Source organism: Rana temporaria, chromosome 9, assembly GCF_905171775.1.
Source record: "Rana temporaria chromosome 9, aRanTem1.1, whole genome shotgun sequence".
NCBI classification, from domain to species: domain Eukaryota; kingdom Metazoa; phylum Chordata; class Amphibia; order Anura; family Ranidae; genus Rana; species Rana temporaria.
Window position 1 is genome coordinate 118468516 of NC_053497.1, and position 144179 is coordinate 118612694.

The 144179-nt window shown below is 44.9% G+C and overlaps 2 protein-coding genes across 5 annotated transcripts; both read left to right on the forward strand.

Moving 5' to 3' along the window:
- The first annotated feature begins 210 nt into the window (after positions 1-210).
- Positions 211-83735, forward strand: OTUD5 (OTU deubiquitinase 5). 4 transcript variants are annotated; one of them, XM_040324271.1, is made up of 10 exons: positions 211-750; positions 20816-21055; positions 30408-30501; positions 71728-71792; positions 73661-73817; positions 74493-74641; positions 79741-79926; positions 80101-80299; positions 82828-82932; positions 83012-83735. In XM_040324271.1, exons 1-10 carry the CDS (start codon positions 316-318, stop codon positions 83131-83133), a joined length of 1752 nt encoding a protein of 583 aa, XP_040180205.1. In that variant the 5' UTR covers positions 211-315; the 3' UTR covers positions 83134-83735. The 4 variants fall into 4 exon arrangements, with proteins under 4 accessions (XP_040180205.1, XP_040180207.1, XP_040180209.1 ...); XM_040324273.1 differs by having other exon boundaries at positions 30411-30501; XM_040324275.1 differs by lacking the exon at positions 20816-21055 and having other exon boundaries at positions 213-750; positions 30411-30501.
- Positions 83736-112803: 29068 nt separating this feature from the next.
- On the forward strand, positions 112804-125104 carry PIM2 (Pim-2 proto-oncogene, serine/threonine kinase). The gene is made up of 6 exons (XM_040324276.1): positions 112804-113001; positions 118209-118315; positions 118403-118453; positions 120036-120399; positions 120488-120664; positions 124459-125104. Exons 1-6 carry the CDS (start codon positions 112962-112964, stop codon positions 124560-124562), a joined length of 843 nt encoding a protein of 280 aa, XP_040180210.1. The 5' UTR covers positions 112804-112961; the 3' UTR covers positions 124563-125104.
- Positions 125105-144179: the final 19075 nt, after the last annotated feature.

A 144179-nucleotide genomic window follows, 5' to 3' on the forward strand; every position in this document is an offset into this window, starting at 1 on the left:
TGTTTTTACGTTTTCATTATTACTTGTGTACTGTACACACACTGTGTACAGTGCTTGGCTCTGCCTCTTGGAATCCCCAGGTTGCCACGGTAACGGCGCGGCTGTCAGCGAGGCGTGGAACGCAAGCACGGGCGCGATGACGCTAACAGGGCGCGCGCCCCATCTGTCCCCGCCCCACCGGTCCTCCCACCAATCCGTGCGCAAGAGGACACCCCATCACGTTGGGTAGGAGGGGGACGTCCTGCGTAGTGACGGCGCTGCCCCGGTCCGGTGGTGGTGTGACGCAGGCTCGGTGGTGTCCGGTGAAGGTGACCGATGACTATCCTCCCGAAGAAGAAACCGCCTCCCCCCTCTGATAAGGAGGACGGGGACCGGAGCGGCGCCGGTGGAGGGGACTCTCACTCCCGCTCCGGGGCACGGCCCCGCTCCTCGCCGCCCCCGCGCTGGGTTCAAGCTTCGCCGCCCCCCGGTACCGGAGGCCAAGGAGGAGGAGCCGGTTCGGGCCCAGATGGCGGCTGCGGTTGTTGTAATGGAACGGGGATGGGCCCCGGGGGGTGCTGTTCGGGCCCCGGACACAGCAAGAGGCGGAGACAAGCGGTTGGCGGCTCTGTGGGGAGCGCAGGAGGAGGACTCGGAAACCCCGGGGCCGGGAACACCCCTGATAAAGAGGAAGGGGCCGGGAATAACAGCGAGGATGAGTACGAGACGGCGGCCCAGACAGAGACCATAGACCCCGACACTGCCGAGCAGGTGAGACCGAGGACACCGGGGGTGACAGGCCACCCGAGGGGGCGTGTCTTCTGTGTCTGGGGGGCGTGCCTCAGGGGAGAGGTGTCACATCTAGAACTAGGGTGAGGGTGCAGAGGTGTCACATCTAGAACTAGGGGGAGAGGTGTCACATCTAGAACTAGGGGGAGAGGTGTCACATCTAGAACTAGGGGGAGAGGTGTCACATCTAGAACTAGGGGGAGAGGTGTCACATCTAGAACTAGGGGGAGAGGTGTCACATCTAGAACTAGGGGGAGAGGTGTCACATCTAGAACTAGGGGGAGAGGTGTCACATCTAGAACTAGGGGGAGAGGTGTCACATCTAGAACTAGGGGGAGGGTGCAGAGGTGTCACATCTAGAACTAGGGGGAGAGGTGTCACATCTAGGGGGAGGGGGGAGAGGTGTCACATCTAGAGCTAGGGGGAGGGGGGAGAGGTGTCACATCTAGGGGGAGGGGGGAGAGGTGTCACATCTAGAGCTAGGGGGAGGGGGGAGAGGTGTCACATCTAGGGGGAGGGGGGAGAGGTGTCACATCTAGAGCTAGGGGGAGGGGGGAGAGGTGTCACATCTAGGGGGAGGGGGGAGAGGTGTCACATCTAGAGCTAGGGGGAGGGGGGAGAGGTGTCACATCTAGGGGGAGGGGGAGAGGTGTCACATCTAGAGCTAGGGGGAGGGGGGAGAGGTGTCACATCTAGGGGGAGGGGGAGAGGTGTCACGTGGAGGGGGAGAGGTGTCACATCTAGAGCTAGGGGGAGGGGGGAGAGGTGTCACATCTAGAGCTAGGGGGAGGGGGGAGAGGTGTCACATCTAGGGGGAGGGGGAGAGGTGTCACATCTAGAGCTAGGGGGAGAGGAGAGAGGTGTCACATCTAGAGCTAGGGGGAGAGGGGAGAGGTGTCACATCTAGAACTAGGGGGAGGGGGGAGAGGTGTCACATCTAGAACTAGGGGGAGAGGTGTCACATCTAGGGGGAGAGGTGTCACATCTAGAGCTAGGGGGAGAGGTGTCACATCTAGGGGGAGGGTGCAGAGGTGTCACATCTAGAACTAGGGGGAGAGGTGTCACATCTAGAACTAGGGTGAGGGTGCAGAGGTGTCACATCTAGAACTAGGGGGAGAGGTGTCACATCTAGGGGGAGGGGGGAGAGGTGTCACATCTAGAGCTAGGGGGAGGGGGGAGAGGTGTCACATCTAGGGGGAGGGGGAGAGGTGTCACATCTAGAGCTGGGGGGAGAGGTGTCACATCTAGGGGGAGGGGGAGAGGTGTCACATCTAGAGCTAGGGGGAGGGGGGAGAGGTGTCACATCTAGGGGGAGGGGGAGAGGTGTCACATGGAGGGGGAGAGGTGTCACATCTAGAGCTAGGGGGAGGGGGGAGAGGTGTCACATCTAGAGCTAGGGGGAGGGGGAGAGGTGTCACATCTAGAGCTAGGGGGAGAGGGGAGAGGTGTCACATCTAGAGCTAGGGGGAGAGGGGAGAGGTGTCACATCTAGAGCTAGGGGGAGAGGGGGAGAGGTGTCACATCTAGAACTAGGGGGAGGGGGGAGAGGTGTCACATCTAGAACTAGGGGGAGAGGTGTCACATCTAGGGGGAGAGGTGTCACATCTAGAACTAGGGGGAGAGGTGTCACATCTAGGGGGAGGGGGGAGAGGTGTCACATCTAGAGCTAGGGGGAGGGGGGGAGAGGTGTCACATCTAGGGGGAGGGGGAGAGGTGTCACATCTAGAGCTGGGGGGAGAGGTGTCACATCTAGGGGGAGGGGGAGAGGTGTCACATCTAGAGCTAGGGGGAGGGGGGAGAGGTGTCACATCTAGGGGGAGGGGGAGAGGTGTCACATGGAGGGGGAGAGGTGTCACATCTAGAGCTAGGGGGAGGGGGGAGAGGTGTCACATCTAGAGCTAGGGGGGGGGGGGGAGAGGTGTCACATCTAGGGGGAGGGGTAGAGGTGTCACATCTAGAGCTAGGGGGAGAGGGGAGAGGTGTCACATCTAGAGCTAGGGGGAGAGGGGAGAGGTGTCACATCTAGAACTAGGGGGAGGGGGGAGAGGTGTCACATCTAGAACTAGGGGGAGAGGTGTCACATCTAGGGGGAGAGGTGTCACATCTAGAGCTAGGGGGAGAGGTGTCACATCTAGGGGGAGGGGGGAGAGGTGTCACATCTAGAACTAGGGGGAGAGGTGTCACATCTAGGGGGAGGGTGGAGAGGTGTCACATCTAGAACTAGGGGGAGGGGGGAGAGATGTCACATCTAGGGGGAGGGGGGGAGAGGTGTCACATCTAGGGGGAGAGGTGTCACATCTAGGGGGAGGGGGGGAGAGGTGTCACATCTAGGGGGAGGGGGGAGAGGTGTCACATCTAGGGGGAGGGGGGAGAGGTGTCACATCTAGGGGGAGGGGGGAGAGGTGTCACATCTAGAACTAGGGGGGGAGAGGTGTCGCATCTAGAACTAGGGGGGGAGAGGTGTCGCATCTAGAACTAGGGGGGGAGAGGTGTCGCATCTAGAACTAGGGGGGGAGAGGTGTCGCATCTAGAACTAGGGGGGGAGAGGTGTCGCATCCACTGTGCATGGGGTAGTTGGTATCTCACAAAAGTGAGTACACCCCTCACATTTTTGGGGGAGGTGTCACGTCCACTGTGTTTGGGGTAAAACTGGTGTCATGGGGAGGGGAGAGGTGTCGCAATCTAGAAATAGGGGGAGGGGAGAGGTGTCACATCCACTGTGTATGGGGAATAACTGGTGTCGTGGGGGAGGGGAGAGGTGTCACAATCTAGAACTAGGGGGAGGGGGAGAGGTGTCACATCCAATGTGTATGGGCTGGTCAGTGTCTCACAAAAGTGAGTACATCCCTCACATTTTTGTAAATATTTTTTCAACACTTTAGAAATGACACTTTGCTACAATGTAAAGTAGTGAGTGTACAGCTTGTATAACAAGTTATTTTGAGGGGACAGGAAATTTACACTAACACACAGCCATTAATGTCTAAACCGCTGGCAACAAAAGTGAGTACACCCCTAAGTGAAAATGTCCAAATTGGGCCCTTTTCCCTCCCCTATTACATGTGACTCGTTAGTGTTACAAAGTCTCAGGTGTGAATGGGGAGCAGGTGTGCTGAATTTGGTGTTATCGCTCTCACTTTCTCATACTGGTCACTGGACATTTAACATGGCACCTCATGGCAAAGAACTCTGAGGATCTGAAAAAAAATTTGTTGCTCTACATAAAGATGGCCTAGGCTATAAGAAGATTGCCAAGACCGTGAAACTGAGCTGCAGTACAGTGGCCAAGACAATGTAGAGGTTTAACAGGACAGGTTCCACTCAGAACAGGCCTCGCCATGGTCGACCAAAGGAGTTGAGTGCATGTGCTCAGCATCATATCCAGAGGTTGTGTTTGGGAAATAGACGTATATGAGTGCTGCCAGAATTTCTGCAGAGGGTGGGTGGGGGGTGTCAGAGCTTGTCGGTGCTCAGACCATACGCTGCACACTGCATCAAATTGGTCTGCATGGCTGTTGTCCCAGAAGGAAGCCTCTTCTAAAGATGATGCACAAGAAAGCCCACAAACAGTTTGCAGAAGACAAGCAGACTAAGGATATGAATTGCTGGAACCGTGTCCTGTGGTCTGATGAGACCAAGATAAACTTATTTGGTTCAGCTGGTGTCAAGCGTGTGTGGCGGCAACCAGGTGAGGAGTACAAAGACAAGTGTGTCTTGCCTACAGTCAAGCATGGTGGTGGGAGTGTCATGGTCTGGTGCTGCATGAGTGCTGCCGGTGACTTGTCCTTAAGGTTCCCCTAACGTGAAAGTTCCTTCAAGGACTGCGCAGGCGCAAACTTGCCGACGGAAATCTCCGAACCTCGCCCGGCATCCAGGCTCATTCTTTAACATCCCCGTGGATTGGAAGATGTTAAAAAAAAAAAAAAAAAAAAGAGCCAGGAGGCCGAGCGAGCCGTCCGAGCGAAGCGAGGCCGACTGGCCACTTTCCTTGAAATCCACGTCGCCCTGGATGCCGGCCGAGGTTCGGAGATTTCCGTCGGCAAGTTTGCGCCTGCGCAGTCCTTAAAGGAACTTTCTCGTTAGCCGGAACCATATCGGCAGATCAGATTGCGCCTGCGCAGGAACTTTCACGATAACCAGAACCATATCGGCAGATCACCGGCACTGAGGAGCTACAGTTCATTGAGGGAACCATGAATGCCAACGTGTACTGTAGGGCCGAAACAACTAATCGATTATGAAATTAATCGATTACAATTTTCATAATCAATTAATCGGCGAGTAATATAATGGGGTTAAAAAAAACTAAAATTAACTCTTTATAGTACAAAAGAGCAAATCGCTACTGTAAATATTACAGTAAAAAAAATGAACCCCTTACAGTAGCGATTATTTGCTCTTTTTGTACTTATTTTTGTTTTTTAACCTCATTATGTCACTAAACTTCTCAGGCCGGGGTCACACCTCTGTTTTTGGTGCTTTTTGCAGAAACACACTACAGTTCATTTACATGTTTTCCTATGGGACACGTTCACATCCATGATTTTTTTTCAGTTGCTGCGTATTTGGAAAGGGGAAAGGACTTTTTAACGCAAAACGGTGCCATTTTTTTTTTTTTTTTCCGTTCAATATACTTCAATGTAGAAAAGCATGTGATGTGTTTTTGCGTCAATTTGTGTTTTGTAATCTGCCCAATTTTTTTTTTAAAATGCAATATACAGTATATATATTTTTAAGGCCATTATCCGATTACGAAACAATAATCGGCCAACTAATCGATTATGAAAATAATCGTTAGTTGCAGCCCTAGTGTACTGTGACATGCTGAAGCAGACCATGATCCCTTCCCTTCAGAGACTGGGCTGCAGGGCAGTATTCCAACATGATAAAGACCCCAAACACATCTCCAAGATGACCACTGCCTTGCTAAAGAAGCTGAGGGTAAAGGTGATGGACTGGCCAAGCATGTCTCCAGACCTAAACCCTATTGAGCCTCTGTGGAGCATTCTCAAACGGAAGGTGGAGGAGCACAGGGTCTCTAACATCCACCAGCTCTGTGATGTTGTCATGGAGGAGTGGAAGAGGACTCCAGGGGCAACCTGTGAAGCTCAAGAGGGTTAAGGCAGTGCTGAAAAATAATGGTGGCCACTGGCCACACAAAATATTGACACTTTGCACCCAATTTGGACATTTTCACTTAGGGGGTGTACTCTTTTGTTACCAGCGGTTTAGACATAATGGCTGTGTTGAGTTATTTTGAGGGGACAGCAAATGTAAACTGTTATACAAGCTGTACAACTCACCACTTTACATTGTAGCAAAGTGTAATTTCTTCAGTGTTGTCACATGAAAAGATAAAAAATATTTAGAAAAATGGGAGGGGTGTACTCACTTTTGTGAGATACTATAACTGTGGTGTCATGGGGGAGGTGTCGCGTCGCATCTACTGTGTATGTGGTATAACTAAGGGGTCATATGGGAAGGGGAGAGGGGGGTCACATCTACTGTGTATGGGGTAAAACTGAGGGGGTCATATGGGAAGGGGAGAGGGGAGTCACATCCACTGTGTATGGGGTATAACTGAGGTGCAATAGGGGGAGGGGAGAGCTGTCGCATCTACTGTGGTGTCATGGGGGAGGGGAGAGCTGTCGCATCTACTGTGGTGTCATGGGGGAGGGGAGAGCTGTCGCATCTACTGTGGTGTCATGGGGGAGGGGAGAGGTGTCGCATCTACTGTGGTGTCATGGGGGAGGGGAGAGGTGTCGCATCTACTGTGGTGTCATGGGGGAGGGGAGAGGTGTCGCATCTACTGTGGTGTCATGGGGGAGGGGAGAGCTGTCGCATCTACTGTGGTGTCATGGGGGAGGGGAGAGGTGTCGCATCTACGGTGTATGGGATATCATTAAGGAGACCATAGGCCATGACACTTCTCCCCTCTTCCATATGATCTCCTTAAAGGGGTTGTAAAGGTTCAAGTTTTTTCATCTTTATGCATCCTATGCATGAAGGTGAAAAAACATCAGACGATTACCGCCCCCCGTTTTACTTACCTGAGCCCTGGAAAGTCCCTAGTTGCGAACACGCTCAATCGTTGCCCGGGCTTCTCGGCCTATTCATTGGATGGATAGATTGGTAGCAGCGCAGACATTGACTTGCGCTGCTGTATCCAATGACCTGGGGGGTGGGACTGAGTCCTGCAATTAGAGGCTATGGCCACCGAATGCAGGACTCGGGAGCATGTGCACAAGTTAACCAGCTTTGGGAGAGAGCTTCCCAGAGGGGGTTATCTGAGGCGGGAAGGAGCCGAGACAGCTGTCGTGGGACCCCAGAACTGGAGGATCGGGGCCATTCTGTGCAAAATGAACTGCACAGTAAAGGTAAGTATGATATGTTTGTTATTTAAAAAAAAAAAAAAATTATACCCCATACACTGTAGATGTGACTCCCCTCCCCCTATGACCCTTCAATTATGTCAATAGACATGACAGGCCATGACAATTCTCCCCTCTTCCCTGTCATGTCTGTTTATCGGAGTATAATTAAAGGGTCGCAGGGGGGAGGGGAGAGGTTATAACTAAAGCGGGCCCATACATTAACCAACTTTCTTTCCTTCAACCACAGGTTGAAGGAAAGAAAATTGCTTCATTCCCCCATCTACTTAGTCGGTGTTGATAGGGGAATCCCTCCTACTGTTGTGTTGTATTCTGAGGGCAGAAGGTTTCCCAGCCATCAGAATATGATGGCCACCAACAGTGATTAAGCGGCAGAAAACAGTCAGGCTGGTTGTACTGGTATAATAGGGTTTAGGTCTGGAGGCCAAATTTGTATCTGTCTATGGCCAACCTTCGGATGCTGTATTAGTATTAGGAGGTCGAAGTGTCATGAGGTTTAACTGAGGATGCCTTGGGGGGGGGGGCGGGGGCGGGACCTCGGTCAATTATGAGAATATCATAAGGGGTAGAGGTGTCATGGCGTATAACTGAATGTTTTGTGGATGATGGAGTTTCTATAAGGTATAACAGAGTGTAATATCGGGGAGAGTGAGGTGCCATGGGGTATAACTGAGGGCGTAATATGGGGGAGGATAAGGTGCAATAGGGTATAACAGAGGGTGGAGAATGGGGTATAACTGAGGGTGTAGTATGGGGGAGGATGAGGTGCCATGGGGTATAACTGAGGGTGTAGTATGGGGTGCCATAGGTTATAACTGAGGGCGTGAGGTGGATCTGCTGCTAGAGTCCATCCGTCTGAAAGGGGCCTTATAAGGAAAGGTTGAGGTGTCGTGTTAAACTTAGGTTGAAGGAGTGAAGAGCTGTCAGTGGTAGAAGTAATGGGGATTGGGACAATGTTGTGGGGGGTAGGTGAGGGATACATTGAAGGTGTTATATGGAGGAGGGATGTGTTGGTGTTTATATGAGGGGTTCAGTGTGGGGTGCCATGTTGTGTGGAGGAAGGTTACGTCGGCTGACGTATAGGAAAATAAGAGGTAGAATGGGGAGGTACTAGGACTGGCATGGAGAGGCTATAAATGGAAGGGGTGGAACCGGCTTATTTTCTTCTGCACGTGACTGACGCATCTGCCAGAGTGTACAAAAAATCAGTGGTCCGTCATCTCCTAGATGCAGCCAAAGCTTGCATCCCACTTAACTGGAAGTCCCCAAACCCACCGTCCATTGCCCAGTGGCTCCATAAAGTGGAGGACTTGATCCTCACTAGTCAACACAGACAAGAGGCATATTCCAAGACGTGACAACTGTGGAATATGTTTAAATATTCAGACGAAGGACAAAACCTCAGAGGGATTGATTTAGCTACTTGACAACCTGTCCTACCCAACTACCGTCATGACTCTTGATTTTTGAATACTTGAATAATCTATTGGGGGAACAATGCTCCCAAAAGACAGCCACCCGGATCCATGTTCGTATACACCCACCCGCCTCTACCAACCTGAGAATTTGTGATTGTGAAAGTGTGAGGAGCAATACCTCATGGGACATGTAGTCCTGGGCAGGAAGTGAGTGGTTCTAAAGGCAGAAGTTTTTTTACCTTGCTATAGCGGCCGCTCTATACTATACTTTGCAGCTTGCTATTGAGACACTCTGAAGGTAGGAGGAGCCAGAAGCATCGGTGAGGGACCCCAGAAGTGGAGGATCTGGGCTGCTCTGTGCAAAACAATTACACAGAGCAGGTAAGTATAACAAGTTTGTTTAAAACAAAAAAGAATATCACTTTAAAAACTCTGTGTAGGGATGATCAGCATCTGAACCCAGGGAAAGTGGAGGTAATAGAAGGCATTACAATTACCGTAGTTGGTTATTTAGAGTTGAAAATATGTTTATTAGAATTTTAACATGTTATACATGAACAGCATGAGGTGTCACAATCAGGGTACAGTCATAAATACGTAGTGGTAGAGAGTCAGCCCAATGGCTATCGCCCACAGCAGGACTCCCACCAGCATATAACATAACGGGAACAATTATGACAAGAACCCGAAACAAAAATTGTGAGCGGCCAAAATGGCCTCTTAGTAAGTGACAACATTGCAACCAGAGTCTGTAGTTGGTTATTTATATTTACCACTGCATATGGATATTTAAGAATACATTTTTATTTTATTTTTTACATATTAACTAAATTGTACACCACACTTTTTTTAAGATTATCCGATTAGTTGATTAATCGAAACAATAATCGGCCAACTAATCGATTAAGAAAATAATCATTATTTGCAGCCCTAATATATATATATATATATATATATATATATATATATATATATATATATATATATATATATATATATATATATATATATATATATATATTATGGGGTGGAATAATTTTGGAGAATGAAAAATGTAATTGGGGGTTAATAGGAATTACTGGGGTGCCCTATGAGATTTGTGATCTGCTGAAGTGTAATGTACGGAGAATGCAGCTGATGTAGGAGGACGGTTACATTGGAACAGTATGTTGTATGGTGGGGTGGTATGTACAGGGTTTAGTCACCCCTGGGATTGTTTTATCCCATTATAAGCACCCCTTGTAGTGTTCTGCCCATCCCCCCCCCCCCTCCCAGGCCTATGAGTGACTCTATCTTCCATGTATGAGGTGACTCGTATTGGGGAATTGTCTGCCTTTGGAAACACTAGTGTCTGACTCTCTTCTCCATAAATGCATGGTTCAATCCACACACAAATGTGTGTTCTCTTTAGGGTTCCAGTGTTGGGATGTGTGGATTATTGATATGATTTACTGTATGTGCTGCTTGTTTTCCAGCACGTCTCTATTGTTCTGTCCTGAAACTGGAGTCACACAAGATCTGTATGTATGGACACATAGCAGCCAGAGTCTTCCTGTCATTTCCCTGTCCTCCATCATCCACCTACTGAGAGGAGATGCAGCTTCTACAGGGTTCTTCCACATCGTAATACATGAGATCTAAATCAGGCCTAGCTTTACCTAAACGGGTGTAATTCTAAAAAGAATTGCTGTGTGAATGAAGAAAATAATAATTCTCATAGTAATGTTTGTGGTATGTGTGAAATGTCGCTTTGTATTTGTTGCCTTTCACAGGACAAATGTAATGTTTCCCAACATCTTACCCCAACATTTCATATTCCTGATATGTCTGCTGTACCATGTACTTGTGTTCTAAATTCTCCTGTTCTCCGTGTATTGCTTCCTTTGTGTGATATACCTGGAGATCCCCAGCACAGCTCTTCACTGGGAGGATCAGGGTATTGCTCTTCCTCTGATTCCTGCTTACACGTCCCCACCCCCACCTCTCCAAGCCCCTTATGCAGCTGATAAGAGGTGTGCGTGTGATATGTATGTTGCTATACAATATAAAAGGGAGACAATACAAGAGGGCCCTGCTCAGAAGAGCTTAAAACCCTGTGTGTGTGTGTGTGTGTATGTATGTATGTATGTATGTATGTATGTATGTATGTATGTATGTATATATACATATATAGGGTGATTGAAAAGTAACTCCTTATTTTAAAAATCATATAATTTATTTTTTAGGCCCCTTTCACACTGGGGCGTTTTTCAGACGCTTAGGAGTTAAAAAAAAAAAAAAAAGCGCATGTAATGCGACTGAAAGAACCCTCATCTGCAATCCCAATGTGAAAGCCCGAGTGCTTTCAGAGCCCTTTCACACTGACAGCGCCCGAAAAACGCTGATAGAGCTCCGCTAAGACCCCTTCCACACTGGGGCGTTAAAGGGGTGTTCCAGCCAATTTTTATGTTTATTAAGTCAGCAGCTACAAAAAGTGTAGCTGCTGGCTTTTAATAAACATACACTTACCTGCTCCAGCGTTCCAGCGGCGCGCCGGACGGGGCCTCTTCCCCCCCCCCCCCCCCCCCCCCGGCCGGCGTCTTCATTTCAACTGTGGGCACCAGGCCGTGACAGCTTTTGGCTTCACGGCCGGGCACCCACTGCGCATGCGCGAGCGGCACTGCGCATGCGCGCGCGGCCGGCGCTGCGCCGTCTGATTGGACAGGAGATCGCCTATGACCTGTGACGTGTCCTAGGCGATCGCCTACAGGGAGGGGCTGCTGTAGGTGATTAAGCTTAATTGCCTAACCAGCCTCTCAGCGGAAGGAGGAAGTGGGACAGGAAGTCCCACTCCTCCTGAAGCCCCCACTCCCCCCCCCCCCCCCCCCCAAAAATGACATGCCAAATGTGGCATGTAAGGGGGTGAGGAGTGGGATAAGCGGAAGTTCCAATTTTGGGTGGAACTCCGCTTTAAGGCACTTTGGCTTTAAAAAAAATTGTCTCAATGGGAAGGGGCGCTCTAGGCTGTGAAAGCACTCAGGCTTTCACATTGGCATTGTAGATGCAGCTTCTTTCAGGCGCATTACATATGCTTTTTTTTTTAACGCTAAAGCGTCAAAAAAACACCCCAGTTTGAAAGGGGTCTTAATCATTATTTTTGCAAGAAATTAATATGAGAAAAACATGAAAAACAAGCCTGCGGCTTCTGAAGCTGCTTCACAGGAACTCTTGTGGGATGGCAGTAGGGGTGCAACGGATCAAAAAACTCTCAGTTCGGATCGTTCCTCGGATTAGAGTCACAGATCGGATCATTTTTCGGATCAGCAAAAAAAAAAAAATCTCCCCCACTGTAATATCCACATCTCCCTCCCTCCCCCACTGTAATATCCACATCTCCCTCCCTCCCCCACTGTAATATCCACATCTCCCTCCCTCCCTCCCCCACTGTAATATCCACATCTCCCTCCCTCCCCCACTGTAATATCCACATCTCCCTCCCTCCCTCCCCCACTGTAATATCCACATCTCCCTCCCCCCACTGTAATATCCACATCTCCCTCCCTCCCCCACTGTAATATCCACATCTCCCTCCCCCCCTCCCCCACTGTAATATCCACATCTCCCTCCCTCCCTCCCCCACTGTAATATCCACATCTCCCTCCCTCCCTCCCCCACTGTAATATCCACATCTCCCTCCCCCCACTGTAATATCCACATCTCCCTCCCCCCACTGTAATATCCACATCTCCCTCCCTCCCCCACTGTAATATCCACATCTCCCTCCCTCCCTCCCCCACTGTAATATCCACATCTCCCTCCCCCACTGTAATATCCACATCTCCCTCCCTCCCTCCCTCCCTCCCCCACTGTAATATCCACATCTCCCTCCCTCCCTCACTGTAATATCCACATCTCCCTCCCTCCCTCCCCCACTGTAATATCCACATCTCCCTCCCTCCCTCCCCCACTGTAATATCCACATCTCCCTCCCTCCCTCCCCCACTGTAATATCCACATCTCCCTCCCTCACTGTAATATCCACATCTCCCTCCCTGCAGTGGCGTCACTATGGTTGGTGTCACCCGGTGCAAAAAAAAAAACCCCCCCCCTCAGTACAGATGCCCCCCCAGTAGTGCAGACCTCGGACAGCGGCTTGTGTGTCCCTCGAGCACGGGCTCCTCCTCCTCCTCCTCTGTGGGTGTAAATAGAGAGGAGGGCCGCCGCCGAACCTGCGGCCTTTCCTGATGCTATGGCCGTGGCGGCAATCTGCGGATCGCATAGCGTGCCGATCGGAAGGTGATCCGTTGCACCACTAGATGGCAGAAATAACTTCTCGTAGTCTCCCTTCTTTGGTTTCGTACAGTAAACTTGTTCCTTCAACCTACCCCAAAGAAAAAAGTCGCAGGGTGTTAAATCGGGGCTTCTGGCTGGCCACTCATGCGGACCACTTCGACCCAACCGTCTCCCAGGAAAATGTTCATTCAGCCGGTCACCAACAATAATGGTAAAATGTGGAGGAGCACCCCAGGTATTGACAACTGGCCAGATTTCATCTTGCAGCATAGTGCGATACTTTTTGGTATTCATGGTATCGCGAAAGATAAAAGGACCCAAAATCCTATCTGAAGTCATGTCTAAAGCCCCATACACACTGTCACACTTTTTGCCAACCAACTTTAAAATCGTCAACTTTTCTAATTTGTGTGACCGTGTATATATGAAAAACAGGGGAATTACTATCAAGGAACATAAGGATATGTATGCATACATGAAAAAAATGCATAATACACCAGACATAGAGGAAGTTAAAAACAGGGGAATCTTTATCAGGGGGAATAAGAATAAGCATACACATATGTATGCATGCATAAAAAAACGCATTAAAAATCGCATAATACACCCGACATAGAGGAGGATGAACATTATAGAGGATTTCTTTATACAATGGCACTAATTTCAAAATCCTCATTTAACCCTCCAGGGGCCAGAACACCTAAAGAAAAAATCCAAAACATTTCCCTACGACAAAGCTTGTTTTAGGCGAGGCCGCGGCTTCGGCCTAGTCCGCGGGCTTTTCCCAGGATCGCGGCGGTCTAGGCTGAAGCCTCGGTCTAGCCTAAAAACGTAGGACCGGCGCGGACCTCACAGTGTACACTGTATAGCTGAGGTGTTCTCAGAATGTGAGGTGCTGCCACAGGGTAGTAGTGGAGATGGGCTGTGTATTACCTGCTGTACATGAGCTGTCCCCTGCAGTGAGACATGACAGCTCCTTCTATATACACACAGAGTGGACTGTGACCGTTTGCTTCTAGATCTTCTATCACAGCTCCACACACACCTGCTGCCTGCTCTGTGCATAATTTCGGCTTGTGCCATTGTGTAGATGAGTCTTGCAGATTTTTTTTTATTGCTTTATCATATTCTATATTTTCCCCATAGTAGGTTTGCTGAGCCCAGTAGTCCTTAAAACCTTTTATTGCATATTTCATTTTCCTTGTGCGGCATTGAAGTGGATACTGTCAATGTAATTTGAGCCCTGCTGTGCGTATGAGAGCATGGCACGCAGCCCTCTGCATAAATTGTCCCAATACTGGAGAAATACCTGAAATGTGTCAGCGCCCGTCCCTATGTGCAGCCTTCTTAACAAGGGCAGTATGACGCAGACGTTGAATCTGACAGATCCCCCGAGCGGGCTCATTGTAGAGTAAGGCTGCTTTCACACTGGGTCGCTTTGCAGGCGCTATTACGCTAAAAATAGCGCCTGCTAAGCGCCCTGAAATAGCCGCTGCTGTCTCTCCAGTGTGAAAGGCCTGAAGGCTTTCACACTGGAGCACTGCGCTGGCAGGACGGTAAAAAAAAAGCCCTGCCAGACGCATCTTTGATGCGCTGTAGGAGCGGTGAATACACCGATCCTAAAGCACCCCTACCTCTTTGCGGGCGCCACGGCCAACGCCTGCGACGCCCCAGTGTGAACGTACCCTAATACAAAAAAAAAAAAAAAAAACTGGCTCCTAACTTTTTTAGCTGGATTCAAAAAATGTTGTCAAACCCTGCTTTGCCAAACCACTTAAGACCCGGACCATTATGCAGGTAAAGGACCTGGCCAGTTTTTGCGATTCGGTACTGCATCGCTTTAACTGACAATCGTGCGATGTGGCTCCCAAACAAAATTTGCATCCTTTTCTTTTCCCACAAATAGAGCTTTATTTTGGTGGTATTTGATCACCTTTGCGGGGTTTTTTTTTTGCGCTATAAACAAAAGAAGAGCGACAATTTTGAAAAAAAACTATTTTTTACTTTTTGCTATAATAAATATCCCCAAAAAAGATATAAAAAATATTTTTTTTCTCAGTTTAGGCCGATACGTATTCTTCTACATATTTTTGGTAAAAAAAAATCTCAATAAGCGTTTAACGATTGGTTTGCGCACAATTTTTAGCGTTTACAAAATGGGGAATAGTTTTATGGCATTTATATTTATATATATATATATATATATATATATATATATATATATATATATATATAATAAATATATATATATATATATATATATATATATATATATATATAAAAAAATTTTTTTTTTTCCTACTAATGGCGGCATCGGACATTTTTGGGACCATTGTCATTTTCACAGCCAAAAATGCTATAAAAATGCACTGTTTACTGTGAAAATGACAATTGCAGTTTAGGAGTTAACCACTAGGGGGCGCTGTAGGGGTTATGTGTGATCTCATATGTGTTTCTAACTGTAGGGGGGCGGGGCTGGACGTGTGACGTCACTGATCGCCTTTCCCTATATCAGGGAACAGACGATCAGTGACATTGCCACTGTGAAGAACGGGGAAGGTGTGTTTACACACACCTCTCCCCATTCCTTCAGCTCCTGTGACCGATTGCGGGACACCGGCGGCGATCGGGTCCGCTGGTCCCGCGGCCATGGAGCTTCGGACCGGGTCACGGGCACGTGCCCGCGACCCGCGGCTGGTCACTTAAAGAGGATGTACAGGTACGTGCTTGTGCCCAGCCGTATATGTGCAGGAGGCGGTCCTTAAGTGGTTAAGCTAGTGTATTATTGGTTCACTTACCCTTTCCTTCGATTTCCCTTCTAAATTTTTTTCTTTGTCTGAATTTCTCACTTCCTGTTTCTCCTCAGTAAGCTTGCCCCCTGTTCTGGCTGGGAGGGGTTGTAATGTGGGAGGGTGAAGCTGTGATATGACATGGGGCCCTGTGATGTGAGAGGGGGAGCTGTGATGAGAATGGGGGAGTGGCACTGTGATATGAAGGGCTATTATGTGAGAGGGAGAAGCTGTGATATGGGGGGCTTTGATGTGAGAAGGCTGAGTGGTGATATGGATAGGATGTAATTTAAAACGGGGGCTGTGATGTGAGGGAGGAGCTATGATATTCTGGGGGCTGTGATATGAAGGGTTTGTGACGGGAGGAGGAGGGCTGTGATGTCAGGAGGGGTGGTGATTACAAGGGGGCTGTTATGTAATGGGGACTAAGGACACTAATATATAGGGGGCTGTGACATGAAAGACCTGAGTAAAAAAAAAAAAGAGATTTGGACCTCCGCAGAAAGAAAATGTTACCAACCGACCTCCCTGAATTTTAATTCAGTACCCCTGTAATATGCTATGTTTACCTTGACTGTCGCCAATTACAAATATGTTACAAAAGACCCGTAACGTTTTTTTTTCCAAAAGCAACCAACCTTGTTAAAGCTAAACTCCATCTTTTGATATACTTTACGTAGTTAATTTTTTGCTCAGAATAAAGATCCCGATTCTCTCATGGCGTAAACTCATCTTTCACATTATTGGGCTAACTTTACTGTTTGATTTTTTATTTATTTTTTCATTAAAGTGTATTTAAAAAAAAATGTTGGAAAGACCGCTGCGCAAATACAGTGCGACATAAAATATTGCAACCACCACCATTATATTCTCTAGGGTCTCCGCTAAAATATAAATATATAAATAAATTATATAATTTATTTTCTTGCAATAAATATTGATTTTTAACTTGTAAGCAACAAGTGCCAGACAAGGGTTTAGTCTTTTTAAAGGGTTAGTAAAGGTTCTTTGTTATTTAAAAAAAAAAAAAAATGTAATTAAAAAAAAAAAAAAAAATGCTTGCCTCCCCTGTGCAGTTCATTTTGCACAGATTGGCCCCGATGCTCGTCTTCTGGGGTGTCTCGGCTCCTCCCAGCGAGAGCTAACCCCCTTCTGGAAAGCACTCTCCCAAGGGTGCGGGCGCACTCCTGTGATAGTCTACGGCCATAGACGCCAAGTGTATCACTCGGCCCTGGTGCGCGGCGTCATTGAGTTGATTGACAGCAGTGCAGCCATTGGCTCCCGCTGTTATCAATCAACCAATGAAGAGCCGAGGAGCCAAGTGCGTTCACGACGCAGGACTTTCGAGGGCTCAGGTAAGTAAACGGGGGGGGGGGGGGGGGCTTGTAAGCATTGGATGTTTTTTCACCATAATGTATTAAGGTGAAAAAACACGAAGCTTTACAAAACAGGAGCTACAATTACTGCAGCTGCTGACTTTTAAAAAATGGGCACTTGCCTGTCCAGCGCGCTCACGATGTCGGCAGCCGAGGCCGAGCAATCGCTCTTCTCTTGGCTGCCCCTGCCGTCATCCTCGGTGAGGGAATCAAAAAGGGAAGCGTTGCGGCCTCACTGCCTGGTTCCCTACTGCGCGAATGCGCGGCGCGCCCTCACTGGTCCCCACTGTCTCCTGGGACCAGTGTGTTTCCCAGAAGACAGCAGGGGGTGACGCGAAGGGGTGTGACTCCCGCGGCAGTCTATTCCCGGAAGTGGGTGCAAATACTTGTATTATACAGGTATCTGCACCCCTCCCCCCTGAAAGGTGCCAAATGTGACACCGGAGGGGGGGAGGGTTCTGAAAAGCGGAGGTTCACTTTTTGTGTGGACCTCCGCTTTAAGTGGTTAAACTTCTCATCTACAGACAGAAGTTCATTCCTTTTGATCTAAGAAGAAATGTTACTTTTTGTTTATACTTATCCTTGATGTTGTGATAAAACTTGGCAGGTTGCTTGGATTTTTTATTTATTTTTTTCAGCTGTGAGAACCCTCTGCACTTGTTAGAAAGAATCGGGAAGGGAAAAGAATTGCAATTTAGATTCTTAATGATTAATCGTGCAGCTCTACTATGCACTTAAAGCGGAGTTCCACCCAGAAATTGTTGTGGTTGTGACATCGCTGTCTTCTCTCAATGGCTGAGCACCGCTGTGATAGACTCTACTGTGTTCCAGGTATGAGAAAGGAAGTCTCGGCGCGAACCTGAAACGCAGTGCAGTATGCTGTATGTAGTCTTAGCTACATACAGTTTATATACACGACACTGAGCCTGTTTTTGATGACTGACTTCAAGTTTTTTAGTAGTGGCAGAAAAAAAAAAAAAAGATGAACTTGATAATGGCTCGGTCACCTTTTTTGTTTATTACTTGCAGAGCTGTTTTTTTTTTTTTTCTTTTCTTTTTTTTCCCTGTGATTGTTTGGCTTTTCTGTTATGCTTTATTTGCTAACAGGTACACTGGCCCAGCTACAGTAAGACAAAGTCTTCAGAGGCTTCATGTGATCTTCTGGTTTAAAGAAGCTGAAACTCGGCGTGCACCGAATGTTTTTTTTGTTGGTGCCGAAACCGTTACCGAGAATGAAAAATACACTAGGCCGAAAAGCGATACCAAAAATGACTGTATACATTTTAATATTTTTTATATTTTAAATAAAACTTATACATTTTTATATAACACATTGCTAATAGTATTAGAAAAGTTTCCATGCGGTGCACCTCCAGCAGATATGATGCAGTAGATGGTCAGAGACTGCAGACTTGGTGCCAGGAGATGGTCAGAGACTGCAGACTTGGTGCCAAGAGATCAATGCAGCCTCACCAGTGTCTATCATATGCCACCTGCCTGGTGGATAAATACATTTGTATTTTCTTTTGTTCATGACATCTTTAACCAATGACAGCGCATAACACGTCATCCGAGGGCTGCGGCTCACATCACCCAGAATCGGCGCACACACACCTGCCTGGATGTTGCAGCCTGGCAGAGTTGTGCGAGCACCAAGAGCGTGCAGAACGTCACTGCAAATACACAGAGCAAGCCGAAGACCCAGGCAAACCACACTCCGGCTGTGCCTGTTATAACCACCAGGACTAGGGCTCAAGTAGCCGCCATATTGCTGCATGCATCACTGCTCAGATCACGAGAAGGAGTGAAGGAGGAGGGAGGTTGTTCAGTGCGGCTCACCCTGATCACTAGGGTTGTCTCGATACCACGTTTTTAAGATTGTGTACAAGTACCGATACTTTTTTCAAGTACTCACTATATACCGATATGTGACAGTGGCACATATGTGAGTAGGTGTTTTTTTTTTTTTTTCTTTTTTTTTTATATTTATTTTTACAATTCATTTTTTTATTTATTGCAAAATCTTTTTTCGCCCTGTAGGGGGGGGGGGCTTTGGTAAGGCATCAGGGGTCTTAACAGACCCCTGACATCTCCCCTTTGAGACAGAGAAAGGGACTGAGGATAGGGATTCCCCAGTCCTTTTCTCTGCAGCCTCAGTTGTGCTGAAAATATATGCAGAGAATACGGCGGCGACTCCTTCATTCATAAACTGAGACATCGTAATCACAAGTTACAATGTTAGAGTTATGTGAATGGACACATCGCTGACTCTGTTCATTTGTAAAAGAGAGGAGCTGGGTTTACTGGTTCCTACCTCCGCTCTCCATCCTGATAGATCGAGGAGAAGGGGCGGAGGGTGTCACGGAGCACGGAGGGGGACAAAGGGGGGGACTGGAGGATAAGGGGACAGTCAGCGGTGATCGGTGCAGTGGGGCAGTTACAAGCAAGCACTGATCGCCATGTATAGATTTCACTAAAACAGTTGAGGGGCAGGTATCGGGTGAAGCATCGGAGCATTTGCCCTAGTACAAGTACTCGGGCAAATGCTAAATCCTACTGATCACTATGGGATTGCGGCGAAGAGACGAGGAGGTAGTGGAGGACTGGGGCACTCCAGGGTTACACGCCCACAATAGGCGGCACCCGGGGCGGACCCCGTCCCCTTTTGGTATCGGCTGATTTTTTGGTGGCTGAAATTTCGATGCAACTCTAGTTGAAAGTATAACTACACGAATGCCCTCGTACACGTGATCCGATTATCGGATGAGAAAAATCGCTTTCGGATTGAATGTTCGATAATCTGATTGTTAGTACACCGCTTTCGACAGCCAATCGCGACAGTCCGTCCAACAAAATCTGAAGGGACAAGCACGAAAACTCGGACGACAGCTCATCGTACCACAATCATTTAATTGGTACAGTATGCGTCCACTAAAAATCGATTAGACGAACACCATGCATGATCCAAAACACAAAAATAAACCAGAAGGGCACAGGGGTCGCACGCATTTCACATAATTTCAGATACGTAGCTACGCACACCGCAAGGTTTTTCCAGAACCGTACGGCAAAAATCTGTTCGTAGAGCACATTTTGCACTGTTTTCAATATTGGTTTTATGCAACAAAATGCGAACGATGTGTCGTACGATAATCAGATTGTGTGTGAGGCATTAACCCTTGGTTCACACTAATACAATGCAGGCATCAGCGCAGTTCCCGCATCACTCCTCGCCTGCAGGCAGTTCACACTGCCTTCTGCCAACCGCTGCGGGTGTCATTAACAAAGTTAAAGTTAACAAAGTTAATGACACCCCCAGTTTTTTTCACAGATCGCAAGTGCGAACTCGCACAGGGATCAGCTCACATAGGTTAGAGCACCCATGCGTTCCGATTCTAGTGCAGGGGAAAAACAAGTCCCTGCACTATATTCTGTGCGAATCTAATGCGAGTTCATCCATACAACTGTATGGCTGAACTTGCATTGCTCAGACATCACATGTGATCGGCACCTTCAGTGCGGGTGTGAATCACATGAGATCTGAGATTGCGCTAGTGTAAACCTAGGCTTAAAGTATTAAAACTTTATTTTTTCACTTGACTAAAGTAGGGTAGAGTTAAAGCTGAACTCCAACTTTCTTTTTACTAGAATTGATTGGGAATGATCAATCCCAACATAATCATACTTCTGTACCATGTTGCTCTGTTGTCTGCAGATCTTCTGATATTCTGGGTTTAGTTGTAGCTTTGTATCATATGACACTCTGTATATCCTGCTGATGGACTCTGTCCCTTCCACAGCCACTTCCTGCAGCAGCCAGTCTGTACACTCCCCTCTGTAGTCTTTCAGAGTCTGCAAAACATCAACTCCCAGGACTGGTACAAGTGACTCCCATAGCACGCCCTGAAGCTACAAAGGATCATTGGACATGTAGTATCAGGACTGGAAAAGAAAAGGAACAGGAAGTCAGAGAACTTAGAAATTCAGGCAGGGGGAGTGCCATCGCAGACGCAGAAACCTTCTGTATACAGCTAAAGCGGGTAAGTTGCACACAAACTGACAGTGGGGTTGTGATCCATTTACATGCACAATGCATCTGTTTTGGGGCAGAAAAGCTGGAGTTCTTCTTTAAAACTGCAATTTTATTGTTCATCTGTCTCATATTAGGGTGATTTCCCTTTGTTTCCTGTCCTAAACAATTGTCACAGATACAAGTGTCCAAATTGAATGATTTCCCATTTATTCCTGTTCTGGTGGCAATCCAAACTTTTTGCCTTTACAATCGCTTGCATTCCCAGTGACACTGGTGATCAGGACAATTTGGGAGAGTGAATCTCTGTAATGGGGACACTGCAATAAAAACCTGATCGTAGTTCTAACCTCTTGCTGACTGCCTAACTGTAAATTTCCGTCATTGCTTTGACATTAAATGCCAGGGTTATGGCAGCCCCCCACTCGGCTCTTTGCCCTTGAAGGACCGGGCGACATCTGACGTCACTGCCGCTTCTCAGGCTTAATTTTTTCTTTCTTTCTTTCTTTCTTTCTTTTTTCTTGTAATAGGAATTAAAGTGATCAAAAACAATAAAGGGACCTGGGGGCAGGCTTTTCATGAGCAGGCTTTTCTTTTCTGATTTTTTTTTTTCTTTGTCCCTTCGGGAATTTTCATACCAAAATTATGAATCGGCTGTCGAAAGTTGTGTGTACACTATACAAAAATCGTACGAAAATTCTTTGGATAAAAATGCCCGATTTCTCTTAGTGTGTACGAGCCATAACTCAAGATTGAGTATCGTCTTCCTGCTCCCATGTGCCGATACAGGAGACTGTGGGGAGAGAACTGTATCAAGAAATAAAATCAATAGAAACGCCCAAGATGGTTTACGTTTACAGTATTTCTACCTAAATCACAGTTGTATGCCTACTTTAGGCTCGTGTCTAAAAATGGGAACATTTAGTTGTTGCAACCAGATACCACCCTTCTCTTGTCTGTAATAATGCACTAAATGGAAAGAGCCACAACATTATTTTCCTCCATTTTTTTTTTTTTTATTGATCAGGATCTCTGCCTCTGCATATCCTTATTGGTGCTCCTTAACCTATACAATTCCTGACTTTTCTCTAGAGGAGAAAGGGGATTGACATTTTTTTAAAGTGATTGTAAATTTTTTAATTTTTTTTTTTTTTTTTTTTTTTTAATAACAAACATATTATACCTGCTCTGTGTAGTGATTTTTGCACAGAGTATCCTCGATCCTCCTCTTTTCGGGTCCCCTGCTGACCCTGTCTGTTCTTTCTCGTATCCATCTGCCCACATACCAAAGCACTTGGTATGGGGGCAGATGTGCAGGCTCGATGCTGAGACAGGCTGTGCATGTCTATAGACACACACAGTGTGGCCACACACCCCGCTCCCTCCTTATGGATTTTGACGGACTATCTGCTGTGTCTTCTGTGAGAATAGCCAGAGGAAAGAAGATCTGCTGCACAGGCACAGCACTGGGTGGAGATCAAGCTCAGGTAAGTGTTTAAGGAGGGCTGGGGGGGAGTAACATTTAAATTATTATTATTATTTTTTTTTTTACCTTAATGCAGATAATGCATTAAAGTGATGGTAAGCCTTCTTTAGTTTTTTTTCAACGTGACTTCTGGGCTCTCTCGTGGCTCCTCCCCACATCGTATAACTCCCTAGGAGATGCGATTTCCCGGGGGGCTACCTTGCGGGCGCGCTCCTGAGTCTAGCATTCAGCGTTCATAGATGCAGAATGTATGACTAGGCCCTGCGTCATTGGATTTGATTGACAGCAGCGGGAGCCCATGGCTGCGTTGCTATCAATCTATCCAATCAGGAGCCGAGAACCCCGGGCAGAGGAAAAGCGCGTCTCTGCCAAAGGAAATTCCAGGACCCAAGTAAGTAAAATGGGGCTGGGGGGTCGGTCACTGCCAGAAGTTTTTTCACATAGGATGCATTAAGGTGAAAAAACACGAATAATGTTTGCTTATAGAACCACTTTAACTCTCCACAGACACGTCACTGAGCCTGATGTGGGAAAGGTACGGTTCTGTGCATATGCTTATAGTGGGGAACTTGGATCTGTTTCCTGATACTTGCCAAGAGTCTGCCAAACACTCTTTAGTTACCGTGGAGAGTAATTACTAAAACCTGAGCAGACACATTCGCTTCTATCTTCAGCTTGTTCATTCAGGTAAAGTTAGGGGGGGGGGGGGAAGAGAATGCTAGAAGCTGATTGGTTGCCTTCCACAACTTCTCTAGTTTTTTTCTTTTTTCTTCCCCAGTCTAATGCTGGCCATACACTATACGAAAAATCTACCGAAATTCTGTCATTTGGCCAGTTTGTTTGTTTTTCGGCCAGCTAATGGGCACAAAATTGGTAATTGGGATGTTTTTGAGCCAAAAAAAAAAAATGAAGGACAGGTTTTTAAATTTTCTGTCAAACGATAAAGTGAAAGGTTGATGTGTTTCTTGTCCGATCTGTTTGCGCTAGGTATATGTAAAAAAAGAACAAAAAATGTATTTATGTCCCCTGAACGATTTATTGGTCATTACATGATGGAACTTTTGTTTGCTCTCACTGTCGAACGCTTAATAGTTTCGAAAATGGGTTTGGCCGATTTTTCGTATTGTGTATGTCCAGCATTAAAAGGAGTTCAAGCCTGGGGAAAAAAAAGTCGGCAGCTACAGATACTGTAGCTGCTGACTTTTAATATATTGACCCTTACCTGTCCAGGGAGCCCACGATGTCGGCACCCCAGCCGTACTTCAGATTGGCTGCCGGGTGGTGCTGCCGCCGCCATCTTCACTAAGGGAAACTGGCCGTTCCCTACTGTGCATGTGCAAAGCACGCTGCGCTTAGTAATTGGCCTGGCGACGAAGGAAGGGGGCTGGCACCGCCGCGCCATCTCCTGTAAGTGGGGGCAGGGACCTGCCAAAGTTTTTTGGGTGGAACCCTGCTTTAATTCTATTCAATTTACTATATATATTGTAAAAGCCTAATTCGCACAATCGTTAACTAAAGTGTTTGCAACATATCAAAATTTGTATAGCCTTTAAAATCATTCATCTCATATCAAGGATTACCAGTCCATTCACTAGGTTTGTACTGAATGCACGTGTATGAGGCCTAAGGCTGGATTCGCACCATGTCTGTTCCACCCAGCTAACATTGACGCACGTTAAATGCACATAAGATAAGTATTGAGTAAAGTGTTCTGCTTGTTATGCAGGATGCACCATTTTTCATAAACTTATCAAATAGATTGGAAACAATGTATTTTAGCTTATTGCATTGGTTCATAATAAGTATTCATAAATCCAAATAAACAAAAGGTTCTTAAAGTGGTTCTTGAGCCTAAACATTTTTTACCTTCAGGTGGAAGTTCATGTTAAAACTAAACTAATCTCTTAAGCCCTGAAAATAAAAAAAATCACTATACATACCTTTTCTACAGGCAATCCAACCTGCTCTCCAGCAGCAGAAGCTCTGCAGAGGACACAACTACAACTGTGAAATGTGTCCTCTGCACCCGCCTGCACAGCGTGGGATCAGAGCTTTTGCCGCTCGAGATTAGTTTGGATCACCTGCAGAAAAGGTATATGTACTTAATTTTTTATTTTCAGAGCTAGATAGGTTAGTGTTAGAATGTTGGTAGCTGTAGATGCAGGGATTTTGGTTTTAGCATGGACTTCCACTTTAACGCATTTCTTGAATTAAGGTAAAAAAAATGTTAAGGCATCAGCGTCTCCACTCAGCAGGTAAATATAGGCATGTTTGTTTTATTTTTATTTACAGTAGTGTCCACCTTCAAGAACTTTTTGTTTTATTTGGATTTATGAATAATTATTATGAATACATTGTGAACGGAGCAGTATAATATTTTGAACACAATTCTTTTGAAAGTGGATTTTTTTCAGATACTTGGCAACATAGTGTTATTTATGTAACCTTCTTGTTTTAGATATTTAACACTTAGTCTTGTTTTTTTTTTTAAATACAACTAACAAACATGTTATACTTGCCTCCTATGTGCAGGTGGTTTTGCACAGAGCATTCTCTTCTCGAGTCCCACGGCCCCTTTCTCCTGCCGAGTGCCCCCATAGCAAGCAGCTTGCTATGGGGGCACCCAAGCTGAGTCGCTGCTCTGTGTGTCCAATTGTACACGAGCCGCGGCTTGACCTTACCCCCTCTGTTTGGCTCATTGGCTGTACTGCCAAAAGCCAGTTCAGAGTGCAAGGCCCTCTTGGAAATCACTGGATCGAGAGGGGGCTCGGGTAAGAGAAGGTGTGTGTGTGTGTGTGTGTGTGTTGTTTTTTTTTCATGGAACGCATGAAGGTAAAAAAAAGCCTTGTGTCTTTAAAAACACTTTAATTTTTAAAGCGCGGTCACTCACATTTATTTTTCACACTTTCCCACAGAGAACATAGTGACTGCAGCTGGATAATTATTTTATTATATACCCTTGCGGTGGACTTATTATGTTTATATTGTCATTGCATTTGGCCTGCGTTGAGCCCAACGGATGTGGTATGAATGGACTATAAATGTCTTCTGTAGCTGGTAGAAACCATCCACAGTCAGCTGTAAAAAAAAATATATATATTTTTGTTAGTTTGTTTGCTGTACATTGGTCACCCACTAGGTGGAGCTCATTGGCTGATGGATTCCAAAACGGCAACAAACATGACATCAGCAGGAAGCCTGCTGTCAGATGGGTAGTTGTAGAAGATTTGTAATAACCCAGTAATGGAAAAATTTACATATTAAGGTTCCCATTTAATTAGAGTTCTTCATACACATACAAGTGTTGACTAGTAAATCCCATGTGTTGCTTGTGTTAGCGCGTGCCATCAGACACGACCTAGATCCAATCTTCTGTACCTTAGGTGATTTGAGGACTCGGATTACTACTCACTTCTCGGTTGCACAGTCTGTCTCTTTCTGATTTTCTTACTGACGCTGCGATTTTCTAGCACAGTCATCACACAGTGACATGAAAGGACAGGTTGTCGACTCTCCCAGGATCAGTGCATGCCACTCCTATAATCTGTTCAGCTGCTCCTTATGCCATTTGTCATTGACTATGTATTACCCCAGCCCAGCGTGTGTGTGTGTGTGTGTGTTTTGTTTTTTTTCTCATGCTTTTTATGACACAGAAAAGTTGAAGTTGAACTTGTGGCTATTAAAGTTCATCTGACTTGGTGTTTAAGTATTTATAAGGTAACCGTACCGAAGTGTAGGAACATTGTGGTCCTTGAATCCGAGTCCCTGGCTCTACATAAGGCCTCAAATCAAGGGCGGGGAGAGGACAAGTCTCAATATTTAATGTCCACTTTCAAATAACCTGGCACAGTGAAGACCGCTTCTGAAGTAGTCAGTTGACTGGATATGGTGTCCTCGGACCTCCAGTAATGCTCAGTGCAAGCTATTGGCTTGATAAGGATGTCCTATTGTGACTCCTATACATCACTTCTGTCTTGTGACTATTGAAAGCTCACCTTATGAATTATTGAAGTGCTGGAGACCTCTGCCAATTGATGGTCAATTTGGGTGTAAGTCGAGGGGCAATGTATCCATCCTGGGCCACAAATCCAAGGGCCAAACAAAAACAAACAAACCCTCCTGAGTGCTCAACCCAACAGTGAAAACAATAAGATGAGATGAATAAATGCATTGATCAAAAGCTAATAAATGCTGATTTAAAAGAGAAAATGCTAGAAAAAAAAAGCAAAATCTCTACCAATGTGTGCAATTATTGATATACAGTGTCTTGGAAAAAGTATGCAACGAAAAAACACCACGCTGTGCCCGTCCTATAGTGATAAAATGTCTCTTAGATTGTAAGCTCTAAGGAGCAGGGTCCTCTGATTCCTACTGTGTTAAAGTGTATTGTATTTGTACTGTCTACCCTCAAGTTGTAAAGCGCTGCGTAAACTGTTCGGCGCTATATAAATCCTGTTGTATAATAATGTAATATAATATATTTGTGTGTGTGTGTGTGTGTGTGTAAAATGCCATATAAGACACATGGAACGTAATGAGCTGGGAGCTGTGTGTTTGTCCTTGGTGGAGAAGTGGCATGAAAATGGTTTTCAACATTTTTTACAAATATGTGAAAAGTGTGGCGTGCATTTGTGTTCAGCCCCCTTTTACTCTAATACCCCTAACTAAAATCTAGTGGAACCAATTGCCTTCAGAAGTCACCTAATTAGTAAATAGTCCACCTGTGTGTAATTTAATCTCAGTATAAATACAGCTGTTCTGTGAAGCCCTCAGAGGTTTGTTGGAGAACCTTGGTGAACAAATGGCATCATTAAGGCCGGGTTCACACTGGTACGACAAACACTCTGACATTGGGAGCGCAGGACGTTTATAATTGATTTCCTAGGAGATCTGTCTTAACTGGCCCGACACATAACAAACATGTTATACTTCCACTGTGCTTGTATTGCACGGTGTGGCCCCGATCCATGTCTTCTGGGGTCCCTCGGCGGCTGTGTCTGGTCCTCCCCGCATGAACTCCACACATTCATGAGAGAGAGCTTGCATGGTGTGGAGTCCTTGCGGGCGTGCTCCCGTGATACAACCGACGGCCATAGCTGCCAACTGTATCACTAGGCCCCGCCCCATTGGTTGTGATTGACAGCAGCGTGATTCAATGGCTTCCCTGCTTCAATCGACCAATGAATGAGTCGGGAAGCCGGCCAAGATGCCAACGCGTTCACGGCGCGGGACTTTCGAGGGGTCAGGTTAAGTTAATGGGGGGGCTGGGGAGGCCGGTATTCTCTGAAGTTTTTTCACCTTAATACATAGAATGCATTAAGGTGAAAACTTCTACCTTTACAAACCTTTCAACCTCACTTTAATGTGATGAGCTAGACAAATGTTCTATAAAACATATTCTACTTGGGTAGGGTGACAACTGGGTTCTAGTCACAGCCAATCTCACATCCTCCAGAAATGTGAAGTGCATCATAAAACGCAGAAATGGGTATTGTAGTTTACCAAATCATGTCGAAGCACCGAGCAGATGCTGGTTGTAGGTCCATGTGCCCGGCCCCTATAAGCGGAGGTCACCTAACCGCTGGATAAAAGTGATTTTTACAGAAATGAAAGTGGTTATTTCATCATTCTATTGTTTCCATGATTATATTTTTACAGTGCTGTGAGAGCGTGATTGTTCTGACTGGACTTCAGATACTAAAGGCTGAACGTGAGACCCCTGGTAACAAAATAAAACGAGTTCTAGAGAGGTGCGCTGCAAGAATATGGGGCTACTATTGCTGAACTCTTCTCAAAATGCTAGTTACCTGGCTGTCATGCTGATCCCGTTGATTTTGCTAAAATTCTTTATCATGCACCTCCCTGAAAGAAGTATGTTCATATAGATTTCTGACTGCTCTTTGACTTTCCAAATCCACATCATTCTTTCAGGGCCAGTGACTTAAATTATTTGCAACCCAAGCAAATGCTAGTATTAAGAGTTCAGCGGTGGGGCCTCTTTATTTCACGTATCGCAGATTTTTTTTTTTTTTTTGCATTTTTAAAGCTTATATTTGAGAAGGTGTGACAAAACAGCCAGTTCTTAAAGGATAAATTCACCTTTGTAAAATAAACAATCATAAATGCACATCTTTTTGCAGGTAAAAAGGTGCTTTTTATTCCCTTTTTTTTTTTTTTTTTTTTTTTTTTATCCTCTAGAAGCCTGCAAAGCATTGCATCCACGATCAGTAGATCTCGGGTGCAATGCAGGACTCCTGCAGACTGTCTGTGTAAGCTGTCGTCTTGTGCCTTGTACAGGAAGGCAAGTACACATGATCAGAAGAAACTATGAACTACCTAGAGCTCATTGAGAACTACAAGTTGACAGCCGCAAAGGATATCGGTACTTGTAGTTTATTCATTTACTGAACTCTGTGAATAAATGATGTAGCCAAGTGAGCGGACGTGTTTTTTCTTTTTTCTTTTTTTATCGTGACAGCAAGTTTGGGGAAAAGATTCCCAGCTCGCGGTCACTTTCGGCAGGTTGGGGAACAGCTGCAGCAGTCGGAACATGTTTCAGCCTAAAACCGGGTGGAACATGTAACATGTTCCCAAAGGTGAACTTATCCTTTTAAAGATGCTTTAAGTTATGTAACCACATTCTTTATTTTGCCTCCTGATAAATGTTCTTTTTACAAATTTAAAATCTATAACTGTGGATCCATTATTGTAGTGTATTATTATAGTGAGGTAAATATTTAAAGACGCCAAATTCCTGCAGGTTTGTAGCTATAGGTTTTACTTGCTGTGAATCTGGTACTCTAAATGGCCAAGCATGGTGCCCCTTGTTGGACTCCCATGTGCGTCTTTTTTTCCTGAATGTACCGCTACAGAATTGGCAGTCGCCAGTGCTAGTGCTTGGGCATATAGATATGTGCCAGTAGTCAACTATTCAAACTAAAGCCAGCCATAGATGATATGATTTCCTTTGGTTGTAGGAATTAAATTTGCTTGATTCACCCAACAAGCCTGGTGGGAGACTCTGGGAGCTGTCCCTACTGTGTGGACACAATGGTTATTGCATCCTTATAATCCGGTCGATGGATCAACTTGGGTTTAATCAGCCTGCCATAGATGGTTCGAATCTCATCCCTGCTGAACTGGCTCGGGTTCTAACTATCTATGGCCGGCTTTAGAAGTGGGCTTAATAACATGTTGATTGCCCAGAGTCTCCTCTCAAAATGGGTAACAGGGTACCTCGGGAATGGTCGGCTTTCAGTGAGGTCCTCAATAATTGGCCTAACTCTGCAGCTCAGACTGAAGTAAGACGGGTGGATCAGCCGCCAAATACTTGGCCTAACTGCAGCTCAGACTGAAGTAAGATCGGTGGATCGGCCTCCAAATACTTGGCCTAACTGCAGCTCAGACTGAAGTAAGATCGGTGGATCAGCCGCCAAATACTTGGCCTAACTGCAGCTCAGACTGAAGTAAGATCGGTGGATCAGCCGCCAAATACTTGGCCTAACTGCAGCTCAGACTGAAGTAAGATCGGTGGATCAGCCGCCAAATACTTGGCCTAACTGCAGCTCAGACTGAAGTAAGATCGGTGGATCGGCCGCCAAATACTTGGATAAGAGCACTTGATTGGGGAAGGGTACTAGTAGAAGCGGTGATTGGTCAGTACTATTATTGTACAACTGTAGAACCTATTTCAAACACTCTTATTAAATATGAGGGTTCCACTTTTTCTTTCATATGGCCTCTTAAGCCTACTCATGTGTGGTTTATGGCTTCCTGGGACTTGTTGATCAGCAGTTGGAGAATCTGTCATTACTTAGATTTGTTAGTTTGACTTTAAGTGGACCCTCTAATGCAGCTGTGTGTCTTTACCTTCCAGCAGGAGAACTGGTTTGCAAAGGCGCTGCAAGAGAAGAAGGGATTTATTATTAAACAGATGAAGGAAGATGGCGCTTGCCTATTCAGAGCTGTTGGTGAGTGCTTTCTGTTTGTGTCAAACTTATGTGGATCACTGCCAACAGAAGTCCATGGTTTTACCAACGCAGGAGACTCTATAAATAGAGGGAAGGGGGTCAAACTACTGAATGTAGCGTTAGGCCCCATTCACACTTACGAATAGGGCTGTTTATGATTCGATGCAGGGAAGCCCCATTGAAAACAACGGTAGGCTGACAGCTTTGCAGCTATTCAGACGTGTACATGTAAATGCTTGAGCAGAGATCACCTGTGAATGATTGGCCCTGGATGCAGACTGTCCCGGGTCGATACATGGCTGCAGGCGCTGTCAACCTCCCATTGTTTTTCAATGGGGCTTCCAGTCCATAACTAATTGCAGAAGCCACCACTGGATCTCCTGCATCTTATCACAAACTGCATTCTTTGCAAGTGTGAGTGGGACCTTAAGGTTGAACTCTAGCCAAAAAACATTTTTGCTCTTTTGCATTGTAAAAATTAACACTAATGAAATTTGCGCAATGTGTGGCTACCTCTGTATTGCTCTTTTATATTATCCCCCAAAACGTAGTTCTGGCTGGAGTACACAAGTCACAGCTGGTCGCTTGCTCTACAGCGTGTCCGTTGATGAAAAGAAAAATCTTGCATTCCTTTTAATTAATGCAAGGAGTTTTGTCATTGGAGGACTATGATCTCCTTCAATCAAAGCCTTTCATTCATTGAAAATAATGCAAAATGGTTTCAGCATGAACACGCTGCACAGTGAGCGACCTCTGTGATCTGTGTACTCCAGCTGGAACTGTGAAGGTAATAACACAGCAGCAGGCGCCACACATTGCACACACTTCATTACCGTTCATTTATTTAGTGAATGTTTTTGGTTGGAGTACAGCTTTTTCTTTTCATAGCACCAGTAGTCCCTGGTTTTTCCCAGACATGAATCTGCAATTAGATTTGAAATGCGGCTCCATCTGCTGGTGAAATCTTGCATGTTACCTTGGTAGTCATTTGATCTCCGCTGACCCTTGGGGAGCAAAAAAGGATTTTTTAAGTATATAAACCTCAATGAATTGTTGGAAAGGAGGTCTGTGATGGTTCTATTTGTTTAAAAGCCAAGTTCACCTTTAGGTGCATGTGACGTGTTACACCCATATTTAGTGTGTAAAATTTAGTGAGGGAAAAAATAATTTGATACCCTGCTGATTTTGTACGTTTGCCCACTGACAAAGAAATGATCAGTCTATAATTTTAATGGTAGGTTTATTTAACCAGACTGATCATTTTTGTCAGTGGGCAAATGTACAAAATGAGCAGTGGATCAAATACGTTTTTCCCTCACTGTAACGTGCTGCTATATGCCCACCTCCCACTGCCAGCACTCCTCGGTCTGTGACAGCGGGCAGGGGATCTTGTCACTTTTTTTTTTAAACCGGCTGTGCAGTGATCTGCCCATACAGTTGCATAATTTATTTATGGTTTTCTGTAAATTAATGAACTACAAGTACTGTTGTGTGCTGCGGCAGATGGCTTGTAGTTCTTAGGCCCCTTTCAGATGTACGGACAAACGGTCCGTTTATTACAAGTCCGTTTACGGACTTGTAATGGTTCCCTATGGGATTGCAGACATTAGCGGATGATGCATCCGCTAACGTCCGCAACCATCCGCGTCCGCAAAGATCCGCTTTTGCAGACGGAAGAAAACCCTATTTTTCTTCCGTCCGGCGGAACGGATTGGATGAATACGGACACACGGTCCGTATTCATCCGATTCCCCATAGGGGAGAGACAGGGCGATCTCTGCACTGTGTGCGTGGACCGCCCTGTCAGCTGACAGCTCAGCGGGGATTACGGAGGAATCCCCGCTGAGCCAAACGGGCTAACGGAGCGGATCATTTATGGATCCGCTCCGTGTGAAAGGGCCCTTAAACTGCAAGGGAGCAGGTGAGTGCTCATAGTTCATTGATTCTTCTTGTAGTTCAGTATCTGTCTGCCCATACAGGAGGTACGGGCAAACAGCCGACTGTCTGCAGGATCCTGCCATTGCACCCACCAGCTACAGTGTAAAAAGTTAATAAATGCACATTTTCTTTTTCCTGCAAAAATGTGTGTTTTTTTTTCTAAAAAGGGGGAATATATATATATATATATATATATATATATATATATATATATATATATATATATATATATATATATATATATATATATATATATATATATATATATATATATATATATATATATATATATTCCACAATTAAAGTATCCAAAATGTATTGTTTGTCTTATTTCCTCCGTTTTGTTTTATGTACATACTTACAAAACAAATGTTTTTACACAGCTTTCACCCAAGTTTCACACATAAAATGTGTTCATCCTATCTGAATTATAATATTTTTCTCCTACGTTCATCAATGGACACTGCACCTCCTTAATCTTGACCATTGGGTTATATTGCCTCTGCAGAAGTAGGACAAGGCAGAACATAAAACTTGGCTACGCCCCAAGGGCCATCCTCAGTCAGTATATAACCCACTCCCTGCTCTAGGTATTCAGTTTTTTTTCTCTCTAGTCGAGAGAAAGGACCTAGCTCCTTGCTGGGATATTTTGGGCCTAGCAAATTTTTATTTTATTTTGTTATTCTTTCATGCATCTTTTCTCCTGGGAGATATACAATCAACTGCTGGGTTGTGTGACGGGCTGGATAATCTACACACTTGTGTGCCAGTGTGGGTACAGTACCTGGAGGGGGTCCCAATGTAGAGGTCACAGCGGAGGCTTCTGTGGACTCTGGGAACAATCTGGCAGCATTTGATGGCCATTTTCACTTAGTCTGACTTGATCTTTGGCCAGCCAGCGAAATCCAAAAAACCGCAAGCATCTTAGTAGGGGGAGCTTCATAGCAGTGCCAAAACAATTTTTTGTGCTGTAGGGGCTCCCTTATCCATGGAGTCTTGGGGTTGCATGATCCCGTCTCCAGGGCACCTGGTCCCTTGGAACCCCAGCTTCCTGTTAATGTGCTTTTGCGTTTCTTGAGTCCCTAGTCTCCCAGGTGGAAGTGGTGTGCGGGCAAAGGCCTGTCAGGAAGTGTCCTCCGCCTTCTGCTCAGTCTGTCTTATCTGACTCTGAGGCTGATGCTGCTGTGAACTGGACTTGTCCAGTAGGACTTGATACCACACTCCCTGATATGGGCGATGGTCACAATGACTCCATGGTCGCAACAGTGAAGTAAAAAAAACGCTGGTGGATGCACTTGTTACTGCAGTGCGTGAGACTTTAAAAATGTGGCTATGGACGTGGTTGTTTTTTTTTTTTTTGTTTTTTTTTTTTGTCTATAAGAAGTGGGGGCAACCTTTTGTGGTCCCTAAACACTTCACAGTACGTAACCCCTGAGGAGTTGCTTTTAAAGAAGTGGACCAATCCACCAGTGGTGGACCCTCGTGTTTCCAGGTTGAATAAAGCAACCATGATTCCAGTAGAGGATTTCCCGTCCTTTAAAGACCTGGCCTATTGGAAAGTGGAGTCTGTGGCGCGCAGCATGTTTTATTGTGGAAGGTTCGGCAATGTGAAAGGTCCTGGCCTCAGCCCTCATGTCTCAGACTTCAACTGAATTGGCCAAGCTTTTGCACCAAGGTCTGGGGAATGAGCAGGTTCCTGCTGCTTATGTTGATCTGCCGGACCAGTAGGTCCAAGGGCTGCAGTTTATATGTGATGCATCTTTTGGATTCGACTCCCCTGCTGTCCAAACTTTCCATTTCAGCGGTAGTGATTAGACGCGTGCTGTGGCTTAAGGACTGGTCTGCAGACCAAGCCTCTAAGAAAATTCTCATTGATCTGCCCTTTCAAGTCAATCGCCTGTTTGGGGCTACCCTGGATGACATAAAGGATGTCACAGGGGAGAAGAGTACCTTCATGCCACAGTCTAAAGTCTGGTACACACGATCAGATTGTTGGTCAACCGAGCGTCTGATTTTTATTTTTGTCAAAAGGGCGTGTGCCTGTATTTTGTATCGCATACACAATTTTCGGCCAACAAACACGAACGTAGTGACGTACTACGAGGAATTTCAGCTGTTGAGCGCCACCCTTTGGGTCCCTTCTGCTAATTTCGTGTTTGGTGAGCATTGATTCCAAGCATGCGTGTTTGTACTTTCCACTTTTGTGTAATGGACTTGTGTACTGACCATCAGGAAATCTGACAACAGACCGTCGTTGTCCGTGGAAAATTTACAAGCGAGTCATCCAACATTTGTTGGCAGGAAGTTGGACAACAATTGTCTGAAGGAGCGTACTAATGGTCAGATTCTAGGCCAACAGACAATCCCCTGCCAACAAAACAATCTGATCGTTTTGTACAGGGCTTTAGAAAGAGAAGGGTCCTCGCAAGCGTGGGCTTTCCTTCTCAGCCCATAAGAAATTATTTTGGGCTCCTGCTGCAGACAAGGGAAACGGATCTCAGGTCTTTTTCTGGAGGTTCCAAGCAATCTTGGTCTGGTAAGCCTAAAGCTGACTTCTCCAGTCCCGTAGACAAGACCCTTTTTAGCATGAAGGTCTACCCTTATCCATAATTGGGGTGAGGGGGGCATCTTCGCTGTTTTCCAGCTTTGTGGACCACCTTTGTGAGCATTAAAGGGGATCCACAAATTGATCCTTTTTGGGGATTCCAAAGAAGGGGGGCAGAGTTCATCCGCTTCAGGGGGCCCTAAGTCTCCTTGTGTGGATATAGTTCATGCAAAGGTTCAGGTGACGTCCAAACTACCCAAAGTCTCCTCTATCCCCATCCAAGAAATTGAACTACCTGGGTCGAACTCTGGATTTAATACTGACCAGGGTAGTCCTTTTTTTTTCCCCCTACTCAAACTTCTCCTCCTTCAGCAGGTTCAGTTCAATAGGAAGTTGGACACTTGTGGCAATGTCACGAGTTCCTCTGGTGGACGCCGCAGTCGTCCTAGCGCAAGAAAAAAGAGATGCGTCCCATGCAAAAACCTGATTGTAATTAGTAGCAATTATACTGAGTAGACACACCCCCAAGAAAATTAGAGGGGCTTTGCCGTAGCCAATTAACCAGCTCAAATATATACAGAATACCCAGCCGGTAACCTAAGAAAATAAGGCTACCTGTGGGTAACAAGGGCTACTATGGGCAAAACAGGTACTATACTCAAATGTATAAATATATAAATTTAATATAGAAAAAAAATTAATCGCTACAAGACATGATAAAAACAATATAGTTGAAAATACAGTGTTGTAATGTGGTTGAACTGAATATCTGAACAGTAATGCGCCGAAGGGGCATAATGTGCAAATATCAGACATACGAAAAGGACAATGACATACATACAACAAATATAGACAAACAGTCCGGACAGTTCAACCACATTACAACATTGTATTTTCAACTATATTGTTTTTTTATCATGTCTTGTAGCGATTATTTTTTTTCTATATTAAATTTATATATTTATACATTTGAGTATAGTCCCTGTTTTGCCTATAGTAGCCCTTGTTACCCACAGGTAGCCTTATTTTCTTAGGTTACCGACTGGGTATTCTGTATATATTCGAGTCGTCCTAGCGCCCCTGTTGGGCCAACATTTTTCTCTTCTTCCGCGGTGCCGGTGAAAGATCGTACTGAGGGATAGAGGTTTGTCTGGATTAGTGATCCCTACTATGTTGAAGGCAAGGAAGTCGACTTCTAATAAGATATACCATCATACTTGGAAAGCGTACATTTCTTGGTGTGAGTTGATTGACGCTTATTCTATAGTTTGGATCTTGGCCTTCCTTTAACGGGGTGTTGAGCAGAGGTTGGCCTTGAGTACCATCAAGTGCAAGGTGTCTGCCTTGGCAATCTTCTTTCAGTGATCACTAGCCACCAACTCTTTAGTTTGCAACTTTATTCAAGGAGTCCAGCATGTGGCTCTGCCTGTACGGTCTCTCTTGCCGCCATGGGATTTAAACTTGGTACTCCTCGGTTCTCCAGAAACCCCCAATTTAGAATATTCGGATGATTCCCTTATCTAAGTTGTCCCAGAAGGTGACATTCTTGGTGGCTATTACATCTGCCCATAGGGTGTCAGAGTTGGCAGCATTATCCTGCCATAATCCCTATCTGGTGGTCGACAAAGATAAGGTGGTTCTTCGTCCCTGTCCATCGTTCCTACCTAAAGTGGTCTCGGACTTCCATTTAAATGAGGACATTGTGTTGCCTTCCTTGTGTCGCAAGCCAGCTCATCCCAAGGAATTTGCCTTGTATACCTTGAATGTGGTTCGTGCAATTCAGGTGTATCTGTCAGCCACGGAGTCCTTTCGGAGGCCAGACTTGCTTTTTGTGGTTGCACAAGGACAAAGGTGAGGGCTGGCCTCTTCTTTGGCTACCATCTCCAGATGTATCAGGCAGACTGTGACTCCGGCCTATTCTAATAAATGTCTGGTTCCTCCTTTCCCTGTCACGGCGCATTCTACTGAAGGGGCTTCGTACTACTTGGGCTTTCTGTCATCAGGCATCAATATCGCAGATGTGCAAGGCAGCCACTTGGTCGTCGGTGCATACTTTCACCAAGTTCTATAGAGTAGACATTTTTGCGTCTGAGGTTGCTTCTTTTAGCAGCAATGTTTTGCAGACTGCTGTTTAAGAGGGGGTTCCCTTTTTAAAGGGGGTTTTTTTTTTCAAAAAAAAAATTTTTTTTCAGATGGGGCTCCTGTGACCCAGTTAAGGTTCCTTTGTCCTGGTTAGGGCTCTTGTGTTTTAGCCTTGTTTTTTTTTTTTTTTTACCCACTCATTTTACTTTTTGGCACTGCTTTTGGACATCCCAATGGTCAAGATTAAAGCGGAGTTCCAGTCCCCCAATCCGTGTGTGTTGTGTTTTTTTTTTTTTTTTTTTTTTCTAAAAGCCCCCCCCGCAATTGTTATTTCCACTGCAACATTAGCGTAATGACAGCAATGTGGTCCTTTTCTTTGTTTTTATGACATTATTCTAAACTAACCTGATCTCGGAAACAGGCAGGGTCCATGGCTGTTGTGGGCATCTGAAGCCCGCTTGTCTAATTTCCAGGATTCGGTGCAGCCGTCTACCCAGCATGCACCTCCCGCGCATGTGCAGTAATTCCACTGTGCGTCGATGTTAATTCCAGACAGGTTGCCATAGCAGTGGCACCTTACTCCTTTCATTCCTGTCATTTACAGTCTTGAGATCATGCAAGATTTCAGTATTGGGTGCTTCCCATAGACATCTGGGGTAGATGACGCCGATATCCCAGGAATCCATGGCAATGGCCTAGTGACATAATTGACTAGGCGGCCAAAGGTGGAAGACAGAGAAAAAAGGTATTTAGAGGGGGGAAAAAATAAGTAAATGATTGCTATTTAGAATAGCAGTGAGGATGTCCATGAGAATAACGGAAAATGAAAAAAATGGGTGGAACTTCACTTAAGGGAGGCGCTGTGTCTGTCGATTAACGAAGGAGAAAGTGGGATTTTTGTACTCTCCGTAAAATCCAGGGAGGGGTTGTTAGGCTTCATGTACACGGGACGTTTTTACAACCTTTCCTGAACGATTTCACTTGACAGATAGTAACCCATGTTTAAAATGTCCATTTTGCCACATTTGCGTTTAGAATTTTATATATTTTTTTCAAATGGGCAAAGACGAAAAACGCCTATACTAATCGCAGGTTACCACGATTGGCGTCTGAAACACCGGAAACTTTGGCATCTCCCTACTAATTTTTTTGCCTTCGAAAAAAGGCCTATAAACGCAACTGCATAAAAACAGTAAACGAACCTGATTGCATGTACACATAAGATACAGTAACATTAAATGATTTCAGAGGCAGTTGAAAAAAGTGTCCAACTGCCTCTGAACGTCCGTTTAGCAGCAGCAGTGTACACAGGGCCTTATACTGATTGAGAATGGCAGCCCATGGAGCATAGCCAAGTTTATGTTCTGCCTAGCCCTAACTCCTGCAGAGGCGATATAACCCAATGGTCAAGTTTAAGGAGGTGCTGTGGCCATTAATAAACTGAGAAATGGATTTTACGGTGAGTACAAAAATCCCATTATTGCAGCTTACCAGCCCTTCAGATGTTATGGTCGAATTTTATATTTTTCAAGCTAAGAATGTTTTCGGCAAGTACAGAATATGATAGATGGTCGCACCAGAAATGCAGTGTCCTTGTCACTTGCTTTGAGCCTTAAGTGTATGTAAACCCACACAATCTCCATCTCTTGTTTGCTGTATTGTTAGTCTGTTAAAGCGTTATTAAACCCCAAATCAAAAATTATAGAATATCGCAGATTAACAATCATTAGATGTAGTGGGTGTTTTGATTTTCTCTTTTTTGGGCTTTTTTCACTCTGCTTTCCCCTGGTGATCTGACCGGTAACACACCTCCTGTATTATGCAGACACTACTCTGGATGAAGGAGCACAGGGGCAGATTTGGACAGCAGCATTGCCAGTCTTGGGGGGAGGGTAAAATGAAGTGCTAGCAGATTTAAATACACTAACAAATTGAAGCCAAACTCTAGCTAGTACTTTATAATCAGTTACAGCAAACATTTTTTTCTTTTTGGAATAAAGGTTTATCATAATTAAAAGCCGATCGTTTTAAACACCCCTGCTTGTTTGTCCGGGTTTACCATTCTCATTAAAAGTAAAAAGTAAAGATGAATGTTCTTCCGAAAAATATTGAAACAGAAAAAGAAAATTCCCCCATTTTGGGTTGTCCCAAGAATAGTCATAAAGGGGACATCTCCCAGCGCAATGTATTCCCTTAATTTGCCAGGGTTTTTCTCTCAATTCCTGTATTGGCTTTGGGACGGGAAGTGAAGGTAAATCTCCCCAGTTGGACACAGATGGCCAAAAAAAGACGGAGGTTATTACCCCCCCCCCCCCCAACCTATCCAAAATGTAAAACTGTTTTGCCTATAATTCTACTTTTTAAATGGTCTGTCTCATCCCTGTAACTGCAAGAGAGCTCTTTTGAAAAACAGACTTGGGTTTTATTCACATCTCGCCGATCTGAATTGTGGGCGAAATCGCGTGATGCCAATATTTCTCAATGACACCCTAAACACGGTGCGATTTTTGCCACAATTGTCGCACGACACATCACAGCAAAATCGCGCAATGTCGAGGAACGCGTGGCTCGTAAGTTCCAGAAATTTTTCTGGGCGACACGCAGCAGAATTGCACCACGTTTAGGGTGCTATTGAGAAATAATGGCATTGTAAACTTGTTCTGCATTTCTGAATTGCGTCCATTCGTGATTTCGATCGCCCGGGTGTTAATGGAGCCTTAGGCTTCATGTACACTAGGAGCTCCTAAACTTGAGTTTAGAAGCTTTTTTGGGCTTTTTTTTCGTCCATGTCTACATAGGCTTTTACCAGAGTTTGGGAGCTGCTATGGTTAGGTGAGCCTTAACCTACCTCTCCAGAACACCGAGGATAAGAGCGATCTGAGAGTGGGGATGGTTGAGTAGTTTAGCAGAAGACAATTGGTCTGATGCCACCCAGCCCAGCTCTGGACCTTGGAACTGAGTGCATTTCTGACAGATCAGCGAATATTCTTCTGTACTTGCAGAGGCTTCAAAGCAATAACGAATGTATGGGAAGAATGGCACCGCAAGTGATAAAGTGAGGGAAGGAGAGAAATACTGTTGCAGTAAACTTGATACAATGTCAAACAGTAGTTATGTGTACAAGCTCAGTGAGTCATTCTCTCTGTTGGGCCAGTTTATGCTGCTCACACAGTTCAGTGCTCCATTCTGGCTGCAGTGCGCCGGCGGTAGGAGGCATTGTGATGTGCGTGTTTTTTTTTTGTTTTTTTTATAGCATCGCACAGTTCCCTTGGTTCACTGTACAGCAGTGCAGTACATTTACACCATTGTACAGTGACCTGCTGTGCCTCCCTGTGTTCTTGCGACAAAACGCAGCATGTCTGCTTTTATTACAAGGGCACTGCAGCCCTGGGCTGTGTGGCAGTGAGAAGAGATCACACATGGCGCACATATAGTTGTGTCCTTCCAGTGCGCAAAAGTGTTGGTCACCGAAATAAAGTTGTGTACAAGCTCAGGAAGTGATACAATTCACTTTAATGGCTGTTAACATATATTATTTTGACATTGTATCCAGTTTAGTGCAAAAAAGCTTTCTTTCTTTCTTTCTTTCTTTCTTTCCTTCTTTTCTTTCTTTCTTTCCTTCTTTCTTTCTTTCTTTCTTTCTTTCTTTCTTTCTTTCTTTCTTTCCTTTCTTTCTTTCTTTCTTTCTTTCTTTCTTTCTTTCTTTCTTTCTTTCTTCCTTTCTTTCTTTCTTTCTTTCTTTCTTTCTTTCTTTCTTTCTTTCTTTCTTTCTTTCTTTCTTTCTTTCTTTCTTTCTTTCTTTCTTTCTTTCTTTCTTCCACTGGGGAGCGCTGTTCTTTACATGTTCCTTATCTATACTTCCTGGAGGCTTTCTGGGAGTGCCCCACTTTCTTGTGAACACTGCTGATGCCACTCTCTCTTTTCCAGTTTATTTGTTCTGCATATTTTCCTGAAGCTCCACATCATTAAGTTTACTGATCCTTTTAAGGGATAAAGTGCATGAATCGCAGAGATGTACTGCAGTTTTTTTCCCCTTGCACAAGTCCAGCTCTGGCCAGAAAATAAATGGTCCCTTGCAGCGGGGCTGTGCCTTCTCTAGAAGCGTTTAATAGCTAGTTTTGATCAGGGGAGCAGAGAAACCATTTTACTTGCCTGTTCCTCTGTTCGCCCGGCAGACGGCACTCCTGCACAATCTAGTGGTGGACATTCTCTCTGCATCCTCCAGAGCAGGGGGTTTGGACCCAGCTCTGGTTCTGATTACATCAGGACATTAGAGCGCAGATGCTGCAGGGACTAGTCTTGCTGTGAGGAGGAGCGGATGATTGAGCAATTAAGGCTCCATTCACACTTGTGCAACTTGTCATGCAACTTTGGACATCAAAGTCGCATGGTGAGTCATTCTCCATGTTTTCCAATGGTAACTATTCATATATGTGCGACTTAAAGTTGCAGCGACTTTTAAGTAGCTTATGCACTACTTTGGGACGACTTGCATGCAACTTGAGGGCCATTAACTTCTAGGTTAACCCTCAAAAGTTGCATGAAAGTTGTCCATTATCACTAGTCAAAGCCAAAGTCGTATCCAAGTTACACACATCCAAAGTTGCATCAGAGTTGCACTTCATAGTCAGTGCAACTTGGAAATGAGTTTATATGCACTAAAAGCAGGACAATAATGACATTTTATATCATAATTTTGTTTTGCTAAATGAAAATGGCAAAGCTCTTAAGTAGTCATTACTTTGCAGGCACTCATAACTTTGAAGCCTTAGGCATCAGCCGCATGCAAATAAGCGACCTCTCGTTGGCCGGGCTTTGGCACAGAGGGGTCACATATTTGCGCACGTTGGCACCGATAGAGTTCCCAGCATAGTGACGGCAGCTCACAAAATACTCCCGATCACTTATGATTGGGACCATGTGACAGCCAATCACGGCGGTCACAAGCCCCTGCCTCACCTCCTGGTATACCAAACACCTTAAAGGGGCTGCCACCAAGGGGTTAAAGTGAGTGTGAAGGCTTGTTTAAAATGACAAAAAAAAAAAACCTGTTCTACTTACCTCCTGTGCAGTTGGTTTTGCACAGAGCAGCGCCTGTACCCTCTACTGCTCCTAGCCCCTCCCTCCTTTTGAGTGTTCCTCAACAAAACAAAAACTGGCATTAAAGGAGTCACCAGGAACACCTCCTGAATGTCTCTAAAACCACTACTCTACCACCTGGCCTGTGTGAACCTAGCCTAAAATCGATCGGTTTCTCAGTTTAGAAACACCTGAGTGGTTTACATTGGAGGGAGGGAAGGCTCTGCCCTCAGAAAACACAAAGACTGAGATTTCACTGACTGTTGTGAACTTTTGAAATAAATTTCCCTAATAGATAGAGTAAGGCCTGGTTCACATCTGTGTGGGTGGTTCCCAATGTGGGCCCACACCTGTTCCTGCAGCCGCAACTACCCGCACAGAGAAAGGCACTGGATGTGTGCAGGTGCCATTTAATCCTAATGGCATGCCCCACACGCTGGGAATTGCACTGCACCTAGAGTTCCCGTGCAGGCTGCGATTTTTCTAATGCTGCAGGGACCTCTTCCCTGCATTTCAGGAGGCACGGCAGCCCAGTCAAACTAATGGGCTGCTGTACCAATGCAAAACATGGCTCATAGAGCCGCATATGTGTGAACTGAGCCTAAATGAGGATTTGTTTTGAAATGTTTACTTCCTGTTGTGAAAAAGTCAGTTTAAGGCCTCATGCACACTTGATGTTTTTGCAGCTGCTTCTAGGGGCATCTGGCGTTTTTTTTCGTGCCTCTAAACTCCCATGGGATTTTAGAGGCTGTTTGTCCAGAAACAACTTTTTGGCAGAAAAAATCCTTGATGAGGGTTTAACATTGGGCACATTTAGCGCTTTCATCAAGGTGTTGGGAACATTCCTCAGAGATTTTGGTCCATAGTGACATGATGGCATCACACAGTTGCTGCAGATTTGTTGGCTGCACATTCATGATGTGAATCTCCCATTCCACCACATCCCAAATGTGGTTTATTGGATGAGATCTGGTGACTGTGGAGGCCATTGGAGTACAGTGACCTCATTGTCATGTTCAAGAAACCAGTGGTGAGATGATTTGAGCTTTGTGACGTAATGCATGATCCTGCCAGAAGGAGCCTTCAGAAGATGTGTACACTGTAGTCATAAAGGGATGGACATGGTCAGCAACAATACTCAGGTAGGCCATGACATTTTAATCAATGCTCAATTGGTACGGAGGGGCCCAAAGTGTGCCAAGAAAATATCCCCAACACCATTACACCACCAGCCTGAACTATTGATACAAGGCAGGATGGATCAATGCTTTCATGTTGTTGATGCCAAATTCTGACCCCACCATCTGAATGTGGCAGCCAGGGCTTGACAAATTTGAACCTAACAAATCTTACAGGTAGAACATGTAACCTGTTCCCAAAAGTGAACTTATCCTTTAACCCTTTCTCAGCCAAAGCTGTTTTTGCACACATCTAACTAAAAAATTATATTAGTAGTAGTTCCAATTGTTTATATATAGTATTTATTATATATATATATATATATATATATATATATATATATTACTGCTTTTAAATTCGAAAAATGCACATGCATACACACTTAGACTCTAAACTCGAATTTTATTTTTTAAAGCCAGCAGCTGCTGACTTAAAAAATTAACACTTACCTGTCCAGCGTGCCTGCAAAGTTGGCAGACGAGGATGAGCAATCGCTCGGCCCTCGGATGCTGCCGCCACCATGCTCGGTAAGGGGATTCAGGATGTGAAGCCTTGCGGCTTCACTGCCCGGTTCCCTACTGCACATGCGTGAGTAGCGCGGCGTGCCGTAACTGGTCCCTGCTCTCTCCTGGGAACAGTGTGTTTCCCAGAAGACAGCGGTGGGGGGGGGGGGGTGACGCAAACGGGTTTGACTCCCACGGGAGTCGATACCAAGAAGTGGTGCAAATACCTGTCTTAGACAGGTATCTGCACCCCCTCCACCCTGAAAGGTGCCAAATGTGACACCGGAGGGGGGGTTCCAAAAAGCGGAAGTTCCATTTCTGCGTGGAGCTCCACTTTAAGCTGGACATAGACAGACAGAGATTTAGAGATGGATAGATCGATCTATCTAAATCTCTATTTATTATTAAAATCCAACAGAATCCTCCATCCACATTATGGAATCTGCAGTGCCGGCTATTGTGTCCTTACAGCCAGCAGCTGATCAAAGCCGAGAACTGTATAGGCACCAGCATTTACATGATCGTGTCATCGGAGTCGGTATCACAGTACAGGGAGTAGATATTGAGTAAAGACACTGTCTTATTGTAGAGAAAAGTAGATGAAGGCATTGTGTAGTGGAGTAGTATGATCTGTGTTTAGAGGTGATAAATACCTGGAAATGTAAGTTTCACTGAACTTGGTATTCATACACATTACATAAAAAAAAATACGTATGATGCCATATCCATTTTAAATGGTTGTGATGTTCTTTTTGAAGCAGATAACTTGGAAAAGAGTGTGAAATCTATGGGTGGGTCTGGGCGTCTACACTGACTCAGCACATAAAAAGCTGATTAAGTGACTCTGCTATGTAAATGTCGAACCATCTGATAAGGGTAATGCTGCTTGGTAGCAGTAGGGGGCAGTAGAATACATTTAAGTATCAGGAATCTGGCAAGTGCACATGCATCTACAGTGTTTACTTCTTACACAAATAAGATGGTTGACTCAGCAGCTGCTTTATTAACTATAGTGATGATACTGTGTGTGTGTGTGTGTGTGTGTGTGTGTGTGTGTGATTGATTTATAAATCAATCAATGTGTGTGTGTGTGTATGTGTGTGTATATGTGTGTGTGTATATATGTATATATATATATATATATATATATATATATATATATATATATATATATACACAGTGAGGAAAATAAGTATTTGAACACCCTGCTATTTTCTATTTTGCAAGTTCTCCCACTTGGAAATCTTGGAGGGGTCTGAAATTGTCATCTTAGGTGCATGTCCACTGTGAGAGACATAATCAAAAAAAAAATTCCAGAAATCACAATTTATGATTTTTTAACTATTTATTTGTATGATACAGCTGCAAATAAGTATTTGAACACCTGTCTATCAGCTAGAATTCTGACCATCAAAGACCTGTTAGTCTGCCTTTAAAATGTCCACCTCCACTCCATTTATTATCCTAAATTAGATGCACCTGTTTGAGGTCATTAGTTGCATAAAGACACCTGTCCACCCCAAACAATCAGTAAGAATCCAACTACTAACATGGCCAAGACCAAAGAGCTGTCCAAAGACACTAGAGACAAAATTGTACACCTCCACAAGGCTGGAAAGGGCTACGGGGAAATTGCCAAGCAGCTTGGTGAAAAATGGTCCACTGTTGGAGCAATCATTAGAAAATGGAAGAAGCTAAACATGACTGTCAATCTCCCTGGGACTGGGGCTCCATGCAAAATCTCACCTCGTGGGGTCTCAATGATCCTAAGAAAGGTGAGAAATCAGCTCAGGACTACACGGGAGGAGCTGGTCAATGACCTGAAAAGAGCTGGGACCACCGTTTCCAAGGTTACTGTTGGTAATACACTAAGACGTCATGGTTTGAAATCATGCATGGCACGGAAGGTTCCCCTGCTTAAACCAGCACATGTCAAGGCCCGTCTTAAGTTTGCCAATGACCATTTGGATGATCCAGAGGAGTCATGGGAGAAATTTATGTGGTCAGATGAGACCAAAATATAACTTTTTGGTCATAATTCCACTAACCGTGTTTGGAGGAAGAAGAATGATGAGTACCATGCCAAGAACGCCATCCCTACTGTGAAGCATGGGGGTGGTAGCATCATGCTTTGGGGGGGTTTTTCTGCACATGGGACAGGGTGACTGCACTGTATTAAGGAGAGGATGACCGGGGCCATGTATTGCGAGATTTTGGGCAACAACCTCCTTCCCTCAGTTAGAGCTTTGAAGATGGGTCGAGGCTGGGTCTTCCAACATGACAATGACCCGAAGCACACAGCCAGGATAACCAAGGAGTGGCTCTGTAGGAAGCATATCAAGGTTCTGGCGTGGCCTAGCCAGTCTCCAGACCTAAACCCAATAGAGAATCCTTGGAGGGAGCTCAAACTCTGTGTTTCTCAGCGACAGCCCAGAAACCTGACTGATCTAGAGAAGATCTGTGTGGAGGAGTGGGCCAAAATCCCTCCTCCAGTGTGTGCAAACCTGGTGAAAAACTACAAGAAACGTTTGACCTCTGTAATTGCAAACAAAGGCTACTGTACCAAATATTAACATTGATTTTCTCAGGTGTTCAAATACTTATTTGCAGCTGTATCATACAAATAAATAGTTAAAAAAATCATACATTGTGATTTCTGTATTTTTTTTTTTTTTGATTATGTCTCTCACAGTGGACATGCACCTACGATAACAATTTCAGACCCCTCCATAATTTCCAAGTGGGAGAACTTGCAAAATAGCAGGGTGTTCAAATACTTATTTTCATCACTGTGTGTATGTATGTATGTGTGTGTGTGTGTGTGTGTGTGTGTGTGTGTGTGTGTGTGTGATGTACAGTATAATATCATTTCTATCTTTGTGTATATCCTTTAATGACTTGCCATTGTTTAAAAAAAAAAAAATCTATACACTACCCTACATACTACTTAATAAAAAAGTATGCAACCTAGGGCTGCAAATAACAATTATTTCTTTATCGTACATCACGGGAAACAGAGCGGCATTCATTACTATATGGGTTATATGGAGTACCTTCAGGTGTAGACACTGGCAATCTCAAACAGGAAATGCCCCTCCCTATATAACCCCCTCCCATAGGAGGAGTACCTCAGTTTTTACGCCAGTGTCTTAGGTGTTAGTCATGGTTTAGCTTGCCTCCGCATCCTTGGGATTAGGTGAGCTACCGGTTCTGTCCAAAAAAGCCTCAGCGCTAAAGTGGTCAGTAACCGGACCCCAAACCCTTGGGGTATAGCCCATAATGCTTTTCTTTTTAGAGAGCTGGACCCTGGGCCCAGAACTTAGAAACCTTTGGGTACCTAAAGTTTTCTGTTGCCAGGGTGCTATATGGGCCCAGGACAGTGGATCCTTCATAGGAACCCAGGGCCTGAAGGTCTAGACATCCCCACGGAGATGGGGGAAGATTGGGCCTCTTGCTTGGCAAAGTCCTGCGGCATGGAGCAGGTAAGTGAGGGGAAAACTTGCGGAACTTGGTTCTTAGCAGGTTTTTTTCTGGGGGGTCACAGGGGACATGCCTAAAGTTATGCACTGCATCTGGCAAACTAGTCACATATCATAAAGATAGGATGGCTCTCTATGTATTATTCCCCATAAGATGTGACCTCCCTTGTAGTGTTGGAAAAGCATTGAGTGGGGCCTGTGTTATATAAAAATATATGTGTGTGTCAGAGAGCTTTGCTTACCTGCAGGCCTCCAGGCGATGCTCCATTCAGTCTTCCTCCTCAGAGCCTGCAAGCAGGCAAAACGCTGACCTCCTCATGGTTCCAGGCTGCAGGCTGCAGTTTGCTGGAACAGAGGTCCCTTCCTCCCAAAATCCCCCCCCCCCCTCCCCCTGTCGGGAGGGGCATTTCCTGTTTGAGGTTGCTGGGGGGGAAGGGCGGGTCAGTGGCTTAAAGGAAGGGGCGGCCCTTCCTTGTTTGTTCCATCAATACTTTGGAACTGAGGAGAAAGACCAGAGCGGCAGCACGGGGCGCCGAGGACACACAGTGGCCAGAAAGGATATTGCAGTCTTCAGAGGACTGTTTTGTCAAGCCTAGAAATAGGCTGTTTCTTTTCCATCTCATAGTTTTTCTTTGCAATACTACTCAGGGGGACAGAATGTTTTTTCTTTCCTGGATTTGAAACAAAAACGAAAAAAAAAAAAAAAAAAAGTCATCTAGGGGAGAGGAAGCATTTTTTTATCCCCCAAACAGGTGTTTGGACAATTAACTTTTATAGTTCCAAATACCAATAGGTAGCAGGTGTACCTCGGTATTGTACCATGGTATGCCGCTGTTTTCCCTACAGGGAGCCTTGGGGCCATCGGGATCTGGGGCTGGAGCTGACGCGGGTCAGTCCAACCCTAAGATGGTCACGGAGGAGGTATTACTCACCTCTTTAAAAGAGATGCAGAAAAGCATGGGAAAAATGATATCCGCAGCTATGCGGGGCAGTAAGCGGAATAGATCTCCGTCGCCCGAGCGCGGACCCTCAGAAGAGGAGGTCCTTTCCTCAGGGGAATTGGACGACCTCTTGGACACGGACCAAGTAGGTTCAGGGATCGAAGACCCGGATACAGAGGAGTCTGGGGCAGTCTCCCTGAGGGAGAGCTGGTGGATTCAAGGATTGTCGGACTTGGTCCATAGGACATTCAACTTGCCAGTACCAGATCTCCAGGTATCGACGGTTTCAGCTTTGGGCTCACTGAGGGCGCCTCAAAGCAATGCTGTGTTTCCGATCCATCCTCTATTAGAGGGAATTTTGTTCCAAGATTGGAACAAGCCAGATAAGATCTTCTTACCACCTAAAAGGTTCTCTGTCCTATATCCTATGGAAGAAAAATTTTCCAAAAGATGGGCTACTCCTGCAGTGGACGCAGCCATCTCATGTGTTAACAGATCGTTAACATGCCCTGTAGAAAACATACAGGTGTTCAAGGATCCAGTTGATAAGCGCTTGGAAGCACTACTTAAGAACTCCTTCACTACTGCAGGGGCAGTAGTACAGCCAGCTGTGGCTGCGATTGGGGTCGCTCAAGCATTATCGGATCAATTTAAGCAGATGCTTAAACTTATTCCGGCCCAGCAGGCAGAAAAATTTTCGGATGTCCCTAAGGCCATATGTTTTGCGGTAGACGCAATCAAGGATTCTATCCAGCAAGCGTCACGTTTATCGTTATCCCTTATCCATATGAGAAGACTCTTATGGTTAAAAAGCTGGGAGGCTGAGCCCCCATGCAAGAAGCTCCTGGTAGGGTTCCCCTTCCATGGAGGACGACTCTTCGGAGAAGACCTAGATAAATACATTCAGACCATTTCAAACGGCAAGAGTACTCTCTTGCCAACTAAGAAGAAGGTTCAGGGACCTGCGTTTAAACGACAGTATTCCCCTGGGCAGGGGCCCTCTAATGCCAAGCAGTATCGACGGCCTCCTGCAAAAGCAAACTTCGGCTTCAACAGCAGATCACAAGGACAGGCTGTTAGAGGCAAAAGGCAGTGGTTTCGCAAACCAGCAAAACCAGCCCCCAAGCCAACCTTATGAAGGGGCGCCCCCACCCACGAAGGTGGGGGGAAGGCTGCGACTCTTTTCAGAGATTTGGGAAGCCAGCATTCCCGACGAGTGGGTACGGTCTTCCGTGGCCACAGGCTACAAATTAGATTTCCTAAGGTTTCCTCCTCCTCATTTCCAGAAGTCGAGGATTCCAAACGATCCGGAAAAGGGAGCCGCATTAAGATCGGCATTAGATCATCTACTTTCCCAGGAAGTAATAGTAGAGGTACCAGTCCTGGAACAGGGGCTGGGTTTCTACTCCAACCTATTCATCATCCCAAAATCCAATGGAGATGTCAGGCCAATTTTGGACCTAAAGATGGTAAATGCATATCTAAAGATCCGCTCATTTCGGATGGAATCCGTGCGGTCAGCAGCTGCCACACTCCAGAAGGACGACTTCATGGCGTCCATAGACATAAAGGATGCCTACCTTCATGTTCCAATTTATCAGCCACATCAAAGATATCTACGCTTCATGGTGGCTTCGCGTCACTTCCAATTCGTGGCGCTTCCCTTCGGGTTGGCTACGGCCCCCCGGGTGTTCACGAAGGTCCTAGCTCCAATCCTAGCCAAACTAAGGATCCAAGGGGTCACGATCCTAGCATACCTGGACGACCTCCTAGTCATAGATCACTCGTCTCCCGGCTTGGAGCGAGCAGTGGCCCTCACGGTCCAATACCTCGAGAGGTTCGGCTGGGTCCTAAATCGAGAAAAGTCAGCTTTCCAGCCCACAAAGCAGTTGGAATATCTCGGCATGAGATTAGACACAGAACAACAAGGAGTGTTCCTACCTCTGAGGAAGGTAAAAGCCATCAAGGAATTAATCCTACTGGTTCTAAGCAAGAAAGAACCGACTATTCGCCTATGTATGAGGTTACTAGGCAAGATGGTGGCCACATTCGAGGCGGTACCATACGCCCAGAGCCACACTCGCATCCTACAGGCAGCCATCCTGTCAGCATGGAGCAGAAGGCCACAGGCCTTGGATATCCCGTTGCCGCTCTCATCAAGAGTCCGACAAAGTCTGTGTTGGTGGTTAGACCCTCAGAATCTACTGAAGGGGAGGTCTTTCAGCCCAGTGGCTTGGAAGATAGTGACCACAGACGCCAGCCTGACGGGCTGGGGAGCAATTTTGGATGGTTGCACTCGCCAAGGTACTTGGGCAAAGCCAGAGAAGCAGTTGCCCATCAACATCTTGGAGCTCAGAGCTGCTCGACTAGCCCTCAGGGCTTGGACGTCAAAATTGCAGGGGTTCCCGGTGAGAATTCAATCAGACAATGCCACGGCCGTGGCACACATAAATCACCAAGGGGGAACCAGGAGTCAAGCCGCTCAGAGAGAGGTGAGCTTGATTCTTCTATGGGCAGAGGCTCATGTGCCCTGCATATCGGCAATATTCATTCCAGGAGTGGACAACTTTCAGGCGGACTTCTTAAGCCGCCAGACTCTATGGCCGGGGGAATGGTCTCTGCATCCACTAGTCTTTCAAGCACTCTGCCAAAGATGGGGAGTGCCGGACGTGGATATCATGGCATCGAGACTCAACAAGAAACTAGACAGGTTCATGTCCCGCTCAAGGGATCCGATGGCCTGCGGAACCGATGCGTTGGTTTGCCCTTGGCATCAGTTCAAACTTCTTTATGCGTTTCCCCCGCTCCAGTTACTACCCCGCCTGCTGCGCAGGATCCGGGTGGAGCACATACCAGTCATCCTGGTAGCTCCAGCATGGCCCAGAAGGGCATGGTACTCACTAATCTTAAGGATGGTAGTGGGAGACCCTTGGACTCTTCCTCTACGGCCAGACCTGCTATCGCAAGGTCCGATCCTCCACCCTGCCTTACGGCATCTAAATTTGACGGCCTGGAAGCTGAATCCCTGATTCTCAGGGGTAGAGGTCTGTCTCAGAAAGTAATCTCTACCCTAATCAGAGCCAGGAAACCGGTCTCTAGGGTGATTTATTACAGGGTCTGGAAGGCCTATGTAGGCTGGTGTGAGTCCAAGCGATGGCTTTCTCGCAAATTTACCATCGATAGAGTATTAAGTTTTCTCCAGCTAGGAGTGGATAAAGGATTGGCATTAAGCACAATCAAAGGACAGATTTCTGCTCTGTCAGTGTGGTTTCAGCGGCCGCTGGCCACCCACTCGCTGGTTAAGACCTTCCTTCAAGGGGTCTTACGTATTAGACCTCCAGTTAAATCCCCGCTTTGTCCGTGGGATTTAAATCTTGTTCTGTCAAGTTTACAGAAACAACCGTTTGAGCCGTTGGCTGATATTCCTTTGGTTCTACTGACAAGGAAGTTAGTATTTTTGGTTGCCATAGTTTCCGCAAGAAGAGTTTCGGAGCTGGCAGCCTTATCCTGTAAGGAACCATATCTTGTTTTTCATAAGGACAGGGTCGTTCTCCGCCCTCATCCTTCCTTCCTTCCGAAGGTCATATCCAGTTTTCATTTGAACCAGGATTTGGTATTACCATCCTTCTTCCCTAAACCTACTTCCAGAAAGGAAGGGTTGCTGCATACCTTGGATATTGTCAGGGCCATGAAGGCCTATCTTAAAGCTACAAAGAAGATCCGGAAGACAGATGTGCTGTTCATTCTACCGGATGGGCCCAAGAAGGGGCAGGCAGCTGCAAAGTCCACCATTTCTAGGTGGATTAAGCAATTAATCACTCAGGCCTACGGCTTGAAAGGGTTGCCTCCTCCAGTATCATTAAAGGCTCATTCTACTAGAGCCATGGGCGCCTCCTGGGCAGCACACCACCAGATCTCTATGGCTCAAGTTTGCAAGGCGGCAACCTGGTCTTCTGTCCACACGTTTACAAAATTCTACAAGTTGGACGTAAGAAGGAATACTGATACTGCCTTCGGGCAGGCAGTGCTGCAGGCTGCAGTTTGAGACCCTCGGATTCCGGGGGCTCCTCTTGTTCGAGTTAAATTTAAAAAATTTATTTTTCTCAACTAAGTTGGATTTATTATGATTTGAGTATATCTCTAAATTAAATCCTTTTGTCTTGGAGATGTTCTCCCTCCCCTCATTGTAAGCATTGCTTTGGGACATCCCATATAGTAATGAATGCCGCTCTGTGTCCCGTGATGTACGATAAAGAAAAAGAGATTTTTAATACAGCTTACCTGTAAAATCTTTTTCTTGGAGTACATCACGGGACACAGAGCTCCCACCCCTCTTTTTTGAGGACCATTTTGGGAGGCATACTGCTTGCTACAAAACTGAGGTACTCCTCCTATGGGAGGGGGTTATATAGGGAGGGGCATTTCCTGTTTGAGATTGCCAGTGTCTACACCTGAAGGTACTCCATATAACCCATATAGTAATGAATGCCGCTCTGTGTCCCGTGATGTACTCCAAGAAAAAGATTTTACAGGTAAGCTGTATTAAAAATCTCTTTTTTCATTATCTATGAGTTGGCTGATTGTTTCGATATAAGTGGATAATAACCCTAACAAAAGTGTGGTGTATAATTAACCACTTCAATACTGGGCACTTATACACCTACCTGCCCAGACCGATTTTCAGCGCTGTCGCACTTTGACAATTGTGCGATCTTGCTACACTGTACCCAAAATTATTATTTTGTTCCCGCAAATAGAGCTTTCTTTTGGTGGTATTTGATCACATATGTGCATCCCTGTCATCCATTGTGGGCACTGATTGGCATACCAATGTTCCTGATGATCCAGTGGGCATCCTCCAGGAGGGCTGTGCTGATAATCAGCACAGACCCCCCCCCCCCCCTGTCAGAGGAGCAGCCGATCGGCTCTCCTCTACTCGCGCCTGACAGATGCGAGTGAGAAAAAGCTGTTTTATCGGCTTTTTATATTTACACTGTGATCAGCCGTGATTGCACATGGCTGATCATGTGGTAAAGAGTCTCTGTCAGTGACTCTTTAACTAGATCGGAGTTGTGGTGTGTCAAACTGACGCGCCGCACCACCGATCGTGGCGGGCAAGCGATGGCTAGTTATCCTGATCACGTCATATGACGTTCGATCAGGATAACAGAACCACTTTGCGACCATCGTTTTGCTAGATGGTGGACGGCAAGTGGTTAATATGTAAAGTAAAAAAAAAGACAATTTTATATTCTTAAATATCAATTTGCAGTGGTAAATATAAATAACCAACTTTATGGTTAGGGAGCAAATACTCGAATCCACTCTGAGAATAACAGACAGAAGAGATGTACTGTGTATACTATTAGAGGTTGAATCTGGTAAATATCACCAGTCAGACTCCATTGTCATAGGCAGGGGGCTTGATAAAATCTGCCTGCGCCTGCTGTCACTTATGCTGGCCATACAAAAACAATGTCTTCCTTTAAAAATAAATAACAATTTTTAGAACCTTTGTTCGATTTTCTAATTGTTTAGTTGGTCAAATTGACATTTTGTTTTCGACAACGGTGACAGGAAAATTTGAAGGAGCCAAAAAAAACTTTTTGGTCAAAGGAATTTCAAGACGGTGTATGTGGTTTTTGTTCAGAAATGACATTCATTTTAAAACGATGTTAAAAGCAAGAGAAATTTTTAAACGACATTCTTTCATTTTTAGCGAATGTACAAAGCTTTTCTGTATGAATGTTCTCGTCCAAAAATCGATACGTGTATGGCGAGCAGAAGGCTCGGTTCACACCTATGCTGTTTGCTTTTGATCTGATGCTGCAGTGCTTTTTGCTGCGATTTGCGTTTTTTTTTTTTTTTTTTTTTATATGCTTTCTTTTGGCCAATATGTTGGGCAGATTTCACATTAACACTTTAAAAGCATTAAAAAAAAAATTATAATAAAAAAAAGTTTGCCTTTTAAAGGGGTTGTAGAGGATCGTGTTTTTTTTTTTCCCCAGCTTAATGCATCCTATGCATTAAGCTGAAAAAACACCTGGCAATGACAGCCCCCCGCTTTACTTACCTGAGCCCGTTCGCCTACTATGCGCATCCCCTGGCATCCTCTTCTCCATGAAGTCTGGCCATTGATTGGATCGATTGATGGCAGCACTGCTGTCAATCGCATCCAATGACGCGGCCGCTGGGGGGCGGGACGAGACCGAGTCATACACTCTGTGTCCATGGACGCAGCGTGTATGACAGGGAGCGTGCCTGCAAGCTAACCTCCCTTTGTGATAGAGCTTCCCAGAGGGGGTTGGCTATTGCGAGGAGGAGCCGAGACGACTGCTGAGGGACCCCAGATCAGGATGTTCCGGGCCACTCTGTGCAAAACAAACTGCACAGCGGAGGCAAGTATAACATGTTTGTTGTTTTAAAAAAAAAATACGTACTCGTACAACCCCTTTAAGGCCATTGGGCGGAAGTGACGTTTGACGTCGCTGCCGTAATCCCATGGCATAGAGCCAAGTGGGGGCCATCGTTCCCTCACTTGACTTGGTGGCAAGCAGGGGAAAGGATCGTATCCGCCGCCACCAACATATCTGGTAAGTGGCGGAGACAACCGGGACGCAGCGGAAAGGGGGGTGGGCACCTCTCCCATAGCCGATCAAAGTGATCTTGCGGCTAATCCACCCCGAAGACCACTTTTATGTTAAAGCGCACCGCCCGCTGTTGGAAGAAAATACCGGGGGTTATGGCAGCTATATGCTGCCATAACAATGATATTTATGTGCTCCCCAGCCTTGCCCTAATGCAGGGTGGGCAGTTGTACCGGTGTGTTTTGCTTAGCCTATACAGTATTTCTCAGCAACAAATTTCATTGTTCAGCTTTTTATTTTGACTTTTGAAGCATATATCATCAAAAACAAAAAGAATTCCTTGAAATTGCCAAGCAGAAGGTGCATTTGGTAATTTTACTTTAGAGTGAACCTTTGCCCAGATCAGGCACACTAAAGAATTTACATGAAACAGCAATAAAAGTACCTGGAATAAAAGTCGTTCATCTCCGTATCTATAGACATTGTGTTAAAATTTTAGTTTTCAAAGTTCACAACATACTGATTAAAATCTTGGCTCTTTCCCAATTACTTTTTTTCATCCAAATCTTAGTGGGCTGTCATAGTCGGTACCAGTATGCAAAAGGATTTGGAAGAATAAATCGCCTCATACGTTGGGTGTCCTATGTGATTTAGATGTTGATGTATTATGTAAACTTTTAGAATTGGGGTGCCTTAAGACTTTGCCAAATTTTAGAGGGTGCCTTGTGATTGTCCATAATTTTCACGGGTGCCGGTGTTCCTAAGCGGTTACAAACTGATTGTACCCAGACTTTGGAGTATTGTTTTTTTTTTTTTTTTTTAAGGATGCATCTTTTCACATTAAAAGCACCTCTTTTACTGATTGGTAAAGTACTAATAAACCCAAAAACAAAAATTAAAACAATACCTTTGACTAACAAAATATCTTTTTTTTTTTTTTTTTTTTATTTATTTAAATGAACCTGTTGCTCCTGCCAGTGATATAGTCCTCCTTGACTGAGATGGCAATGACCTGCAGGCCTTTGTACTACAGTGTTGCCATTGCAATGTCTGGTCATGTGACCATCTTGCTTATTGTGAGCGCTTCATTGAATTCCATTACATGATGTAAGCAGGCTTCCCAGTCTGCTCTGTAGTCAATGGCAGAGAGACTCATTGGGGCTGCTGTCAATCAGCACTAATACCCACCCCTTCAGGTGGTGCTGCAAGTGACATGCAGTACTGTAAACTGCTGAGAGCCTGACAGCACAGAATATTGATTGAACGCAGTTCATCCGGAGAGCCTCACTATTATTGCCATTGACTGCAGGGCAGACTGGAAGAGTGCCGTGACTTGCTGTGGCATGGTACTGCCTGCCGCATGGGCAATGCAGAGCCCACAGCGAGCAAGGCGATCACGTGACCTTTGAAAAAAAAAAAAGGAAATGGTATTTATGATTGTCAGTGCTTGCTGCTTGTAAATTTGAGACTTGTTGAGACTCGGTTGTTGAAAAAATTATTTAGATTTAGAATCAATTTAAGGCTATATTGATGGTTTAACTACTTGCCGACCAGCCACCGCAGTTATACGGCGGCAGGTCGGCTCCCCTGCGCGAGAGCCTGTAGCTATACGTCGGCTCTTGAAGCGGCCACTAGGGGCGCGTGCGTGCGCCCCCCGCTCGTCCTTGACTCCCGTGCGCATGCCCGCAATTCCTCGTTGGAGAGCGAGGACCGGAAGCTGTGTGTGTAAACACACAGCTCCCGGTCTTGTCAGGGGAGAAATGCCTGACCGTCTGTTCATACAATGTATGAACAGCGATCAGTCATTTCCCCTAGTGAGGCCACCCCCCCTACAGTTAGAACACACCCAGGGAACATACTTAACCCCTTCCCCGCCCCCTAGTGTTAACCCCTTCCCTGCCAGTGGCATTTTTATAGTAATACAATGCATTTTTATAGCACAGATCGCTATAAAAATACCAATGGTCCCAAAAATGTGTCCGAGGTGTCCGCCATAATGTCGCAGTACCGAAAAAAAATCGCTGATCGCCGCCATTACTAGTAAAAAAAAAATATTAATAAAAATGCCATAAAACGACCCCCTATTTTGTAAACGCTATAACTGTTGCGCAAAGCAATCAACTGTTTTATTGCGGGTTTTTTTTTTACGAAAAATATGTAGAAGAATACATATCGGCCTAAACTGAGGAATTTTTTTTTGTTTATTTTTTTATATATATATATAATATAAATATATATATATATATATATATATATATAAATATATATATATATATATATATATATATATATATATATATATATATATATATATATATATATATATATATATATATAATATTATTATTATATATATTTTTTTTTTTTGGGGGGGGGGGTATATTTATTATAGCAAAAAGTAAAAAATATATTTTTTTCAAAATTAGTGACTTTATTTTTGTTTATAGCGCAAAAACTAAAAACCGCAGAGGTGATCAAATACCACCAAAAGAAAGCTCTTTGTGGGGGAAAAAAGGGCGCCAATTTTGTTTGGGAGCCACGTCGCACGACCGCGCAATTGTCAGTTAAAGCGACGCAGTGCTGAATCGCAAAAAATGCTCTGGTCTTTGACCAGCAATATGGTCTGGGGGTTAAGTGGTTAATGTCCATACTCTGCGCACAGGTGCACTTTAAATCTAAACTTCCTCCCCCTGTGCAGGGTTTACCTAGTCATTTACATGTCAGCTTCCTGTTATGTATGATTTCTGCCTGAACCTGAAGGAGGGGAGTTTTTCCACCTGCTAGAATCATTTCCAGACCTCCTTTAATGACTCAATTAGTGTAATTGCCCAGATAAGGCTCAGGAAACTCATCTGACATCATGGGTTTTCTGTTCATGCCTGACTACCTGTAAAGCCCACGGTAATTGGAGTTTCTCCCATGTGATGGCCACGGCACTGTAAACGAAAGTGCTGAATGTGGCCTGTGTAGAGAGAGTAATCTATTTGTGTGACCCATAATTGCAGTGTTGGGTATCAGTGTCAGACAGTACTCAACGTAATAATACAAACATAAGGTGAATTATTTAAAGGCGATGTCCCTTGTAGCCAGCCTGAAGTTTTTATCTGTGTCTTTTATCTTTTAATAGCTGCTTTAGCATGGATAGTAGAACAGAATTTAGAGATTGCAAAAAAAAATATTCTGGGGAGGCGCAAGTTCGTCACACTATTGCATATATGCAGCATCTCCAAAAAAAAAAGACACCTTGTGGATTAAAGCTCCAAAATGCTAGAGGAGAAAAATGAAATTATTCTCTATAGCGTTCTATGGGTCACATCTCCACTATAAGTCGGCTGAGGCTCAAAATTCCGATGCTTTTTTTTTTTTTTTTTTTTTCATAGAAATGCTTGATTCAAGCATTTTCTTGCGTTTTGGAGCGTTTTTCTGCTCAAATGCAGTAATTGAAAAAAATTAAAATGAATAAAAAAAATACCCTTAAAGTGGAGGTTCACCCGGAAATGTTAATTTTTAACATTCGATTTATGCTCATTTTATCAAGGGGAATCGGGTAGTTTTTTTAAAAACAAAGCAGTACTTACCGTTTTAGAGAGCGATCTTCTCTGCCGATTCCGGGTATGGGCTGCGGGACTGGGCGTTCCTATTTGATTGACAGGCTTCCGACAGGCCGCATCTATCGCGTCACTATTTTCCGAAAGTAGCCGAACGTCGGTGCGCAGGCGCCTGATATAGAGCCGCACTGACGTTCGGCTTCTTTCGACTACTCGTGACGCGATAGATGTGACCGTCGGAAGCCTGTCGGAAGACTGTCAATCAAATAGGAACGCCCACTCCCGAAGACCATACCCGGAAGTGGCGGAGAAGATCGCTCTCTAAAACGGTAAGTACGGCTTTGTTTTTAAAAAAACTACCCGATTCCCCTAGACAAAATGAGCATCAATCTAATGTTAAAAAAAAAAATTCAGGTGAACTCCCGATTTTTAACCTCAATATTAAACCCCCAACACTAATATTGACCCCTAATCCTAAATCCTAATAGTAAAGTGTTACTTAACCCACAACAGTAAAAATCTGTATATGCAGTAAAGCATGCTTGTTATACTCACTGTGGAACCTAAGGGGTTAATCCTCTACATTGTTTATAAAGTCTGTTCAAGCCTGTCTTCTTTGATGCTCTCCTTTTTCCACTGACTCCAATATATTTCCTAATATTTGCAGAGCCAGGGGACAGACTGCACATGCTCTAGTAGCCTGAATGAGCTGCTATAAAGCTTGTGCTTGGTATGTAGGGAAGGAGAGTCTTGGGTGCTGTAATTCTGGGGCATGCCTGCATCAGTAGGAATAGAATCCCAACAGCTGACTGGTAATGCTCTCAAAGCGAGTTATGAAATCTGTTTAACCACTTCAGCCCTGGAAGATTTTACCCCCTTCCTGACCAGAGCACCTTTTTACAATTTTGGCACTGCGTCGCTTCAACTAATTGCGCAGTCATGCAATGCTGAAGCCTCCTTTTGGTGCTATTTGATAACCTTTGCGGTTTTTATTTTTCCCGCTATAAACAAAAAAAGAGCGAAATAAAAAAAAAAAAAAAAAACATTTTGTGTTACCTTTTGCTATAATATCCCCAAAAATGTTTAAAAAAAAAAAGAATTTCTTCATCAGTTTAGGCCAATATAATATGTATTCTACATATGTTTGTTAAAAAAAATCGCACTAAGTGTATATTGATTGGTTTGCGCAAAAGTTATAGCGTCTACAAACTGGGAAAGAATTATGGCGTTTTTATTTATTTTATACTAGTAATGGTGGTGGTCTGCGATTTTTAGCGGTTATGTGACGGACAGATCGGAGACTTTTGAATTTTTTTTGGGACCATTGCCGTTTTATAGAGCGATTCAGTGCTATAAATATACATTGATTACTGTATAAGTGTCACTGGCAGAGAAGGGGTTAACACTAGGGGGCGATCAAGGTGTTAAATGTGTGTTCCCTCACTGTGTTCTAACTGTGTGGGGAGGGGAGTGACTAGCAGAGATGACAGATCGCTGTTTCTACTTTGTAGAAACACATGATCTGTCTTCTCTCCTCTGACAGCACAGGGATTTGTGTGTTTTACACACACAAATCCCTGTGCTGGCGCTCGTGTTCGTGCCCGCCGGCCATGCGCATTAGGTTCCCCGATGTGCAGCGGGCGTGTCTCTGATGGCGCTTGCCTCTGGTGTTTTTTTTGGGCAAAGCTGTATATGTATGGGATTTCACCCAGGAGAGACATTCTGCCGCATTATATCTGCGTGAGTCGGTTGGGAATCGGTTAATGATACTGATGCAAGGTCAAAGAAAAAAGTGTTTGTACACGCTTCAGAGGGAAAGGGGGGTTTGGGTGGACAGCCTTTAAGGCAATATAGTAGTTGAATCATGCATTTAGTAGTTCTCTTAGGTGGTGGGCGAAATAACTTGCGCAGTTTTTAGTTATGTTAAGCAGAAAATATTTAGACCTGCAGTTGCCAAGGTGCAGCGCATGTGACCTCAACCGTTTGAGGACTTGAAACTAACAGTTCTCAACCAGAGGCATGCCTTGAATGTAACTGTTTTAGGAAACAAAGTCTATGGTTCTACTTGAAGAACAAATCCTAAGAAACTTCCTATTATTGGGAAATGTAGATTTTCACAATTTATTATTCCACACATAAACTTCGTTGTCGCAATCTTGCCATGCCTGAACCGGCTTTGTGGCGTCAGCTGACAGCGGGATTTAGTTTGCTGTCTGCTGAAAACGGGTCACAGGAGTGCAAAACAAGTTGTACTCCTGTGATGCACAGGACAGGTACAGCCAAATGAGCTTTGGCTGTACTTCTTTTATCACCCTCCCTCTTGCCCGGTCTATAGCAGAGTGATGTGGCTGGGAATCATATAACGTCCTTCACAACATGCCACTCGTGCGCCCCCCCCCCCAGGGGCACAGTGTCACTCGGACACACTGCATTTTCGATCACAGTAAAGAGCCTATGGTGTAGGCTCTTTACCATGTGATCAGCTGTGTCCAATCACAGCTGATCTGTGTGAATAGGAAGTGCCGGTTATCAACATTCCTCTTATTCATGTTGACATGGTGTAAGTAGTGGAGAGCCGATAAGCGGCTCTCCTGACAAGGGGCGGTCTGTGCTGATAATCGGTGCATTGGTTATCAGTGCTGCCTGTCTGTGCCCATCAGTGCTGCCTATATGTGCCCATCAGTGCTGCCTATCTAAGCAGCCTCATCAGCGCACATCAGTGAAGGAGAAAAAAAAAATTATTTGCTAAATTTTGTAACAAACTAAAACTTTTTTCTTAAAAAAATTTGTTTAGCCAAAAATAAAAATAAATCATTGCTGATTAACCACTTGCCGCCCGCCATATAGCAAAATGACGGCGATAAAGTGGTTTCAATATCCTGGCTGGACGTCCTACGTCATATGACGTCTTCAAGATAGTGAGCCGCTGAGCGCCCCAGGGGGCGCGCATCGCGGCGATCGTTGTTGCAGGGTGTCACTCTGACACCCCGCAACACCGATCTAGGTAAAGAGTCTCCGTCGGAGACTCTTTACCACATGATCAGCCGTGTCCAATCACGGCTGATTACGATGTAAACAGGAAAGGACGGTAATCGGCTTTTCTTCACTTGCGTCTGTCAGACGCAAGTAGAGGAGAGCCGATCGGCTGCTCCTCTGACGGGGGGTTTGTGCTGATCGATTATGAGCGCAGCCCCCCCAGAGGATGCCCACACTGGACCGCCAGGGATGCCACCAGACCCCCAGGGATGCCCACCATAGGTATGCCACCCTAGACCACCAGGGATGCAAATCAGAAATGGATGCCAATCAGTGCCCACAATGGATACCAATCGGTGCCCATAATGGGCATCCCTGCTTGGAAGGCATTCTTGTTTGGCACTGATTGGCATCCATTAGTACAACACATTAATCTATCAGTGCCTATTGGTGCCCATGCGTGCTGCCTATTGGTGCCCATGCGTGCTGCCTATTGGTGCCCATGCGTGCTGCCTATTGGTGCCCCCTATCAGTGCTGCCTATTGGTGCCACCTATCAGTGCTGCCTATTTGTGCCACCTCATCGGTGCTCATCAGTGCAGTACCATCAGTGAAGTACAAAACGTACTTATTTACAATGTTTTGTAACAAACAAAAAGAAAACGTATTTTATTTTTTTTGGTCATTTTTTATTTTATTTATTTTTAGCAGAAAATAAAAATCCCAGAGGTGATCAAATGCCACCAAAAGAAAGCTCTATTTGTGGGAACAAAATTATAAAAATTTAGTTTGTGTACAGTGTAGCATGACCGCACAATTGTCATTCAAATTGCAACAGCGCTGAAAATTGGTCTGGGCAAGAGGGTGTATAAGTGCCCTGTATGGGAGTGGTTAAATACCATCAGGAAAGCTCTGGTTGTCTAAAAAAAAAAAAAAAAAAAAAAGTTGTTTGGGTACAGCCTTGCATGACCACGCAATTGTCATTCAAAGTGCGACAGCGCTGAAAATTGTCCTGGGCAGGAAGGGGGTAAAAGTGCCCAGTATTGAAGTGGTTAAGGACAGTGAGATTTAAAAGAAAGTGGATTATCCAATATACTGTGGTCCTCTATATGTCCTCCTTTAAATGTAGCATAAACAAACAGTGGTAGTAGCCAAGGACTTTTAGAGGAACATATAGATACAAGGAAAACACCATGCATTAAAAACATACATTTTATTATAACATTCAATAAAAGCCAAAACACAAACCAGATAATAAAATATTGAATATAGAGTTCAAGTATTTGTTTTGATCCAATACACTTCACATAGGGTAGGGAGTAGTTTCCAAAATATCCTTTTCTTTACACCCTTTCTTCACAATCGTGTTCCATTCTCCACAATCGTGTTCCATTCTCCACAATCGTATTCCCTTCTTCACAATCGTGTTCCTTTCTCCACAATCGTGTTCCTTTCTCCACAATCGTGTTCCTTTCTCCACAATCGTGTTCCATTCTCCACAATCGTGTCCCATTCTCCACAATCGTGTTCCTTTCTCCACAATCGTGTTCCCTTCTTCACAATCGTGTTCCCTTCTTCACAATCGTGTTCCCTTCTTCACAATCGTGTTCCCTTCTCCACAATCGTGTTCCCTTCTCCACAATCGTGTTCCCTTCTCCACAATCGTGTTCCCTTCTCCACAATCGTGTTCCCTTCTCCACAATCGTGTTCCCTTCTCCACAATCGTGTTCCCTTCTCCACAATCGTGTTCCCTTCTCCACAATCGTGTTCCCTTCTCCACAATCGTGTTCCATTCTCCACAATCGTGTTCCATTCTTCACAATCGTGTTCCTTTCTCCACAATCGTGTTCCCTTCTCCACAATCGTGTTCCTTTCTCCACAATCGTGTTCCCTTCTCCACAATCGTGTTCCCTTCTCCACAATCGTGTTCCCTTCTCCACAATCGTGTTCCCATTCTCCACAATCGTGTCCCATTCTCCACAATCGTGTCATGTGACGGACCCATCCGTATACTGGACATATTGTGTTCGTCTGCTTTGCCGTTTTACATGAAGTCGCCCATTCGTATGTCGGCAGTTATAAAGTTATAGATTTTAATGTCTGTTATTTCAGTCTCCCATCTGGTCCCCTAGGGGAGTGTCCACCAGGCGGGAGACCTGCATAAATACGGGCGGGTAGCCCACAGTAAACAGTTCGTGTTTTACCCTCATAATGGAGCTTGGTCTCGTTACTGGAGGGGATTGGGTTACTGGCCACTAAGGACGGTGTACTTTGGAGCTCGGGAAGAGAGGTACCGCAACAGTGTCCCATTCTCCACAATCGTGTCCCATTCTCCACAATCGTGTCCCATTCTCCACAATCGTGTTCCATTCTCCACAATCGTGTTCCATTCTCCACAATCGTGTTCCCTTCTCCACAATCGTGTTCCCTTCTCCACAATCGTGTTCCTTTCTCCACAATCGTGTTCCTTTCCCCACAATCGTGTTCCTTTCTCCACAATCGTGTTCCTTTCTCCACAATCGTGTTCCTTTCTCCACAATCGTGTTCCATTCTCCACAATCGTGTTCCATTCTCCACAATCGTGTACCATTCTCCACAATCGTGTACCATTCTCCACAATCGTGTACCATTCTCCACAATCGTGTACCTTTCTCCACAATCGTGTCCCCTTCTCCACAATCGTGTCCCCTTCTCCACAATCGTGTCCCCTTCTCCACAATCGTGTCCCCTTCTCCACAATCGTGTCCCCTTCTCCACAATCGTGTCCCCTTCTCCACAATCGTGTCCCCTTCTCCACAATCGTGTCCCCTTCTCCACAATCGTGTCCCCTTCTCCACAATCGTGTCCCCTTCTCCACAATCGTGTCCCCTTCTCCACAATCGTGTCCCCTTCTTCACAATCGTGTTCCATTCTCCACAATTGCGCCTTATTCATGTCATCCATTTTCAGCAACACCTATATTTGTGAGCAACTATTTTCAAGAACGAATCACACTAAGGGCAAAATTGGAACCAAAATATCTGAACACCTTAAGAATTCTTTGAGAATTGCTACTCCATCCATCAAACCAGATATTGATACATTCGTTTTTCAAAAACTGTATCAAATATCGCACTAGTTTTATGTTGCCTTTTTTTAACTTTTAGGCTTATCAGTTAAATGCAATTAACCCTTACACACAATGAGAATATGACGAATGATCGTCTTTTTTATTTTTTCCTTTTTTTTGTGGGGGGCGGGGTTGTTTGCATGCTAGTCTCATATCAAATACCTAATAGGTTGCTAAAGTTCTTAAATTCTCATAATACCGAATTGACAGTGATGTAATGTATTCTTTCATTTCCGAGCATGCGTGGTATTGGTCAAACAATTTATTTTATTTTTTCCTACGAATACTGCGATTTGTGCAGATTTTTATTGTACAAGAGAAAATGTTGAGCTTTCCCCTTCAGATATTTATTACAGGTTCTTATATAGCGCTGTCAATTTATGCAGCACATTACACATATTTACATTTGCATCAGTCCCTACCCTCAAGGAGCTTGCAATCTAAGGTCCCTAAGGCCCCTTTCACACGGGCGGTTACAGGGAGAACATTCAAACTCCTGGCAGGTAGTGTCATAGTTGGGTGGTGAACCAAGGACCCTAGTGCCGCTAGGCGAAAGTGCTAACCACTTAACCACTGTGCTGCCCGATTTTCGCATGAACTGTCACGATCGGCTCTCAAAAGCTGTGCATTAACGATTCGATTTTTGACGATGTGGTTTTTAAATCCAAAATTCTCATCGTGTGTACAGGGCCTTTTAAAGCGGTGGTTCACCCTCCTTAACAACAGTATAGCATTAAATTCGGCATAGTAGCGCGAGCTACAGTATGCCTGTCTGTATTTTTTTTTATCCCCGTACTCACAGTGCTATTGTACATTGAAGATTCCGTCCGAAGATTCCGGGGAATGGGCGTTCCTATGGAGAGGGAGGATGATTGACGGCCGGCTCTGGCACGTCACGCTCCCCGAAGACAGCTGGAGTAGGTCTCGGCTCTTCACGGCGCCTGCGCACAGGCTATGCGCAGGCGCCGTGAAGAGCCAAGCCTATTTCCGGAGAAGCGTGACGTGCCAGGGCCGGCCGTCAATCACCTTCTCTCTCCATAGGAACGCCCATTCCCCGGAATCTTCAATGTACAATAGCACAGTGAGTACGGGGATAAAAAAATACAGACAGGCATACTGTAGCTCGCGCTACTATGCCGAATTTAATGCTAGAGGGAAAAAAAAATATATATATATTTTTTTTTATATAGGGTGAACCCCCGCTTTAAGCATTGTTTTATCTGCCATAATTTACCGCCCCCCTTTCCAGCTTTCTTGAGGCTTATGTTGGTTCTTGTGAGATCAGATTACACAGACTGACCTAGGGGGTGGGCAGACTCACTCCCTCCCTCTCTCCTAGCAGCGATTGGATTGCATGGCTTAGCCGGATTATACACATGCTGCCAGCAATCATTGAGTCAGCACTGCGTATTCTTGTTAGAAGGCCCAGCATGCTTTTCACATGCGTTCCTGAGTTAGAGAAACATGTTGAGCATTTGTAAATGTAAAAATTTTTTGTCCAAAACATTATTTTCTTTGAGCATTATTTATTACAGGTGCCGTACTTGTATAGCACCGTCATTTTATGCACCCCTTTACATATATACTGTACAATTAGGTTAGGCCCCCCCCCCTTACATTTTGGTTTCAGTGAGCCTATTTCGGTGCAGCTGCATCTGTGTAAAGAATTGCCAGCAGGTGTGCAAATGTGAATTTATTTTTTATTTTTTTGCATGCCATATTTCTGAATTTGTGTCAATTTTGTGGAGTCAGTTATTCTACTCTAAACCATTAATGGTTTCACCTTATTAGTGGAGGCCCCTCCAGCGGGTTTCAGTTTCATTGAAAACAATTTCTGTGAATCCCCCGGATTTCTGTGACCTTTCTTTTGAAGTGAAAGATAATTCTGAGAAGTTGTTGAAGTGGAACGTGAGCTGCTGAACCTTTTCATGCTGCTGCTTGGTGTTAGTGTAACATTTTTCAGGGACCCCCAACTATGTTCCATTATTTCAGGAGCCTTTAATTGTATTTTTTAATAGAAGTCTATTGAATGAATTGTTCTGAGTTTGATTATAGCAAACTGTATAAATTGGCTTTCTGCAGAAGCCTGAAGGTTTTGTGCCAGTATTGACTGGTATTTGGAACTGTTCATAATTCCCCCTTTACCTTGACTAAGGCCATGTTCCAGCTGAAGAAAAACAGCCCCAACGCATAATGCCGCCACCACCATGCTTCACTGTGGGTATGGTGTTCTTTTGGTGATGTGCAGTGTTGTTTTTGTGCCAAACGTATCTTTTGGAATTGTGGCCACAAAGTTCAACCTTGGTTTCATCAGACCAGAACACATTTTTCTCATTGGAAAAAATCAAGAGATGGTGTTGCGCTCCAATACCACTTGCTTTTGGGAGACTTCAGATATGTTTGGATGTTTTGGCTTGGATGATGATCTTCGTAAGAAAAGGCTTCTGTCTTGCCACTCTACCCCATAGCCCAGGCATATATACGGGAGATTGTCACATGTACCACACAGCCAGTACTTGCCAGACATTCCTGCAGCTCCTTTTATGTTGCTGTAGGCCTCTTGGCAGCCTCCCTGACCAGTTTTTTTTTTCTTCTCGTCTCTTCATGAATTGTGAAGGAACATCCAGTTGTGACATATTTTATCCACTTGATGACTGTCTTCACTGTGTTCTATGGTATGTCTAATGCCTTGGAAATTCTTTTGTAACCTTCTCCTGACTAATACCTTTTAACAATGAGATCCCTCTGATGCTTTGGAAGCTCTCTGTGGACCATGGCTTTTGCTGTAGGATGCCACTGAGAAAATGTCAGGAAAGACCTACTAAAAAAGCTGAACTTTTTTGGAGTTAATCAGAGGCACTTTAAATAATAGCAAAAGTGTACTGACTCCTATTTAACATGAGTTTCCATGTGATTGCCTTATTCTGAACACTCAGTTATAAGAGGGTGTGCACCTGCATTATTTTTTTTATTTCCCCACCTAAAATATTTCAGTTTGTTTTTCAATTGTGTTGCACAGTTTATAGGTCACATTAAATGTGGAAAAAGTTCTGACTCGATGTCCGCCAGGATCCACTGATCATTCCGGGACACAAGCCAAACGGCGGTCTGCCTATGTAAACAAGGAAGACTGCCGTTCTGTCCGTAGGGAAGACTGATCTCTACCTTCCCATAGTACAAGCACATCCCCCCACAGTAACCATGCACGTTTTAGGCACACAGTTAACCCTTTGATCACCCCTGATGTGGGAGAATCTGTCCACAGGACAAATATTAGTCCTGCTCTCTACAAATCTGGCCTTTTATGGAAGAGTGACGAGAAGAAAGCCATTTTTGAAAGAAAGCCATAAGAAGTCCCGTTTGCAGTTTGCAAGAAGCTATGTAGGGGGACACCGCAAAACATGTGGAAGAAGGTGATCTGATTACATTGAACTTTTTGGCCTAAAACAAAATGCTATGTGTGGTGGAAAACTAACACTGCACATCACCCTGAAGACACCATCCCCACTGTGAAACATGTTGGTGGCAGCATCATGTTGTAGGGTTGCTTTTTTTCAGCAGGACCAGGGAAGCTGGTCAGAGTTGATGGGAAGATGGATGCTGCCAAATACAGGGCAATCTTAGAAGAAAACCTGTTAGTCTGCAAAAGACTTGAGACTGGGGTGGAGGTCCACCTTTCAACAGGACAACGACCCTAAACATAGAACTAGTGCTACTATGGAATGGTTTAGATCAAAGCATATTCATGCATTAGAATGGCCCAGTCAAAGTCCAGACCTAAATCCAGTTGAGAATCTTTGGCAAGACTTATAAATTGCCGTTCAGACACTCTCCATCCAATCTGACAGAACTTGAGCTATTTTGCAGAGAAGAATATGCAAAAATCACTCACTAGATGTGCAAAGCTGCCAGAGACATCCCCAAAAAAGACTTGCAGCTGTAATTGCCGCAAAAGGTGGTTTTACAAAGTATTGACTGGGGGCTGAATACAAATGCACACACCACACTTTTCATTTATGTGCCGCTTTGTGTTGGTCTATCACATAAAATCCCAATAATAAAAATAATCAGTTATGGTTGTAATATGACAAAATGTGTAAAATTTCAAGTTTTGTATGAATACTTTTTCAAGGCACTGTATGACTACTGTACGCTTTTGTTTACAGCTAGTGATAAAAACAGACCTAAAAGTAGCAGTTAGATGTAGATTGATGGTGAGGTATACATAGATTTGGCGCTATATTTTCCACTTATCGTCTCTTGAATCTTACAGCAACATTTGTAAACATCTCTTCTCTTGTGGTTTCCTGTTTGATATTCTCATTTTGCACACCGCCAAGCCTGAATCTTGCTACCCGCAGTCTATTGGTGCCGACTAACCACGTTTTCCTCCCCCCTCTGAACTTCTAAGAAAGCTGATCATGTGACAAGCGGGAACAATCGCCATGTATAGCTCTCATTAGCATATCGCATATGTTTACATTCATTGTGGCTTCACAACAAAGCAAATCGTTAAGCTTGTGGGTTTTTTGATCCTCTCATTCGCAGTTAGTATCTCAGAAAATGGCTCCATTTCAAATTTCAGCTCTCCCTCACTAACTTTTAAACCGTAAAGGCATGGTATACTTATTTAAACTGATCTTCTTAACCCCTTTATGACTGAGCTTTAGTTGATAAAATAATTGTGGTCTGAAGGAGCTTACACCTTAATGTCTAATGTGTTGCGTTATAAAAAGTACTCAGAGAAAATTCATAATAAAACATTCAATTCATTGCAAAAATTTGCAAAGAAAGAAACAGTCCCATTAAGATAATGACAAATATAAATATAAATATAATGATCAAAAAGCCAAGATCAAAGATGGGTGAAGTTTCTTCCCTCCCCCATAAAGGCCAATCACCAACACCCAGATAAGATCTCAAGGTCCTTTTGAGATCAGGCAGGTCAAACAGACTTTTGGGGACTTTCACCCTGTAACAATGCTCCAGTCGATTTCAACCAATCACAGAAACGAGAAAAATTGGAGAATCCCCCAGGGTGGGGCTTTTTAGGCAACAGTAGTACAGGTAGTCATAGTTGATACAAAAATATATAGTAGTTTAATGGTAACAAAGGGTATCAAACAATATATCAAATCTTTGATACCCTTTGTTACCATTAAACTACTATATATTTTTGTATCAACTATGACTACCTGTACTACTGTTGCCTAAAAAGCCCCACCCTGGGGGATTCTCCAATTTTTCTCGTTTCATCAGGGGTGTCGGCAACCATTTGAGACCAAACTGCCAAAGATGTTCTATTCATATAATCACAGAAACGATGCCTCGGCATACATCTCAAGATGGATACCACCGACTCCAAAGATGTAATGTATATTGATAAAAAGACACTAGTGTAAAACCTTATGACAAATCCTTTATTAAAAATGAGTGCTACTCGCAATGTATAAAAGATTCATGCACATCTCCAACAAACAATCCTGGGCAGTCTGGATGGCGTCTGCTTCCACTTCCAAGTGACGCAAGGACATGAAAAAGCTGCTCCGCGCTACACGTTTCATCACTAAGATAATGATGAAACGCACCTTTGGAGTCGTGGTATCTTGAGATGTATGCTGACGCATTGTTTCTGTGATTGGTTGAAATTGGCTGGAGCATTGTTACAGGGAGAACTGCCTGTTCTCAGGAGGATCTTGTGCTCTGATTTATTGGCATATAACACAAATTTTTACCCTGAAAATTGTGAAAACTGTGCCTACGTGTTATATGCAGGGGGCTGTGGACATTTTTTTTCCTGAAACTTCCCTCTTAAAGTTAGGGTGAGTGTTTTTACACCTTATACGCCGATAAATACGGTGATTCAAAACATACAAAGGGTTCTGTAAAGGGATGGGGCAGGCATAGCTGCTGCGTGCTTCTTTCTTCTCACAGCCAGCCAGAGTGTATCCTTCAGGAGTGCAACAAACCTATAAGTAACTTGTAAAAGAGTTGCCTATAAGCAATAGAGATGAGTCCCGTAGGTGACATGCCCCTAATTGTATGTAGCCCATAGGGTTTATTTACTAAAACTGGAGATGGAAAAATCTAGTGCAGCTCTGTAGTTTAATTGAACAAGCTGACGTTAGAAGCTGATTGGTTACCATGCACAGCTGCACCAGATTTTGCACTCGCTTCAGTTTTCGTAAATCAACCCCTTGGTTTGCCTGAACTTTTTGCAAAGCTGCTGAATTCCTGGATTCAGCTTTAGGGCTCTTTCACACGGAGCGGACCGTTTCCGGGTCCGCTCCGTGTGTCTCCGTCGGCTCAGCGGGGATCCCCGCTCAGCTGTCGGCGGATAGGGCGGTCCCCGCACACCGTCTGTCCGTCTGCATCAGTTCCGCTCCGCCGAACGGAAGAAAAATAGGGTTTCTTCCGTTCGGAAAAGCGGAACCCGACTGACGCGGATGCTCCATCCGCTAACTGACGCGTCCCCATAGGTATTCATTACAAGTCCGTTAACGGACTTGTAATGAACGGACAGACGGAGCGGACGTCTGAAAGGGGCCTTAAGGTGTCCTGCCAGCCCATTAAAAATAAAGCGTTATTTATGTTTCATTGATTTAAAACATAATTTAAAGCAGAATTCTGGTTTTACAGCAGATTTTTTTTGAAAGGGGATGATTGATGGACAGAAAATGGGGAGATGATTTTTATTATGTTTAAATATTTCAAGTTTTAAGGAACTGGTGTTCCTTAGTACACTTGCAAAAGTCATACCTTTTTCATACCTGGAACCACATGGAGCCTACCTTGTTAACCAATTCTGTGCATCCCTCTGATCAGTTTCACATTGTAAGTAAGGACTTACCTTTCCTGACTTTGGGGAAATTGCACCTACCGGACATCCTCTCATTGGCCACTAAGGTGCTTTGGTTGAACAGTGGGAGCTACACTTCATCACTCTATGCCTCCTGTCAAATCAGAGTGCCAATGTTATTTTCATTGGCTGGGGTTTGAAAAGTAGATGTGTCTTAACCTATGGAGAGGTGGAATTGGGGCAGTAGACACAATTCCTTCAGGATTACAGTTACCTTAAAGACCTCACAAAGCTTGTAGTAAGATACCTGGTAGTGTCTACTTTCAGGCATGACTTGACAGTTTAGAGGTTCACCTTTATTTAGCTGTACATTTTGGTCCTTGTTGTTGGGCTTCTAAGTTGATTCCAGATTTGTTATTCCCTCTTCTATTGTTTATCTTACACTTCTGTTACTCTTTTCAGCTGACCAGGTATACGGCGACCAGGACATGCATGAGGTGGTCCGGAAACACTGCATGGATTACTTGGTGAGTGAGGCCTGAAGAGCAAGCCTAAAATATGTTCAATATTTGTAATCGTTTACTTGAATAGGATTCACTTTGTTAGCATTTGCGTTTGTTAAATATTTTTTATTCTGTTGGAATTAGGGAATTATAAGAAATGAACCAGTTTCTGTCTGCACTATAGCCATGACTAAGCACTGATCGCAGTGCGAAACGCGTAGGCTGTATCCCACTTTTTGCTGTTATTTGTAGTGCTTTTTCCATCCACTGTTTTTTAAAAATAAAGACAACCTAAAGGTTTTTTTGGAGGTGCGGCTGTCCATCCTTTAAGCTTCTACATATAGCCGAAAGATGGCTGCAGCGTGGGCTTACATGGATGTCCTCCCATGGTCATGCTGCCCGTGTGCCCCCTGTGGCACACTCTGTGATTGCTGAGTCCTTCAGACTCGGCTGATCAGAGATTGGGGCAAAAGGCCAATCACAGCAGCCCTTTACCACGTGTCGGCCAATAATAGCTACTCACAGGATGTAAACAGAAGCCAGTAATTGGGTTTTCTTTCCCTGATGCTCGCATCATGAGAAGAAAAGAAGAAAGCCGATAACTGGCTTCGGTTAAAGCGGTGTTTCTGAATTCCAGTCCTCAGGCCCCCCCAACAGGTGAGGTTTTCAGGATTTCCCTCAGATGAAAAGGCTGTGGTGATTACTAAGGCAGTGAAACTGATCAAATCACCTGTGCAAAATAATGGAAATCCTGAAAACCTGACCTGTTGGGGGGGCCTGAGGACTGGAATTGAGAAACACTGGGTTAAAGGGACATCGGTCCCAACATTGCTGCTAATCAGTGCAACCACCAATGCCAGCTATCGGTGCCTCATCATTGTCGCCTATCGGTGCCACACCTTGGTGCCCTCTATTAGTGCCCATCAGTCCAGTTTTATAGGTGCACATCAGTGAAGGAGAATTATCTGCTTGCAAAATTTTATAACAAACTATGAAAATCCTTTTTTGTGGGGTTTTTTTTTCCAAATTCTTGGCCTTTTTTTTTTTTTTTTTTTTTTTTTTTTTAAGCAAAAAAAAAAAAACGGTGGTGATTAAATACCACCAAAAGAAAGCGCTACTTTATCTAAATTATAAAAAATTCATTCATGTACAGTGTTTCATGGCCGCGCAATTGTCATTCAAAGTGTGACAGCGCAAAAAATTGTCCTGGACAGGAAGGGGGTAAAAGTACCCAGTAGGCAAGTGATTAAAGTGTGCTGGTCATTGTACATAATCTTGTATCAGAATAAAACGCATACCTACAGATGTCACCTCTGGCATTCTGAATCTCCGTAAATTCCAATTCTCCTCAATACTTCCTAGTTAGTCCCACCTTCTCCTATCCCTTCCTGTTGGCCCATCATTTTGCATTTCTTCATTGTGTTGTATTGTTATAGCCTACTCAACAAACTTTTAGAGTGTCTTCTGAAAGGAAGGAAAGAGCTGCACACTGATGACATCACAGTGGTTCAAAAGCTTTATTCCCTGTACCACAAATCTACAGTGTGACTCGCCATCTGTCATCCTCCAGCTCCAACACCTTTCGCCCAAAAGTGGCCTACTGATGGAGTGGGTGGTTGACAGGTGGAAGTAACACTATTGAGTTGTGTTGAAGGGAAAAAAGTTTTCTAATGTCAGTGTGCGCAGCCTTTCCCTCCTTTCAGTCATATTGCTGTTGAACAAGGATGCACTGTGGGGCTCTCGATGCATACCGGAAAATCAAAGAGGGGGGTGAACATTTTTGGAGTGACATCATCTTCTGCTGATTTAACTGACATATTGTTAATTAAAATTGTTATGAATCTGCATCCTAAGAGTGCTCTCATCTAATATATTTCGTTACCCCTCAACAGATGAAAAACGCAGACTACTTCTCAAATTATGTGACGGAAGACTTTACCACTTACATTAACCGCAAGAGGAAAAACAACTGCCATGGCAACCACATAGAAATGCAGGCCATGGCGGAGATGTACAACCGGCCTGTAGAGGTGTATCAGTATGGGACAGGTAACACTACTATTCCAGATATGCCTAAGGCCCCTTTCACACCTGAGCGATTTTTTTATTTATTTTTTGCTTGTAGCTCTAAAACGCTCAACAAGACAAATCCTATTTATTTCAATGGCCTCTGTTCGCATATGAGTGCTCTGTCACCTGAAGCAAAACTCCTGTCGCTCAAAGTACAGTACATTCTTTTTGGCAGATTGCAAGTTTTTGGCCTCATGACATCAATAGAAACGCCTAAAAACATGTGACTTGAGCGTTGTTTTTAGGTGCGCCCCCCCCAAAATCCATACCAGGCCCTTATCCAAGCATGCAGGCCAGGAAAGAGGGGGAACCATACCAAGCCACATGCAATGTTTCTTATTGTGGTTTGTGTTGGTGACACAAACTGCAATAAGAGCAGCATTATTAAAGCAATAACAAGTTGGAACCTCTAACCATTCTTTAGAAATAACCCCATTTCTTGCTTTGTCATGGAAACAAGACAACGTTTCAATTGGGGACATCTCTGTACATGTACATCTGACAGAGATTCTAATTATTTACACTCTTTACAAAGTTTTACTGGATTACTAATGCAACTTTCAACTGTGGAGGCCAAGTTTGTGTCCTGCTACTAGCGTAGGCCTTATTTCTGTATGCTTTTGAGTTCTGACCTCTCTCCTTTCTTCTGTCCAGAACCAATCAACACGTTTCACGGAATCCAGCAAAATGAAGATGAGCCAATCCGAGTGAGCTACCACCGGAATATACACTACAATTCAGTTGTAAACCCCAACAAAGCGACCATTGGTGTTGGCCTGGGCCTGCCATCCTTCAAACCAGGGGTAAGGGGGATGAGGAGAGAGATGGCAAGTCTGAGGGCCAATTCACATTGGACAAAAAATTGTGCGCTGCGGTGCACTCAACTGTAGTGTGTTGGCGTGCCTTTCTAGATGAATGGCATGGTAGAACATGGCGCATAGAGTAGTTACCTTGCTATGCTTTCTGGCAACACTCACAAATGATCTACGAAAGTTGAAACACACAAAATACTTTTTTATATTGTCCAATGTGGAACACAATAACTCGCAAACAATTGGGAGGGAGTGTACTGCCGATTACAGTAGGTTGGCACACTGGCAAAAACCAGCTCCTGTATAACCATTTTTCTACCCAACATGCCTCCGTTTTTTGATAGTGTTTTAGAAGCTCAAAAGTGAAAAACAAGTAACTTTTGTTCTGCTATCTTTATTTAGGGCCGTGGGAAAAAATCGATTTGAATCTTGAATCGAGAGATATATATATTTATATATAATTTTTATTTATTAATATTAGTGTGTGTTGGCTCACTGTCTTCCACATTCACACATTGGGGAATCCACAGTGCTCCCTGTTTGTCCACGTGTCCCTACCTCAGCTCCCATGCCAGACAATTTTAACGGCTCTGGTCCTGTGCTCACATCTATACAGTTGACGTGAGTATTTACAGGGTTATTTATCTTGTTCTGTATATTTATATTATTCTACTACAAAATTATACCATATGGTTAGGTCTCTTTATAGATTACCATTGCATTCGCCCCTCAAGAGTTGGTAAATACTCAACGAAACACGTCAGGCATACATAGATGCATGATGTTCATTCAGATGATTTTATGTTTTTTATACTGTTTTACTTCTAGATTCTCATTTTACCATCAAGCCCCTCCAGTGGTTCATGTTGTGCAGGACTTGTCCTTACTCCACGATATGCCAAGTACCATGGTGTTATTACACATATGTAATTTGTAGCATGTTTATGCGATTTTGTGGATGCAAATTTTGGCATTCAGTATGCTTTATATTGTATCATAAGGCATAATAAAATACTCTTTGCTAAGGCTGCTCGTTATACATCTCTCATTCCAAGTCCCGAACTAACTGCCCCCTTTTGTGTTGGAACCCAACAAAAGTAATACTATATACCTTATATGCTTACTCCGCATGGTGATTGGCCTCATTTAAAGTCCTGCAGACCAAACTCTCTTTTTTCTTTATAATTAGGTTGGACAGATCATGTAGTTCCTCTATCTGGCTTCCCGGGTGTTTTGGTGGAAGAGCTTTTGCTCATCCTTTTGCTTGTCTGGTGTTCACATGTACTAGTCTGAGGCTATAGTATACCCTCATCCTTACCTACTTTCGTAGGGGTAACTCTTGCACTCCCCACTTCCCTTACTTGGTCAGGATGACTTCAGGGTCAATACACCTGGGTATCTACCCATCTCAGGGGTCTGGGAGGTGTTTGCTGTCCTTTTTATATCTTGTGAAAGGTAGGTTGTCAGGCCAGGCAAGCTCATTATTGTGCTGGTACCTTGCATCCCTGAATTTCAAAGGTTGTGTGCGTAAGGCCCGTTTTCCCAGGAGGGATTTTCATCAGTGTTCTTTTAGTTTACCTTTTTGCATTGTTGGTATTGTTCATCCTCATCAAGTAGTTGCCTATTTTGCACCTGTTTTGATGTTTTTGCTTTACAGCACCTTGCTGGTGCTGGCTCTATGTTCTTTTAGGTAGTCATTCCTCTTGGCAGTGATTTCTTCTTTCCTGGTCTGAGCATCAGGTGGCTCCTCTGTCCTTTCGTGGTCCCCTCATATGGTTCAGCTTCAGGCCGTGGTGCATACTTGCATAAAAAAACAATTCTCAAGTGCTTTAAGGTCTTGTTTTCTCTCGAAACTAAAGAATACTAAGTATTAGAGGGATTTTAAAGGGGCTGGCTTAACACTTTGTTTGGTAGTATCCCATACTCCTGTAGACAGCAGTATAACTCAACTGTTTTTGTATTCCTGTGTACCTTGGACCAGAAGACAAAAATGTTGCAGTATAGCCATATATACATACTGTTGTAATTCACCCACAGCTAAACCTTATAACTGGCGCTACCTGGCGAAAGATTTATACAGTAGGACACGCATATATTTGCGATGCACCCACCCATAAATTCCAGAAGTCCTTTTAAAGAAGAATTTCAGGTGTATATTTTATACATATGATGTCACTCCCCCCACCTCTATTTACCTCATCAGAGAACGTTTTGCATTCAGAAAATGCTATTTATTCTCTGGATGTGGCCCGGGCTGTGCAGAGCAGCCAACTTCCAGTCAGCAGAATGCTGCAGGGAAGACTTGTGCAGGACCCAGAAGTGAAGTGAAGATTACTTGAGTAGCCTTGTCTACTGTACTTCAGTGATTTCAAGCTTCCAGTGGCATTAGCCAGGATGGTATATGCATAGTTACATTGGTCCAAGCTGGAACATTGTAACTATGTAAAAAATGTCTATACCTGTAACTTTTTTTTTTTTTAAAGCCTAATTCAGCTGAATACATTCCAGTTGTATCAAAGCATGTTGGGTCGTACATCTTGTGTTCTTTACAAAGCGGTCAGAGCTAGGGCTCATGCATTCTGCTGGTTCGAAATATTTACTTCTGACTCCTGCGGAGGAATGCCACACCTCTACAGAGACCACTGCTTCCACAAAGAGACAGAGCTGGGTTTTTAACTTGGGTTATGTCTTCTTTCAAAAGAAATCAATCTGTAAGGCTTTGAACACCATTTGTTTTTATGCCCCTAGAATTTATTTAGCTGACCTAGTACATCACCACAGGTATTTATTTAAAGATCCCAATTTAGCCAAATTAAAAAAACATAATGACTTATTCTTATGGTGCTGTAAACATGTACAGGTGCATCTCAAAATTTGAATATCAACAAAAAGTTTATTTCAGTAATTCAATTCAAAAAGTGAAACTCCTATAATTATATAGATTCATTACACACAGAGTGATATATTTCTCACGCATTTCTTTCTTTTTAATTTTGATGGTTTTGGCTTATGGCAACCCAAAGTTCAGTATCTCAGAAAATTAGGATATATTTAAAAAATTCAATATTGTACACTCATAGTGTTGCACTCTAATCATCTAACTCAAAACACCTGTAAAGCTTTCCTGTGCCTTTAAATGGTCTCTGGTTCAGTAGGCTACACCATCATGGGGAAGACTGCTGACTTGGCAGTTGTCCAGAATACAGTCATTGACGCCCTCCACAAGGAGGGTAATTCACAAAAGGTCATTGCTAAAGAAGCTGGCTGTTCAGATTGCTGTATCCAAGCATCTTAATGGAATGTTGAGTGAAAGGGAAAAGTGTGGTAGAATAAGGTGCACAAGCAACAGAGAATTGTGAAGCAAAGGCCATTCAAGAATTTGGGGGAGTTTTACAAGGAGTGGACTACGGCTGTGTCAGTGCTTCAAGTGCCACCCCAAACACCGACATATCTAGTACATGGGCTACAACTGGCATGAACCAGAGACAATGCCAGAAGTGCCTTACCTGGGCTAAGGAGAACAAGGACTGGACTGTTGCTCAGTGGTCCAAAGTCCTCTTTTCGGATGAAAGTAAATTTTGCATTTCATTTGGAAATCAATTTTGCAGAGTCTGGAGGAAGAATGAAAAGGCACAGAATCCAAGTTGCAAGAGGTCAAGGGTGAAGTTTCCACAGTCAGTGATGATCTGGGGAGCCATGTCATCTTCTGGTGTTGGTCCACACCGTTTTATTAAGTCCAAAGTCAGCGCAGCCCTCTATCAGGAAGTTCAAGAGAACTTCATGTTTCCCTCTGCTGACAAGCTTTATGGAGATGCTTGGCACCTGCCCACACTGCCAAAAGTACCAATACCTGGTTTAATGACAATGGTATCGCTGTGCTTGATTGGCAAACAAACTCGCCTGACCTAAACCCCATAGAGAATCTGTGGGGTATTGTCAAGAAGATGATTGACACCAGACCCAACAATGCAGAGGAGCTGAAGGCCACTATCAAAGTAATCTGGCCTTCAATAGCACCTTGGCAGTGCCACAGGCTGATCACCTCCATGCCACGCCACATTGATGCAGTCATGCAAAAGGACCCCCGGCCAAGTATTGAGTGCATACTGTACATGGACATACTTTCATACTTTTCAGTAAGACAGCATTTTTTATTTATTTTTTTATTTTTTTAAATCATTTCATTTTTTTTTTTTAATATATATTATTGGTCTTCTGTAATATTCTAATTTTCTGAGACACAAAATGTTGGGTTTTCACTAGATGTAAGCCAAAATCATCAAAATTAAAGGAGAGAAATGCTTAAAATATATCACTATGTGTAATCTATATAATATGTTTTTTTAATTATAATTAATTATAATTCAGAGTTATACCTTCAAACCTGTGGTGGAGTACAAAAAATATGTACAGTATTGTGGAAAAGCGGTTTCACATAAGATGCTTTTAGGCTGCATTTCCACCTGCGTGACAGCATGGGGCAGCCCCTTCACTTGAATGGGGCTGCCTCACACGTGCCAAAGTAGCTTCTGCTCTTCTTTTTTTTTTTTTTTTTTTTATGACTGAGCCTCATCTCATGCATTGTTGCAATGTGTGTTTTTGATTCCTGACAGAACGCATGACTTTAACCTGCATTTGGGGTACCATTAACAAATAATGGCACCGCAAGCTCAATGCCCATTTTGCTGCATTCGTCGCCTGTATCTGGGAATGCAGACAGAAATGCGTGTTTCTGCCCACATTTCCAGAACACAAATGTGTGGATGCAGCCATATCATTTATTGAACGTGTAGTGTTGTTTTTTTTTTTTTTTTTTATCTTTGGTCATGTTTTTTGCTCCTCAAGCAACAGGCATTATTTCTGTGGTCCTGTATTGGGTAAAAAAAAATGACCCTTCAAACTCATAATCCCTCTCAGGGTATCCAATAGAGCTAGATTTTATTTCGGGGCATTAGAAACACCTCAGATTTGTTTTTTAGCACTGGAAAATTGACCGCTGAAGTCTGATTGGCTGGTCACATTGGGACTCTCTTGTATTTCTCAACAGTGATATTACTTACTATGACGCTCTTTCAATTTTGTGTTTTTAGTATGCAGATCAGTCTCTGATGAAAAATGCCATTCGCACCTCAGAAGAATCATGGATCGAGCAACAAATGTTAGAAGATAAAAAGAGGGCCACAGACTGGGAAGCTACAAATGAGGCCATTGAGGAACAAGTTGCTCGGGAATCTTACTTGCAGTGGTTAAGGGACCAAGAGAAGCAGGCCAGACAGGTAACACTATCTGCAATATATTACATTTTTCCTTGTTTTATTATTTCATTTTGTCTCGTCCCCAACTTCTACCTATGTGCTGGCACGTCTTCCTCCTGTTTCTTCTTTACAGTACTTATTTTCTCGTATTCATAGTCCTAATGAGAAACCTCCAACCTTTCTTTATATTCACAGCCACGAAAGGCCACTGCAACCTGCAGTTCTGCTACTGCTGCAGCATCAAGTGGTCCAGAAGAATGGAGCGGGCGTTCACCAAGACAGCGCAGCACAGCGGGGTCCCCTGAACATCCTGATATTCATGGAGATCAAACGAAGCCGTCTTCCCCCGGAAATGCCCTAGTGTTGGCAAAACCTCCCTCACCATGTGCACCAGGTAACTGCGGCCATTGATTTTTGCCATGGACTCAAGTTTTTGGGCACCATCCTTAGATACCAAGTTCACCTTTCTATAACTACTTGTCGACCATGTACTGTAGTTTTACTGCTACAATGCGGGTCGGCTGTGAAGAATCACGTATTTATACAAGATTCTGCAATTCCTGGTAGGTGGTTTGCTGCACGCATGTTCAGCTGTGCTGTGATTCTTTACAGCACATGCCGATCACTGACTGGTGGCACCTTTTTTTTTTTTCCGAAAGCCCATGGTGTGTGACACACTCAAAAAGCTTCACCCGGTGCCAAAAACATGTGCACAACATAAAGAGGTGACACAAAAATGTCCAACGGGTGGACACAAGCCCTCTAAAATCGGAAGGGCCTTGCCCTGAATCCCCCGGGGCGTTAGGCTCCCGACAGGGAAAAAGGGTACTTACACTTGGTCCATCTGGCTGAAACCAGACGGACCCCATTCTCTGGAGGGTCTGCCGAAATGGACCCACCCAAGTACTAGGTCAAAGATTATTTTCAGACCTGATCTTATTCATATAGCAGCAAGCATGGTCTGTGTGCGCACCCCTCATGTAAAATCATGGTAATGTGACCGGTGAGTGCAGTGCGTAAGTAATAAAGAAAAAGCACTCCTGTTCTTGGTCATCTCTCCTCACCCCAGCCCTATTGAGGTTTTCCAACATTTCACTTCCAAACCTCTATTAGGTGCCAGAGATATTGGAGAGCGGTCTTTTTAAATGTGGAGCCATGATGCAAGACTGCGAGCTGCCACATTACAAGTAACTGCACAGTGTGTACAGCAGTGATCACCACAAGCAATCACTGGCTGTACGGAGAACTGTGAATAGCTGCAGCTGCCAGCGATCTGTCATTATAGTGAAGCCAAGCCAGCGACTGCACCTAGGTGCTCTCATCCACACTAGCCTTAAAGGGTTTTTTCTTTTTTTTAACCTTTAACCGCTGGTTTTGAATGTAGCCTTATACTTCAAATACCCGGCTTAGCGAAGGACTTTGTTTTGCAGTGCTGTTCAGACACTCATACATTTTCAGAATGTGTCATACTAGTCTTTTTGGATGTGCAGATTAACAAAGCTTTTGGATCAACTAGAAAACTAGCTTTTTTTCAGAGCGTGATTAGCAGTGGCAATCTGTGTATTTATCTTGGCACCAATGTTCTTGATATGTAGTTATAGTGGAAAGTCGTTATCCTAATGGGGATCGGCTTTTTTTGGGTGTTGTGTGATATACGAACAAATTCAAGAATGTCAAAGACCTGTTCTATTTTGTAATAAACTGATTTTGCAGAGATTGAAATGTTTGATTTAATTTTTCCACTTCCTTCTTACAGGTGGCGGGAGGGGACACCCCCCTCTTCCCGTCGTCCTCTGGTGGTCCCCAGTCCTCTCTCTGACACTCGGAGGCCTGGGCGTGACTTTGATGTCACAGCCGGGCTGGTGGATTTAAACATTGCCAGGGACTTGGTTGGAAAGGGTTGAGACAGTTCATTTTTTTTATTTATATTTTGATCCAAGCTTTTCCAGCCTGGAGCCTTATAGACCCCAGATCTCTCCATAAAGAGGACCTGTCACACACTATTCCTATTATAAGGGATGTAAATTAAAGTACATTTATACCAGACCATTATCCAAGCATGCATCCTGGGCCCCCCCCCCCCCTCCAAAGCATCTTGCCCCCCCCATGTTGATTGGGACAAGGCCCTATTCCCAACAACCCTGGCCGGTGGCTGGGGTTTGCGCACAGGTGGGCTTATAGAAATCTGTGGGCCCCCTTCCCTGCCCCCCCACGTGAATGGGTATCGGGTACATACTACCCCTATCCATTCACCAAAAAGGCAGTGAAATGTAAAAAAAAAAAAAAACTGAGACGGGAGGAGACGGCGGCAGAGAGGATGGCACCAGGAGAAGACATTTACATTTCACTGCCTTTTTGCAATCTGTGCTATAAAAATGCACTGATTACCATGTAAATGGCTCTGGCAGTGAATGGGGTTAACCACTACGGGGCGAGGAGGGGGTTAAGTGTGTCCTAGGATGTGATTCTAACTGTGTGGGGGCTGGGCTTACTGTGACACGACTCTGCTCCCGATGACTGACAGGGAGCAGACGATCAGTGTCCTGTCACTAGACAGAACAGGGAGAGATGCCTTGTTTACACAGGCATCCCCCCGTTCTGCCTCTCTGTGACAAGATCGCGGGCCACCAATGAACATCGAGTTCACAGGGCACGCGGACATGGTCATGGAGAGTGCTGCGGCGCCCACCGGGTGGCTTCTTAAAGGGGACGTGTATGCCCATTTGCCTACCGTTGCCATTCTGCCTGCGTATATCGGCGTGCGTTGGCTGGCAAGTGGTTAAGACTCTTCTACCAGATAGAGACCATATACGTATTTTTGGTCGTCATGTTTGTTTGAGCTAGTACAGTACATATTTGGGGGTATTCTAGTTCTGTATGGTCACATGATCTCACAAAGACATGTTGTTTTTGTCTTTGTAGGCCCAAGCAACTCCGGAGCTGACCGAGCAACTTCCCCCTTGGTGTCTTTGTACCCGGCACTGGAATGCAGAGCCATCATGCAGCACATGTCCCCCACAGCATTTGGTGAGTGCGCTGCCTCCTTGGATCTGTTAAGAAGCTACTATTTACAATTTCCAATGCTGCTATTTCTTCTTGCCTATAGGTCTGAAGGACTGGGATGACGATGAAATACTCGCCTCTGTTTTAGCCGCGTCACAACAGGAATACTTGGACTCAGTGAAGAAAAACGCCCTGCGGCGGGACCCTTCCCCTGATCACAGCTGATATACACATTGGACTTCTTCCACTCATCCCATTCTCCCGTCTCCATTTTTTCTCTGCTTGCCTCCCCCTCCTTTCCACCCCTCCTTTCCTCTCCCACCAGTTTATAACATGCTCACTTTGTGATCTCTACATTGAATGATGCTCCTTTTTTTTTTATTTTTTATTTTTATTTTTTTTCTGTAAATCTACCTTCCCTACTAGCCCTGGAGGACTTGTATAGCTGCATGTTCCAGAGAATATTGACAGCCCAGTGCCCCATCCACCTTGACACTTCCAGATCTCCTTTCCACCGCCTGCAGCAGCTGACCTGGGCTGCTTGACTGGCTCCAGCAGGGGGCTGCTCTGACTTTGCAATTCCATCTTTTAGATAGATACGATGGGTGTGCAGAGGGGAGAATGACTGAACTAGTGGAGCTTTCCACTTTTGTATCTTCCTGACTTTTTTTTTTTTTTTTTGGTTTCTATCTTATCAAAAGGATGTTCCAATCACCTAGGAATAACTTTTTTTCTTATTAAGAAAGAAGAGAAAATGGAAAAAAAAAATTGCAAAAAAAGTCTTATACAAGAATGAATGCGTGCTGTAAGTTATGTGTTTGGTCTAATTATTGGTGGTGGAGTTTTATTTCATGCTCATGTCACTTAAAGCACATCTGACCTAAACAACAAAATATAATGTATTCTAGCTTACCAGTCCTTAGATGTGATGCCTGCATTAGTTTTTACTTTTTTATTTTTTTCCTCCTTATTTATCTAATCATCCTACCAGTAACAGACTTCCTGCCATAGTGACAATGCTCTTTCACTGCACTGTACATCTATGGAGAGCGGTGTTATCACATTAGGGCTGCTCTCCAGACGAACTACAGATGCCTTTTTCTTTTGCCTTTCTTCACAGCCTCTAAATAGGTGGCAAGTATTTTATAGTTTACAGAAGATAGCTGGGAAATCTGGTATTGCTTGTGATAGCTGTTCAGTGCATAAGAAGTTACAAGGACTGTTGGGATTCCAACAAGAGCAACAGGTATTTTTCTGTACTTGCAGTAAATATACTTAGCCTGAAAAAAGAGAACTAATGCAGCCACCTCATCCAAGTACTGGTATGCTGCAGTATCTTGCATTTTTGATCTTGGGTTTATACATCACTTAAACGCTCTTAAAATAATAAACTGTAAGGTATAAAAGGTACTTGCACATACCGGCAACAATCTCCAGATCCTTGACGCTACAGCCCAATCCCGTTCTCACAGGCAAAGAGCAAACATTTTCAGTTTCTCCATTTACCACCTACCTTATTTCTATTGGCCAGCATTGCAATTCCATTATAATGATGGGCCAGTAGGCATATGTGGTGGAATGGGAGGTAGATGCAAAAATGTGTCAGTATCAAGAATTTTACCTGAGGGCTTGGGATTCAGCCATTCCAGCCCCCCTTACCAAGCAGAATTTAGTTCTGCTTTAAAATCTGCATTGATCTATTTTTCATCCAAATAGGCACCTAAGATAATTACCATTGTTTCTACTATTTTTCAATCGTAGATGTTATATTCCCTGTATTTCAAGGTGCAATATTTTGCTGCAGGGAACAATCTAATATTTAACATCCCCAAGGTTTGTTTTGATTGACAACTTTAAAGGTACCAGATTTATTAATCGCTTAACAACCAATAACTATGCAGGTGCTTGCATCAGCACACAAGTTATATTTACCTTTGATCTATTACTTGATGAACTTGTCTTTTTTTCAACCAGATTAATGTTACATAGTTAATCATAGTCCTGCTTTTCTATGTGGTGGTTATCCTGACTTCTCTGAAAGATCGGTTATGCAGGCCCTATTCTACTGCAGGGTTTTAGACACTAAGGGAAGCAGGAGAATAGGGCTGAAACAATTGAAGTAATTGATTTTCTTTATTGTACATCACGGTACATAGAGCACTATAGTAATTACTATATGGGTTATACACCCACCTTCAGGTGATGAACACTGGCATAATCAAGACAGGAAGTCCCCTCCCTATATAACCCCTCCCATACAGGGTGTACCTCAGTTTTTTCACTAGTGTCTAAGGTGTTGGTCACGGTTAATACGTTGCTAAAAAGTGCTCCATAGATGGCCTAGTCAGGGTCAGAGAGCTACGCTATCAACCTATTAAAAAAGGTCTATAAACAAAGACAAAAGTGGATGGTACCCGAGCCTCGATACGGAAGAACAAAGTTTTGCCTGTAACGCTTCTCTTAGAGTTGGGCCCTGGGTTCCAGTACCTTGGTCATATTGCTATACCACAGTTTTTTTGGCAGGGCGCTACATACAGGTCCAAGGCGGTGGACCCTACATTCAGAGGGGACCCTGTCCTTTGAAGGTCTGGCATGACACCAACCCGCCTTGATAATTGATAGAAGAAAAAAGGATGGACAGCCGCACTCCAAAAAAAACATAAGGTTGTCTTTAATATAAAAATTGAAAAAATGCACTACAAAACAAGCAGAGAACGGGAATAACAGCCTACACGTTTCACACTTCAAATCAGTGCTTAATCATGATTAAACACGGATTTGGAGTGTGAAACGCGTAGGCTGTTATTCCCGTTCTCTGCTTGTTTTTGTTGTGCATTTTTTCCATTTTTATATTTAAGACAACCTTATGGTTTTTTGGAGTGCGGCTGTCCATCCTTTTTTCTTCTATCAATTGCTTTGTGCATTGCCGGCACCCTTGATTTCCTGAACCATTGATGATTGTTCAACATACCCACCTGGAGTGGTTACTTCCAACCTGCCTTGATAGGTGAAGATTGGGTCGCTGTGATATTCCAGCTGTACCCTGCAGTGAGGAATGGTGAGTCTGCATTTGTTTGCAGTTTCTCTTTTAAAAGAGAGGGATCTGACGGTCTGTTTTCCCAGGGCCACTGGGAGCAGTGTGCTGTTCTATCATGCTTGTACTCTTGCTCAGGCAGGCTATTGTTTTTTTCTCCAGCCACTAGAGGGTGCAGGTTTGCTCAAAGTCTAGCCTATTGTTTATTGTAGGCAGGAAGAGGAAGGGCAACCATTACCATGTGCTGACAGGTCGGATAGGCCTTGGAGACAGAACAGTGGGCCGTGAGTATGTGAGTGCTGGCTTGGGAATGGGTGCAGACAAGTCATGATTACAATGCTGTATATTTTCTGCCTACCCAAGGGGCATGTAAAACTGTAAGTAGTAGATATACCCCTGGTTGATTAGCAGTTCACTTTAAAAGTGTCATTATCTGCTTGTGGGCAGGAACAGCATAATATACGTGCGTTCAGATTTATTGCTTAAAGCTTGTTTTTATAATACATGTTTGAAAGGCATGAGCGTAGTGCATATGTGCTTGATATCCTACAGGTCTAAAGTATAGGGCCAACTGCAGTTGAGCAGGTGCTTGCTTGCAAACTTGCTAAATTGCACAGTTGCTAAGCAAGCCCAGTATCCTGGTGGTCTGTGCTCCTGCCTTGGAGGACTAAGGCCATGGGTTTGGATCCTACATGTGGTGTCGTCTGCTTAGGGCTTGCATTGTACTGCTGAAAATATGCGACTGCCAATTGGCCACATCAGATTGGTTGATTCCAGCATATGCATAGTCGCTGATGTGCACGGATGCTAACGCGCATGGATGCTGAAATACACAGTTGCAAGATCGGTCTGTTTCTAGATCACACAGTTGCTGCTTAAATGCACAGATGCTGAAACAAACAGTTGCTGAAGCACATGGTTGCTTAAGATAACTGTTTTTACCAGTTCTGTTTGCATAAAGATACTTGATCATGTGTGTACAAAATGCATGTTTGGACATGTTTGTGTAAAAAAAAAAAGGTTATTTCTTTTGTTCATGATGGACATGGCTCCTTTATTCTTGACAGTAGGGTTTATATGCCGTCTATCAGGAGAGAACTAGGCAGACATGTTAAACAGTTAAAAACATGTAACAACAGCAAAGCTGAACAGTACCGCCCAGGGGGCAGTCCCTCTGGCTAAAACCCCTCACTCTGCATCTAGCAGCTCAGTTTTTTTTCTGCCTAGCATAGGAGAAGAACCTGGCTCCCTATGGGACCATTGGTCCTGGAGCTTTTTTTTTTCTTTTTCTTTCTACTTTTTTGATCCTGAGATCTACTATCAACTGGCGGCTGGGTGACAGGCTGCATAATATAGATCCTTGTAGTCTCCCCAGTCCGGCCATCGAGCCTGAGCAGACCTTTAGCTATGCGCTGGGTCTGCCACGACATACCCTATTGCTCCAGGGGTGGCCGGTGAGCATACATATGACCGGGCTACTGCTGTCTGAGTCACAGTGGGCTCTACTGCTCGGTGATGGGTCTGTCAGGAATGTGTCCAGCAGTCCCCGCAGGACGGGCAAGTAGGGTTCCTCCTGTTTCGGCAGGATGGAACAGCTGGGCATTCCTGGGGTGGTCGATTTAGGGGGTCTCTCACTCCTTCTCTCTCTCCCTTTCTTCTCTCCCTGTCCATTCCCTCCTCCCCATGCATCTGGGCCTGCTGTGTACCTGATAAAGGGGCTCCAGGTCCTAGCTGGGGGGCTGCACGGTGTGTCTGGGGTCCGCTCTTAGTGTGGGGGGCCTCCGCTCGGAGGCCCAGCGTGTTCGCGGCCATTTCTTTTACCTCAAATGTTTCGGTGGCCATTTTGGATGAGCCTGCGCCATTTTCTTGTAGCTGCGCTGGTTCTAATGCAGCTGGTGACCATTTTCTTGTAGCTTGTGCTCTTTTTTTTTTTTTTTCCTGAGGCGGCCATCTTCTTGTAGCCCTAGCTTGGTTTTGGCCTCTAGAGCTGAAAATGTTTTTCTGAACGGCGCGAACAGCACAAAACACCTCAGGCACAGTCTGTGCAGGAGAGAGCGGACCACAGCGCTAAGCAGTACCTGGGTCAGGGCGGTGAGTCCACTGGGGAGCCCCTCGGTCTGTAGCAGCTAGAAGGGTGGGCCTTTTGTGTACTTTGCCTATAGTCCCTAAGTGGCTGTCAGGTAATCGTGGGTCAGCATGGCGTCAGAAACTGTGATAGCAACTGGTGCCCCTGCACCTGCGGACGGTTTGTCGGCGGTCCTGGAATCCTTTGTTGCCAGGAAGGAAGCAGTGTGCGGGCACAAGGGGGGGGTAAAAAACGCCCCTCCCCCCACCATCTTCTGGGGAAAGATCTGATTCAGACTCTGGCCTGGCTGTGACACAGGGCTCCTGTTCTGACGTGTCAGAGGATGCAGACCACGACCATTCGGCCAGTGAGGAAGACACTGTGTTTCCCAGTCAGCGCAGGAAAAGATGCTTGTTGGAGCGTTTATCACTGCAGTGCGGGAAACCCTCAAAATAGAGGATATGGCGGGGGCATCTACTGAGGTGTCGGTCCCTTTTGGGTCCCACAAGCCGACCTGCACTGCTAAGGTGTTTCCTTATGTAACTTATTTTGATAAGTTTATAGACACAGAATGGGAACAACCACAGAGGGCCTTTTTGGTCCCAAAATGCATGGTGGTCTGTTACCCCTTTTGAGGAGAGTCTCCTCAAAAAATGGACATCTCCCCCAGTTGTGGACCCCCCGGGAACCAGGTTAAACAAGGTAACCACGATTCCGGTAGAGGGGACTCCCGCCTTTAAGGACCCTGCAGATAGCAGGACCTAGGCGGTGGCCCGATCCATGTTCACGGTGCTGGGGGGGTCAGCATTGTGGCCAGTATTGGCCACGGCCCTGGTGTCACAGACACTGAATGGGCAAAGTTGTTGCACCGTGAGTTGGAACTGGCTGACCAGTTGGTGCATGGCCTTAAGTATGTCTGCGATACAACCCCCTTGCTTTCCAGAGCCTCAGTATCTGCTGTGTTGCTACTTTGCCTGATTTGGCTAAAATGCTGGTCCTCAGACTAGACTTCCAAGAAGGCTCCGGTGGATTTGCCCTTCCAGGGAGGGAAGCTATTTGGAGCTTTTCTGGACGACATTATTAAGAATGTCACTGGGGGTAAGAGAACGCTGCTCCCACAATCCAGAAAGGGTAAGGAACCGCGCCGTAGGCCAGGGCCCTCCTTTTCCTCTCAGAAGCATTTTTAGTCAGTCTGGGCCCGCAGGCCGACAAAGGGCCAGCTGAGGGACAAAAGCGTCCCTGGGTTCGCAAGCCAAACAAGCCTGCGAACAAATCTGTGACAGCATGAAGGTCTGCCCCCGCCCGACTCTCCAGTGGGGGGTCGCCTTCGCAAGTTTGCAGCCCGATGGACCTCCCTGTTTTCCAAAGTGGTTTCAGATTGCGTCGAAACACCCTATTTGGGGCAGTGCAGGACCCGCTGAGGTGCGGGGTGATAGTACCTGTACCGCTGTTGGAAAGCATTCCGGGATTCTACTCCAATCTGTTTGTAGTCCCAAAGGACGGGGTCTGTCCAATCCTGGATTTCAAAGCCCTCAACACCTTTGTAAAAGTACGAAGGTTCAGGATGGAGTCAGCTCTGTGGTCGCTGCTCTCCATCCGGGGGATTTTCTGGCATCCTTGGACATCAAGGACGCATATTTGCATGTCCCCATATATGTCAGGCATCAGAGATTTCTGTGCTTTGCAGTCGGGGACGACCACTACCAATTTGTGGCTCTCCCCTTTGGCCTGGTGTCGGCACCAAGGGTTTTCACCAAGGTGCTTGCCCTGATTGTGGCTCTGCTGAGACTGCCACTTCAGAATTAGAGGAGGATGTGGCGATTGCCAGAAGTCGTGTTAGTACCGACTCACCGCCTGGAATACCTGGGCTTAATTCTGGACTCCCTAGAGATGGAGAGTTTTACTCCCCTTGGAAAGGTTGCAGATTTTTCTAGCTGTGGTGAAGCTTTTGGCATCCCGCAGGTGGTCGTTGCTGCGCTTCTGCATGCAAGTCCTGGGTCTCGTGGTGGCCACCTTCGAGGTGGTACTGTATGCTCAATTCAACACTCGAGTCTTGCAAAGGGAGATCCTGTCCAAATGGGACAGGTCTCTGTTGTCCCTGGATTGTCAAATCCGGGTGAGTCAGCTAGTCAGGGTTTCCCTGGTCCGATCAGTCCGGGAAGTCGTTCCTTCTCTTTCGCTGGACGGTGATCACGACGGACGCCAGCCTGACCAGCTGGGGGGGTGTTTGGGGCGACACAGGAATGTCAACCATCAAGGAGGAACAAGAGGCTCGGCTGCAGCATTGGAGGTTGCTCACATCCTGCGGTGGGCAGAGCGGTGCGTGCCGGCTGTCGGTCGTGTACATTCCGGGAAAACTGGCAGGCGGACTACCTAAGTCACCAGATGCAGGACCAAGGAGATTGGTCGCTACACCTGGATGTGTTTTGGCTACTTTGCCTGGGTTGGGGCACGCCAGACGTGGATCTCCTGGCTTCTTGACTCAATCGAAAGGTATTGAGGTTTGTGGCCAGGTCCAAAGATCCCTGGGCGGACGCGACAGACGCGTTGGTGGCTCCGTGGGGACCGTATCGGCTAATCTATGCCTTTGCGCTGCAGAGTGGAGACCGAGGGAATTCCGGTGATTATAATTGCCCCAGATTGGCCTCAGCATCCCTGGTACGCCGACCTCGTACACCTGGTGGCGGATGTTCCTTGGCGACTTGCCAAAGCGAAAGGACCTTCTGTCACAAGGTCCTATACTTCATCCTGCTTTACAGTTGCTGGCTTTAACGGCATGACTGTTGAAAGTCAGGTACTAAGGGAACGAGGCCTGTCTGACTCAGTAATTTCCACCATGCTGAGGGCACGGAAGTCATCTTCTCAGAAGATCTATCATCGCGCGTGAAAGGCCTGCATATTCGGATTTCAGGATCCTGCTGTTTTTACAGCGCGGAGTGGATCAAAAACTTGCCTTAAGCACCATTAAGGGGCAGATGATCGGCCCTGGCTGTCTTCTTTCAACGACCCTTGGCGACTCATTCACTGGTGAGTACGTTTGTGCAAGGGGTTAGACATGTGGCCCCTCTGGTTCAACCACCATTACCTCCATGGGATTTGAATCTGGTGCTCTCTGTACTTAGAAACCTCTGTTTGAGAACATCAGAGAGATTCCCCTTTTGACTCTCTCAGAAAGTTGCCTTTCTGGTGGGTATTGCATCTGTCAGGAGGGTTTCTCAGTTGGCAGCCTTTTCCTTGTGGAGGATCAAGTATGGGGACTTACAAGACAAGGCGGTGCTACGACCGCAGCCTTCGTTTCTTCTGAAAGTTATTTTGGCTTTTCACTTAAATGAGGACATTGTGCTTCTGTCCTTATGTCCTCTGCGGGTGTATCTGTCTGCTACGGGTCAGACTCACTGCGCCAGTGGCTGGTCCAAAGAAACGCCTGGCGTTATTATCGGCCACCATTTCTCGGTGGATCAGACAGATGGTGATTCAGGCTTATGCCCTAAAAGAGCGGGCGCCTCCCTTTCCTGTCATGGCGCATTCAACCAGGGCAATAGGGGCCCTCTGGGCTTTCCGACATCAAGCGTCTGATATACAGGTGTGTGTAAGGCAGCGACCTGGTTGCTGTGCATGCATCTGCGGATGCTTGCTTCGGCCGCAAAGTTTTGCAGGAGGCCATTTAAGGTTGCAACTCCTCCATTGAGAAGCTCTGTTTTTGGGGGAGGAGTTGGTTTTCTTGCTGTGCCTACCCCTCGTTCTTTTGACACTGCTTGAGGACGTCCCTACTGTCACAAATAAAGGAGCTGTGTCAGTCCATGAACAAAAGAGAAAATAGGATTTTTGTACTCACCGTAAAATCCTTTTCTCTGAAGTTCATGGACGAACACAGCACCCACCCCACCTTTTTATGTTTGTACTACTTTTTGATGATGCAGAGTGAGGGGTTATAGCCAGAGGGACCGTCCCCTAGGAGGTACTGTTCAGCTTTGCTGTTACATGTTTAACATGTCTGCCTAGTCCTCTCCTGATGGACGGCATATAAACCCTACTGTGAAGAATAAAGGAGCTGTGTCCGTCCATGAACTTCAGAGAAAAGGATTTTACAGTGAGTACAAAAATCCTATTTTACCACTGCATAAAGATCTTAAAAGCATAAACTGTTTTTTCTTTTTTTTAACTTTACATAACGAAGTTATACACCACAATTTTTCAGGTTTTTATCTGATCATTTGATGAGTTGGCCAATTCTTATTATTTTTCAAGTAATCGGTTCTGAAACAATTCAGTTGCAGCCCTACAGGAGAAGTTTAGACACTCTACAGCAGGGATCCTCAAACTATGGCCCTCCAGCTGTTGTAGAACTACACATCCCATGTGGCATTGTAACACACTGACATTCACAGACATGACTAGGCATGATGGGAATTGTAGTTCCTGAACAACTGGAGGGCCATAGTTTGGAGAAGAGTAGTGCCTCTCTTCCAGCAATGTAATGTGGTAGGTGTGTGTAAAATGTAAAACTACAAACGTGTGGACAGGTGAACTAGTATGCCATACCTGTATGTGTTGGTAGCGGTATAGGTCTCTGACTAAAGTGCTGCTTTGAAAAAAATCATGCACAAGGAGCATTCAAAAATTCACATTGAAACTTTAAGCTGATTTACAGCTTTACTGTCTCTTTAAATAGATCATTTGGGCCTAGCTGGCCCAAACTATTTACTACAGTACCAGGTGTCCTAGCTACATATATTATGCAGCCTTCTGTTTTGACTGGAACATGAACAATCCAGTTCCACGCCCAGAACAAAATTTAATTGGGCTAGATTAATTTAATCAGAAGAAGCTTTGTATTCATGGAGAATACAAAGCTACCTATGAATGGCTGACCAACACTCTGCTTACCTGACTCAATTTTGTTTTGGGTGTGGCACAGGATGTTCATGTCCCACACCTGGAACACCAGGCTGTATACTGTATGTAGCAGAGGCTACATCCAGTTAGCGTGTGCACCTGTTGGTGTTGGAAATGGTTCCTTAAGTCAGCTTGGACCAAAATAACCATTTTAAAGTAACAGTAAACCTGGAAAGTGGCTTTAACTCGAACAAGCTAAGAAACCAAAATAATGACTAGGTCTGTGTGTAGGGGCCATGTTTGATGATTGCATTTGATGATTTGCACTTCTATGAGTGGTCTTCAAAATGTTTCTGCACTTTTTTTTTTTATATTTAATACGGTTAAAAAAAAAAAAGTGTGGAAACTTTTTGAAGAATCCTCATATATTTCAATACATGTTTGCACATCTAGAGAGTGAAATGTTTGTCCATTTATCTTTGCAGAATAGCTCAAGCTCTGTCAGATTGAATGGATCATCTGTGAACAGCCATTCTCAAGTCTTGCCACAGATTCTCAATTGGATTTACGTCTGGACTTTGACTCATTCTAACACATGAATATGCTTTGATTTAATCCAGTGGTCTCCAAACTGCAGCCCATGGGCCAGATGTGGCCATTTGCTTGCATTTATCTGGCCCTTAGGGCACTATTCCTCCCACTGACACCAACAATGGAGATTAATCTTCCCACTAAAACTAACACCTCCTGCTGCCCACAGGTGTTATGTAATTATTTTTCCCCCACTGACCACCAAGACTGAGGCTTTTTTTTTTACTCCCACTGCAACAGTCCACCCCTCCTTAACCACTTTCCACCCGGTCAATAGCATATTGACGTCTGGGAAGTGGTTCTGACCAATCACGGCTGATCATCGCATGAACCAGGAAGTGCCGGTAAATGGCATTTCTCAGCTCTCCCTGTAGGAGGGGGGGGGGTCTCAGCACATTGATTATCAGCACAGCCCCCTCAAATGTACAAATCGCACGCCCAGCAGTGCCCCAATAATAAACTGCAAGTGCCAATCACTGTCCAGCAGTAACACCTGTCAGTGCCACCTATCAGGGCTGCCTATTGGTGCATATCGGTGCCCATCAGTGAAGGGAAAAACATAATTTTATGACAGAAACTGAAAAAACACATTTTTTTTTTCAAAAATGTTGGTCTTTTTTAGTTTGTTTAGCAAAAAATAAAAACCGCAGAGGTGATCAAATGCCACAAAAATAGCTCTATTTGTGGGAAGAAAATGATAAAAAATTTGTTTGGGCACAATGTTGCATGACCGGGTATGGAAGCAGAAAATTGTCCTGGGCATTGAAGGGACGTAAGTTTCTGGTATTGAAGTGGTTGTAAATGTTCGTTTGTTATTTAGAAAAAAAAAAACATGTCATACTTACTCCCACTGTGCAGTTTGTTTTGCACAGTGGCTCCCATCCTCCTGTTCTGGGGTCCCACGGCAGCTCCTCCCCGCAATAGCTAACCCCCTCTGGGAAGCTCTCTCCCGAAGGGTTACCTTTGCGGATGCACCCCGGCGGCCTCATCATTGGATTTGATTTACAGCAGCGGGAGCCAATGGCTGCACTGCTATCAATCTATCCAATCAACCCCGAGACTCCGTGGAGAAGGGGATGCCCAGAGCAGGTGAACAGGCTCAGGTAAGTAAAATGGGGGGGGGGGGCTCTCGTGATTGCCAGGTGTTTTTTCACCTTAATGCATAGGATGCATTAAGGTGAAAAAACACAAACCTTTACAACCCCTTGAAGGATAGTAAACTTGCCCTTTGTTGTGATTTGTTTGGAGACCCCTGATCTAAACAATTTCATTATAGCTCTGGCTGTATGTTTAGGTTCTTTGTCCTGCTGGAAGGTGGACCTCTGCCGCAGTCTTGTCTTTTTCAGGCTAACAGGTTTTCTTCTAAGGTTGTTCTGTATTTGGCTCCATCCATCTTCCTATCAACTGACCAGCTGGTGTGTTCAGTGTGATGTGCATTGTTAGTTTTCCGCCACACATAGCATTTTGTTTTTAAGCCAAAAAGTTCAATTTAGGTGGATTTGTAGAGTGCACCACTAATAGATGTCCTGTGGACATATTCTCCCACCTGAGCTGTAGATCTGTGCTGCTGCTGCTTCTCTGATTAATGCTCTCCTTGCCGTACCGGTCAGTTTAGGTGGACGCACATGTCTTGTTAGGGTTGTCTTCATTTTCTTCGTGAGATGTTCAAAGCTTGGGATATTTTTATTTTTTTTTATAAACTGACCCTGCTGTAAACTTCACAAAACAATTCTCCTGCGCGCTGGGTCTAGGGATGTGTGGTGCAGTCAACCGTGTTGTATAGAATGTCAATGGTCTTGCTGCCCTCCTTGGAACTGAAACATAAAGAAAGGAAGGAAGGGAGGGTGCAACGACCTTGTGCATTACCAAAAGTATTTTAATAAACGTAAAACAGCGGTTAGACGTGGTATACAAGCATATCAAGGCAATATCGAACAGTCTCTTGGGTCTATATTTGAAACCAAAGATGTCGGAGGACCAGACGATATTGCAGGGTGGCTAACGTGTTTCATAGGAAGGACCCTCTTCCTCAGAGCCAAAACGATGAATGACTGGCCTTTTTCTAAAGGCCTGTTACACACGATACGAAAATCGAAAATAAAATTTTGTTTGAAGATGTGCCGAGTTTCTTGCTGTTGATTCTGTTTTTTTTTTTCGTAAAAGACAAAAGCTGGATGTGTAGACTAAAATTTTTGAGGTATGTAATGTCCGATTTTCGTTTAAGACTATGCATGCGCAAAAGAAAGAGAATATGTACAAAACTAGTCAACACATTACGTCACTTCTGAAGTTGTATTCTGTCATATGAGAATTTTAGTATGGTGAGTAACAGCTTCACTTTCGACAAGAGAATATCATGCAGCAAAAACAGACATTCGGCCGTCTGAAAATATGATTGTGTGTGTGTGTGTGTGTGTATAAATATTTGTATGTATGTATGTACACACACACACACACACACCCCCCTACACCCCTATGAACATGCCCACATGGTTCCACAAGATTTTAGTTAGGGGGTATCAGAGTAAAGGGGATTAAATACAAATGCACGCCACACTTTTCAGATATTTATTTGTAAAAAAAATAGTTGAAAGCCGTTTATCATTTTCCTTCCTTTGTCTTGGTAAATAACAGAAAATCCCAATCAAATACATTTGCGTTTGTGGTTGTAACATGACAAAAATGTGGAAAATTTTAGGGGTATGAATACTTTATTTAATCACTTCAATACAGGGTATTTTCACCCCCTTCCTGTCCAGGTCAATTCTAATTTTTTAGCACTGTAACACTTTTTGAATGACAATTGAACGGTCATGCAACACTGTACCCAAATGACATTTATCATTTTTTTTCCCTACAAATACCACCAAATTCTTTTGGAAAATTTTAAAGCATGCTATCCCACATCCACATTTGTTGTCGGAAATTCTGGCAATTGTCCAATGGAGCGTACAAATGGTTGAATTGTCCAACAAAACCCTGCCATCACACATTTGATGTCAGAAAATCCAATTGTGTGTACAGGCCTATAGGATTCTAAGTGCGCAACAGTCCTGGGTCTCCTTTGCAAATCATTGTATTCTGTATTTACAGTGCCTTGAAAAAGTTTTTCATACCCCTTGAAATTTTCCACATCATTGTCATGTAACAACCAAAAACTTAAATGTAATTTATTGGGATTTTATGTGATAGACCAACACAAAGTGGCGAAGTGGAAGGAAAATTATAAATGGCTTTCTATTTTTTTTTTACAAATACATATCTGAAAAGTGTGACGTGCATTTGTATTCAGCCCCATTTACTCCCATGATACTTAACTTAATTCCAGTGGAACCAATTGCCTTCAGAAGTCACCTAATTAGTAAATGGAATCCACCTGTGTGTAATTTAATTTCAGTATAAATACAGCTGTTCTGTGAATCACTCAGAGATTTGTTAGAGAACCTTCATGAACAGCATCATGAAAGCCAAGGGACACACCAGACAAGTCAGGGATAAAGTTGTGGAGAAGTTTAAAGCTGGGTTAGCTTATAAAAAAAAAATATTCCAAGCTTTGAACATCTCACGGAGCACGGTTCAATAAATCTGAAAATGAAAAGAGTACAGTACAACTGTAAACCTACCAAGCCCAGTCGTCGTCCTAAACTGACAGGCTGGGCTATAAGAGCATTAATCAGAGAAGCAGCGAAGAGGTCCATGGTAACTCTGGAGGAACTGCAGAGATCCACAGCTCAGGTGGGAGAATCTGTCCACAGGACAATTATTAGTTGTGCACTCCACAAATGTGGCCTTTGTGGAAGAGTATAAGAAGTCCAATTTGCAGTTTGCGAGAAGCCATGTGGGGGACACGGCAAACACGTGAAAGAAGGTGCTCTGGTCTTTGATGAAAAACCTGTAACGCCGCGTACACACAGTCGGAATTTCCGATGAAAAAAGTCAGATGGAATTTTTTCATTGGACGTTCCGACCATGTGTATGCCCCATCGGACTTTTTCCATCAGAAATTCTGACAGACTTGGAATTTCTCTTTTTTTTTGGAAATTCCGTTTGTCTGTATGGAATTCCAACAAAGAAAAAAACACGCATGCTTGTAAACAATTTGACGCATGCTAGTTAGCATTGAACTTCATTTTTCTAGGCTTGTCGTAGTGTTGTACGTTACTGCGTTTTTGATGGTCGGAATTTAGTGTGTCCGTGTGTATGCAAGACAGCTTGAGCGGAATTTCGTTGGAAAAACCTGTTGGAGTTTATTTCCTACAGAAAAACCGGTCGTGTGTACATGGCATTAGAGTCTGCAAAAGACTTGAGAGTGGGGCGGAGGTTCCCCTTCTAGCAGGACAATTACCCTAAACATACAGCCAGAGCTACAATGGAATGGTTTAGATCGAAGCATATTCATGTGTTAGTCAAAGTCCAGACCTAAATCTAATTGATAATCTGGGGCAAGACTTGAAAATTGCTGTTCACAGACGCTCTCCATCCAATCTGACAACTTAAACTATTTTCCAAAGAGGAATGGGCAAAAATCTCACTTTCTAGATGTGCAAAGCTGGTAGAGAAATATCCAGCAAGACTTGCAGCTGTAATTGCAGTGAAAGGTGATTCTAGAAAGTATTGACTCAGGGGGGCTGAATCAAAAAAATGTAAAACCATTTATCATTTTTCTTTTACTTCACAATTAAGAGCCACTTTGTGTTGGCCTACCACAAAAATCCCAATAAAATACATTTACGTTTTGGTTGTATCGTGACCAAATGTGGGGAATTTCAAGGGGTTTGAATACTTTTTCAAGGCAGTGTATTGGCACCATCTCCTATTGAGGAACACAACACCCATGAGGAGGTACAAGATGTACTGCAGCAGTAACAGAGGTAGAAAGGATTCTGGTCTGGGCAGAACTCCATGTTCCAGCCTTGTCTGCCATTTACAGTTGTGCTCATAAGTTTACATACCCTTTCAGAGAATATGAATAACACAAAAACTTTTCTTTCACTTATGGTTAGTGTTTGGCTGAAGCCATTTATTATCCATCAACTGTGTTTACGCTTTTTAAATCATAATTGCAACAGAAACTACCAAATGACCCTATTCAAAAGTTTACATACCCCAGTTCTTAATATCGTGTATTGCCCCATTTAACATCAATGACAGCGTGACGTCTTTTGCGGTATTTGTGGATGAGGCTCTTTATCTTCTCAGATGGTAAAGCTGCCCATTCCTCTTGGCAAAAAGCCTCCAGTTCCTGTAAATTCTTGAGCTGTCTTGCATGAACTGCATGTTTTAAATCTCCCCAGAGTGTCTCAATGATATTAAGGTCAGGAGAGTGAGATGGCCACTCCAGAACCTTCACTTTATTATGCTGTAGCCAATGACAGGTCGGCTTGGCTACATCCCATGTGCAGCTTCCTGGCTGATGAATGCAAATGTTCCTCCTGTATTTTTTGATAACATACTGCATTCATCTTGCCAACCATTTTGACCAAATTCCATGTGCCTTTGTAGCTCACACATCCCCAAAACATCAGTGATTCATCTTCTTCTGTAGCTTTCAAAATAGGCCTTGTTGAATCCTCTCCAAATGTAGCATTGATGGTTGTGGCCAAAAAGCTCAATTTATTTTTCGTACATCATGGGACACAGAGTTCTGTTAATTACTTAGTGGGTTATATGTCACCATCAGGTGAGTGGACACCGGCACACCCTAATTACAAGAGAAGTTTCCCTCTACATAACACCTCCCATATGGAGAGTACCTCAGTTTTTTCGCCAGTGTCTAAGGTGTTGGTCACAGTTAAGAATGTGCTAAGAAGAGTTACACAACTGGATCCATCTAAGAGGGCCAGAAAAAAAAACGTCAAAATGGTTTATACCCGGGCCTCGTGGAAGAGCAAGGTTTTGCCTGTAATGTCTCTCTGGTAGGACTGAACTCTGGGATCCAGCACTTTGGGCACGTATTAAAAAATGCCCAAAGGTTTCTGGAGGAGTGCTCTACAGGTCCAAGGAAGAGATCTCCTTTAAGTAGGAACCCAAAACCCTGTAGGTTGGCACAACCCACTGTGAAGGTTGGATGTGTCTGGTTTTTAGCAGTATCCTGTGGCAGGGATAAGGTAAGTGAAGACAACCCTGAGAAATTCCTGGGGTTCTCTTCTGTGAGTAGCATCTTACCTGTTTTCTGCCACTAGAGGGAGTAAAGAGACATACCTGGTGTTTTTACTTGCATGCTCTCCAGGATGAAAGCTCAGTGCAGTCGGTCCTTTAATCTGCTCACCTCTTCCGCTTTAGGCTCTGCCACGAAAGTTGTGAGAGGGTCCCACGACGGTCCCTCTGGATGAGTTCCTCTCTTCCCCCGCTGTCCCCTACACGCGCGCATGCTTTCTCTGCGGCTGGAGCGATGGGGGGAGGAGGAGTGGCGGTCTACGGCACAGGGCGGGTGTTTGTCTTTTAAACCTCAGACGCTGAGAGCTCTGTAAGCGAAGGGACACAGAAGCTTGTTGGGGCACGTAATCATCCTGTGGATTGGATTCAGGCATACTAAGACACCGACTCAGCATCAGGTTGATTAGATTAGCAGGCATTTGTTTATTACCAGACTATGCTAGATAACACCAGACCCCCCCCCCCATACCCTCTGTACTCATAGATAACACCAGACCCCCCATACCCCTTATACTGCTAAATAACACCAGACCCCCCCCCCCCCACCTATCCTCCTAGATAACACCAGACTCCCCTATACCCCCTGTACTCTTAGGTAATTCCAGACCCCCCTATACCCCTTATACTGTTAACACCAACCCCCCCATATACTTCTGGATAACACCAGACCCCCATATAATCCTAGATAACACCAGACCCCCCTATACCCATTATACTCCTAGATTAAACCAGACCCTGTACTCCTAGATAACACCAGACCCCTTATACCTATTCTACTCCTAGATAGTACCAGACCTTTTATACTATTAGATAACACCATACCCCCTGTACTCCTAGATAACACCAGACCCCCCTATACCCATTATACTCCTAGATAATACTAGACCCCCTATACTTCTAGATAACACTAGACCCCCTGTACTCCTAGATAACAGCAGACCCCCTATACCCATTATACTCCTAGATAACACCAAACCCCTATATACCCCCTGAAATCCTAGATAACACCAGGTCCCCCTATACCCTCTGTACTCCTAGATAACACCAGACACCCTATACCTCTTATACGGCTAGATAACACTAGACCCCCCTGTACTCCTAGATAACATTAGACCCCCTGTACTCCTAGATAACATTAGACCCCCCCCCCCCTGTACTACTAGATAACACCAGATACCCATTATACTCCCAGATAACACCAGACCCCATATACCCTCTGTACTAGATAACACCAGACTCCCTATACCCCTTGTACTGCTGGATAACACCAGACACCCATACTCCAAGATAACACCAGACCCCTATACTCCTAGATAACACCAACCCCCCCCCCTGTACTCCTAGATAACATCAGATACCCATTATACTCCCAGATAACACCAGACCCCATATACCCTCTGTAATAGATATCACCAGACCCCCTATACCCCTTATACTGCTAGATAGAACCAGGACCCCCCATACTCCAAGATAAAACCAGCCCCCTGTACTCCTAGATAACACTAGACACTCCCTATACTCCTAGATAACTAAAGACCCTCCAATACCGATTATACTCCTAGATAACACCAGACCCCCCTATAATCCCAGATAACACCAGACCCCCTATACCCCTTATACTGCTAGATAACACCAGACCCCTCTATACTCATTAAACTCCTAGATAACGCCAGACCCCCCTATTCTCTTAGATAACCCCAGACCCCCCTCCCCCTATACACCTAGATAACACCAGAACTCCTATACTCCTAGATAAAACCATATTTGCGTGCAATAGCGCCCCGTCAGTGCTGTGCCGAGAGCGTGGGCCTTGCGTGCTACCGGCACTGTGACTAGTGGCTCACAGAATGTTCCCAATCGTCATTTGCAATCAGGACTTTTCCAATTGTGACCACCAATCACGGTGGTCTTGTGGCCATTAGCCCCCACCTCCTGGCATAGTAAACCTCTTAAAGAACACAGAAGCAAGGAAAACAACTGGCATGGGGAGGACTGACAGCACACCAAACACTCCCTTTGGAAAAATGTCACAAGGTACGTTTGTTGCTTGTACTGTAAAGTAATTAATTGTCAAAGATCACATCTATTTTTTTTTTCCACTTTAGAGGACCGACAGGCTGCCAAGCTTCTGGTGCAATAGAAAGTAATAGGAAAAAACATTTATAGATGAACTTCTCCACAATGCCTATAGATACAGAGGTGAAAGTGTGCCTTTTTAACTGCTTTTCGACTGCCCACGCAAATATATTGCCCTGGGGGGCGGCTGCTGTGCACTGGATCACATATCTGATACGTGATCAGCACTTCCAGGTAGGGGGCACACGCATGTCCGCCACCCCGGCTGTGCTGTGATTTGTTACAGCACAAGCAGATCAGCGGGTCCCAGCCAATGATTGATCGATGTCAACCTCTGATCAGCACCATCATTCAGGGAAGGATGCTCCGTACACTGACAGGATCACTTATTAAAAGCACCACATAACACACATAGTAAACATTGTTAGGCACACATTTAATTCCTTGATCGCCCTTAGATGTTAACCTCTTCCCAGTCAGTGTCATTAGTACAGTGAGTGTTTAGTATAAGCACTGATCACTGTATTAGTATCACTATTGATGTCAGTTAGTACAGGGCTCAAAATTTTAAGTCCTGAGCTACTAGCCAGGCCTCAAAGGTTACTCGCCACCAGTGCCCCACTCAATCCCTACCCTGCCCCGCCCCTAATTCCGCCCTCAAATTATCTCATGAAATGACAACTTCATCAGTGCAGCCTCACCTGTGCCCACCATTGCAGCCTCACCTGTGCCCACCATTGCAGCCTCACCTGTGCCCACCATTGCAGCCTCACCTGTGCCCACCATTGCAGCCTCACCGTGCCCGTTGCAGCCAAACTGTACCCCTTGCAGCCAAACCGTGCCCCTTGCAGCCACACCGTGCCACTTGCAGCCTTGCCTGGACAGAGGAATGCATGGCTGGAGGAAGAGGAGAGCTGCGGGATAGCATGCTGTTACCGGCGCTTACATTATAATTGTCTCCTGTCTGCTCGACACAACCCCGCCTCCTCCTGACCCCGTGCCTGTGATAGATAGAATGCATCGCAGCATTGGACCGGCGTTCTGTCTATTACAGGCGCAGGTCAGGAGGAGGCGGGGCTGTGCCGAGCACAGTGGAGACAATTATAATGTAAGCGCCAGTAACAGGGTGCTATCCCGCGGCTCTCCTCCTCTTCTATGCTCTCTTTCCCCCGGGGCGAGCGATGGGAGAACGGCTCCTGATCCACCCCACCGGCGGTGCTCTCCCCCCCCCATCCATTCCCAGGCAGGCAGCCCAGCTCGCAAGCCCTCATTTTCCACTCGCAGAATGCGAGTGGAAAATTTGAGGGCTGAGTTAGTATACCCCCAGCCAGCCCATCACAGTCCCACTATAAGTCGCTGATCACCGCCATTACTAGTATAAAAAAAACCTGAAATAAATAAAAATTACAGTATCTATACCAGAGGCTTATAACTTTCATGCAAAACAAATAATATACACTTATTGGGAGTTTTTTTTTACCAAAGAAATGTGGCAGAATAAATTTTGGCCTAAATATATGAAGATATTTGTTTTTTTATTGGATATGTTTTGTAGCAGAAAGTAAAAAATATTTTTTTGCCAACATCTTTGGTCTTTTTTCATTTATATCGCAAAAAAAAATAAAAACCCAGAGGTGATCAAATATCACCAAAACAAAAGCTCTACTTGTGTGAAAAAATTATAAAAATGTCATTTGAGAACAGTGTTGCATGACGGCGCAATTGCCAGTTAAAGTAGCATAGTGCTGCATAGGAAACAAATGGCCTGGTCATGAAGGGGGTAAAATGTTCCGGAGCTGAAGTGGTTCCACTTCTGTTTTACATTGAAAATATTGTGCTCCTCTTCCCCTCTGTTTATATTGAAATGACTGTACTCCTCTCCCCCTCTCTCCTGTATATATTGACAAGACTGTGCTCCTCTCACCTTCTATTTATATTGACAAGACTGTGCTCCTCTCACCTTCTATTTATATTGACAAGACTGTGCTCCTCTCACCTTCTGTTTATATTGACAAGACTGTGCTCCTCTCACCTTCTGTTTATATTGACAAGACTGTGCTCCTCTCTCACCTTCTGTTTATATTGACAAGACTGTGCTCCTCTCACCTTCTGTTTATATTGACAAGACTGTGCTCCTCTCACCTTCTGTTTATATTGACAAGACTGTGCTCCTCTCACCTTCGGTTTATATTGACAAGACTGTACTCCTCTCTCCTGTATATATTGACAAGTCTGTGCTCCTCTCACCTTCTGTTTATATTGATAAGACTGTGCACCTCCCCTTTTCTGTTTATATTGATAAGACTGTGTTCGTCTCCTCTTCTATTTATATTAAAAGACTGTGCTTCTCTCCCCTTCTGTTTATATTGAAAAGACTGTGCTCTTCTCTTGTTCTGTATATATAGAAAAGACTGTGCTCCTCTCCCACTCTGTTTATATTGACAAGACTGCGCTCTTCTCTTGTTCTGTATATATAGAAAAGACTGTGCTCTTCTCCCCCTATGTTTATATTGAAAAGACTGTGCTCTTCTCTTGTTCTGTATATATAGAAAAGACTGTGCTCCTCTCCCACTCTGTTTATTTTTAAAAGACTGCTCTCTTCTCCCCTTCTGTTTATATTGAAAAGACTGTGCTCTTCTCTTGTTCTGTTTAAGCAGTTAGACAGCATACATTAGTGTAGTCACCTCGTGCACACAATAACCACATCATGTATGACCTGTGGTGTGAAGTAGAGGAAGACCCAGTGAATCTTCTGACCACAGGACCCGTGTGAAGCCGAGGTGTCAGGGGCCTGACCATGTGACTTTTGGGAACACATATTGTGCGCTGCGGAGGAGGGTAGTTTTTAGGGGAATCACAGCGGTTATAAGAGACAGTTCTGGTAACAATAAACGTGGTACAGTCACCTCCAGCTAGGTTTTCAAGAAATGTCATAGATGTATCTTTTTTTCTTAGAAAAAAAAAAAAACACAAACTACACGCCAACAGCGACACCTCATTACCATTGCCCTATTGTCTAGGTGTTGTTTAATGTTAGTCATAAAGAGAACCAGTCATAACTGGACTAATGCACTTACCTCTGAGTTTCATTTACTCTTTGTGAAGTGACCTGTGCTTTCCTGCACTGGATCAAGGCGAGTCACTGCGAGGGTACATAGAAAGCACTTTTTTGTGTGTCCCATTACACCATAATGCTTTTGTGATGTGCCGTTCACTGAGATCTGTAAAATACAGACATGCTTAATTTTTTTTCGCAAACCCATATGTTACCGCATTGCAGCACATCACACCTGTGCAGAGACACACATGAAGTGTCACTATGAGGGAGATACACGGGTCGAAATTTCAAAAGAACTTTCTTTTGAAAATCTTATCTAAGAATTTTCGTTCGTATTTCGCACCATTAGTGGGTTGCAGCAACAGCCGATTTTCGCGCGGCCATCAAATTTGAGTAATCGGATATGTTGGAAATTTTTGGAAAAACAGATTTTCTAATCAATGATGGGAGAATCGTGCGAGAAATGTAATCAAAAAAGAAATGCGCATGTGCAAGAAAAAAAAAATTCACGCAAAGAAAAGAAGATTCCCAACCATGAAAATTATTTTCTGCAGCATCATGAGGTGAAATTGAAGGCTTGGTTGATCAGATTTCTAAATCAATGGTGGCACCATCGAATCATAAAACGCACAAAATTTCTGATTTTCAAAAGAAAATTCTTTCGAAATTCGACCATGTATGGCCAGCCTGAACTGGAGTACTCAGAATTTGGTGCAGCTGTTCATGCTGGCCAATTAGCTTCTAATGTCAGCTAGTTCAATTAACCACTTGCCTACCGCCCCTTATCAAATTTACTACTACAGGCTGGCCGCACTGCGCAGGATCACACACCAGTCCACCTTTTTTGAAGCCTATAGCTTTAATCAGGTGCTTCAAAAAAACACCTCATCCGCTGGAATTCAGGTGTCCAGCATCTGAAAAGGGGCCGGACGCCTGGATAGGTGATGGCAACGGCAGCCATGAATAGATTCATGCTATGCAACAAGGACAGAGCTAGATTGGTGAAAGGAGTCAGGTCAGTGTTTCATTGCTAGCGCCGTAGGAGCTGCTGGATAGGAAGCCTCAACCTTATCAAGAACCTCAGACCCTCTGCCACACTTAGTTGATTGTACAAACATACAATATCACAGGCAATCACTGAAAGTAATACTTTGTACCAAATAGTAGTGCAATATCAAAGAAACGGGCACCAAACCAGGTAGTAAAGGCAAACTTAATATATTATCACCCAATATGATTGGCAAAATTGATTAACATTGGTTATAACACAATTTACCATACATAGTGATTAACAATAAGGACTAGGCATAAGAGGACATTTGACGTCCAAATCTGCATAAACATGAGCAATGCTACCACCAGTGGAGCAGTGAGCAGTAGTAAAGTTTAAGCTACAGAGTGCTGGAACTATAAACTCAGAGCACATTTATGGTGGCAATACTAGCCCTGAATAGGGATGCACTGCCAAAAGAAAGGAGGATGGTAACAGAGGGGGCAGTGGAACAAAGTGGGCATGCAGAATAGTTATTATGGGGGGGGGGGCAGTCTTTTGAGATGTTCTTGTGCTGGCCATCGTTGGGGCCATTTAGGAGTGTCAGTGCACCTAACGACCTAAAGTCCCAGTTAACCCACATGCAGTATAGGTACGGTATCGTCTCGGCACAGGTGTGAAGTAGTGTCAGAAACCATGAATCAGACCGAGACAGAAGTACAGTTAAATGACACTTGTTTAATAATAAAAAGATAAACAGAGTAAGTGTAGTCAAAACGTAGCCAGAGTTCAGGAACTGGATCGGATAGTCGGCCAAGCCAAATGTCATAGCCAGAGAAGAACGTAGTAGAACAGCAAGCAGGATCAGGAGCCAGAAGGGATGTCAGCCAAGCAAGTCTTCAACAGGAACGCAGGAGATGTGATGTCTCTGTGATGTTGACCAAGGCGAAGGCAGAGAGCAAGTGAACTGGAAGGCTTAAGTAGGCAGGACTGAGGACCTGATAATTCTCAAGGGATACACATGCGATAATATAATCAGCCAGATGGTAGGAAACCCAAACCAGTGAGTATCTAATTTAACTCTTACACCAGCTAGACTGAATGCCCAGCAGATATAGAGAGATTCTCTGAGTGGTAAATCCAGGAAACCAGCACACGTGTTGGGGGGTAAAAAATTCCAAAAGTGCACACACCTCCAGTGATGCCAAGCAGTTTACCTCAAAGCTGTTTTAATGACAGCTTATAGCACCTCATGTAACACAGCAGATACTGCGATGAGCTCATATGCGGTCAGGGGAATCATTCTCGGATGATACCATGTGGAAAGAAAGGGATGTATATAGTGTAACTCTGTTACCCCAAAGTAGACTCAGATGGTAAACACACTACTGCACTCACATGGAACAATGAATAGCGGGCTTGTCCCCACGAGCGCCAAGCTTGCAAAAATCCTTATGTTCCTCCTAGATCTCTCCTACTCCCAGTGTACAGCAAAGCGTACTCGAAGGGTGGCAGTATGGTCAAGGAAAAAAGGAAAGGAAGCACATTGCATAATCCCATAAAAAATGGTGCACATTTATTGGTAAGGAACGGTAAAAAACACTCACATATACTTCAGCTATATGACTCAAATGCCTGCCATCAGAGTGCTGGGTCTAGTGCTCCAATCCTGATGCATATCGTCACGTCACGTGACTTCATCAGGGGATGCTCTCAATGATTCAGTCCCTGCTAGCAGTATCAGAAATCTGTGAAATAGCCCTTTCACCAGTCCCCGGGATGCTGTGGTGACCTCTCACTGTGGAAGGGGGGCCCCCTTGGTCTCTCTCTAAAAGCCTCCAGTGATCAGCAGTGGGAAGCATATGTGTATGTTCCCGTCTCCCTGCAGCAGTGGTGCAGGTGCTGTGATGTTAGCGGGGCTGCGCTGCCCCCACCAGGTGTCCTCATTCCCAGTCTCAGACTCAGACAGAAGTGCTCTCTTTCTACCTTTCTCAGTGCCAAGAGGAAGAACTTTTATAAAAAAAACACCTTTCCACTAACCTACTTAACAGTGCCTATTGGAATCTGCTGTGTAAGGAGTTTACTGTGGCTGCTGTCTCAAACTACAACTCCTAAGATTTTCAGTGCCCTGCATAGATGTCTATGGACTTGCTTGGCTTTAGCTCTCCCCCTGCTGGCTGGAGAAGAATGGTACATTAGTATCTTAGACCGGGAGAAGAATAAAAGGCAAATGTCTCCTTCTCCATATTGCTGTAGCCCAGCACCTGGCTTCAGTTATTAGGGGTGGAGAACACGTTTTGGGGTGTTTTTTTTACCATGTGAAGGTAAAGAATGCTTATAATTTAGAACCACTTAAGGGTGCAGCTTCAACTAGGGTGTTACAATGGGAACAGCAGACCTAACACATAGACTGTATATATAGAGAGGAATTATAAACGACATTGGGGTGGATTCAAGAAGCAATTGCGCCTGTGTAACCATAGGTTACACAGCGCAATTGCTTACTTGCCCCGGCGTAACGAGTGCTCCTGATTCAGGAACCTCGTTACGCCGACTGCAGCCTAAGATCTGCGCGGCATAAGGCTCTTATGCCCGCATATCTTAGGCTGCATTCTTGCGATGGCTGCTAGGTGGCGTTCCCGTTGTGCTCAGTGTATAGTATGCAAATTGCATACTAACACCGATTCACAACGTTGCGCGAGCCCTGCGTACGCAATTTACGTCGTTTACGTACGGCGGTTTTCGCGCAAGGCTGCCCCTGCTATTAGGGGCAGCCCATGTTATGTATACCCGTCGTTCCCGCGTTGCGAAATTTGAATTTTACGTAGTTTGCGTAAGTGAATCGTGAATGGAGCTGGACGCCATTCACGTTCACTTTGAAGCAAATGATGTCCTTGCGACGTCATTTGCCGCAATGCACGTCGGGAAACTTTCCCGACGGAGCATGCGCTCTACGCTCGGCGCGGGAACGCGCCTAATTTAAATGATTCCCGCCCCCTACGGGATCATTTAAATTGCGTGCTCTTGCGCCGGGCATTTTGCCGGCGCGCCCGCGCAATTTACGGAGCTTATGCTCCATGAATCGAGGGCAGCACAAAAAAATTGCGGGGGCGCAGGGCAAAATCGTTGCCCTGTGCCTTCGTAATAAATGCGCAAATCTCTTTGAATCCGGGCCATTATGTTTAATACACCATATATGGGAACATTTCTAAAACAGGTAAGAAAAAGTCCAAATCCAGTAAAAACCCTTTAATTCGACAGAGAAGGGTTAGACTCTGTCAGGATTTTTTTGCTCCATTGGAAGATTTCCCTTCATTCCCTGCAAGGGCAGGAAATAATGGAAAAACTCTCCTAAGAGGATACTGACAAAACACATTTTAATGAACTATGGCAGTGTTTTTATTTCTGTCTGTTCCTCCCTCTCCTGGTGACAACAATTCCTTTTATTTCTTGTACGAGTGTTACAAGGACAGGGGGTCAAGGCCAGGGCTGTCTTTAAGGCAGGGCAAAAGGGGAAGCTGCCCTGGGCCCTATCATAGTTGTGGGGGCCAAAGCACCTGCCTCATACTTGCCAGCTATCCCAGTTTAAATTCCATTGTCACTTGAAGTTTTAGTCCTGTGCTGTGTCTGATATCTCAGTGTGAAGTGCTACTACTAATGCTGCCCAGCTCTGCTCTATTGTTGTGTACAGATGGTTCACCTGCAGACAGAGGGCCAGACACCGTCGTATCTCTGTTTTTGGCCCCGGGTATCTATGCGTCTGATTCCTAGAATCATTTACGCATAGATACGGTGTAGATCCGACAGGTGTAAGTCACTTACACCGTCGGATCTTAGATGTAATTCCACGCTGGCCGCTAGATGGCGTTTACGACGATTTCTCATTTGTCTATGCAAATGAGCCTGATACGCCGATTCCCGAAGGTTTTTGCACCGCCTCGTCGTCGTTTACGTCGTTTCCGTAAGCGTAAACTTACCCCTGCCATAATGGCGGTAAGTTTATGAAGGTCCGTCGTATGCCATGTTAAGTATGGCGTCGGGTCAGCGTCGTCTTTTTCCGTTGTTTACGTTGTTTTACTAAGTCGTTCGCGAATGGGACTTTACGTCAATGGCGCTCACGTCGGCTTCATTGACGTTTTCCGTCGTGAGCTGGAGCATGCGCACTGGGCTATTTTTACGGCCGGCGCATGCACAGTTCGATCGGCGCGGGGGCGCGCTTAATTTAAATACAAGCCGCCCCCTTTGAATTACGCGGCCATACGCCGGCCCATTTACACTACGCCGCCGCAAATTACGGAGCAAGTGCTTGGAGAATATGGCACTTGCTCCAGTAAGTTGTGGCGGCGTAGTGTAAATGGCTTACACTACGCCGCCGCGGATTCTATGTGAATCTGCCCCCCTGTGTTTACATGTATATAACCGTCATTCATATGTAAATAACAGGAGCATTCATATGTAAATAGCTGAGGCAGGTGGCATTCATATGTAAATAAAGGCGGCATTCATATGTAAATAAAGGTGGCATTCATATGTATATCATACCCCACTGCAGTGAAGAGATGGTGTGCTGTAACCTCTAGCAACCTATCAGTGAGCAGTATTACTGTAAAGTAATCTCTAGCAACCAATCAACAAGAAGAAATAATGTGCTGTAACCTCTAGCAACTAATCAGCGAGCCGTAATGTGAGCTGTAACCTCTAGCAACCATTCAGTAAGTGGTAATGATATGCTGTAACCTCTGGCAACCAATCGCAATCACTGCCTGATCTATACAGTAAACTGATTTTAGGTCTAGCTGATATTTATTGTATGTCTCAGAGCAGGTGGAGAGCAAAATTGCATGGTGGGGGGCCCCAAGAATTTTTGTTGCCCAGGGTCCAATCAACATTAAAGACGGCCCTGGTCAAGGCTAATTTCCCTGGTGGGGTCACAAAAGTAGGAACCTAATTAAAAAAAAAAAAAAAGAAAGAAAACCTGTAAGACAAAGGCATAATGAGCTAGTATGCATTGCAGGCTAGCTCATTAAGAAATACTTACCTGAGAACTAAGCCTTCCAGCGGCACCCACACACCACTGAGATGGCTGACATTTTCCCCGGAGTTTCTTCCGGGTTTGTGGGCTCCGGCGCATGCGCCAGTGATGTCACTGGCTGCATGTAATGGAAATACATGGTTTTGAATATTTAGCCCCTGGAAATGTTTACCTGTGGAAAAATCCCGTCTCAGGTGAGTGGTAAAATCCATCTCTACTTGCTTAGTAATGCTACTATGCATCGCGTACTAGCGTACTAGCACATTATGTGAAACCTACCTCAAAACTAAGCATCCCAGCAATGTGATGTCATTGCTGGAGTCGGCGTCCATCTTCACCGGGTCTTCCTTTCGGGTTCGCAGACTCTGGCTCTGTGACTGGCCGGAGCCGCGATGACATCATTGCCATGCATGCGTGAAGGGGGGGAGGGGGGGCGGTCATGGCACAGGACTCTGAAGAAACAGCATGGGCGGCCATTCCTTCAGAGCGCATGGGCTGCTGATGTCACTGGCTGCATGTACAGTAAATATCTCCTAAACAGTGCGGGCCAGATTCTCAAAGGGCTTACAACGGCGCAACGCCATTTGCGCCGTCGTAAGTCCTAATCTGGCCCGGCGTATCTATGCGACTGATTCTTAGAATCAGTTACGCATAGATATCCATTAGATCTGACAGGCGTAAGGCTCTTACGCTGTCAGATCTTAGATGCAATTTTTTTTCCCGCCGCCAGGTGTCGCCGACGTCGTTTTCCCCGTCGTCTATGCAAATTAGCTATTTACGCGAGATTCCCGAACGTACGCGCGGTCGACGCAGTGAATTTACGACGTTTCCGTAGCATTTGCGACGCGTAAAGTTGCCCCTGCTATATGAGGGGCAACCAATGTTAAGTATGGCCGTCGTTCCCGCGTCGAAATTTAAAAATGTACGTCGTTTGCGTAAGTCGTCCGTAAATGGCACTGGACGCCATTTACGTTAACGTCGAAACCAATGACGTCCTTGCGACGTCATTTAGCGCTATGCACGTCGGGAAATTTTAGGGACGGCGCATGCGCAGTACGATCGGCACGGGAACGCGCCTAATTCCAATGATCCACGCCCCCTACCTGGATCATTTGAATTAGGCGGGCTTGCGCCGCGAGAGATACACTACGCCACCGTAACTTACTGTGCGAATTCGTTGTGGATTCAAACATAAGCCAAGTAAGTTACGGCGGCGTAGCGTATCTTAGATACGCTGCGCCGGTGCAGATCTTTGCGGATCTGCCCCTGCGTGTTTAAGAGATATTTACACTACCCATAGGTAAGTCTTATTATAGGATTACCTATAGGTGACATTCAAAGATGGAAGTTTACTTCCTCTTTAAATGATTTCTTTATTATTTTGACTGTTTATATTTACTATAAAGAGTTATGCAAACCTTATTTCTGTTTTGGATGTGATATGTAATGTTAGGATATATAGCGTTCTGCAGCTCTTTGATACAATACTATTTCATGTTACACACAGACAAGCGCCAGTTCAGCAGCCAACAAATCCTTTATTTGAAGATCTAGAAAAAGTGTGTTTAAACCAAAATAAACAACACATGAATAAAGTGTATAAACGTAGAATAACCACGTACGATGTGTAACACACCCACTCATGCCTGGCTGATGGTAAACATATAGGAAATGTTGATGTCGCTTTCTCCCGCTCTCTTTTCTTGAACACCATTGGTTGTCCTCCTTTTCACATTTGAATATTGTCTCAGATCTCTATCCTGATTGGCAGGGACTCCCTGGCCCTCCACAAACCACTCCCACATCTTCACAGTTACCTGGAACTCTAACTGATATGGTCCTCAGAGAGCTGTCAGAGCAGCAGGCAGAGCACACAGCAGAGCAGAGCACACAGCAGAGCACACAGCAGAGCAGCAGGCAGAGCACACGGCAGAGCACACAGCAGAGCACACAGCAGAGCACACAGCAGAGCAGCAGGCAGAGCACACGGCAGAGCACACAGCAGAGCACACAGCAGAGCACACAGCAGAGCAGCAGGCAGAGCACACGGCAGAGCACACAGCAGAGCACACGGCAGAGCACACAGCAGAGCAGCAGGCAGAGCACACAGCAGAGCACACAGCAGAGCAGCACCCTGCAGAGGATTCCCAGGCACCTACCCAGTGCAGAACATCCCTTGTGTACATCATTGCTTTGGAATCATCTGATCTGGAAATGATCACCAGTTTTCTTGACAGTCTGAACCCTGCTTCAGGTAAGCCCATTTCCATTTTCCTGTCTCCCTTTCCATTTACTGCAATAAGGGATTTTACCCCTGATACATTTAATAAACAAAGTATTATAACAAAAATAAAAAATTCCAATTGGCTAATACCTAAGTACAGAGAATAGGGATTTTTTTTAATAGGTAGCACTGAGGCAGTGAATCTGAAGGAAAGGTTCAGCTTTACTGCCTCAGTGCTACTTATTAAAAAAAATCCCTATTCTCTGTATTTAGGTATTAGCCATTTGGAACATTTTTTATTTTTTTTGCGTTAATCTGGTGCTGGCACTCCTATGACAGCGTGGCTGTAGCCAAATAATGGGGAGCTATCTGTAGTTTTCATACCACCAGCCTGGGTATTGCTGCTGTCACCCACTGCAGAGGGTTCCTCTGTCTGTCATAGAAAACTACAGTGCCCATCATCCCAGGTACTGCTCCTGTCTTCTCTATAATGGGGAGCCCCCTGCATGTCACACCATTCTGCAACCTACCCAAGTATTGCTGCTGTCACCCACTGCAGAGGGTTTCTCCGCCTGACACAGAACACTACAGTGCCCATCATACCAGGCATTGCTTCTTAATTGTGTATATGCAGCAGAAGTCAACGGCATAAGGAAATGTGTCTGACCACCTCTTCAGTCACATGCAATAGTTATAATAATGACAATATTATTATTATTTTCTAATACCAAATTATAATATTGTATTATGTTATTGTATGATATATGCAATTATATATATATATATATATATATATATATATTGCAATTTTTAAGCATTATTAAGCCCTTAGGGGCAGATCCACGTACCTTTGCACTGGGCGCAGCGTATCTAAGATACGCTACGCCGCCGTAACTTATCTTTTTTTTTCGAATCCTCAAAGAATTCGCGCCGTAAGTTACGGCGGCATAGTGTATCTCTGGCGGCGTAAGGGCGCGGAATTCAAATGGATGTAATGGGGGCGTGTTTTATGTAAATACGTCGTGACCCGACGTAAACAACGTTATTTTTAACTGCGCATGCGCTGTCCATGGGGGTATCCCAGTGCGCATGCTCGAAATTAAACCGGAACCAGCCAATGCTTACGACAGTGTCGTCATTCTACGCAAATTCCTATTCGCGAACGACTTACGCAAACAATGTAAAAATTTCAAAAAATTGTACCTGGGAATGACGGCCATACTTAACATTGAGTACGCCTCAGAATAGCAGCTTTAACTATACGCCGGAAAAAGCCGAACGCAAACGACGTAAAAACAATGTGCCGGACGTACGTTCGCAGATCGCCGTAACTAGCTAATTTGCATACTCGACGCGGAATTCGACGGAAACGCCACCTAGCGGCCGCCGAAAAATTGCAGCTTAGATCCGACAGCATACTAAGACGTACGCCTGTCGGATCTAGTTGTATCTTGTTTTGTGGATACCAAAACAAAGATACGACGCGCAAAATTTGAAATTACGCGGCGTATCAAGAGATACGCCGGCGTAATTTCTTTGTGGATCTGCCCCTTAGTTTTTAAGGGTTTGTTCTGTTGTAAATGTTATATCAAGCAAAGATATATATAACTACGCTTGCAGTTTCGATATAATATGATAGACAACATAAATAGAGTTGTCAAAGTGAAATGCAGTCTCTTGCAACGTGTGTCTGAAGTGCTCCAAATAAATAGTAAGCGCTGAAGTGCTTCATATAAATTGACGGTGCTCCCCTCTCGTATCCCCACTCACCAGAAACAGTGGACCCTCAGCTTTGCAGTCTGGGGGTCAAACACGCTGTGATCTGATAGAACTCTGGGACTCCTCATTAGGATCTCCAAATAATGAAGGATCTTGGGGGTGATCAAAATAACCACCAGGCTCGATAAAAACAAATAAAATCTCATAGTGAAGTACTGATAAAAAAAAAAACAGTACTTCACTATGAGATTGTATTTGTTTTTATCGAGCCTGGTGGTTATTTCTGGTGAGTGGGCATACAAGAGAGGAGTGTGGCACAAGGCACAATCAATTTATATGAAGCACTTACTATTTATTTGGAGCACTTCAGCACATTGCAAGAGACTGCATTTCACTTTGACAATTCTATTTGTTGTTGTCTATCATATTATATCACAACTGCAAGCGCTGTTATCGATTTTTTTTTTTTTTTTCGGTTTTAGCACCTGCAGGTCTTGATCACATATATTATGATTTTCACATTTGTAACATAGGGCAAGTATTTATTGGTTTAGTGTAAATGGAATATGTCTTGTTGTTTTGGAAGGCTGCTGTCTATAAATTACCGTATTTATCGCGGTATAACGCACTCCCATGTATACCGCGCACCCCTAAAGTAGCCCCGAATCCTGTGGAAATTTTTTTTTTTTGTACTTACAGTTTTGGTGTCTTGCGCGGCGTCCATCGGCGGCCTCATCGGGTTCATCTGCTGCTTCGGGTGTCCTCTTCGTCAGGTCCGGCGTCCTTCTGCGGCTTCGGGTGTCCTCTTCGTCGGGTCCGGGGTCTGTCTGCGGCTTCGGGTGTCCTCTTTGTCGGGTCCGGCGTCCGTCTGCGGCTTCGGGTGTCCTCTTTGTCGGGTCCGGCGTCCGTCTGCGGCTTCGGGTGTCCTCTTCGTCGGGTCCGGGGTCCGTCTGCGGCTTCGGGTGTCCTCTTCGTCGGGTCCGGGGTCCGTCTGCGGCTTCAGGTGTCCTCTTCGTCGGGTCAGGCGTCCTTCTGCGGCGTCCTCCCCGCTCGTTTCCCGCGCCGAGTTTGAATACTGTGCCGACATATACAGATCGCAGTACACTCGTGTATTGTCGGGCAGGCTCGGCAACTCTTGCGCTGACGTCCTGTACGTCCAGGACGTGAGCGCGGAAGGAGCCGAGACTGGCTGACTATACCCGAGTGTACTGCGCAGTTTTCAAACTCGGCACGGGTATCGGCGTATACCGCGCACCCACGATTTTGCCCTGATTTTCAGGGCAAAAAAGTGCGCGGTATACGCCGATAAATACAGTAAATAGTTTGAATGATCAAACCTGATGAATAAGGCGTCTTCTCATTTTGTGGAATAATATTATTATTATTATTAGGGATAGTGTATATTATGAGCGTTTGCGATCAGGTCGGTTTGAGATCAGATTGTGCGTTGTTTTAATCCCTCCTAATATGAATGTACAGAGAATGAATGGCACGTGTTAACCGCATCTTTAATGCATCACACGCTCATGTTCTAAAGTCCCTGTTTCTATTTTTATCATCATTATTACTGTTGTTGTTTACTATTGTTATTATTATACTTCTATCTTTTTTACTATTATCATTTACTAAAACCATATCATTAGGAAATAGGATATTTCCTTGGCACATGTACTATACTAGCACCAGAAGTTCTTAGTCACGGGGCAGTGTTCTGGGTGTTGGTGGCTGAGTAATTGGGTACACTGGGATATGTGTGAAGCCTACGTGTTTCATGGGTGATCACATGTTGGAACTTGTGAGATTTGGGCAGAGTTCCCTATGAACGTGGCTTCAATAGATTTGTTTTTAGGAAATAGGGTCCATTTATGCTTCAATTTAATGCATAAGTTGCAAAGTGCTGAAAAGCATGCATCCAACAAGCATAATAACAATTGCACCTGTTCCCATCTCAGCACTGCAGTGTGCTTTGAAAAGTACATCATGCCTCTTTTTAATGCAATTGTGTTGGGAGGTCAATAGAAGTTGAATACTATGGGGCAGATCCACAAAGATCTGCCCCGGCGCAGCGTATCTGAGATACGCTCCGCCGCCGTAACTTACTTTTTTTTGTTTGAATCCTGGAAGAATTTGCGCCGTAAGTTACGGCGGCGTAGTGTATCTCTCGCGGCGTAACGACGCCTAATTGAAATCGGCGAGTAGGGGGGGCATGTTTCATTTAAATGAAGCGCGTCCCCGCGCCGAACGAACTGCGCATGCGCCGTCCCTAAATTTCCCGCCGTGCATTGTGCTAAATGACGTCGCAAGGACGTCATTGTTTTGACGTGGACGTAAATTGCGTCCAGCCCGATTCACGGACGACTTACGCAAACAACATTTTTTTTTTAAATGGTACGCGGGAACGACGGCCATACTTAACATTGAGTACGCCACCAAATAGCAGGTTTAACTATACACCGAAAAAAGCTGACTAGAGACGACGTAAAAGAATGCGACGTACGTTCGTGGATCGTCGGAAATAGCTAATTTGCATACTCGACGCGGAAAACGAGGGGAACGCCACCCAGCGGACGCCGAAGAATTGCATCTTAGATCCGAAGGCGTACGAAGACGTACGCCTGTCGGATCTAACCCAGATGCCGTCGTATCTTGTTTTGAGGATTCAAAACAAAGATACGACGCGGGAAATTTGAAAGTACGCCGGCGTATCAGTAGATACGCCGGCGTACTCTCTTTGTGGATCTGCCCCTAAGGGGGTTATTTACGAAAGGCAATTCCACTTTGCACTAAGTGCAACCTACAAGTGTAAAGTGCACTTGGAAGTGCAGTCTCTGTAGATCTGTAGATCTGAGGGGGACATGCAAGGAATATAAAAAACAGCATTTTAGCTTGCACATGATTGGATGATAAAATCAGCAGAGCTTCCCTTCATTTCAGATCTTCCCCTCAGATTTACAGCGACTTCACATCCAAGTGCACTTTCAGTGCAATTTCAAGGGCACTTTGCACTTGTAGACCCCCTATATATAGAATGCTTTTTGATGCATTGGTAACCAGTATTAACAAGCTGTTAACGCTATCCGCTGGAAAATGCACTGAAAACATGCAAAAAAGGAAACTCATGACAATGCACCTAACCAATGCTACAAAAAAATGCAGCAAGAGGAGTGAGACTTAATATTGGGGGGTTGTTGGAATCTTGGTAAAGGGCACTCTGCAAGAGTGCATGAGAGATATACGAAATTCACAGGGGGATTCAGCCTACCACAAACCCACCCATAAGCAAAACATCAGTATATATGTATCACCCAAATCTATATAGTGAGACATAGGAGGAGTAAGATAATCCACTTTATTGGTAATAATATGTAAAAATCAAAAGGTGGTCATCCGTCAATAATGAAGTGTTCATTCAGGTAGACACTAAATTGCCACAGATCCCTTATAAGAACAAATGTAACCTCAAGTTAGTCCTAAATGATAAAGTATCATTTACTACAGTGTCTTTGCTTTTGTTACAGGGAAAGACCGGGCATCCTTTGATAAATTGTACCAGCTGGGTTCTCTCATGGGGCGTGGTGGATTTGGCACAGTCTACGGGGCGCGAAGACTCACCGATCACGTACAGGTAAATACCACAAGAATACAGAGCCAGCAACTGATCATTGCAGAAAGGCTTGGTTCACAGGCACTGACTGATCTCTTGCTCCCCCAGGTGGCCGTGAAGCATATCTTGAAGAGTCGAGTAGTGGAATGGGCACAGCTGGTAAGATTTCTTTAAAATATTCCATGAAACATTTAGATTTTTTCACAAATGTGTTAGGAAAAATTTGCATACAAACATTGGCTTTTACATAAAACGTGCCAATGGCAATGTGCAGTAGCTCAGAACGGCCAATCAGAAATGAGCTTTCACTAGTCCAGTCGCACTAGACTCCTTGGTCCTAACTGGTTGTTGTGGGTTGATGTAAATCATTATTGTATCAGCTACATCTAAATGCAAAAACTTTTTTTTGTAGGAAATGGTTGAATCTAGGGTTGTACCGATACCAGTATCGGTATTGGGACCGATACCGAGTATTTGCGGGAGTACTTGTACTCCCGCAAATACCCCCGATGCCTAAATAGAATACTTGCCCACCGCCGCCGTATATCGCAAATCCGCTGCTGCCGCGTTAATCACCGTGCGGCGAACATTACAGGCACCTTTAGTTTAAATAGCTGTTATGCCCACCGCGCTGTGTATAGACACTCCCCCTTGGACGGATCTGTCCAATCCCGAGCAAGGGGGAGTGTCCTTTACACGGCGTGGCAGGGAAAACAGCTATTCAAACGAAAGCTGCCTGTAATGTTCGCCGCATGGTGATTAACGCGGCGGCATCATCATTAGGTATAGGGGACATGGCTGCATATATTTGGGGACATGGCTGGATATATGTGGGGGGACATGGCTGCATATGTGGGGGGACATGGCTGCATATGTGGGGGGACATGGCTGCAATATGTGGGGGGACATGGCTGGATATATGTGGGGGGACATGGCTGGATATATGTGGGGGGACATGGCTGGATATATGTGGGGGGACATGGCTGGATATATGGGGGACATGGCTGCATATATGTGGGGGACATGGCTGCATATATGTGGGGGACATGGCTGCATATGTTTGGGGACATGGCTGCATATGTGGGGGGACATGGCTGCATATGTTTGGGGACATGGCTGCATATATGGGGGACATGGCTGCCTATGTGGGGGACATGGCTGCATATATGTGGGGGACATGGCTGCATATGGGGGGACATGGCTGCATTTGTGGGGGGGACATGGCTGCATTTGTGGGGGGGACATGGCTGCATTTGTGGGGGGACATGGCTGCATTTGTGGGGGGGACATGGCTGCATTTGGGGACACATTTAAAAAAAAGTATCAGTATTCGGTATCGGCGAGTACATAAAAAAAAGTATCGGTACTTGTACTCGGTCCTAAAAAAGTGGTATCGGGACAACCCTAGTTAAATCCCCCCTTTCTTTTGGGCTTATGTGACCCATTAGGACTCCTCACTCCCTGCAGATAGACACAATACGAAGTCTGTCCAAAGTGAGGCGAATACCCCTATTACATAGTTGTCCCCATTGGCAGATTCCTGTTCTGGTGGCACCTGAAAAATTGGGATTTTTTCACACTTTCATTCCCAATGACAGTGGCCACCACTTCGATTAGAGAGGGTGAATTTCCCCAGTAATATAGCATTAAAAACACGATAAAGGTCCTGACATTCAGTTTTAATTGGTCAGCTTGTTATATGGGTGGTACTTCATGAAATCGTTCCATTTTTATTCTTTAGGGTAAATTGTCACGCGTGCCCATGGAAGTGTTTCTGATGCTGAAAGTCAAGGGTCACAAGGGCATCATTGAGCTTCTGGATTGGTTTGAAACCCCGGACAGTTTCTTCCTGGTAATGGAGATGCCGGAACACTGTCGGGATCTGTTCGATGTGATCACAGAACAAGGGCACCTGGAGGAAGGGATTGCACGAGGCCTGTTCCGGCAGGTGGTGGAGGCGGTACGGCACTGCCACAACCATGGCATCACACACCGTGATATCAAAGATGAGAACCTATTACTCAACACTCACACAGGAGAACTCAAACTCATCGACTTTGGCTCCGGAGCTGTGCTGCAGGATTCCTTCTACACTGATTTTGATGGTAAGTTATTCTTTTTAAGCTGCAAATCCTTTTTGTACCTCAAAAAATTGTATTCTTCAATCTAAAGAGAGAATTTTGATTTCTGCAGGAACCAGAGTATACAGCCCTCCAGAATGGGTGGCTTTCCGGAAATATAAGGCCGTGCCAGCGGCAGTCTGGTCTCTGGGCATCCTGCTGTTCGATATGGTCTGCGGTGACATCCCCTTCGAAAGAGACCAGGAAATTCTACAAGCGCAGCTAAACTTTAGGACCAAAGTGACCCCAGGTTAGACAGGCACAAGGTGTTAATGCACATTGGGTTATGGTTCTAAATCTGCAGACCAACGTGGCATAGTCTGGGAATATCATTGTTAATTAAAAATAATATTTAAAAAGTGTGGGCTAGATTCAGGTAGATTTGCCTATTGTTACGGCGGCGCAGAGTATCGTATTTACGCTGCGTCGCCATAAGTTAGAGAGGCAAGTGCTGTATTCACAAAGCACTTGCCTCCTAACTTACGGCGGCATAGCGTAAATAGGGGTGGCGGAAGCGCGCCCAATTCAAATGAGGATGAGGGGGCGTGTTTTATTTAAATTAATGTTGACCCCGCGTATTTTACGCATGCACCGTTCGTGAAAGAATCCCAGTGCGCATGCTCGAAATTCCGCCGCAAATCGTCATTGCTTTCGACGTGAACGTAAATGACGTCCAGCCCTATTCGCGAACGACTTACGCAAACGACGTAAAAAATTCAAAATTCGAAGCGGGAACGACGTCCATACTTAACATTGGCTGCGCCTCCTAATAGCAGGAGTAACCTTACGCCGAAAAAGCCTAACGTAAACGACGTAACAAAATTGCGCCGGGCGTACGTACTTTTGTGAATCGGCGTATCTAGGTCATTTGCATATTCTACGCCGAAAACAACAAAAGCGCCCCTAGCGGCCAGCGTAAAATTGCACACAATTATACGCCGCCGTATTCAAGTTACGTCGGCGGAGGAAGCCTATTTTTTCAACGTACTCGCCTTTGAGAATCGGCGTAAAGATACGACGGCGCAGATTTGAAATTACGGCGGCGTATCTGGAGATACGCCGCCGTAACTTGTTGCTGAATCTAGCCCTGTGTTTTTATCAAAGGCCTTTGTACGTTGAGCCAGCTGAGCCAACATTCACTCTGTAAAGCCTTGTACACATGATCGGATATCTGATGGAATCGAATCCGATGGACTTTTTCGTCAGATATCCGATGAAGCTGACTTTCATCAGTCTTGCCTACACACCATCAGTCAAAAATCCGACCGTGCCAAAAAACGGTGACGTAAAACACTACGACGTGCTGAGAAAAATGAAGTTCAATGCTTCCGAGCATGCGTCGACTTGATTTTGAGCATGCGTGGATTTTTGACCGATGGACTTCCACATAGACGATCGTTTTTTTTCTAAAGTTTTTTTTATCCATAGGAAAAATTTAATTAAGGTTCTTCTTTTTTTTTTCACCGATGAAAACAGTCTATCGGTCTGTTTTCATCGGACAAACCGATTGTGTGTACAGGGCTTAAGTGTAATAAATGGAATGTTGTGTTTTGTATTACTCTTTTTGTTTATTATGTTAGGGACTAAAGACATGCATATTTGTTTTTTCTATTTTAGTCAAATATTATAATAAATATTGCATGTGAAGTGTTGGCAAGTGGTTAGTGAACTGAGGCAGGTGGTGGCATAGGCTCATTTAGCATGTTACTACTACTCTGGTTACTTACCCTGCTGGACAAAAAAAAATAGTTTACAAGCCCCAGTAGCTTAAAGGAACACTAAAGGCAAACTTTTATTTTTTTTTAAATAACAAACATGTTATACTTACCTCCACTGTGCAGCTCGTTTTGCACCCTGACTTCTGGGGTCCCTCGGCGGCTGTCTCGACTCCTCCTCGCAAAAGCTTCTCGCGAGCTCGCATAGTGGAAAGCTTTTGCGAGCGCGCTCCCGTGATACAGCGGCGGGCATAGCCGCTGACTGCATCACTCGGCCCCGTCCCCCGGCGTGCCGCGTCATCCGCTGTGATTGACAGCAGCGCCAGCCAATGGTTGCGCTGCTATCAATCGGTCCAGCCTAGCCAATCAACGGCCAGGCTGGGAACCGAAGAGGATCACGTTTTTTCACCTTAATGCATAGGATGTATTAAGGTGAAAAAACATTTACCTCTACAACCCCTTTAAGGTTAAAGTAGAACTTCAGTAGACAGAAAAAATAACTAAATAAATATATATATATATAGTTCTATTAAAGTGATTGTAAAGGATCAAGTTTTTTTTTTTACCTTCATACATTCTACGCATGAACGTAAAAAACCTTCAGTGTGCAGCAGCCCCCTAATACTAACCTGAGCTCCATCGCAATCCAACAATGTGCACTAGAGCCTCAGCTCTCTGGGGACTCTCCCTCCTCATTGGCTGAGACAGCAGTGAGAGCCATTGGCTCCTGCTGCTGTTCATCACAGCCATTGAGCCAATGAGGATAAAGAAAGGGGGTGGGGCCGAGCCACGGCTCTGTTTGTGAATATACACGCAGAGCAGCGGCTCAGGAGCGAGCCTGCTTGGGTGCCCCCAGAGCTACCAGCTTGACAGGCACTCGAGAGGAGGGAGGGGCCAAGAGCACCGGAGGAGGACCTGAGGAGAGGAGGATTTTGGCTGCTCTGTGCAAAACCACTGCACGGAGCAGGTAAGTATCACGTTTGTTATTTAATTTTTTTAAATTGCCTTTAAAATCTCATTAAGATAAAGGAAAATTATTCTGTAATGTTCTGAACCAAAGAGGTGGCTTGGCTCTTTAATATTAAAAAAATGGGAAGGTCCCCCAGTGGGGTTTTTTAGCGGCATGATGTTCTCAATAAGAGTGGTTGGATGATATTGAAGTTAAAATCTTTACTTGGTTTCAACATTGAATTACAATAAAATGTACAACATGGTTGGAGCATTTGTAAAATAATGTAGATAATATACATATAGTACACTCTGATTATACATGAAAATAAAAATAACAGTGGCAAAAATCAACAACAATACAATACACGTTACATCATGATTCAATTGTTTCCATATGAGTACCCCGACGCGTTTCGACCTAAACTGTCACGGTCTTCTTCAGGGGAATTATACTCACTCAAGGGTTAATGAATGGAGGGAGCTGTCCCAGGATCCTTGTGATCCTGGGACAGCTCCCTCCATACATACATTAGGATGGAGCCTATGTGTCTTCCGGTCGTCTCCTCCCCCCTATGGTCCACACTTGTGACTCCTTGTAAGCCCGGTTTGGTGGGTTCCCATCAAGCGGAACGGGTGTTTCTCTTGCTATGGGGGTCTTCGGATCATTTTTACTTCTCAGCAACCATCTCTGATTACATATTAATTCATTAACCCTTGAGTGAGTACAATTCCCCTGAAGAAGACCGTGACAGTTTAGGTCGAAACGCGTCGGGGTACTCATATGGAAACAATTGAATCATGATGTAACGTGTATTGTATTGTTGTTGATTTTTGCCACTGTTATTTTTATTTTCATGTATAATCAGAGTGTACTATATGTATATTATCTACATTATTTTACAAATGCTCCAACCATGTTGTACATTTTATTGTAATTCAATGTTGAAACCAGGTAAAGATTTTAACTTCAATATCATCCAACCACTCTTATTGAGAACATCATGCCGCTAAAAAACCCTACTGGGGGACCTTCCCATTTTTGTTTTTGCATTTTCGGGGTGCGCGGCACACGGACTCCATATATGCGTTTTTCCTTGGCTCTTTAATATTAAAGAACAAATCATTGTGACTAACTATTAGTAGCTATAACATATTACTGCCTGCCCGCTATATTCATATAGGACTGTATAAAGATTGTTCTCTCTAGAAAACCTATAGTACTCTGTGACGCCAGTATCATGGTTGCAGCTTTTATTAAATGTTTTTATATAAAAAAAGTAAAAGAAATTAAAATAGGCTGCAACATTACATAAATATCTTTGTATGCTGGTCCCAGGGAAGCCATATTTAAAATGTCTCCTTTTCCATCTCTTTTCAGAATGTGAAAAATTAATCCGATGGTGTTTATCCACATGCCCTTCAGACCGCCCCTCGCTTGAACAGATAGTCCAGCATCCGTGGATGAAAGAAGACCGCACGTAATGTCAAAACAGAAGGCCAGAGAATTGAAACACACTACAGAGACTGTTTCGCTATTGTGCGCGGCCTCTAGGGGGCACCACTCAATGGAAATGGTGTTATGCCCTCATATTGCTGCAACTAGCAGTAATGTTTTAGGTGTGATGGGTAATACTATTAGCTGGAGTGACTCATGTATCATGAGCAGGAAGTCCTGAATATGGCACTAACAGTGCGCGTTACACCTAGCTGTGACTCATAGCCTGTATCAACTCAGGGAAAGTAGGTGTGTTGGGTAACCTGGTTTTACAGGACGGTCTTCCTAAGAAACAGAGGATTGCCAAAACAATCATTGCGACTTGCAGAAGTCCTTAACTATAGGCGACGGGCTTTAAAGGGAATGTTTATGAGCCCTTTAAACTCCATCTTGAATTCAAAACTGTCTGCAATAGACTGCTAGCTTTATTGCAACATTGTGGAAGTGACTGGAGAAGAAACCCCCTATGGGGAAACCTAAAGCCGCGTACACACGGTCGGAATTTCCGATGGAAAAAGTCTGATGTGAGCTTTTCATCGGATATTCCGAACGTGTGTATGCCCCATCTGGCTTTTTCCGACGGACTTAGATAGAGAGCAGGTTCTCTATTTTTCAGTCGGAAATTCCGAGTTTTGCGCGCTCAAAAGTCAGATCGTGTGTACGCGGCATTACACCTGATGTTTAACTCCTCTGATCCCATGCAAAGAAGTTGGGTGGGGTTGATCTTTAAAACAGTATTAAACCCAAAACTAAATATATTTTTATATACAGGTATATATATATGTGTGTGTGTGTGTGTGTATGTATGTATATATATATATATATATATATATATATATATATATATATATATATAATACATTGCAGCTGACCAGTCATTCGATGGTGGTGGCTGCATTTGTTTTATTTATTTTTTGCCATTCTTCCCTCTGTTTTCACCTGGTGATCTGGCCAGTAACACACCTTTATTTGAACAGAAAAAAGCAAGGGTGGGACTTTAAATGACTAGACTAGATACCTGCCATATTCATTTGTTCTGTGTTTTCTCCTGGGATACATGCTTCATTTAAAGTCCCACCCTTGCTTTTTTCTGTTCAAATTATCGGGGATGGAGGTACTCAGCTGATACCCGGCGCCTCATTTAAAGTCCCAACCTCTTTAGTTTTTCCATATTCACACCTCCTTTATTAGGGTGCCCCCACTCTGGACGAAGGAGCACAGGGGGCACCTTTGGACATCAACATTGTCATTCTGGGGGAGTGCTAGTTGTACTGGAAGATTAATATATACTCAAAAACTGAAGCCAAGCGCCAAATACCACTTTATCAGCAGTTCCAGTTTTGTTCCTTTTGAGATAAAGGTTTTACATAAATAAAATTGATCGTTGTAAGTACCCCTGCCAGTCATATATGGTTTGGCTCATCACTGTAATGGATACATCTGTAAGGGCTCTTTCACACGGGCGGACCGTATGTCCGCTTTTTCATCCATCTGTTTACAGATGAAAAAGAGACATACATTGATCCCAATGAGATTGCGCGTGTGGGCGGATGAACATCCGCTGACACCCAATCTCATCCGGGTCCGCAATCCTCCGATTCTGCAGACGGAGGAAAACTCGATTTTTCCATCCATCTGCGGATCGGGTGAACACGGACAGACGGTCCGCGTTCATCCGATCCCCCCATAGGGGAGAGCGGAGATCTGACAGGGTGGTCCCTGCACAGTGTGCCCTGTCATCCGCCGGCTCAGCGGAGCAAACACCGCTGAGCAAGCAGAGGTTCACGGGGCAGATCATCACGGATCCGTCCCGTGTGAAAGAGACTCACTGGATGGATTACTAGGTACAAATAGAAAAAAAAAAGCCAAAATAAAAACGAACGCAGCCACCACATCTAAAGCCTCGTACACACAATAGGAATTGTGTGATGACAGGCTGCTCCCGAAAAATCTGACCATTTGTATGCTCTATCGGACAATTGTTGTCGGATTTTCCGCGGTCAAATGTTGGATGGCACGCTTTAAAATTTTGTAGCAACAACGGCCTGGTGTCGGATTTTCCGATCGCGTGTACACAATGCTCACCAAACACAACAATAGCAGAAGGTGCCCAAAGGGTGGCGTTAAAGAGCTGAAAAAACACGTTGTTTTGTGTTTGTTGGTCGACAATTGTGTGCGGTTTGTATGCAAGACAAATTCCTGGCCAACACCCTTCGGACAAAAGTCCTACACTTTGTCCGCGGAAAATCCGATCGTGTGTACCAGGCTTAAGATTTGGTAAGCTGCAATATAAATGTTTGCTTTTGGGTTTAATACTGTTTTAAGTAAACCCCAATGGGGCTTGAGTGATAAGTGCACTGAAGATGCTGAAGTTGGACCCTGTGACCATCAGCTTGAGTGATAAGTGCACTGAAGATGCTGAAGTTGGACCCTGTGGCCATCGGCTTGAGTGATAAGTGCACTGAAGATGCTGAAGTTGGACCCCGTGGCCATCAGGCCCAAACTCTTGGGTTGGTCAAGTCTGTTATCCCAAATGAGTTGGTTGAATATGGGTAATGGCTGGGTCTTTAAAACCTCATGATTGGAAATTGTCATTACACGTAAACGTAATATTTTGGTATAGGTGGGGCTTAGTGGGTTGAATCAGACCTGGCTTCCTTTATGTCTTAAAATCTCCATCAAGAGGTCCTGCCTTAATTTCTAACTCAGTTCCTGTCCACGTGGTCGTTTTGGGTGCTCTCACCCACCATTGTATGCCCCACTCCCACTTTTCTTACTTACATTCTCCTTAATTAAAAAAAAGATCCAGCAGGTAGACCGGGAAGCCCTCCTAATACTTACAGAGATCTCACCAATGAGAAAAACAAAATAAACCATTGGGTGATTGAACGTCTCCACCATCAACAATCTACCACACTGAAATATTAGATCTTGGAGAAGTGAGTGGCCCTTTAAATAGTCTGCGTGGCAGAATTTTCCATCCTCTTTCTGAGAGGTATAAAATCCCCTATGCTTCTATGGGGACAGTAAATACTTGTGTATTCATTCATTACCGTGTACAGTTTTCCATATGTTTTAATGTGAAATAAAATGTGTAAATATGTTTTATAAAATCTATTTAATAAATTGCCGAGAGGCGTGAGTTTTTTTTACAAAAATATGATGTCAGTGTTTTTAATAATAAAAGAATTGCCAGCCCGTCGGAGAGAAAAGCCCAAGCCAAATAGCCAAATAGCTGTTGCCTAACGAATGAGCCGAAAATAGTTTATTGATCTCTGGTAGTGAAGCTCTGCATGTTGCACTCCTTTCTTTTTTTGGGGGATTTTTGTTTGCCCCATTTTTTTTTTTAATAGATAAACAATGTATTGATCCTACAGGGGATATTGAGAGTCACCCCATCACTAGGACATGCCCAGCAGGGGCACGGACAGCAAGATCTCAGAATAATTAATAGATCCAGGCAGAGACGTAACTAGAAACTTCAGGGGCCCGATGCAAGAAATCACGAAGGCCCCCTCCCCCCCAAAAAAATCATGATTTTGATATATTTTTTTCTAGGGAGGCAGGAACGGCGGTAGTTGAGGGGGGGTGGCAGTGGTGATGTTGAGGGGGTGGCAGTGGTGATAATTGAAGGGGGGTGGTAGCGGTGGTACTTGAGGGGGGGCAACAGTGATGTTGAGGAGGTGGCAGCGGTGGTACTTGGGGGGTGACATCGGTGGTACTTGGGGGGTAGCAGCGGTGGTACGTGGAGGGTGACAGCGGTGGTACGTGGGGGGTGGCAGCGGTGGTACTTGGGGGATGGCAGCGGTGGTACTCGGGGGGTGGCAGCGGTGGTACTCGGGGGGGTGGCAGCGGTGGTACTTGGGGGGTGGCAGCGGTGGTACTTGGGGGGTGGCAGCGGTGGTACTTGGGGGAGTGGCAGCGGTGGTACTTGGAAGGGTGGCAGCGGTGGTACTTAGGGGGTGGCAGCGGTGGTACTCGGGGGGGGATGGCAGCGGTGGTACTCGGGGGGTGGCAGCGGTGGTACTTGGGGGGTGGCAGCGGTGGTACTTGGGGGAGTGGCAGCGGTGGTACTTGGGGGGGTGGCAGCGGTGGTACTTGGGGGGGTGGCAGCGGTGGTACTTGGGGGGTGGCAGCGGTTGTACATAGGGGGTGGCAGCGGTGGTACGTGGGGGGGTGACAACGGTGGTGCCATCCTCTCCCACCACCACCACCTTTACCTCTTACTGATCCCATCCCCCCCCACTGATCTCATCCCTATCCCCCCCCCCCCATCACCTCTGTTGTAGAAGTGATGGGGGTAGGGATGGGATCAGTAAGAAGCAGAGGTGATGGAGGTTTGCACTGCAATCCATCACTTACTTCCGTCACCGTGTCTTTCCTCATGGGGAGAGCACCTCCCCTCCACTCTATGGTGTCAGCTGACTTCATTTTTCAGTGCCCGCCCTGCCTCCCTACAGTCTCTGTCTCTGGATAGACGATGCAGAGTCTCTCTCAGCCAGTGTTCTCTCCGCTCAGCGGGCGAAAGCCCCCCTCCTCGCGGTGGAATGAACAGGCAGGCGGCGCGGCTGCGGCGGGCCTCCCAGTAGTCAGCAAAGCCATATTGACGGCCCCTCGCACTGGCACACGGGTGGGTCCCCCTGAAGTGGCGGATCTGCAGGGCCCAGTCGCAAGTGCGACTGTGGCGACCCCGATAATTCCGCCACTGGATCCAGGTGATGTGGGGAGCTAAAAATATTAAAAAAAAAGTTCAATGTGCCCTTAAAAGTTGTTGTTAGCCCTTACATACAGGTATACCCAGTGCAGGGACTGGCCTCAGGTGATACACAGAGATGAAACCAATCCTCCTACATAAGTTGTACCTGTTTATCGGCAGTCTTTTCTACATCGGTTGAAAGTCCAGAATTTATAAAGATTGTTTGAGCTTTCAGAAAGCAGGGGACAGAGAGCTGAAGTAACACTCTGCGGAGCTCACAGAGAGCTGATGGGAGGGAAGGGACACACCACCTTCACGCAGCACACAGGAACAGATTTCAGGCTGTCACTTTTTTTTCTTGGTGTCAGGAAAACATGTCAGAAGTGACTCATGCCGATACCAAAGGAATGGGGGAGCAGACAGAAATGACACGTAGAGGGGTTATTTACGAAAGGCAACTACAAGTGCAAAGTGCATTTGGAAGAGCAGTCGCTGTAAATCTGAGGGGTAGATGTGAAATGAGGGGAAGCTCTTCTGATTTTACCATCCAATCATGTGCAAGCTAAAATTCTGTTTTTTATTCTCCTTGCATGTCCCCCTCGGATCTACAGCGACTGCACTTCCAAGTGCACTTGTAGGCCCGGATTCAGATAGAGATACGACGATAGAGATACGACAGCGTTTTTTTCTGATACGCAGTCGTATCTCTGAGTTACGTTCGTCGGATCTATGCGCCTGATTCAAAGAATCAGGTTCCGCATAGATCTCCCTAAGATCCGACAGGTGTAAGTGACTTACACCGTCGGATCTTAGGCTGCAATTCCATGCCGGTCGCTAGGTGGCGTTTTGTTTTTTGAACGCAACGAATATGCAAATGAGGAGTTCCGCCGATTCAGAAACGAACGCCCGCCCGTCGCTTTTTTTTTACGTCGCTTGCGTTCGGCTTTTTCCGGCGTATAGTTACCCCTGCTATGTGAGGGGTATCCTATGTTAAGTATGGCCGTCGTTCCCGCGCCGAGTTTTGAATTTTTACGTCGTTTGCGTATGTCGATTCAGAATAGAGCTGGACGCAAGTTACGCTCACGCCGAAACCAATGATGTCCTAGCGACGTCATTTGGAGCAATGCACGCTGGGAAAAATCGCGGACGGCGCATGCGCTGTTGGATCGGCGCGGGGACGCCGGGGGATTTACGCCGGGGGATTTAGGATACGCCGCCGCAAGTTTTGAGGTAAGTGCTTTCTGAATTAAGCACTAGCCTCAAAAACTTGCGCCGGCGGATCGTAAATCAGATAGGTTAGCGGATCTAAAGATCCGCTAACCTATCTAAATCTAGCTTGTAGTTTGCACTTGTAGTGCAAAGTGGAGTTTCCTTTTGTAAATAACCCCCATAGTGCCCTGGATTGAGACAAAGTACACATTATAGAGGGATATGCTTTGTTCATATTTCATGTCTGGGGTTTACAACCACTTTATAAATCTAACTGGGCTTCACCCTTCCCTACTTTCAAATCCTCCATGTTGATTGGTCAGACAACCCATCACATTAAGGCCGGGATGACATTTGTGTGGTACGGTTGCCACTGCAGCACAGGTACTGAAAATGAATGGCACCCCAGCATACAGCCCTCTCTGCTGCACCAAATGGGGAAATCCATTGCAAACCACAACCTCCACCCCACAGCCTGCACTTTATAAATGGGCTACAAAGTGTGGGCTGAGGTATGGAGATTTAAGTTTCATACGGAGAGTGATATTCACTCTCTGTTTTAATATGGGCCACCAAATCTTGATTCTACATAGGCATGAATCTCTTAAGGGGAAATCTTTCCAGTTGCAGAATGGGAGGCAGTAAAACAAGAATATATGAAGGAAGCTGAGACATGCACTCAGTGCCGATCATGACCTCCCTGGGGCCCTAAGCAAAAATGACATGTCACATTAAAGTGTGACCGTTTTTAAAACTTTTTTTCCATTGATACATGTTCCCTGGGGCAAGACCCGGGTTCTCAAATACGTTTTCTAAGGCATACTATAGACACCCAGCAGGTACAATATTTAACTACTTGAGGCCCACGCTATAGCCGAAAGACGGCTTCAGCGCGGACCTGAAAATCCAGGAGGACGTCATTTGACGTCCTCCCCTTTCCTCGTTCCCAGCGCGCGCTCCCGAGCGCACAGCGGGGAAATTCTGTGCTGGCCGTGTCCCTTGGACACAGCCAATCACAGATCGCAGAGAACGGCCAATCGGAGTGGCCGTTTGGTAGGCGATCTGTGCGGCCAATGAGAGATGATCTCAAATGTAAACATATGAGATCATCTCTCATTGTCGGCTCTCACAGAGACAGCGTCCTGTCAGGGAGAGAGGAGACCGATCTGTGTCTCTTGTACAAAGGGACACAGATCGGTCACCTCCCCCAGTCAGTCCCCTCCACACACAGTTAGAACACTATTCAGGGTACACATTTAACCCCTTCCTCACCCCCTAGTGTTAACCCATTCAATGCCAGTCACATTTAATACACTAATTAGTACATATTTATAGCACTGATCGCAGTATAAATGTGAATGGTGCCAAAAATGTGTCAAAAGCAATTGTCAGTTAAAGCGACGCAGTGCCGGAAGCTGAAATTTCACCTGGGCAGGAGGGGGGTATATGTGCCCAGTAAGCAAGTGGTTAAAGGAATTTTTCTTTTTTCTTTTTATTTTTTTTATTTAAGCATCATTAAAATCACTGCTCCAGAAAAAATTACCATTTTTAAAACTTTTTTCCATTGATACATGTTCCCTGGGGCAAGACCCGGGTTCTCAAAGACGTTTTACGACAATAACTTGGGCTTTAAAATCAGCACTTTTGAATTCGAACGTTCGAGTCCCATAGACGTCAACGGGGTTCTAAATGTTCTCGCGAACGGTCGGTCCGTTCGAAGGTTCTGGTGCTAACCGAACGGGGGGGGGGGGGGGTGTTCGGCTCATCCCTAATCTTCAGTACCAAGCCCATAGTCTCTGGCCATCTCTTGTTGCATGCTCATGGTATCTGACCATGTCCTATAGCATGCCTATAGTCTCTGCCCTCTCTTGTACCATGTACATAGTCTCTAAGGATCTCCTGTAGCATACCTATAGTCTCTGACCATCTTCAGTACCATGCCCATAGTCTCTGACCATCTCTTGTAGCATGTTCATGGTATCTGACCCATATCATGACTATAGTTTTTGCCCTCTCTTGTAGCATGCACATAGTCTGTGACGTTCTCATGTAGCATGCCTATAATCTCTGACCATCTTCAGTAGCATGCCTATAGTCTCTGAACATCTTCTATAGCATGCCTATAGTCTCTGACCATCTTCTGTAGCATGCCTATAGTCTCTGACCACCTTCTGTAGCATACCTATAGTCTCTGACCATCTTCTGTAGCATGCCTATAGTCTCTGACCATCTTCAGTAGCATGCCTATAGTCTCTGACCACCTTCTGTAGCATGCCTATAGTCTCTGACCATCTTCTGTAGCATGCCTATAGTCTCTGACCACCTTCTGTAGCATACCTATAGTCTCTGACCATCTTCTGTAGCATGCCTATAGTCTCTGACCATCTTCAGTAGCATGCCTATAGTCTCTGACCATCTTCAGTAGCATGCCTATAGTCTCTGACCATCTTCTGTAGCATGCCTATAGTCTCTGACCATCTTTTGTAGCATGCCTATAGTCTCTGACCATCTTCAGTAGCATGCCTATAGCCTCTGACCACCTTCTGTAGCATGCCTATAGTCTCTGACCATCTTCTGTAGCATGCCTATAGTCTCTGACCATCTTCTGTAGCATGCCTATAGTCTCTGACCATCTTCTGTAGCATGCCTATAGTCTCTAACCATCTTCTGTAGCATGCCTATAGTCTCTGACCATCTTCTGTAGCATGCCTATAGTCTCTGACCATCTTCTGTAGCATGCCTATAGTCTCTGACCATCTTCTGTAGCATGCCTATAGTCTCTGACCATCTTCTGTAGCATGCCTATAATCTCTGACCATCTTCAGTAGCATGCCTATAGTCTCTGACCACCTTCTGTAGCATGCCTATAATCTCTGACCCTCTTCTGTAGCATTCCCATAGTCTCTGACCATCTCTTGTTGCACGTCTGCAGTGTCTGACACCTTTATATGGCATTTAGTGAATATTATGTGCGTCCCTTGACATATTTGAGGCCTCTCATATTAAGTATTTTGACCACCAATGCCCTATATTTTGAGAGCTACTGACTTGGAAATAGCATACAGTCAGAGAAAAGGTCAGAAGTCCTGATATGCATGAAAAGTATAATAGGTAGCAGTGGAAGCTTACATATTTTCCCAGTGCAGATTTCCTTTAATCTCAAGGTATGGGCTTGGTCTGATAACCAGGTGCAGCCAGGTAAATACCTGTGCACGTCAGAGACACAGGTGACAGATGTCAAGAGGAAGTTGGTGTTTGATTGTCCCACATCTGCTTCCGTGTATTTTCCAGGATGGGATCTGAGTCACCTTAGCAAATGATGTCAAAGACTAGATAAACATCAGATGCAAATATGCATTGCTTTACCCTCTCATGACCAGGTATATGTTGTTGTGCCTCCCCAGCCAGAAGGCTTCAAAGTGTATGTAAATCCTAACAATAAACTTCTCTTATTTCCTCCATTTTGATCTGTTAATTATACATTTGAAAGCATTTTGTTAGATCTGTTTGATAAAAAAATACCCGTTCATTCTGCTAGAAACCCAAATAGTTGAGAATGTTCTGTGCTCGCTGTCTGTGCTGTTATTAGTTAATACAGTTCCCATTTCTGTCTGGAGACTACAGAACACCTTCCCTCTATGATATAGAGATGTAGGGAAGGGGAGGATGGGAGTCTGTTCTGTAGTCATGACATACTAAATGAAAAAGAGGGGTGTACTGTGCTAATTCAATAATAGTAAAGCGGAAACTGAAAATGTTATACAACACTAATAATAATGGTCAAAGGAAGAGCTGCGCTGTTGTAAGCTAAAATGTGACACTAGTGACAATGAAATGCTAGATAATTGTCAATTAAAATTATGAAACACTGACTGAGTGAACAAAAATTATGGGGCAGATCCACATACATCTGCGCCGGGCGCAGCGTATGTCAGATACGCTACGCCGCTGTAACTTACTTTGAGTTGGTTTGAATCCTCAACGAATTTGCGCCGTAAGTTACGGCGGCATAGTGTATCTCTCGCGGCGTATTAAAATTCGGCGGGTAGGGGGCGTGTTTCATTTAAATGAAGAGCGTCCCCGCGCCGAATGAACTGCGCATTCGCCGTCCCTAAAATTTCCCGGCGTGCATTGCTCTATATGAGCAAGGACGTCATTGGTTTTGACGTGGACGTAAATTACGTCCAGCCCCATTCACGGACGACTTACGCAAACAACGTAAAATTTTCAAAATTATAGGCGGGAACGCCGGCCATACTTAACATTGAGTACGCCACCATATAGCAGCTTTAACTATACGACGGACGCTCGTACGGTTCGTGGATCGTCGGAAATAGCTAATTTGCATACTCGACGCGGAATACGACGGAAACCTCACCTAGCAGCAAAAAGAAAAATTGCATCTAAGATCCGACGGCGTACTAAGGCGTACGCCTGTCGGATATAATACAGATGGCGTTGTATCTTGTTTTGTGGATACCAAAACAAAGATACGACGCGCAAAATCTGAAATTATGCGGCGTATCAAGTGATACGCCGGTGTAATTTCTTTGAGGATCTGCCCCTATATCTGTAAGTAGGTCTATGAAACCTGAAAATTATCAAGTGAATAAATAGCAGTCTGTGTGAACAAACCAAAAAAATACTTAGGAATACCATTAACAATAGCGTCAAAGGTAAAAAAAAGTGAATATATTAAGAAAATACTAATGCAGAGTGTCCATATAAACTTAAATATCCCCAGTGTTCAATGAATCCAATAGTCCAGGAAAAAGTGCTGACAGGATAGTGCCTCCAACAAACAATAACACTGCCGCTTATCAGATGGATGTGATCTCTAATTATAGGAGATCAATATGCGCATATGGTTGATATCCCAGCCTGGGGTCTCTATTGGTAGCATAAATCCCTTAGTGTAGTTCAATATTGCATAGAAGATGTCTCAAACAATGTAGCAATTCAGGATGCACCACATAAAAAAAGGAAGGGACTGGCATAGCGTAAAACCCTTAAAAATTTAATAAGTAACATAAAAATGCACACTTACATCGAAGAAGTGAGATAAGGCATATAAAATACAATTGAGCCGGCCGGCTCTTCGATTCAGCAGCCTGTATCTTCCAGGTCTGGCGCACAACGCGGTGACGTCAGAACGTCGTTCCTCCCAACGTTTCGGCACTAGAGGGACGTGGTCACGGGATATGGGCGGCGTTCTGATTTACCGCTTAAATACATACAATAGATGACACAGCCTCGTTGTGAGTGCCGAGAAGCCGCTATAACGCCATCTTAACTACTGGAAAACAAGAATTAAACCCATATAAAATTAACTGACTCTATGGGCAAAAAATCTCAGGTAGGCAGAGCATACCAATGGCATACTCCAGCCACATAGGTAGTGACGATCCCCATGCAAAAAGTCATGGAAACAGAATAAAATAAAAACGTATGTAAACGGCAAAAATATCTAATATGGGTCATTCACTAGGACCCACACAGATCTAAAGTCCTTATTTGCATAGCACTATAACCTGCCAGTAACATATGCAAACATAAATATATCGATACACAAGGGATCTTACATTAGCATCCAATGGGAATCGGCCAAAAAAAAAAAAAATTAATCTAACTTATGAGAAAATCACAATATTCCACATGATCCTCATATATTAGACACATGGGAAAAAAAATTGCAAGAATTGTCAATAAAGCAATTGACGTCTATATCAATATTCAGACCGAAAGGTGTGTAGCATTTAAGCTTATGCACCCACGCCATCTCTAATTTATACTTTGAACAAGGGAACTCCCCCCTCCAATGGGGGCTATACTTATCTAAGCCTAAAAAGACTGGGGCAGATTCATCAAGGGGATACGACGGCGGATCTCCTGATCCGCCGTCGTATCTCTGAGATCCCACGGTCGGATCTATGCGACTGATTCATAAGAATCAGTTCCGCATAGATCTCCCTTAGATCCGACTGGTGTAAGTGCCTTACACCAGTCGGATCTTAGGCTGCAATCTACCGCCGGCCGCTAGGTGTCGTCGCAGTTTTTTACGCGTCGGATATGCAAATGAGGGGAACCGCCAATTCAAGTCCGGCGGATAGTTACCCCTGCTATATGAGGGGTAGCTAATGTTAAGTATGGCCGTCGTTCCCGCGCCAAGATTCAAATTTTTACGTCGTTTGCGTAAGTCGATTGGGAATACGGATGGTCGGAATTTACGTAGCCGCCGAAAACATTGACGTCCTAGCGACGTCATTTGGAGCATGCGCACTGGCAAATTACGCCGGCGACGCATGCGCAGTTAAATCGGCGCGGGAACGCGCCTGATTTAAATTGTACACTCCCCCTAGCCGCGGAATTTGAATTCCGCCGGGGGAGTTACGATCCGACGGTGCAATTTTCGAGGTAAGTGCTTGGTGAGTCATGCACTTGCCTCGCAAAATTGGACCGGCGGATCGAAAATCAGATAGATTACGCGGATCTAAAGATCCGCTAATCTGTCTGAATCTGCCCCACTGTGTTGGTGGGATCCCTATAATGTACTGCAAGATAGTGTTTTGATACAAAGTGCTTTGTGAAGCCTCTCCTTTTGTTGTTTATATGCTCATTTAAATGCACTTTATATGCTCCAATGTCAGTGTGGCCTTCAGTACATGGGCAGGACCACGCCCAATGCAAGTGCGTTTAAATGAGCATATAAACAACATAAGGAGAGGCTTCACAAAGCACTCCGTATCAAAACACTATCTTGCAGTACATAATAGGGATCCCACCAACAGTCTTTTTAGGCATAGATAAGTATAGCCCCCATTGGAGGGGGGAGTTCCCTTGTTCAAAGTATAAATTAGAGATGGCGTGGGTGCATAAGCTTAAATGCTACACACCTTTCGGTCTGAATAGTGATGTAGACATCAATTGCTTTATTGACAATTTTTTCTATTTTTTCTATTTTTAATTGTTTAATAACAATATTTTTTCCTGGTTTCATATATGTGTTTATTTTTCATTTTATTTCCTATTTATTTTTTACCTTTGGGGATTGGGCTAGACCTCCTGGCATCTAACGCCGGCGTATCTCGAGATGAGCGGCGTAAGTGTAAATATGCGCCGGCATATTTATGCGCTGTATCCCCAAAACGAGATACGCCTGAAAATAGGCTTTTTCCGACCGACGTAATCTTTTTACACCGGCGCAAATATACGCTAGACGCACCATTGTTTTGCTATGCAAATATGCAAATGAGGGAGATACGGCGATCCACAAAAGTACGTTTGACCGGCGGAGGCTACGCGCGGTGCGCATCAGCTGTATGTCCGGTCTAAAGTTACCCCTCATAAAAGCAGCTTTAACTTTGCACCAGGCGTGTGCACATCAGCTAAAGCAACAGCGTTAGTGACGAACTGAGCACACACACTTGCAGGACAACAATCTGTATTCCAACATGCCAGGGGCATCCATGGTCATAGCTATACTACTGGCTTTAGATGCGCGCAGAAGGAGGAGGGAACGAAGGAGGAGAAGGAGGGCACGGGAGAGGATATACCGACCGCGCATAAACATCTTTGGCATGGGTGATTCTGAGGTGTATCGCATCTTCAGATTCACCCCTACTGCCATCGTGGAATTAACCACAACCTTGAAAGATGACATCACCAGCCCAACACACTGCTCACATGCAGTGGAGCCACTGGTCAAGGTACTGGCAACACTCCATTTCCTTGCCAGTGGCTCTTTTCAGCGTACAAGTGGAGTCATGTCTGGGATGTCACAATCCTCCATTAGCAGATGCGTGCACCAGGTTATCCCCGCAATCCTCAGACGCATGTCCAACCAAATCATCAAACCCACCCAGGAGGACCTGCGGATGAAGGCAATGCGTGATTTCTACAGAATTGCAGAATTCCCACGCACTGTGGGGGGCATTGATTGCACCCATGTGGCACTACGGCCCCCCCATGACACAGAGCAGATATATCGCAATCGGAAGCACTGGCATTCCATCAACGTACAGGTGATAGCCGATGCCCAATACCTCATATGGCACGTCCGTGCCAAACACCCAGGATCCACCCAAAAACTCGATCATCCATGTCTTTATGGACCTTGCTTTGTGCTCTGGTCCAAATCATTTGGTAGAGGGGGTTTAGATTGTGGGGTTGTTAACATAGGAATGTTATACAAAGATAATGCATCACCACGTCTAAGGACTGTTAAGCTGCAAAATAATACATTTATCTTCTTGGGTTTAGATACACTTTAACTGTTCTGCTCTCCCACAGATGACTACAAAAGAACTTCAAAGGCACTGTAATAGTTTTAAAACAATTGGACCTTTGTGACGTAATTGTGTCCAAACCCCAGCGGTTTAGATTCAGGAACAAAAAGACAGCTTTTGCCCATACTCCGCCACAAAATATTTTCACAGTATCAAGAGAAATGCAGCAATTTCATATACACTATATTACCAAAAGTATTGGGGCACTTGCCTTTACACACACATGAACTTTAATGGCATCCCAGTCTTAGTCTGGAGGGTTCAATATTGAGTTGGCCCACCCTTTGCAGCTATAACAGCTTCAACTCTTCTGGGAAGGCTGTCCACAACAAGGTTTAGGAGTGTGTCTATAGGAATGTTTGACCATTCTTCCAGAAGTGCATTTGTGAGGTCAGGCACTGATTATGCATGAGAAGGCCTGGCTCGCAGTTTCCGCTCTAATTCATCCCAAAGGTGTTCCATCGGGTTGAGGTCAGGACTCTGTGCAAGCCAGTCAAGTTTCTCCACCCCAAACTCGCTCATTCATGTCCTTATTAACCTTGCTTTGTGCACTGGGGTGTAGTCATGTTGGAACAGGAAGGGGCCATCCCCAGACTGTTCCCACAAAGTTGGGAGCAAGAAATTGTCCAAAATGTCTTGGTATGCTGACACCTTGAAGCCCTGTACACACGATCAGTCCATCCGATGAGAACGGTCCGAAGGACCGTTCTCATCGGTTAACGGTACCGATGAAGCTGACTGATGGTCTGATGTGCCTACACACCATCAGTTAAAAAAACGATCGAGTCCAACGCGGTGACGTAAAACACAACGACGTGCTGAGAAAAATGAAGTTCAATGCTTCCAAGCATGCGTCGACTTGATTCTGAGCATGCGGGCGCTTTTAACCGATGCTTTTGCATACTAACCGTGGGTTTTGACCTATCGGTTAGGTGTCCATTGGTTGAATTTTAAAGCAAGTTCTAAATTTTTAGACCGAAGGATAACGGACCGATGGGGCCCACACACCATCGGTTTGGACCGATGAAACGGACCTTCAGTCCGTTTCCATCGGTTTTGACCTACCGTGTGTACAAGGCCTGAGAGTTCCCTTCACTGGAACTAAAGGGCCAAGCCTAACCCCTGAAAAACAACCCCACAATCTAAACCCCCTCAAACCAAATGATTTGGACCAGTGCACAAAGCAAGGTCCATAAAGACATGGATGATCGAGTTTTTGGGTGGAAGAACTTGACTGGCCTGCATAGAGTCCCGACCTCAACCTGATAGAACACTTTTGGGATGAACTAGAACGGAGACTGCGAGCCAGGGTTTCTCGGCAACATCAGTGCCTGACCTCACAAATGCGCTTCTGGAAGAACATTCCCATAGACACACTCCTAAACCTTGTGGACAGCCTACCCAGAGAAGTTGAAGCTGTTACAGCTGCAAAGGGTGGGCCAACATTATATTGAACTTTATGGACTAAGACGGGGATGCCATTAAAGTTCATGTGCGTGTAGAGGCAGGTGTCCCAATACTTTTGACAATATAGTGTAGGTGTATTCACCCATTATTACAATATCCAGGTTGGAAAAATAAAACCTAATCTGATTGCTATGGACAGCCTCACTATGTTTCCATCGCTATGCTCTTCTTCTTTCTGAACAATTTTGAAGAAATGGTCCATTTCATGTAAATCTGTGTCTTAGCGCCATCTAGTGTATACTTATAGAATGGGATCACCAAAGTAGTTTATGCCATGAAAATGAGACACGCAAATACCTTCTGTTTTAAGAAGGCTCTACTAGCTTTTTCGTTCCTTAATGCCTTGTACACACGGTCGGACTTTTGATCATGCAAAAGTCCACCGTGAGTCCGTCAGAAGTCCGACTGAAAGATAGAGAACAGGTCTATCTAAGGTCCTTTGGACTTCCGACAAAAAAATTCAGATGGAGGCTACACACGGCCCGTCTGACTTTTTTTCTTGGAAAGTCCGGCTGTGTGTACGAGGCATTAGAGTCACCCAATCACGGCCTGTTTGGTTATACTGTTGTTGGTTTGCAAGCTCTATTTCACAGAAGTCATCGTTTTCATTGGCTGCAATGATAATGGCCAACATCCTTAAGCTAGCCATACATGCTTTAACTTCTCTCTTTCAGCCCCTTTAACTTCTCTCTTTCTCCTTCAACCACTGTGTGGTAATTTTTAATTGGACAAAGGCCTTTGGCCAATCATAGCTCAGGGGGCTAAGTCCACGGCCCACACGTATATAGTGTAATGAATGAAGAGAGATTAGGCAGCTTAGTGCCGTGAAGGCAGTGCATTGAAGTGGTTAGGGGGAACCCTGTGTCAAAGTAAAAAGAAAATGGCGTGGGTGTAGCTCTTCAGGTCTGGTATGGATTTTAATGGGAGCCCCACACCAAAATGTAAAAAACAAATGGCATGGGGGTCCCCCAAAATCCATACCAGACCCTTATCCCAGCACGCAACCTGGCAGGCCACAGGAAAAGGGGAGGATGAGAGATCCATACCAGGCCACATGCCCTCAACATGGGGAGGGTGCTTTGGGGTCCCCCACAACCATGGGGCAAGGGTTGTGGGGGACCCCAAAGCACCCTCCCTATATTGAGGCCATGTGGCCTGGTACGGTTCAGGAGCAGGAGCGCTCTCACGTCCCCCCTTTTCTTGTGGCCTGCCAGGTTTGCGTGCTCGCATAAGGGTCTGGTATGGATTTTGGGGGGAACCCACGCCATTTTTCTTGCACGGGGTTCCCCCTAAAATCCATACCAGACCTGGTATTGATTTTGGGGGGACCCCATGCCATTTATTTTAATTTTGGTGTGGGGTTTCCCTTAATATGCATACCAGACCTGAAATGCCTGGTATGGATTTTGGGGGGGGGGACCCCCACACCATTTATTTTTGGGCCTGGTAATTGACTGGAAGGGGGAACACACAGGAAGTAGCATTTGATCGGTTATTGAAAGATATGATCGTAAGTTATCTATTACATTCCTGTTTCCAGCATACAGTCTTACAATTTTATCGATTTTAAATACAATCAGAATCATGACCAAAACATGTTAGCGATGCCAACTGATGAAAAGTGATCAGTAATCTGGCTGATCAACCTGATTTGCTTGAATCTGATCTAAATCAAGTCTAAATCAATTGGAAAGGAAGTTATGTCCATTCGATTGTTTGCCAACTCTAATGTTTTGATTGAATTGCCTATCCAAAAAATAATAAAATCAAAATGCATATGGCCACCATAAAATTTATTTATTTATTTATTTATTTACTAAATGAAAAGCTTGTCTCCAGGTACAATTCTCTTTTATGGATAGATGTAGGAACAGGAAATACTACAAAAAAATAATACTTGTATGATATTTCTTTGGGATACTGATATCTTTTCTATATACTAGCAAACGTGTGCCATTCTTGAACAGAATAATATTGACGTGGCTGTTTTACAGAAGTGACATTATATTTTTAACAATAGAGCAGTTTAATCATGTCATAGTGACCTGTAATAGGATGTTGGAGGATTGCAGTTCCTGACCAGCACTTCACTATAACACAAGGGCTGACTTTATTTGAGCAGCTGATGGTTTATGGGACACATTTCTTCTTGTTAATCACAATTGTAGATAATAATTATTAGGAAAATGTATGTAGCGCTACCCCCGGAGGAGTTGCTTAAAGGGGAGTTCCAGGCTTTTTTTTATGTTTATTAAAAGTTACAAAAAGTGTAGCTGCTGGCTTTTAATAAACAGACACTCACCTGCTCCACGTTCCAGCGACATGCCGCCTGGAGCTCCGCTCCTCTCCCCCCTCTCCGGCTGGCGCCTTCATTCCTAGTGTGGGCACCCGGCCGTGACAGCTTTCGGGTTTACGACCGGGCACTCACTGTGCATGCGCTCTATGAGTGGTCAGGCAATCGCCTGGGACCTGTCACGTGTCCCAGGCGATCGCCTACAGGGAGGGGCCGCTGTAGGTGATATGACGTATCGCCTAAGCGGTCCCTGGGCAGAAGGAAGAAGTGGGACAGGAAGTCCCACTCCTACTGAAGCCCCCACTCCCGCTCCCAAAAAAATTACATGCCAAATGTGGCATGTAAGGGGGCAAGGAGTGGTTTAAGCGGAAGTTCCACTTTTGGGTTAAACTCCGCTTTAAGTATATTTGGTTCCGTAATCTGCCTCTCAACCCCAATAACAGCCTCAGCCCCCTCTGGCACACCTGGCAATAGTGTGGGGGGTATGGTGATTGGGCAGTATGTACAGGAGAGGGGTGTGGAGGGTATGGTGGTGGGCATTATGTACAGGAGAGGAGTGTGGAGGGTATGGTGGTGGGCAGTATGTACAGGAGAGGAGTGTTGGGTGTATGGTGGTGATGGGCAGTATATACAGGAAAGGAGTGCTGGGTGTATGGTGGTGAGCAGTATGTACAGGAGAGGAGTGTTGGGTGTATGGTGGTAGGCAGTATGTATAGGAGAGGAGTGTGGAGGGTATGGCGGTGGGCAGTATGTACAGGAGAGGAGTGTGGAGGTTATGGCGGTGGGCAGTATGTACAGGAGAGGAGTGTGGAGGGTATGGGGGTTGGCAGTATGTACAGGAGAGGAGTGTGGAGTAAGGTTGCCTCCCCATCCCTTTAAACCTGAACACATATGAATTACACAGGTTCTGATGCTAAGTTAATGCAGATAAGGCACCAAGTCCGTTTAATTACCACCTTAATCAGCCACAGATCCTGTGTAATTAATATGTGTTCGGGTTTAGAGGGATGAGGTGGCAACCCTAGTGTGGAGGGTATGGCCAGGGCCGGCCCTATGATGGGACCGGGTGGTACCATGGGTACCAGGCGGCACATTTAGGGGAGCGGCATTCTGCAGCCCGCTCCGCTGCCTGTGAGGAGCATGGCACCGGGCTGCCGTGAGGACACTCGCAGCGGAAGCAGTCAGCGAGTGAGAAGGGCAGGCAGGCTCCGCTGCCTCTCAGGAGCCTGGCGCCGCTGCTGTAGTGGTGACAGGACACAGGAGCGGGCGGGCCGTAGGGCTTGTCCGGATTAAACACGTGACATGTGCGTGACTGTGGGTGATCGCGATTCCCGGCCACCCGGAGTCCCGCCCCCCTGCCTGGCGCGCTGTTTCTTCTGACTGCCTGGGATGAGGTCTGTGTCATCCGCTCTTCCCGTCTGTCAGCCTGCCCCTCTCTGTAAGCCTCCCCCTGGCTGTCAGCAACACCCCCCTGTCAGCCCCCTCTCTGTCAGCAACCCCCCTATCAGCCCCCTCTATTTCAGCAAGCCCCCCCTCTGTCAGCAACCCCCAGTCAGCCCCCCTCCCTGTCAACTCTTCTCTCTGTCAGCAACCCCCCCTGTCAGCCCCCCTCTCTGTGAATGAATGAATGGATGAATGAATGAATGAATGAATG

Excerpts from the sequence above, each read along its gene's own strand:
- OTUD5 (XM_040324271.1), top strand. The coding sequence starts at position 316 with ATGACTATCCTCCCGAAGAAGAAACCGCCTCCCCCCTCTGATAAGGAG. Across the intron at positions 751-20,815 it reads ACCCCGACACTGCCGAGCAG|CCACTTCCTGCAGCAGCCAG; the intron begins GTGAGACCGAGG and ends TCCCTTCCACAG. Across the intron at positions 73,818-74,492 it reads GGTGTATCAGTATGGGACAG|AACCAATCAACACGTTTCAC; the intron begins GTAACACTACTA and ends TCTTCTGTCCAG.
- PIM2 (XM_040324276.1), top strand. The coding sequence starts at position 112,962 with ATGATCACCAGTTTTCTTGACAGTCTGAACCCTGCTTCAG. Across the intron at positions 118,454-120,035 it reads TAGTGGAATGGGCACAGCTG|GGTAAATTGTCACGCGTGCC; the intron begins GTAAGATTTCTT and ends TTTATTCTTTAG. Across the intron at positions 120,665-124,458 it reads TAGGACCAAAGTGACCCCAG|AATGTGAAAAATTAATCCGA; the intron begins GTTAGACAGGCA and ends ATCTCTTTTCAG.